Genomic DNA, 132547 nt, shown 5'->3' on the forward strand with positions numbered 1-132547 from the left:
AGTTAGCTGTGGTCAAGAACCTTGGTGCCGCCCCATGGGCTGCTCCCCAGTGGGCCTGGAGGTGTTCTTCATTCTGTCCTAAAAGTGCACCTCTGCTGTGGAGGCTGCCACTGAGCAAAATCTGCCAAAATTATTCTTGAGTTTGTCCAGCCTCTGGGGATGATGGACAGGCTCTGGTGAGGAGGAAAGGTCTGGAAGCTCTGGGTGCTACATGATAAGTCTTCAGTTCCAGACGTGGAGAGGAGCAGCTCACTTAGAAGTTCCTTGGCACCATGATGCCAGGTAGGGAAGATGACTAAGGTGCAGCTTCTCTTTGGGGAGCTTGACGGCTGTCCACCAACGGAGAATCCTTCACAGACTCCTAGATTCAACCTATTATCAGCATCACAATATCACATGATATTGTGACTGGAGTCCTCTGCTCTTCCGGGTACCATCTCAGTGAGGCGACATGACCTCTTAAGGGGCAGGTCAAGCCCTGTGACCCCTGCTGGGGTTAGATGGCAGCAGTCCCTGGGCAGGAATGCTCAAGTCCTTCTGCCAAGATGGAGGGCTTTGAACTAATAATCTCAAGTTTACTCAAGTCACCACGCCACAGGCAGGACACAGGCGTTGCCCATCACAGTCCAGCCCACAGAAAGCGACCGTCGCTACCACATTGTCCTACACAGCACCCGGCTTGGCTGGTTCCCTGGAGAAGCAAGGCTGTTCTGTCTTGGTTACTGTTTTCCTCTTCTATCTACAATCTCATCCATCCTTTAGGTTCCCTTGACATCCCTGGATGTGACTAGAAACCCTGCCCGTGTTCTGAATCACAGGGGCACAGTGAGGACATTATTGAAGAAACCATTACAACAAACTCTGTATTCCCTGGATGGTGAAGATTTTGAAACATAGGATAGATTTCTAAAGTTGTGTCAGGAATCCAAGAAGCAAGTTCTGATAAATCTGTCTAAGTCACATGTTGGCTTTTAATGCACTATATCCAAGGAATTATAAGTAACTGGAGAATTAATTTATTAATTCTAAACATCTTTTTGTTAAAAAGAAATTGTGTTTAGACTCCAAAACGTCCCTGTGTTTATAATTTCCTCCTCTTTGCCTTAATCTTTCTCTTTGCCTTTCCCCCTTTCTTCCTGTAGTTCCCTCCTCTTCCCCCTCCCCTTTCCTTTCTTTCCCCTCCCTCCCACTCCTGTGTCTCCTCGGTGCTCTCACCAATGAGTGCATTCATTGTCGAATGATCTAAAGCTTTTAGTTTTGTGGCCAGTTAGGATTTTAAAAAGAATTTTTCAAAATATTTTTGTCTAACTTCACTTTATGTTAGATTAATTTATTTTAAATAAAAAAGTTAATAAAGTTTTATTTATTGACTATGATATAGGTGTCATTCAATTTTGTCATCATGATTTTTTTAAAGATTCAGATATTGAATTATTCATACTTTATTAGGAATTCTATTACTGTGGGAGACTGTTTCAGATTTCTGAGCCCACCAGTGGCTATGGAGAGGTGCCCATATTTTACAAAGGCAATTTGTCAAGACAGGAGGCCTGGAACATCAGACATAATAAGTTACTGATTTCCTTCAAAATCAAGTCCAACCTGGAGCTGATTTTGACCATCAGAGAAGAGCTGGCAGGGTCATGGTCTGGGGTCAGGAGGCCAGGAGAAAACCCTGTGTTACCCTGAGCTCAGTAGTGGCACATGAGGTATGTTGCAATTCATGACGAAGAGTTAAAGCCACCTTCTTTAAAAGCAAGCACATAGGAGGTTTAGTCAAAATATCCTGGTGATGTAATTGCTGTCCTGTTCTTTCAAGGATGCTCTCTCAGCTAGGGAAGACTGAAGCCCCATTGGGCAGCATGAAATGCGTACAGTGAACAGCTTAATAATGTTCATGGAGATACTGTGGTGAGCTAACCTAAGTGACACACAGCCAGTGGGTCTGCCGATTAAAAATGATTGTGAGGTTTGGCAAGATGGCTCAGAAGTACAGGCACTGGCTGCCTGACAGTGGTGTTCTGATGACATGAATTTGTAAAGAAGGAAGGAGGGGCCTGACTCAGTAGTTGCCCTCTGGTCCCCAGAGATGCCCTATTGACATGTGTGCCACACACACACTGAAACGATGCTTCCCTCAGTGATTACAATATTTTACACTTAGGAAAATATTCTACTTTGTCATCATGGGCTATACCATGGAACATACTGAAATATCTTGATTCGTTTTTGAAATTTTTATTTAGTTTTATTTTATGTGTATGAGCCTTTTGCCTGAACTTGTCTGTATCTAATAAGTGTGCAGTGCCAATGGAGACCTTCAGAAGACGGCATCAGATCCCCCGGGACTGAGTTACAGACAATGGTGACCCACCATATCGATGCTGGGAATGGAGCCCTGGTTCTCTGGAAGAGCAGTCAGTGCTCTTAACTTCTAAGCCATCTCTCCAGCTTTAAATATCCAGATTTTTAAAATGTTGGGGGAAAAAGTAAGCACTGAATAGAGTCAAGAAAATATGTCCTGGAATTTGGAAAACATTTACAAAAGTTAAAAAAATAATAATTTTGGCCCCTGGACATGGGTCTCCAAAAGAGTACGAAAGATAAGAAGACAGCTCTGTAGATAAGAGTATCATACAAGCATGAGTTCCTACATTCAGATCCCCAGCATGTTGAAAGCCAGGCATGACCGTGTGTATGCCTGGAACTGACCAATAACTCCAGCAGAGGCAGGTAGGTCCTGGGAGCTTGCTGGCCAGACAGGCTAGTCAAAAGGGCGGACTTTCATTTCAGTGAGAACCCTACCTTAAAGGAGGAAGGCCGAAATATGACCTGCGCATGTGCTCTCAAGATTGTGTGCATCTGTGTGCTTGTGTTCATGCGCCACTCATGTTCATGTGCCGCGCATGCGTGCACACAGTATACATACGTATGGATGCACATCTGAACAGATGCGTGCCTGCACAGACACACTCATACATGCACACACATGCACACACCACAGAAATTAAGAGAATAGATAGTACAAAGAAAAAATTTAAAGACAGAAAGCTGATCAGTTTTACTGATGTGTTTATTTGTAATAGATTGTAAAACTGAGATTTAGATTAAAAAAAACTAGTAATAGCTAATTATGGATAAAGGTTATACTATGAATTATGGGATAGACTCACAATTCCAATAACAGGTATATCATCAGGTTCTGAATACATAATTGAATAAATACATAAAATAATATTTCATGATGGCTTATTTTTCTTTTGATACAAATTCTCCTTTTATATGCCAGGATGACCTTGAACTCACAATCCTCCTGCATCGGCATCAGCCTTCTGAGTACCAGGATTACAGAAAATACTGCATTACAGCCACTGAAAGAATTTTTTTAAACTCCAAAACTTCTCGGTGAATAATTGTGAAATAAAGAAGACTCCAGGCGATAGCTTGGGAGCAGTTAGTGCCTGTTTTGTCCTCTCTGCTGTTAAATGACCTGTGCACAGGACAGAAAGGGGGTACAGAGATTAGTGTGGGAATGTAGCAGAGCTGCTGTCAAAATGTCAGAAAAGCCAGAGGTGAACTGAGAATGCAGAAAGAAAGGGGAAAGGTGTGACTATGGGCCTTTTCAGTAGGAAGAATAAGGAAGACTAGGGTAAGGAAGATGAGGGAGAGACCTGGTCAGTCATCTTCATCATCTCAGACCATGAAGCCCAATATGGACAAGTTCAAGAGAACCGCCACATAGGCTGCCCACGCATGCCTCAGCACTGCCAGAGCAATCTCAGTGTAAGGAAGATGCTGGACCAAGAGCCCCTCGCCCATTCCCCTCCGATGGAAGGCTCGGCTAGCAGCTTCTCACATATGAGAACTGTGGCGCACCACACCCATCTGAGTTACATGCACCACCATACAGTTCGTGAGCAGGGCAAGGGGCTGGAGATTGAAACACACAAAGACACACTGACAGAGACACAGGTCATCCTTGATGCCAGAGATGCCCCCAAGAATGCCCTCTTTAGTGTGTCCAGGGGCAGCTTATATAAGGATAGCCACACCCCAGCCAAACCCACCAGAGACCACTCTCCTGCCATCAGGAACTCCTGAAGGTCTCGCGCTCAGAGCAGCTGTAGGCACTCAGATCAGGGGAAAACAAGTTGTTTACAAGAAATTCAGGATCTGGGGTCTCACGGCTCCCAACGGAGAACTATAAGACCCCCAAAGCTGGCCTACAAGCCTGAGATACCAGCTTGAACCTCATATTAAATACAAAGTTCATTGAAGGTGAGGGGGCAGTCAGGCTTAGACTGCTTCAGCCCTCCTTAGCGCCCAAGCTGGACAGTATGCCACAGATGGTCTGTGCCTGGGTCTGTGATTCGGGCAGTGGGCAAAGACCACCAGAGCCATGCTCTACATCTAGTTCCTCTAGATCAGAAAACTCCTTGTTTAACTTCAGGAAAACACTGGGGGAGAAGGAGGGCCAGATTGTCTGTGGTCAAGAGAAAAAGAGCAAACAAACAAAACCAGAACGGGGTAGGACTCATTGCTGTATTTGCTGCCTCCTGCATAGGGTACAACACTCACGACTTTGCTCAGGTGAAAACCTGCCGTGTTCCTGCACTGACTTGGTGTAATACACTAGCTCAGTTAAGTCTTCACGGAAAAGCAATGTTCCTATTGCTGGTATTTTAACACTCTCTTTATTAAGTGTTACTTGTTCTGTTTTATTCAATTTCTCAAAAATTTAACATGGCCGTAGTAAAGAGTTATATCTTAAAATAATTTTATGGATGGTGCCGAGCTGCTTATATTTTCTGGGGTGAGAAAAGGCCTAAAAAAGCAAGAAAACAAGTCTGTGTGATAACACACTCTGTATATTGTGGTATCTTTAGAAATCCTTCCCAAACAACAGCAACAAACCCTATAAAATATGAATATCACATATGGCCTGTGTTTTGTGGGATTACTAGCAGAGAGAACACACCTGGACTTTAAATTGCTTTTAAAAGAAAGAAATACCGAATTTGACCTGAGTCCTGCTGCAGCGTGGAGCTTGTGGTGAGAAAGAGAAAGAGGTTCGGGGACTGCAAGGTGGAGTGGAGAGGAGCCAGCAGCAAAGGCCCAGCACAGATGAAATCACACCCAGGAACTGCAATCAAACAGGAGCTAATATACTGGATGAAGATCTGAAACTCAGGGCTTCATAGCGGGTCCTTGAGGAAGGGCTTGAAGCTAGAGAGGCCAGAGTTGACAGAGAGAGAGAGAGAGAGAGAGAGAGAGAGAGCGAGCGAGCGAGCGAGAGAGAGAGAGAGAGTGTTTGACATGGCATGGTGCCCTTCAAAAGTGTGTCAGTAGGAGAAAGAACACAGAAAGGGGAGAATTCAAGTTAAATACTGACATGGAACACTCAAGAAATCTAATAATCTAATTATGGATCCAGACTAAAGGAAGAGCATGAAAAGGTTATAAATACTGGCGGGCATCAAAAGTAAATATTGGCGAAGGAGAGTAGAAAGATACCTGCTGTTGAAGGAACTGTGCGAGTCAAAGGATATTATTCACAAGTTATGGTCCAGAGGGAAAAATGGAATATTGGGGGAAAAGCTAAGTCACTTAAAAACAAGACCAAAATAGATACCTTTCTAATGCCCAGATGAAAACAAAAATCAAAATAAGAAAGCAAGGAAAACAGCAAATATAAAAATGAAAACTGTTAATCTTTGAGGACCAAATATTTTCAGGGCCACCAGACAGAAATATTAAATTAGTTATAAAGTTAAAAATTTTAGGCTTCTATCGGAAGTCTTTAAAATGATAAACAAGGGAATGGAGCTTCATTTGTAAGGGAATTGAGGGGAGGAAAAGCAAGGCAAGATTTTCTTTATTAAGTTAGCAGGCAGAGGCTGGAGGCTCAGCACGTAAGAATGCTCACTTCTTTTGCGGAGAACTGGAATTCAGTTCCCAGCACCCACATCTGGCAGCTCAAAGCCATTTGAAATTCCAGTACCAGGCAACCCAATACTCTCTTCTGGCCCTTGTGGGTACCTGCAACATGAACTCATGCAGGCAAACATATGTACACATTAAAGAAAAACCTTAAAGATAAATAAAATTGATGTATTAATTTGACAGAATGACAAGTCTCACTGAGCTATTTTCATACATACACATGGCCTACTGTACTCAAGTCTGTGAGATTTCACACAAGCTATTTTGCTCACACCCGTCTCTACTGTTCTTCCCTTTTTAGCTTCTCCCAGCTCCTGTCACCTCCCGGCTGTGCTGCCCACGTCCTTCTGGATGTGGGGTCATCCTGAGCCCTGGCTGACCTGCTCTCCCTCCCCTAGAAGTCATCAATGGGCCAAAGCTTCTCAATGACAGGTGGGGACCTATGAACCCTTTCCCCATCTGTGCTAGAATCTTGACTGGCTTGATCTCGTGTGGGTCGCGTTCAGGCAACCATAGCCGCTCTGAGTCCATGAGTGAATGGTGTCATCTAGAAGCCTCTGTTTCAGTCCAGTCCTCCCTGACCTCTGGCTCTTAGGACTTGCCCGTGCCCTCTTGTGTGATGGTCCCCAAGCCTTGCGGAGAGGGGGTGATACAAATGTCTCATTTGTGGGTGAGCACTCCATTGATCTTCTGCACTTTGATCAGTTTTGATTTTCTGTGACCTCTGTGGCACAAAGACACTCTCCAATGAGGTCAGAGAGCTCCACTAACCTATGGGTAGAGAAATACGGATTTTATACTCTGTCCAGTTAGCAAAATCATAGTAGCAAGTTCACCCTTGGGCCTGTGAGCTGCCCAGCTGTGCATTCTTCAAGCTGAGATTTTCTAGAAAGCTAAACTTTCCTTTACAGTGCCACAGAGAACAGAGATTTTCCTCGTTAACTGAGAGGTTAAAACAGCATTATATTTTACACATGGTTTTACGAGCCAGGCATTTAAAAGAAGCTCAGTTGGACTGTTCAGATGCCCGCACGATCTGCATGGCAATCAACAGGGGTGGCAAGAGCAGGACCTACTTTCAGGATGACCTCTTCCCTCACGCATCTGGTGTCCTTGTGGGCACAGAGAGATGCAGGATTGACCTGGAATGCTCTCCTCTGGGTGACTGCAGAGCTTCTTCATAGTCTTGATAGCTGCATTGGTGAACTCCCCCAGGAAAATACAAGGCAAAGTCATCACTAGCTTCATAGGGGGGAACTGAAGCATTGAAAGGCAAGGGAAGGGATCATCTCTACCAGATAGGAAAGCCTGGTTTTACGATGCAAGATTTTTTATCTTAAGCACGTAGACAAATATAAAAATAGGGTACCAGGAAAGATGACTAGAAATAGCCTCACTAACATTTAGAGCAGGGTACATTTGTGTAGATTTAGTACGTGATAAGGACGACATCTGAACTCACTGGAGACAGGGACCAGCTTTGGTTAAATGGTGGTGACACCATCATTTATCAGTCACTTGAAAAGGGTAGCATTAGATCAAGTTCTCACACTGAAAGAATAAAATGAGCATGTGTCAGAGTTCTAACTATAAAACCGAAACTTCACATGTAATAGATGCCAAGGGCTTTCTCTATAACTTGCTTTAGAAGGGGACTTTAAGGCTATGGTTCAAAATGTAAATGTAACAAAAATATTGATGTGTTTGTACATAAAAGTGAAGCAACTTTTGCATAGCAAAAAATATGAAGATTGAATTGGAAGAACATATTTCAAAACTGTCACAAAATACCTAGATATATATGTAGATATATATATTACTTGATATATATATAAATCTTTAAAATAAAGGAGAAAGATACTTTTGTTGGTAAGATATGAGAAAACACACTGTGTCTAAACGCATTAACATATTTTGAGTTTAATTTATGGGGAGAGAAATGCACTGTATTGAGGAGAAGAATCTGGGATATTTCCCTTTCATATGCTTGGCAAAACTTCACAATCTTTCCCCTTTCTTCTATTGTTGGGAAACAGATACATTCTTTTATCCACTGCTGGGAAGAAATGCAAAGTGCAGGACCATGGTAGAGAACCTGACAGTGTCTAAAAGATTTCATATGCAGGTAGCAATCACATTTCTAGAAATTCATTCTAAACACATTCCTTGGAAAAGATAAGACGCACAGAATTAATTCTTTCCAGTATCATCTGTCATTGTAAAAAAATAATACCTAAATTTCCAGTATTGAAAATCAGTTTTAAAAAACCAAGTAGAACATTAACACAATGGAAGCCTCTGCTACTCTAAAGCTGAAAGAAGGAGCCCATGAACTGATACGCTGAGACCTGCAGGCTGCATTGCTAAATGAAAAGAAATTGCAAAGGTAAGGAAGTTCCTATCCACGCTGCAGTTATCTATAAGAGTACAGCGTCTCATAGAGACAGGGAAATGAACACAACTGCGTGAATCTCCATGCCCTTGTATAAAGGAACCAGGGAAGGTTAAACAGAAAGCAGAAAAACAGGTTAGGGACAAGGAACACCGTGTCTAGGGACAGGTGACTTGGGTGGAGGTTGTGATCTGGGAGGAAAGAGCAGGGGAAGGCAACTGTGTCCTGAGCGTCTGTCAGTCTGTCAGTATCATGTTTCACCTCTGGAAGCAGATTACGGCTGTGCACATGCAAAGTCCAGAAACGAGTCCTCTAGTATGGGCAAATAAAAATTAATACTAAATATAAACAGAAACAGATGAACCTCAACTGTATTTTCAAGTAAGGAAGAAAAAGATACAGGTAATTTCACTGTTTTGATTTCAGTGTTTTGAGACAGGGTCTCATAATGCAGTTTAGGCTGGCCTGAAACTGATATTTCTCCTGCCTTGCCTTTCCTAGTACTGGAATTTGGGCTTAGGGTGTGCATGTGCGTGTGCGTGCGTGCGTGTGTGTGTGTGTATATATGTGCCTGCACGTGAGTATGTGTATGCACACACACATGTGCATTTTTGCATGTATGTGGATGCACATGCACACGACTGTGGGGTTGGTCGAGATTGACATTGTATGTCTTCCTTGGTAGGCTTCCATTTATGTACCGAGGCTGAACCCAGAGGTTGCCAGTTCTACCAGTATAGCTGCCCAGCTTGCCCTACGGGTATCCCATCTCTGTCTCCTGGATGTTGAAGCTACAGGTGGGCCACCATCCTCCCCTTCCCTTTTCCATGGCTCCTGGGTACCAAAACTCCAGTTCTCCCCCTTGTACAGCAAGTGGTTTACCCACTAAGCTATCTCCCCAGCTCCTTTTTTTGTTTTTAAATTATCATTTTTATTTTGAGCTAACTGAGATTTCACATGAGGTTGTGATTGAGAAGTGGTTAGGATGGCAGAGGTAAAAACCTTGGCATCTTCCTTGGCTTTTGCCGACGTAGGTTTGTTGGAGTCCACTTGTCCCTGTAGTGTCTGACTGAAATAGAATAGTTATTGTAGAGATGCTTCCCTCCTGCCTTGCTGAGATAGGAAGCACTATGGCTGTCATTGTCGTCTGTTGGGTCACCATATCTGGATTGGCCAGTTGAGTTTAATGCTGGAACATCTAAGGCACAGAACCCAAAAGTAGTAACAACAAATGATAAATGGAAATTCAGGACTGAACTTTTATTAGGTCTTGAGGTCCCTCTGCCTTCTCTTTTTGCAAAATATGTGTTTATTGTATGTTTTCAGGCAAGTGCTTTTAATTAAGCTAGAATTGTTACAGGACGTTTCTATCACCTGTGAGTCTGAGATACTGGAGTTTTGGTTAGAAAGTGGAGAATGAGTAAGTCTGCTCTGTCTCTCCAAGTTACTCAGAGAGGTTGAGTGTAGCTTCAAAAAAGGAAAGACAAAACCCACTATCCATCCCCATCCTGATTTGAGGAAATCAAGAGAACGCGACTTGAGCATCTTTGGTAGGTTTGTTTTGTGGAGTATCGCCGGTTCCATGACTCTGAAGCTGTTTCCTCTGCATCTTAGAGTAAAACAAATGAGTACATGAGTTGACATCTTGGAACCAAGGTTTTCCTGGGATAGAGGAATACACAGAAGCGAGACAGAAAAAGACAAGGAGAAAGACTTGTGGAATTGTATTGGGGCTTAGAATCTGGGTATCATGTATGTATGTGAGTATGTAAGCATGTTCGATACATTTTGCTAGAAACACAAGAGCCTCTGTGACCTGAACTGACCAGGTTTGGAGGGTTCTTAAAGGCCGAGCAATGCTGCTGAAGCAGTCAGTGGTGAGAACTTGCAAGTTGCACATTGATATCAATGTGATTAAAGCGTCCCTTTGGGGAGGGGACGCTGAAAATGTACTATTAGAACATGACTGTGTGGAACTGGCATTTTCGGTATTCGCTTAAACATGGCCTGTGCCATTCAAACGGCAGCTGTCTCTCTTTCCTCTGCCCTGATGGAGTGGGTTCCTTAGCTCTGGAAAACACAAATAGAACATTCAGGGAATGCCCTTTCCTGCAGGCTCCCTTCAACCCCCTTCCCACACTCCCTTCCAATCTCCACATCCCTTTGCTCTCAGTAGACTCCTACCTCCACCCCAGAAATTTGCACATTTGCAAAATTGGACACCCAGGATTTTTACTTTCAAAGTGCTGCTTTGTGGGCATGTCCCAGCTCCTTGGCTGCTTCAAACATGTATCATTTTTTTTTATGAGCAAATAGTATTCTGTTGTATGCATACCACCTTTTCTTACTTGTTCTTGTTTCTACTTCCTAGTTATTATGAATAACACTGCAGTCAATACAGGATGGCAGATGTTTCTCAATGCTGATTTCACTTTCTTTTGTTATATACTCAGTAGTGGAATTTTCACATCATAAAGTAGTTCAGCTATGAATTTTTTCCAGGAGCCTCCCTACTGTTTCCATAATATAAGTTTACATATTCCTATAACACTGTACAAAGACTCCCTTTCCCCTACATCTTCATCATTTTTAGATTTTCAGATAATAACTGTCCTCACTATGGTGTAGGGATGCTTCCTTGTGACTTTGATTTCCATTTCCCTGGTGATTGGTGATGTGGAACTGTTGGCTGTTTGTGTGCCTGATGTGGGATTCCCTCTGTATGCTGTGAATACCATTGACTAATAAAGAAACTGTCTTGGGTCTGCATAGAGCAGAATAGAGGTAAGGCCGGGGGAGGGGCAGGGAATGGAACGGGGATGACACACCATGACGAACGACACTAAAAGACCCTGCCAGCTGGAACCTTGCTGGTAGGCCATGAAATAATAGAAATGGGTTAATTTAGTATGTAAGAGCTTGCCAGAAATACGCTTAAGTGATTGACCAAGCAGTGATTTAGTTAATACAGTTTCTGTGTGGTTATTTCAGGAGTCTGGGTGGCCAGAAAATGAAGCAGCCTCCCACAACATACGCCTTCTTTTGAGAGGTGTTTGTTTAGATCTAGTGCCCATTCTGGGAGCTTCGTTATGTCCTAGAGTTCCTTATATACCAACCCTTGTCTGACACACAGTTGCAAAGGTGCCTCCTGCTCCACTTTTCTCAGTGCCATGTGGATATTCCCTGGGCTACGCACTCTTTCCTGATGTGTGCTCCTGTCTGTCTGGATTTGGTTTGGTTTCCTGTCCCTTTGAGGCCGTGGTGTAAAATATTCCGGCCCATTCCAGTGTCCTGGAGCATTTACCATACATTTTCTCAGAGTAGTTTCTTAGATTCGAGTCTTGCATTTGAGTCTTTTGAGTTGATTTTTGTAACGTGTGCAGGATAGGGGTCTAGGTTTATTCTTTGCATGTAGATAGCTAGTTCCTGGAACACGTCCTGGCAATTTCCCCAATGTGTTATTATTGCCATATTTATAAGAGACTCATTTGGCTGTAGATGTGCAGGTTTCCTTTCAGGCTCCTGCTGTCTTGTTCCATCGGTCTATGTACCTGCTGGTTGTTTGTCATAAACATGTTCTCCTTCTGGTCTCGCATGTACTTGATTATATTCATGTCCTCAACCATCCCCTCTCCTCCCTTTTGCCTCCCCCATTCTCCTTGCTTTCCCCAGAAAGTCTTGCTTCTGCTCTTGCATACATGTGTATGATGTATAGATATAGATGACATAGACTTAGATTAGATAAAGCTAGGATTGCATGTGAAAGAAAATATGTTTGTCATTCTGAGTCTCGGTTATCTCTATGATTATCTTTAGTTGTATCTACTTTCCTGAAAATGACAATTTAATCCTTATTTATGGCCGACTAAAGCTTGATTTGCATAGAGACAGCATTTTTCCACTTATCCACTGATAGTCACACAAGCTCAGTTCCATATATTGTCTACTGTAAAAAAAAACATGTTGTAATAAAACATGGATATACAGACAGGTATCTCTGTAGCATGCAGATTTAAATTCCTTTGGAATATTTCTAGAAGTGATCATTGTGGGTTATATGGTAGTTCTATTTTTAGTTTTTCTGAATTTCCATGTTGATTTTCATAGTGGCTTGACTAATGCAAGTTTTCATCCTAAGTGTATAAAGATTCCCACTTTCTGCGTCCTGCTTTTCCTCCCTCTCTCTGTCTCTCACTCTCTTGGTGCATGTGTTTGTTCACGTGTTTGCAGGTACATGTGTGTACATGTGCATGGAGGTCACACAACAATCTCTTCCCTTCTTCCCCTCGGGTGCTTTCCACCTTTTTATTTACTGCCTTACTTATTTTGAAAGAGTCTCTCACTGTCATGGGATTCACCAAGTAGGCTCTCTAGGCTGCTAGAATGGCTCACTGATAACCTATCTGCCCCTAGCTAGTATTGGGTTATAAGTCACCACTACTTCACCTGACATTTTGTTGTGGCTGTTGCCGTTTGCATTGATTCTAGTAAAATGAAGTGAACTAGAGGCCTCCTGCTTACAAGGAAAGGGATTTACCCACCAAGTTACTGTCCTAGTCTTGTGATTTGTTTTCTTGATATCAACTGTTTTAAGTGGAGTGAGATGAAATCTCAGTATAATTTAGATTTTTTTACTTCAATAGTGGCTTAGAATATGGAACATTTTTTTCATGTTGATTAGCCATTTGTAGCACATCTTTTGAGAATTCTTTGCCCTTTTGTCTATGTATGTAGAAATTCATCCATTATGTGCCCTAAAGTATGGTCTATTTTGGAGGACTTTCCACGGTTGCTGAATAGAGTGTATATTCTACAAGTGTTGCATGCAGGTTGTTGCATCTGTTGTTGTCTGTTAAGTCCCTGTGGTCCACAATATCATTTAGCTCAGAAGCTCCATTGTTGGTTCATCATCTGGATCTCCTATCTTTTGATGAGAGCTGGGATTATATTGAGATCAGTCTGTGTCTTTATATCTAGCAATGCTTGGGTTTACCAATGTCAGAGCATGTATGCTTCAAGTTGTTTTAGGTCTTGGTAGGCTGTTTCCTTAATCAACACGACATGGCCTTTATCACGCCTGAATACTTTATCAGATAGTCAAAGCTTCATAATTTTGCTTTTGAGCTCCATTTGTTTGGATTGTTTTTTTCTTTGCTTTTGCCTTAAGGCTTTTTTTTTTTTAAAGAACTTCCAAAGGCTTTGTCTTGTCTTTGCCAGTGTAATGCATTTCTTGTAGGCAGCAAATAGGTAAGTCTGTTTTTCTAGATCTGTGGTTAGTGAATTGAGGACATTAACATTTAGAGTTGTTGTTGAGGGTTATATATTAATTCCTGCCATTTGTGGGTTTTGTAGGGTTCAGTACTTTCATAACGCTCATCTGCTCTTACTCTTCCGTCATTTTTTTCCTTTCTGGTTATAGTGATGGTTTTAATGATTGTAGATTATTTTAGTTCATTTTGGATTTTTCCCTTTCTCCTTCAATTATGAACTATAGGTGTGCTGGCTATCTAATCCAGGTTGGCAGATATTGTCATTCAGAGCCTGAAACACATCACTCCATGCACTCCTAATGTGCAGATTTTGTTGGGAAATCTGCTGTTTTGCTGGTGGCTTTGCCTCTACGATGAGTCGGTGTTTCTCACCTGCAGCTTCCAACTTTCTTTTTCTGTGTACTTAATGTTTTACCTAGAAGGTGACACTGGGAGATTCTTTTCTGGTTTGGTCTGTTTGGAATTCTGCTTGCCTCCTGTATGTGGATGACCGTATCTTTCTTTAGGCTTTGACACTTTTCTGCGATAAACTTACTTTCTTACCTTTACTTTGTATTTTACCTCTTAATGCCATGATCTTAAGCTTAATATTTTAATGATATTCCATCTTACACACCTCATTTGTACTTTATTATTATTTTGTCTTATTGCCAGAATGTTTTAATTTATCCACCTCACTCTCTCTCAAACTATAATATTCTGCCTTTCATCTAATTCATTCTACTTTTTTTTTTTTTTTGGGTTTTTGACACATGGTTTCTCTGTGTAGCTTTGAAGCCTGTCCTGGAACTCGCTCTGTAGACCTGGCTGGCTGCGAACTCAGAGATCCTGCCTCTGTTTCCTGAGCGCTGGGATTAAAGATGTGCACCACCACCACTCAACCTATTTAATCCATTCTGTTGCTGAGTAATTGCACTGATTTTTAAAAAATTTCCCTTAGAGAGCCTTTTATTTTCAAATTTTCAATTAGATTTTTCCCCGAATTTCTACCTCTCTGAGGACTTTATCCCTCAGATCTTATAATTTCTTCCTTATTTGCATCGCCTGCCTATGTGGATTTTTGGATTCCTTCTGGAGTTTACTCATATAATTTCTGATTTTGCTGAACATTCTTAGAATCATTCTTCAAGGTCCTTGTATGGAATCTCATCTACTCTCTGTCATTGGAACCCGTCCTAAGGAACTGGTAATGGCAGAAGGAGTTCCACTGCCTTGACTCTCCATGTTTGTTGTGTTCTGCATTGGAACACATGCATCTGGGATGATGTTGGTGACTGACATCTTACATTTGAAACATTGGCAGTGTTCAAGTAGGACTAAGTTGCAGTAGAGCTCAGGTGTAGTTTCTCCCCAACTGGACTGGGTATGACTCGGAGCACAGGGCATGAGCCTCAGCATCACTCTGAGAGCGGAATACTGGCTGCAGAAGGAACTGCACTGATGGGTAAGCCTGCTATGAAAACATGGGACCAGGCAACTACAAGCAGTGGCTACTTCAACTCTAGTAACTACGGGGCGTAGAGAAACAAGGGCAGTACTGCACGTCCCAGGGTAGAGTTACTAAGGAAGACGTGAGAAGCAGAGCGAGGCTCAGTGTTAGAGCTGTGGAGAGAAAATAGAAGAGGGGACGTCAACAGAAGGGGCAATGATAAGAGAGGCAGTGTTCGCGGAAGACAGAGTGAGAAGAGAGGAAACAAATGCAACCAGGCAGGCATCAAACACTCCCAGAACTTGAGAAGCCGAGACAAGGGAGCCTCAGGTCTCCAGGCCAACCTGTGTCCTATGGTAGAACCTGCCTTAGAGAGAGAGAGGGAGAGAATGACCGGATAGAGTTGGTCCACAAAATTGGATCCTGAGCAGGAGAAGTTTGACCATGATGCTGTACTATACAAAATGCTTGATGAGTTCCTAATTTAACTCTTTTGTTTGTGTGTTGGTTGATTGGTTGATTTGTTTGAGACAGGGTTTCTCTGTATAGCTTTAGAGCCTGTCCTGCAACTTGCTCTGTAGACCACCAAGGTGGCCTCCCACTCATAAGAAATCCGCCTGCCTCTGCCTCCTGAGCACTGGGATTAAAGGCGTGCACTACCACTGCCCGGCCTGATTGAACGCTTTGACAATGTGAGCAGATGGTCTCTAAGGTTAGATTTCTGGGAGAAGCATCCCGATCCAAAGCCTTCCGATCCAAACTGCTCTCCCCTGGGATATTAGACTCATTCTGTCTTGAGTGTTTGTTTCCTGCCCTTCTCTGGAAGCCCTGGGTAGTATCTCCATAGTCATCTAGTCAGTGGCTGGCCAGATAGTCCTTTTCAAATTTTAGCTTAAATTTGTGTTTTCTTTGCTGAGACTGAACATCTGTTCAAACCACTTGCTCTTTTGTTGTTGTTGTTGCTGCTTGTTTGTCTTGTTTTTGTTTGTTGATAGCTTGCTCTAGAATTCCACACATTTTCTGATTAGGTTGAAGATCTTTGCCTCTGTAAGTTGCAAGAACATTTAACTATTACAAATATTGGTGACTCGCTGTGAGTGTGTGTATGTGTGTGGGGGGGGGCGCGTCTTGCCTAGTTTCATCTTCTAGCATTGTTTCTAGTGTTTGGCCTCCTTGGTCAGGAGAGTTCTCTCTAATAGCTTCAGTCTTTCCTATGCCTGGCAAGGCCTTCTCTTCCCACAGTGCAGATACATTCTAGAGTCTTTGTGCTTTCTATAGTTGGATCTCACTTTGAAATTTAAAATCTATATGCATTGATTTATATATTTATATATGATGTGAAATAGAGGGTAGATGCAATGTCAAACTTGAGTGAAATAAAAGTGATCTCAATGTTTTTAATTTAAAAATACTTCTCAGAACTCCACGACAAATCAGGCTGCTTACATTGGGAATGTCAGACACTGACGATAAAATGGACAGGGAGTGACAATGGGAAAGCACATCTGTCTGAAAGCACACCTGTCTGACATCTCCGTTGTCTCTGAAGTGAACTAATGGCAGGAGTTGATTCTTTGTGAGTTGGGTCCACACCGTGGGGAGGTCCCGAGTTCACCCGGCTGACTGTGTCATCCAGAAAAAAAAATGGTAATCTGGGAGCGATTCTGCCCATCTTAAGGGTGATGGAGAGTGGAAGCAGAAGCTTCTTCCTCGAGGTCTCAGACCTGACTGCTGCACTGGAGCTTTTAAAGTCTGGTAACCAGACTTCATCAGACATGCACTGTCTGTGTGAGATTACACAGCGCCTGGCTGATGCTGAGAGCCACCGTCCTGTGTGTGTGCTTCCTAACCAAGCCTATCCCATGCTACCCACTTCAAATTTAAAGACAATTTGAGCAACATTTCCTTAAACTTTGGCTCTAAAGCTCTTATTCCTGCGGCATCACCACTTTTCCTATAAGAGAAAAGGACTAGAACCTTGGTCTTAGGTTGAGAACACCTGTGCACCTCTCTAGCCATATTTCATTCTACACAATCGATTTAAGAGAATCGAAAACAGATGTGTCTAATAAATTTCAAAGTGATTTCCTCTGTGAATGAGCTAGAACTAACCCTTGAACCTACGGTTTCTTTGCATCTCTCAAGACGGAGAATTGATGTAGCGGCTCTAGAAAAGCAAGTTTTAGCACACACGCGATCACTCAGGTGTTTTCCTGTTTCACAGGGCCACAAAACGACCCACCAGTTGTGGACACTAGTGTCTCTGGGGATGCTTAGGCTTGCCAGCTTCATGTAGGTGAATGACTTGGTGCGGAGTCAAACCAGGACAACAAGGTTTGCTTGGGAGTCATGGGATCAAGTGTGCAATAGAATTTTCCTCAGCTCCATGAGCTTAAACTCAATGCAGGTGACCCAAGGGGACCTCAGGGGGGACACATTCCCCTGAACATCACCTGGACATTCTTGGCACCAGAGAGTCAATGTGACCGGGGAAATAGCTGCCAGTGCTAGTCTTTCTGCCCCCAGAAAAGTCACCCTTTGCAGGAATGCAATTAAACGGGCGTTTGGGGCTAGAAATAGAAGAGCATGCGTAGACTAATGTGCTAAGAACACTCTCTGTACATTTCGGAAAACATAGCTGTTTACAGCCAAGCAGCTGAAAGGTCCATTGCTGGCCTTCTGTCCTCTCTAACTGGTGTTTTCAGGTGAATGTTAACACGGGGGGGTAAGTACAGACTCCGCAAGCTATGTTGCATTGCTATGCTGGAGAAAACGGGAACAAGGCGCCACCAGCTCAAGCTCTCGGTTCAAATGGGTCCATTCTAGCACAGGTCAGTTTGCTCGGTTAGTGAGTCCAGTTGCCAGGTTCACTCCCATGACCTTAGCCAAAGTTCTCTAAGGCTGTACCCAGCTGGCCTCTTCCTTGCCCTTGCCATCCAAGAACAGCATGGACAGCTGTGATCAAAAACAGGGTGTGTCCCTAGCTGCGGGGCTCGGATGCCACAGTCCAGAGTCCTTCTCTCATCCTGGCATTTGGCTCTGAGAAGCACTCCTTGGCTTTGCTCCCTGGGCAGCTGAGAGGTTGCATGAGGTTGATAGGGATTCTCGCTTTCCTTCTCCTGCGGATTTTATCTCCTTCTAAGGTAGAAATGGCACATTTTCCTTGGGGACTCTTCAGACATTCCCAAACTGTCAGCTGGGTCTTCCTGTGGACTGATGCTGTATTTGGGGATGATCTCCGCAAGGAAATGACATTTATATAACCGTCAACCTCATGGAGGGTTGGTGCACCTTTCTGTTGAGAATCTTTGTACTTATGTCTGTATATACACACACTGGAAAATATTTCTCCTCTGCGTTTTCACTTTAATCTAGTAACAATTCACTCATTCACTTTAATATATATTAATGATATATGTATAATTACAAATTATTATAATGTATCACATATTATATATAAATGGTATAATATAAATATAATAACGGATATATTAATTATAATAATATATAAATATATTAATATATCTTTACCGAGAGCCTCCTCTGCTCTAAGCAGAGGTTGTGTGAGGTTTACAGGGCTTCTCACTTGGCCAAAGAGTCATGGTTGGTCATGTGACTTACGAACCTGGCAGAAGCATTTTGGAGGAACCTCCACTGAGGTAATTAGCCTTAAAATAAAAACAAGTCATCTGTCAAAGAGTATGGTATTTTAGGGACCTCGAGAAAGGAGTGGAGAGAAGTTGGCAGGGTCCAGAACAAGCCTGCTCAGTTATATGATCAGGAGTCCGTAGTTGTAGCTGTTGTTTCTCTCCAAATGAATGTGTTTCTAAAGCAGAGCAAACCACAACTTACAGGTGGACGCCGATGCCATTTTAAATGCTCTTCCAATAAAGACGACCCTGTAAACATCCATTGTGAATCATCAACAAAATTCAGTCTACCTTTCAATACAGTTATATACGTTTTAAAATTGTTTAAGTCAATATGGGAGATTAGAAATATGTTTGCTCCTGTACATGTATATAATGGAAAATTATTCAACTTCAAAGAATAAAATTCTGTCATTTTCAGAAAAATGGAGATAACTGGACTTATATCAAAGTAACCATTTATCAACTGATGAGATAAAAATATACTACTTGTTAGCATATAGAATAAGAATATAATCTAGGGATCGCGGCAGCGTTTGCCACGTGACTAGGCCAGGCCATCACAACCCTCTGCCTGTTTGTTCATTTTTGACATGATTATGGAGTAAGTTGTCTCCTCTGGAAGTTACATTTTGGACAAGCTGTGGCCTAAGCCGTGTGTACAGTAACACTCTTTCTGCCACAACACGGGAGGATGGAGGCTTTAACTGTGTCTGTGTCGTTATGGGTCACCTCATTTTCTCTCACTCAGCACTGGAGAGACTCGAAATGAATGTTAACACTGGCTCAATCTGCAAAGTCAACAAAAAATTCCCTTTACACATAGAATCTGTCCCATGGTTTAGACAGCTACTCCTCCTCCTTCGTTTGTACAGTTTCCCAAATGCCTCGATTTGTGGTCTTGGTTTTAGTGTAGCCAAAATACAAGTCCTGAAAGGACCGAGATGAATGTGTTAATGCATCCAGGGAAATTAGAGCCCTGGTAGCCTTAAGAGAGAATCAGCCCTTTCGATGAAGTGGATTTAAATCAAGTAAGCTATCATGTGATCTCAGATACTGGGCTTTTAAAACTGGCTCAGTTAGTCTTTTCATCCCAGCAGAAGTGACTCCGTTCTCTCCTCCCGTCTTTCTCAGTACACATAGAAATCTTTGTGTAGAACTTGGAGTCCCACCATTTATTGGTTATGTCACAAACAGGACATTCACCTGCATTCATTCTTGGTATTGTTTTCATATATTCATATTTCATTTCCCTGTCTTGAGTGCCAGCTGAAGCATCCTTGACAACCAACACAACCATCCATCAAATTTAATGCTGCCTCTTCTCTTATTATCTATCGACCAATCTTTAGGGATCACTGAAAAAAAAAACTGCTTCATTTTGCCAACAAGGCAAATTATGGCATTCGCCAGCAGCCAAAGAAACTTTAGAAGTGAAATTCTGACTGTAGAGAAGACATAAAAGAAGTTGGCAGAAACCAGAAGACGGGGCAGATAGATGATAGATGCGTGTATATTTGATGCGATGAAATAATAAAGAGTCAAGAGCTCTAGTTAGAAGGGGATAAAAATGACACAAAGGACATGAAGGGCTCATTAATTAACTTGTAAAAAGATGGTCAACACTACAGTTATCAGAGAAAGACATTGAAATTATGAGTATTATGTCACCCACACAATTATGGTTAAAGCTAAAAAGACTAACTATGTGGTGATGGTGAGGGCAAGGCGTGATGGGGCTTACATACATTTCTGGTGAGAGCCTCATATAGGCAGCCACTTTGAAGACATATTTGGATGTTTTTTATGAAGTTAAGCATATACCTACCCTATGAACCAGCTATTAAATCTTAACTACAGAGAGATGGAAACACGCATTGACCTAAACTTAGAATAACCCAGATGTCCACCATGAAGATAGTGGATAAATGTTGTAGAATCACCTTTTCATACATTATAAAGATGTGTCTAGCCAAGGCTTCTTCTGATTGGTTTAATAAGAACTGAATGGCCAGTAGCTAGGCAGGAAGAGGTTAGACAGGACTTCTGGGCAGAGAGAGAGAAAGAGGAGATAAATCTAGGTGACAAAGAGAGGACAGAGAGAAAACAGGAGGTGCAAGATGGGAGAGAGGTAAAAAGCCATGAACAAAGTGTAGACTAGTACCGATGGATTAATTTAAGTTACAAGAGCCAGCAGGACAAGCCAAAGCTATAGGCTGAGTTTTCATAATGAATAATAAGTTTCCATGTTGTTTTTAGTGAGCTGGTGGTACAGAGAAAGACTCGCTCCAGATAAATGGGGCTGGAAGATGGCCAGATGGTAATATGCATGCTATGGAGGCATGAGGACCTGAATTCAACCCCCATAACACTCATGTAAAAAGCTGGTGTGCTAGAAGCGTGGAGAAGGCAGAGACAAATTGTCCCTGTGGCTCCATGGCTAGCCTGCCTGGCCTAACTGGCAAGCCGGGGGTTCCAGTGAGAGGCTGTCTCAAGAAAACAAAGGCATTGGAAGAATGACATTCAAGGGTGACGTCTGGCAGTCACGCATGAGCACATACACATACGTGAGCACTCACATGAAGACACACATACATACACATAAGATATTGGGTAAACAAACTATGGTTATCCTTAGAGAAGGATACCATCCAGCTCAGAATAGCACCAAGTGTTAATATGCTCAACACAGACAGATCTCAAAACCTGTTAAGCAGAAGAACCCAGCACATGGTTGATATGCTGTACAACTGCAGACATATGAAGTTCAAGAGCAACAACAATCTAACCTGGGATAAGGAAAACAAAAACAATGCCTGACCATGCGATGGCTCCGTTGCAGTCTGGCTAACAGAGGCATTTTGTATTTTGACCGAGCCATTGGTAAAGTATGTACATACACTTATGAAATTTATTAGATCATATTCTTAAGATCTGTACACTAGAGTTTTGCTATAATAAAAATTTGAAAAGGATCACATCTCAGGTGGAATTTTGACTGGGACAAAACCAAACAGAAGCAACTTTGTGTTTCTGGTCTTCAGAATTTCAAAATCCTTTTCCTTCTTAAATATTTTCCCACCTTCTATTTTATATCTTTCTAGTTTTTACTGATGAATTATAATTATTTTCACCTATGATTTCTGTCCATGAAGGTAGAAGATGGAACAAAGATACCGAGTCACAGTTTTATAAATATAAGACCAAATGAAGAGCGACAGACCCTAGCCCCCAGTTCCCAGGCTTCCAGCTGAACCTGCAGTTGATGGCACCTCAAGCTCCCGGGCCAGGACCTGTGGATTATGGATTTTTAAGTCAGCAGAGCTAAACATTGGGGAAGATTGCGTTGTGAACGGTAGAAAAGCCAAAGTTATTTCCCCAAGCCTTAACATTTTCAGAAGTTAAAATCCCTGGAAGAATGAAGGAAGACATGGTCGAGATTGTGTTAGTGATGTGATGTAGTTGAAAATGAGGGCAGTAGGAGGTTGGAGAGAAGGCTCAGTGGCTAGGGGCCCTTGCTGCTCTGCAGAGGACCCATCTATAGTTCTCAGCACCCACGTGCTGGCTCACAGCCTTCCTAACTCCAGTTCCAGGGAATCCAGGGTGCTCTTCTGATCTCAGTGGGAACCAGGCATGAATGTGGTGCACATAAATACATGCAGGCAAAGCAGTTATGCACATACAATAAATGAATTTAGAAAGCAGTTTTTAATGAGTAGCTTAAGCTTTTATATTTAAATTTTATTGTTCTTTCACAGAATTATAAATCTGATTTTATGGCTTGACCTACTCTTGATTTTCATACATATTGGGTTTTAGATGCTTGTTTTTAACTCAGTCAGAGGAACTTTTCTAAGTTCAGTAAGCCTGCATTTTAATTCGCAGAGCTACAGCTGGAGAGGGACCCCTTCTCCTTTCCTCCCTTTTGAAGAAAAACGAGGAAATGTGGAGAACTTCTCTATGCCCTTCTACCCACCTCTTTTCCCTCGTTGGCATCTGGCATCAGTATACCTTCATTATCATTGATGACCCCATAACAGCTCACTATCAGTAACCAAAGTCCATTGGTCCATTGTTTACATCAGGATTCATTCTTATTGTTCATTTTTGCTGTTTAATAAAGTTCCATGGTATGGTTGTCCTGAGTAAATTCTTGGATGTTTCCAACTTTGATAGCTATGACTAGCCTTTCTGTGAACATTGCTGTGAGTCTATTTCTTGATGGGGGCGGTTGTCACTTTTCAGGTCACTTTGGAAATGCCCGCAAACATTACTGTTCTTCTGAATGGGATTTTCACATCTGACCTTCCTAAAGTTTGTTACCTTTTCTCAATTAGCACCGTTTGCCCTGTAAGGCTAATTCTCAGGGTAGTGCCCCTCGTGACTTCTTTACTTCTTTACCATTTCATTTTTCTCCCACAAACAAGTCATGGAGAATGCCAGGGACATGCCAACCTCATTCTGGAAAGAAGATACCGTTTCCAGCTTCCTGGTGACCCATGAACTAGCCTGCGCACTTATTTTACTTTTCTGTTTCTTTGATAAAATACCATGACCAAGGCAAATGTATAGGATGAAGAGTTTATTGGGGCTTACGATTCCATGATGGCTGGAGGCTCAGCAGCAGGCAGGAAGCTGAAGGATCACACTTCAGCCATACACAAAAAGCAGAGACAGTTGTCAAGAGGCAGAGGCTACAGACTTTCACAGTCAACCCCCAGAGTCAGAAAAGGTACCAAATGTTCAGATATCTGAGCCTGTTCTCATTCAAACCCCCACATTCCTTCCCTGGCCCCCTTAGGCTTGTGGCCATATCATAATACAAAAATGTATTTAGTTCCACTTCAAAAGTCCCCATTAGAGTTTTTTGTTCCTATTAAAAATTTTTTTAAACTTAATTTTATGTGCATGGGAGTTCTGTTTGCACGTGCATCTACGTACCATGTGCATGCTTGGTCCAGCAGAGACCAGAGAGAATGCTGGATCCCCTGGGACTAGAGTTAAGGACACCTGTGAGCTGCCATGTGGGTGCTGGGACTGAACTCAGGTTCTCTGCAAGAGCAGATAGTGCTCTTAGCTGCTGAGACACTTCTCCAGCCTCTCTTTAACATTCCGAACACTGTTTAAAAGTGTAAAGTCCAAAGTCTCTTCAGAGACTCAAGGCAACCTCCTCATTGTAACTGCCTGTAAACTAAAAAAAAAAAAAAGCAAAGTATGTACTTCCAACATAAACTTCCACAGAATACACGTTATCAGTCCACAAGTAAGGACTGGGACATTGTGAGGGAGTACCAAACCAAAACACAACTGAAACCCATCAGAACAAACCCCAAGTCCTGGAGCTCCATATCCATTGTCTGGAACTTCAGTTGCGAAGAACTTGAGATGGCATCTTAGCTGGTTACTCTTGTGTAATGAAATGCCATAAGCAAAAGCGATGTGCAAGAGAAGAGTTTGCTTGGCTTACACATCCAGAATCACAGTCTACTGAAGAAGCAAGACCTGAGCTCCAAGGAAGTGGAAGCCTGAGACCCCTAGGCCGTGGAGGAATGCTGTTTACATGGCTCGCTCAGCCTGCTTTCCATGACCACCAGCCCAGGGGTAGCATCACCCACAATGTGCTGGGCCCTCCTGCATCAATCATTCATTAAGAAAATGGACACTGGCTGTGGTGGTGTATGCCTTCAATCCCAAGGTCAGAGGCAAGAGGACCTCTGTGTGTTCAAGGTCAGGCTGGTCTACAGAGTGAGTACCAGGACAACTGGGACTAGAGAAATCCCGTCCCAAGAAACTGGAGGAAAGATAGATAGAGAGACAGAGAGAGAGAGAGAGAGAGAGAGAGAGAAGAAGAAGAAGAAGAAGAGAAGAGAAGAGAAGAGAGGGAGGGAGGGAGGGAGGAAGAAAACTGTCTACAGTCTTGTCTACTAGTACAATCCTGTGTAGGCATTTTCTCACCCTCCTTTCAAAGGACTCCAGCTTGTGTCAATTTGACATAAACTGTCTAGCACATTTGGCGCCGTCCTTCCGGATTTTCTTCCCACAACACACATCTCTCTCTTGGGCTGCCCCTGCTCCTTGTCTGTGGCTCTCCTTCCCAGACATTTCACAACCCTGGGATGTCTGCCATCTTGGAGACTCCACTGCAACACCCTAGCTCAAGCTTCCACGCTCTCCTCTATTGTTGACGGAAACCAACTTCAGCAAGCGCTTGATATCAGGGAGCACAACTCCTGCCCGTCACCACAGTGCCGCATCAGTAGAGATGGAGGGAAGAATACAGACTTTCTACACACCTCTGGAAGTCCTTTCTGGTTGGGTAGCTCAGTTCAGCGATTTTACTATCTCGGTAATTTGGGGTGGGCGGGACATTTTCTAGATTGGCTTTACCATCAGTCATCAGCTGAAGTATCTACTCTATCGCTATTGGTTCCTTATCTCCTAAGGTGATGTCGTTGTGTTCAGCATCAATGACATTAGCTCAGGTGACACGTAAGGAAGGAAACAAACACCCAAATCTTTTGTTTGTTTGTTTGTTTTTGTTTTTTCAAGACAGGGTTTCTCTGTCGCTTTGGACCCTATCCTAGAGCTAGCTCTTGTAGAGCAGGCTGGCCTCGAACTCATAGGGATCCGCCTGCCTCTGCCTCCCGAGTGCTGGGATTAAAGGTGTGTGCCACCACCGACTGGCCACTTAAATCTTTTAAATTATGATTACTTGTTGTGTGTATTCATGGGTGCGGGTGAGGTGCTGTTTATAAGTGGAGGTCGGAGGACAGCTTGCAGGAATCGCTCCTCTCCTTCCATGCGGGTTCCAGTCATCAAACTCAGCTCAATGGGCTTGGCAGCATTTACTTTTACCTGCTCCAAAAGCAAATGTTTTCTAACCAAAGATGACACGACTATTTCCAAACCCAAACGGAATGGAATTGTGGGTTATGTCCTGTTTGTGTTTCTATTAATGAGGTAATTCGGCTTCATGCTGTACTGTGTTCCAAATCCCTTTGCTCACCATTGTCGTTAATGCTGGCAAATATGTTTTGCTGAAGGGGAAGCTCACCGGCAAGGTTAGCAATGAATACTCAGGGCAGGTTATTTGTGGGACATTTATTCTTAGTCTTGAGTCTCCGTGGGTCTAGAAAGCAATGAAATATTCTATACACCCATTCACATGACTTCTTTGGCCCCTTCAGCGTCTGTTTTTCCTTATACAGGGTCAGAGCTGCCTGGAATAGGGCGGCTGGATTTCGAGAAACATGATTTAACCTTTCGTCTTTGAGAAATAGAGCCCAATTAAACATGGGCCCAGGGGTTGGAGCCGGTCCCTTTTCTGTGACAGGTATACCCCAAAGCGTCTGCTGCTTTAATTGCCTTAGCTCTATTTTGACTTGAATTTGGAACCGTCCTCAGGACAACTTAAAGTCCATCCCCAGGATGAAGTCAACAGGCTCAAGTCACCATTGTTCAACAAGGCTGACGTGAAGGGCTGGCCGGAGCTGGGTGTTTTGGGGTGCTGAGTATATTCCTGAAGGAGCAATGGTTTGGTCCAAGTGGAGAGTGTGGAGACCACTCGTGGGGAGTCAAACTATTGTTTTCTGTCACGGAGATGTGGAAAGACACTTGACTTACCTGAGGAGGAGGCACACTCGGCTCTGCGCGCTTCCAGGGTTCCCCAGCTTTTACATGGTTCCTTTGCCTTTTCTTTTCCTAACACAGCTCAGTCATAACAAGCCGCTTCTTCCCCTGCACTCCGGGTCCCTAGGGATGTTTTATTAAATCGCACGGAGAGAAAAAGTGTCTGCGCACATTGTATCTCCTCACTTGGCTGCAGGGATTTCCCTTCGATATGGAAAGAGTAATCTTAGACATTCCACTCAAAAACAGACAGGAAAAAAGTAAGATTAGGTTGCAGGAAAATGAGCGGCCGTTGACACATCCTTCGAATAACGAGCTGAAGGTGAGCTGCCCTTGGCGTGACTCACGTCAGTGATCAATTATGATAAATCTGAAATGTCAGCGGGGCTATTCACCTTTGGCTTAAAAGGCGTTGCTTAAGTTTGTCTCCATCCGTCAAGGTACTCAGACATAAACGGCACTCAGCAGGTCCCTCGGACCGTTAGCGGCTCGCACCCCCTAATTGCTCTTTTCCCTGCCCTGCCCGGCCCTGAATATTTTTAGTGAGCGGAATATCTCCTCTCTGGCACCCTGCCCTACCTTCCTGCTTGGCAGAATTGCCCGCATTGGTGTTTGTGAAGAGGCTCCTCCGCTGGTTGGAGAGACACTAAAGGAGAGGGGTGGGGCCAGAAGAGATTTAAAAGCGGGAGGGGAGTTTCTCCGGGTTCCAAAAAGAGAAGCGCGTCCCGTCCCGGGAGGAATCCTATCTGCACATTTCTTTAGACTCATCCCTTGTCCCGGTGGGGCTTGGAACTTTTCACCAATTCTTTTCTTTCTCTCTGAGCCTTTGCCGGACTGTGCCTGTCACTGCGAGAAATAGAGCTCTCAGGCTCTGCAAAATTTGTCCTAAGAGTGTCAGGTATTTCTTATTGCTGTCCAAGATTTAAAAAAAAGTGAGATAAGGAACTCTCTCCTGGAGCATTTCAGGCTGCACCCAGCGACTCTTAAGAGGTGGAGAAGGAGCTGGAAGGCAGCACTAAAACAGCTAAATGAAAGATGCCCTGGGGCCGAAGGCCGACCTGGCTGGAAGTTCTGGGGGTCAGAAGCAAGAACTCTGCCTGCTCTAAGTTGTAGCAACTTAAGTCACTGCCTGTTGACCTTAGAACCACGGAGACCATGCTGCTGTCGCTTACCTTCCTGCCCGTAGTTTTAAAGATTAGCGTTGCCAGCGTCACAGCTCAACAGCACGGGAACTGTCAGCCAGGTCCTCCCGAGAGAAGCGAAACTTTCACTTGTGCAGGTAAGTAAACCAAGAACTGGAGCCCACCCCCTCGGGGACAGTGCCTGAGGCTTCTGTTTAGTCTACCTTGGACGTCTGTGCTTTTTCCCCCTCGGCTGTCTTTGGGTGTGTATGTTTGCGTTAGTTGTGTATTCTGAAGTGTGTGTGCGCGCGTGCCTCCTGGTTCAGTTTGATGCTGCCAATTATAAAATGTGATTCTCCACTGCTCTGCGCATGACTGAATATGCCTCAGTTCAAAACCAGCTGGATATTTCTTATCATGTAAACCGCAGTCCTTATTCTAGGGAGATAGCAACGCCTAGCTGATCAGCTCGGCATTAGAAATCAGGGAAACATATGGTGGCAGTTGGTCTTGTTGGTTTGAAAAGCCTTCTTTAGGATAACTTTGTGGCAGAAAATGCCATACGCCATTTAAAGTTTTGTTTTGCTTAAAAAAAAAAATACAGTCTCAAGTTCAGGAGTTCAGGCTCTCGTCCTCCACCCTCTTGGCCTCTGAAGCTCTGTCACAGTTCCCAGGTTCTTAGTAACAGGTGCACTGTGACTCTGCAAAGTGCTGAGACATGACAGGGAAGAAAGGAGCCAGCCTTTTCTCGGAGAGGACACAGGGAGTTTTCTGATTGCACATTACAGCACCTAACAGTCCAGCTGAAAACATTTTCTCGCTATTTATTCTTTACTTCGAAGGTGAGTGTCTGCTGTGTAGGGAGGGAGCTATTTCATTTATCCCAGTGTCCGCATTGTCCTGGAAATCTTCCCTGTCATCTCTTTTTTTTCATTTGTGTTTTGGAGCCAGTGTCTCTCTGTGTGGCTCAGACTGGCTGGGAACTCACTATGCTTCCCAAGTCTGGGATTACAGGTGTGCACCACCACGTTTGACTTATTTATTATTATCGTCTTGCCCTCTTAAGACAGGCTCTGGCTTTTAAAAACAAAGAGTGGAGCGAAGAAAACATGTTATGTTTTCAGAAAAGAGACCTCTGGAAGATAGATAACAGAGAATTATGGGAATGAAGGAGACCAGAACTGGCCCAAATTGCCAGAGTTCAGCTGCTGCTTCTTTGCTGATCTCCAAAACCTGTATCACTCAGAGAAATCACACAGAAGGAAATCAGGTGTCCCTGCTCACAGACCCAGAAGGTCACCAGGAAGCATTCCCTGCCATTGCAGTGCGGGTCTCTGGGGTTCTGAAGGCGGGAATGGTTGCTAATGACCTCTGCAGCCCCGGGACCTGGGCCGCTTCCACTGTGCATATTCTCAGGAAGTTTTTGCTTAATGAAAGAATTGCTCCTCTTAACTACTGGAGAGACAAGAGACAACTCTTGGCCACAGTTGTGTTGCATGGACTGGAATGTCACTGAGGTAGCTGGAAAGTGACCAAAGTCAGGTGCCTCTACCTGCACACTTAGGGGCAGGGGTAATGGTAGGAGGTGCTTCATGCAGCTAGTAGCTAGAAGAGATGAGCCCATGGGAGGCACTTAAAGCGAGGAAGAAATTGAAGAAGCAGTTCTCGGCGTGGCTCTGGATCTTCTGGGATAGTGTGTGACTCCTATGCCTTGTTCTCCTGCCCACTCCTGCCGGTGGCTCAAGAGTGCTTTGCTGAGATACTTTGCACCAAACTGACAGGATGCCGGGACAGAAACGATGACTCAGGAAGACTGTTGCACACAAGGAGAAATAGATTTTAGAAGCACACAAACTCGATATCATCTTTTTAATAGTTGGGTCATCTTACAAGATCGGATGTCTGTTTCTCGGGATCATTCATTGTTGGGATGGCACGGGGTAACTGGCGAAATACCCCTCACCCAACGGCTGACCCAGTGAATGTCCTCTTGGGTTCCATGACATGACCAAAGTGGTCAGGCCATTCCATGCTCTGGCCTATTTTGAACACTGCAGGGGATTGGCACTGACGCCCTAGAGTGTGGTCCTCTGCTTCTTTGTCCCCCCATTGCTTGCAGGCCACTGTTTTAAACTCTCTGCTTCACCCTGAATCCTAGGTTAGCTGAAAACTAACTAGGTCATACCCCGTCACCCGTACATCCCAGAGGGATAGTGTTTCTTTCCCCTCTGGAAATAGATAATGGTGACATCGCCTATTTTTCCCCCCACTTAAATTCTACTTGCACTTCTTGCCTTTGGCATTGAGACTGTTCACCTACATGGGCAGCCTGACCTAGCAAGAAGAAGGCTTTGTGATCTAGCACGATCCAGGTAAAATGTCTTGAGGCTGCTGCTCACGCGAATGCCGGTCAGTGAAGCCAATAGATAGTACTACGGAACTGGGTTTGCTTTCCGTTCACCAGGATAGAAATCAAATGTTTTCTTGGCTTTTATTTAAGCAAAAGCGGATGAAGACAGCAGCAAAAAACAACAGTGAGCAAGTGGTTTCTGAACTTTTAAATCTCTTTGCCCTGGAGGACAAATGTCAGCTGGACAGGCAATTGTTCCGGCCTGGCATCTAAACCTGTGTTATTTGTTCTTGGTAAATGGCGGTCACGGAAGAAGCTCAGAGAACTGACTTAGAGGCAGTTCACTGGGCAGTCTGCTGTGAGCGGTAGACAGTGACGTCACCGATTTCAGAGCGGGCTGAAGTTGGTTGATTTCCCAGTCAGGTGCAAAGCAGAGCTGTTTTCAGGTCCAGATTTTGTCTGTTCCCAGCCAGCTGCAGAAACGTTTCTTCTGGCGTCTAATCACAGAGAATCTGCAGCAGGCTGTTTGAGCATGCTCTGTCTGTCTTTATACACTCTGGAGACAAGCCACCTTGCTTAGACGTCAGGCCTGCCACGTGTGAAAGGTGTGTCTTGTTTTCTTCACGGTAAAAGAAAACTGGATGTTCCCTCTTCCTGGGATTGTTGTCAGCACTGTGTTAACGTGGCCGCGATCAGTGCTGGCTCTGTCTCAGAGGCACCCACACTGCGCTTCCTTTCAGGGAGCTCAAAGGGTTACAAGAAACTTCCCAGTCTGTGAAGCAGCCTAGGGCTTGCTTTAGCTTTAGTTACTGCTTCCACCCTGAACAATTCTAAAGCTAGAGAATGCGATGGTAAGATTGTTTAATGCTGCATTTTCTGTTATTAGAAACGGGAGCGAAAACAACAGGAACAGCACTTATGGTAGCCTTGGTGACATTCCTTGGGATAAGCCATCTTTGTGGTCCGTTCTCCACACCCCCCACACCCACCCCCGCCGGCCCCGGCCCACAGACTCACACTGCCATCCTGAACGTGCGTACTACTCACGTGACAGAAGCATTACCTGCGCTTAGGTGCACTAAGAACGCAGATTTCTTTGGTAGATGATAGCCGGAACTGAGGTAGCTTTTCACACTGCCAAGTCCCTGTCTTCTCCAGTAGTCCCACTAGACGCATTGGGATAAAGAGATAGTGAGGCCGATGAAGACGAGAGCCATTTTTGCCAGGTGTGGAAGAAGGATTTTTTAAAATAAGGAAACAAAAGGGAACTTTCCCTTTCCTGACAAGCCTCGGGCTCTCTGAAAATGCATTCTCTTATATGTCCGGCTACTAGCTTCCCAGGGCAATTATGGGATGGTGCACGCAAACCTGTTTCCTTTAGTAGGTTTGCTCCTTAGTGGTGTTGTCTTTCAGAGCTTCCTCTCAAGAGCGAAGGGTAGGGGATGATGTGGGATTCTCCTCTGTATGCTGTGAATGTTTTATTACCATTGGTTATTAAAGAAGCTTTGGTCTACGGCAGGGCAGAATATAGCAAGGTGGGAAACCTATGCAGAGATAGAGGAGGAAAGAAGGTGAAATCAGGCAGATGTCAGGTAGCCACCCAAGAAGGAAGTAAGAGGTAGCAAACCCCGAGCCTCATGGTAGAGTATAAGATAATAGAAATGGGTTAATTCAAGATGCAAGAGTTGGTTAATAAGAAGTTTGAGCTAATATGCCAAGGAGTATGTAATCAATATTAAGCCTTAAATGGTTATTTCATAAGTGTCTACAGGAACTAGTGAGTGAGACCGGTGGGTGGAGAGAAACCCGTCTGGGGGACCAGTGGAACAGGGGAGCAATTGCTTTCTCGTAGCCCCACACAAACCAGGCCCTTCTATTCTCATCCCGTTTTGACCCTTCCCAGCTTGGACTTTGGATTTGCAGGTCTATTTTCACTTCTGACCTTGACTTTCTGATTCTCCTAAGCAAGCAGGCCAAGCATGCTCATGCCAGTCAGGGTTTGGGTTTCCCAAATATTTCCTAGGATGCTTCGTGTCCTGGAATTGTGTGAATATGCGGGAATTTCGGACCCAGCTTGCTACTGCGGCAGAGATTTATAATAACCAATGATTTACTTGAAAAGCCTCAATGGTAGACTAGAGCAGACCTTTCATGGGAAAGCACCGATTCCTAGGCTCTCAACAGCCGGCTGTCTCCCTTCTCTGCGCAGGCTCTGTGGGTTGGTGCGTTCATTCCGAAGGTAGCTCTTCCTGCGGGTAGACGGTTGCTAGGATACAGAAAATCAGAAGAGCGCTGGGGCAGCTACATTGATGTTCCATGTGGTACATCAGTTGAGATGTAGTGTGTTTCATCTCCTTCACATATTAGAAGCATCTTCGTGCTGTGTTATTCTAATAAGACACACAGGAGAAGCCGTAGTCAGTTTCCTGGGAAGAGCGAATCTAGGATGTTGTCATTTTTAACATCCTTAACAGCAAAGTGTTTTTATAAATACCTATTCTTACTGTGATCATATTAGCTGTCAACATTTCAAGTAAAATGCTTACTTAAAGTATTTTTCTGTATGTTTTCAGAGCTTTGTGTACAGTCGCGGCCCAGAACTCAGTAGCCAAACTGGGATAGAGAACAATGAAATTAGAGTTGAGGAATAGGCTTGACATCTTGGAATATTTTTCTTCTTCTGTTTTGGAAATATTTTGGTCTGGGTCACGCATGGTTGCATATGCCTTTAATCTCAGTGCTCCAGAGGCAGAGGCAGGTGTATCTCTGTGAGTTCAAGACCAGTTTGGTCTACATAGTAAGACTCTGTCTCAAAAAAAAAAAAAAAAACAGACAAATCTTTTGGTCTAAGGACACTCATGACAAGTATCTAGATATAAAGAAAATCCACATCAAATTTTATATCAAAAAATTTAAAAGATTTTAAGAAATTGATTAATTTCTAGATCTTCGTTGGGATAGTGAACATTAAACGCTACTGGCAGAAGTTGTTTATTTTAGGTTATTTTAAAATCTTTTCTCTAACAGAGATTATTTTTGTTTTGTTGTTGTTGTCCTTCCTTCCCTCCCTCTTTCTTTCTTTCTTTCTTTCTTTCTTTCTCCTTTCCCCACAAGATTAGAGTTTCTCTGTGTAGCCCTGGCTGTCCTGGAACTGGCTCCATAGATCAAGTTGATCTCAAACTCAGAGATCCCCCTGCCTCAGCCTCCTAGTGCTGTTAACAGAGATCTTAATGAAATCACATTCTTTTCACTATTTGAAGATTAAAGAAGCAAATGGAAGGACATATTTCATGCAGTGTAGCGGTTGAGAGTGATGATATTTATCCAGGAATTTAGCCCAAGCTTGAGCTTCTTTCCAAAACTACCTCAAGCACGGAAGCCACTGGTTTTTACAGGGCAGACATTGCAGGCAGCTAGAAATTGAAGAGATGAATGTCAAGGTCACAAGACCTTCAAAGGTCACGCAGCTGACCCCTCCTCCTGCAGGCAGAGGCTGAAGTCCACACGGAGCCAGCAGCAGCTCATGAGGGTCCTCTAATACAGTTCAGGACCCTAGGTTCATGTCCTGCAAAGCCATAACCTACATTGATAAAACATACTGTTCAAAGTCCACCCATGTCATGATTTTATTGGTTCTCCTTGCCAAAAAGTATTCTTACTTCTAATTGGATTAAGAAGAGTTTCTTGGGGGTTGGAGAGATGGCCCAGTGGTTATGAACACTGGCTGTTTCTCCAGAGGACCTGACTTCAATTCCCAGCAATCACATGGCAGCTCACAACCATCTATAATAAGATCTGATGCCCTCTTCTGTCATGCAGGCATACTTGCAAATAGAGACTCAAATACATCAAATACATAAATAAATAAGTCATTTTTAGAAAGTTTCTTGGGGCTTGGCAGATGATGGCTCAGAGGATAAAATGTGTGGTTAAAGCATTTGTGTATACATGTATGGGAGGGAATTATATGCATGTGTGTGTGTGTGTGTTTCTCTGTGGATGGGCACACATGTGACATGGAACTCATGTCAAAGGATATCCTAGGATGTTGGATCTCACCTTCCACCTTGTTTCAGACATGGTCTCTTTGAAGTTCATGGCCATATATGCCAGGCTACCTAGCCTTATTGCCATCTCTCATTTCCCTATAGGAGGACAGGAAATCCAAGTGTACTGCTGCATCTGACTGTGTGGGGTCTGGGGACTTGAACTTAGGTCTTCCTGCTTACTGGCAAGCACTTTACCCACTGCGTTACCTTTCTAGGCCTGAAAAAACTTTTCTAATTCTTTATGTTGATGAATCCATTTGAGTATAGTTATCATGATCTTTAAATTAAGTTGAGCATAATTTATATTGAAAAGCACAGAGGTTATTTTTTTAAAACTATTCACTTAAAATGAAACTTTCCTTATGGCACAGAACATTACAATAGAATCCACTGTTTCTCAAAACTGCATTTTTGGAAGATTTTTTTCCTAGTTATCTTGATTGTGGAACTGGCCAAGAGACAGGCACGTGACTTAATGGAACAGACAGTAAAACCCAGATATGGGTTCACAGAGTCATTTGATCTTTCACCAAGGCACAAAAGCAAGTTTACGGAAAATGAATCTTTTTACTAAATTGTGCAGTGCCATTTAGACATCTAGATGTCCCCCTGCTTGAGTATCTGTAAACAACATGTTGAACCTGGATCCTAAGTGTGCGGTCTACACAAAAGTGGACTCAAAATGCGTTAGAGATCTGAATTCAAGATGCAAAGCTACGAGACCTTTAGAAGGAGACACCTTGGTCCCAGGGTTAAGCAAAGACTTCTGGGAAATGATACTAAGGACAGAATTTATCGAAGAAAAATTGGTGAATTGTACTGTATCAGAATTTAAGATTCAGCTCCGCAGAAGGTGCTGACAAAACAATGGAAGTGAAGTCCTGCTGAAGAAAATGCCTGCAGTTGCAAGGCATCGCAAAAGTGTTTTTATATAGCTCCGTGTATTCTGATAGTAAACATACAGGAACAGCAACGAAGACAGCCAACACTAAAACTGTGCATGCATGTAGGACAACTCAGATAGAACAGCATAGGGAATGGATGCAATCTACTGTATGATAAAACCTCTACAAACACCATGTAGCTGCCATCGAGAAGAAATCTACGTCCTTTTTAAAAATCCAAATGTCCAGAAAATTTTAACATGTTTCTTTATAATTGTTCTAAAGTCGGACTGTTGAAATGTGTTCACGGAAACATTGTGCTTGCATTAATGTTTCACATCTTGTGTTTATATTAAAAATTCACACACAAACAAAAATGGAAAAACTTTCAATACATGATTTCTGTCATCTATTTTTCCAATCACAGTCATATACTTAGGTACCTGTGACTCCAGGGAGAAAATGTGTAGCCTTCAGAACCACTGAAAACAGGAAACACTGAAAACAGGAAGAAGAGGGAAAATTATTATTTTGAGAATGGAATTATTATTATCATTTTGAGAATGGAATTATAATTATTATTATTATTTTGAGAATGGAATATTCCCCTTACTAGTAGAGTCCTTTTTTTAAAGATTTATTTATTTATTATGTATACAGTGTTCTGTCTGCATGTATGCCTGCGGGCCAGAAGAGGGCACCAGATCTCATTACAGGTGGTTGTGAGCCACCATGTGGTTGCTGGGAATTGAACTCAGAACCTCTAGGAAGAGCAGTCAGTGCTCTTAACCTCTGAGCCATCTCTCCAGCCCCCACTAGTGGAGTCTTAAAGCATGTGCTCTGCGTTGCTAGCTGGAAATCTTTTAGCATAATTGTTACAAGTTTGGCATGTATAGCGCACAGGTTGGTATCTTCAAAAAGGCCAAAAGACAGACCTCACTTGCCTCTTGTAAACTACCAATAGCTGCACTCCAGAAGTGCAGATCTGTTTTGAAGTCCTGAGCAATTTCTCACACTAGGCACTGGAAGTCCAGTGGCCTTCTGACAGCGGCTGGTTTCTGGTGCCTCAGTCCCAGGCCTGTAAGAATGGGTTTCTCCACCCCGCCAGTAGAGGGCGCACTCTTAGAGTCTCTTTTGTAGCCATTTGTTTCCTGGGTGCTTTATCGGGTTTGTGGGCAGTCTGCTTTGTTATTACTCATTCTTACTTATCCCCTTCTCCTTCGGCTGCAGCTTGGCAAATGAGATCAAAATGTATTTTTTAAAAAACTTCAATAATAACAATTTAAGAACAGGCAAAAGATTTAGACACTTAACAGAAAAGAAGCAAGGGTGGTCTGTTACCCATGAAAAGATGATCAATGCCATGTCAAAAAAGGAAAATTATGCAGTCAGTCCCCATTCACCTGAATAAAATGAGGACTCCCACTGGGTGGTGGTAGGAGGGTGGGTTTGTAGGACAGAAGTAAGGAAGCGGGAATAAACAGCTGAGCAGCATTGCTTTACGTCGTATTAAGATTTTTGTTTGATTTGGTTTGTTTTTTGAGATGGGGTTTCTCTGTGTAACAGCCCTAGCTATCCTGGAACTAGCTCTGTAGACCAGGCTGACCTCAAACTTACAGAGATCCGCCTGCCTCTGCCTCTGCCTCCTGAATGCTGGGATCAAAGGCGTGTGCCACCACTGCCTGGCTACATTAAGACTTTTTCTTTAAGCTTTAAAATTGTGTGTGTGTGTGTGTGTGTGTGTGTGAGAGAGAGAGAGAGAGAGAGAGAGAGAGAGAGAGAGAGACCTGCACACGTGAGTGCAGTTACTCACAGGCCAGAAACAGAGTCCTCTGGAACTGGCATTGCAGGCAGTTATAAGCCCCTAATTCTGGTGCTGGTAATCAAGTCATTAAAATAACTGCCCTATGTTGAACCATACTTGTACGAATTTAGTCTCTTCGTCTCCTGGGAAAATTCCAGAAAATAAATAAAATACAATTATTTCTTGATTTTTAAAAAATTATTTTATTTTATGTGTAAGTGTTGTGTGCATGTGTATCTGTGCAACACATGTATACGATGTCCACAGAGGCCAGAAGAGGGCACTGGATCCCCAGGACTGAAGTTACAGACAGTCGTGAACTGCCATGTAGGTGCTTGGGATTGAACCCAGTGACACGGGATGTCCTTCTGTGTATATGTTGCTTGTGTTGATTGATGAATAAAGCTGTTTTGGCCAGTGGCTTAGCAGAGTAAAGCCAGGAGGAAAATCTGAACAGAGATAGAGAAATAGAGTAGGCAGAGTCAAGGAGAAGCCATGTAGCTGCCGGAGGAGAAAGACCTTACCAGTAAGCCACAACCACATGGCGATACACCGATTAATAGAAATGAGTTCATTCAAGATGTAAGAGCTAGCTAAAAAATACAACTGAGACATCGACCAAACCGTGCTATAATTCATATAATTTCTGTGTGATGATTCAAGTCTGGGTGGCCGGGAAATGAACCCTCGGTCTCCTCCGGGAGAGCAGTCAGTGCTCTTTACCACTGAGCTGTTTCTCCAGCCCCTGTTTCCTCATTAATCAATTAATTAGCTCAAAGACTGTTTTGAATGCCTGTTAAGTGCAAAGAATCAGACCATAATCTGGGACGAGGGATATTTAAATGGTGAGAATGCCCCCCTTCCAACCTGTAAACTATTTATGGAGCAACACAAACAAATGCAACCTTTTACTGATCACATCAACAGATCAATGCATTAACAATTAGTCTGACGTGTTTGATAAATTGTTATTTCTAGGAAAGGCATGCTATGTGTCCCCGGGAAGACCGTTGGCAATAGATCTGCAGGCCTGTGTCCCATTGTGGTCCACAAGTTCGCGGCTCTAAGCTCAGGCTGCCTTTCCTCTGTGAGACGAGATGTGCCAACATTGTAGTTCTTGAAACAGTGGCACAAATCTACCTAGTAAAGCGTGGGCTGTGCAAACGTACGACAGAAAGTTCCTGACGTGTAGACGGGAATCATTAACCAAGTGTTTTCTCGTGTGTGGTTTCATTCTCCTTTCTCTAAGAATCCCATAGGCCAGAGAAATTCCGTGAGATGTTCTGAGAGCTTGGCCAGCAAGCGTGAGAAGATGGGTGCATGAGTGAGGCTTTTATGCAGCTATGTCCAGAGTGCCTGCTCAGGAGAAAGATTTATTTGGGTCAGAGGCTCAGAGTTTCCCATCTGTGCTTGTTCGCTGTGTGTTTTAGGATCCACTGTGAGGCAGAGCATCATGATAGCGGGAACATAACGACAGGAGCTGTTCTCCTCCTCGCAGCTGGCAGGAAGCAGAAATGGCAACAGAGGAAGAGGCCAGGGCTCCATAACACAATGGTGCAGGCCTACTGTCCCCCTTTCTACGGTCACTGCCCCCTAATAATGAGTTGTCCACTGAGAGTCTAACGCATTGGATCAGCTAGAGGAGGCTGACCTCACTGGCTCAAGAACTGGGCTTGCAGAACTCAGCCAGGAGTATGCTTCACTTACCTCCGATGTATATTTTAACCCAAACAAGATGACAACAAAACTCATCATTACACAAAGCCGCTTGTCTTTCAGTCAGTGCCCTTTCCATGTCTTTGATGGTGTCTTGGGGATTTTATGGCTTCAGTGGTAACCAAGCATGGGCCATTCCTCTCTGTGCAGAGGGCTAGTATTGACATAAAGATATCAGAAACGGCTTTGAGTTCCTTCTCTTAGACATCTATAGAGACATCAATTCAGATTCTCCTGACCTGATACCCCCTTGTTCCTCCTGCATCTCTCTTGTGTTGTATCCACTGAAATGAAGATAACACTTTCTAGTTGAGTTAGAGCCTGCTAACCCATCATGCTCAATCCTTAGGAAAATGAAGTCATTTAATAAATTCCATTACAGTATGAAGGCTTAACGGAATAGAACAAGGACAGCAATAAAGGTCGCAAGAATGTTAGAATTGTCCTCTGATTGTCCCCTTGCCTCAAGAGTTCCATCATTTTCTAAATGCAGGGTGATAGCATCTAGAAATGGTCAGGAGAGACTAGGAACCAGCCTCAGTCCAGGAAATGAGACCGCCATTTGATTCATTTCATAACATAAAAGACAAACCCATCCAGTAATTCACGCTGTGGTTTCCAAAGAAGGCACTGGGTTCCCACACAGATGCTGAGAGCTGGCAAGTCAAAGTGCCAGGTGGCCTTGATCTAAACAGGGAAGGACTCCAGGCACAGTGGTTAAGGCCCAGAGCAAGGTACTGCAGGGACCAGGGAGGTCTACCGCAAAGATCGTGTAAATAGAAACGCAAGGGTCCCACTGAAATTAATCCCGGATAAATAGAGACTAACTTTTGAGAGTAGATGTAGCATTTGGGTTGGTCTTACATTCAAAGGTGACTTGGGGGGGGGGCAGAAATGTTTTAGATTCTTTTGGATTTTTGGAATATTTGCACATACATACTGAGATCTGTTGGGAGCAGCATCCAAATCTCCAGGCGGACATCACTTACACATGAAGCCTGAAGGTGACATTATACAAAATTCTTCGTCTTCCTGTGTGATCAGGTATCAAGTTTTCCACTTATGATGTCATGCTGATGACCATCAGAGTTTGCAATTTTAGGGGCATTTGGAATGTTAGAATTTCAGATTAGAGAATTTCCATCTGTATTTTATGGCTACTGTAGCCTGTCTGTAACAGGGATATCAACATTTGTCTAGGGGAATGAACAAAGAATTGAATGACAGGGAAAGACAGAAGACCCTGAGAAAGGGCATACAACAGCTTTAGACACTCGGGACAGGAGAAGCCCAAGGCTGGAGCTTCATTTAACAGACATTGACTTGGGTGGTTTTTTTTCTTTATTATTATTATTATTATTATTATTGTTACAAATTTTCACCTCCTCCCATTTCCCTCCCTTTCCCCCCCCAGTTGCCCCTCCCCCCTTTCCAGTCCAAAGAGCAGTCAGGGTTCTCTGCCCTGTGAAAAGTCCAAGGTCCTCCCTCCTCCATCCAGTTCTAGGAAGGTGAGGATCCAAACAGACTAGGTTCCCCACAAGGGCCCCGGGTCCTCCTCTTTCCTCTATTGGCCCTGTCTGGATACCCACCCCTATGCCTGCCTGCTTGCTGTTTCTCCTCACAGAGTCTCTGGCAACAAGAAGCCAATCACCTCAGGACTCCTCCCTCATTTCTCCAGAATACTCTAATTCTTCCTCACCCTCGCGATGTTTCCTGACAGTTGGAAGCTAGCGTTCCAACATCTCTGCTTCCTCTTAGGAGTTCCCTCTGCTCTCCACCATATTCTAACTCATTCATTACTTGACGTCTCTGGCCACAGGAGGAGGCAGGAAGAAAGAGCATCTATTTCCACAACAGTGTTTAGAATTGTTACGGTGTGAGTCTGAAATGTTCCCTGTAAGTTCATGCTTCGAGTGGTTGGTCCTCAAGGTCTGTAGTATTTGGGGGAATGGGGCTGAGGAACCTTTAGAAGGCATGGCCTGGCCGGCTGCAGTAGGTAGCCAGGCTTAGAGTCAGTCTCTTGTTCCTGTCATGGTCTCTGTCTTCTGGTCACTATGATGTGAACATCCTCCTCCACACACTCTTGCTGCCGTGAACTGAGATGCCCTAGCCTTTCCTCCCCACCACAGTTGTTCCGAGTGCTCTGAAACTGTGACCCAAAGCAAACCTATCAGGCATGTTGGTGACAGCCACACAAAGTAACAATACAATAATTTTATTCCCAGCTTATATGACTAAATTCAATATTCACACGCTTTCTTTCTATGATAGAAAGCCTTACCTTGTTTCTTTTTTGTGCATAATAAGTGTACATTAGTTGAACATATATTTCTCTTTAAATAATTCATTTTTTTCATAATTTGGCAATGCACATTTCTTATAATCCCCTTATAAAGAAGATGGTGTATAGAAATCTACAAGAACCCCTTATTCTGTATAGAGTAGTTTTTATTTAAAATACAAGACTATAAATTTAAGTTATATGCAGAATTAACTGCATACATATACAGTTATGTATGTAATTAATATATGACATATAACACAATATACATAACATAATACAACATAGATAATATATGTAGGATTAACTACATAGATGAATTGTCATGGGAAGTATTTTATATGGATCAGTTCAAATATCACTGAGAATCTGCAAGTTGACTTCTTTCTCCCCTTAGGTCCCACACCCCTCCTAATTTTCTCACATGGAAGCAGTATCTCCCGGATTGACCCAGAAGGAACAAATCACCAGCAATTGGTGGTGGATGCTGGCATCCCGGCGATCATGGATTTTCATTACAAGGAGGAAAGACTCTATTGGGTGGACTTAGAGAAACAACTTTTGCAAAGAGTTTTTCTTAACGGGTCAAGACAAGAGGTAAAGTCCCATGATCATGAACAGTATGTCAGAAGTTTACACAAAAGCTGGCCAATGTGACAGACTGCATGTTTAATGTTTAGATAATTTATCTAAGGCTATACCTCTCTGAGTACACCTGATCTCATGAGCTAAACAGTGCTCAGAGGACAGGCTCCAAAACCACAGAGAAACCCTGTCTCGAAAAAGCAAAACAAAAGAAAAACAAAACAAAACAAAAAACAGTACTCAGAACTTGGATGGGAAGATAAATGAAAACGCATCATGGTTCAAATGTGTGTGTTAAATAGAGGCATTTAATCTGCCCCTGTGGTTCTAAACTATTGATTAAACTGACAAATTGATGTTTGGAAGCCTCTAAAGAAGAACACGAGGAAATAAATGTAACTTTGAACACATCTGATTTTGTTCAGTCAGTCATTGCGAAGATGTTATTTGCATATTGATTTTGTACCTCAGACAGTCCCTCTATGAATATCTGACCAGAGTCTTTTTAGTTGTCACACATGAGTAAGCCAGGAGGATAAACATGCTGCAGGCATCTGGTGGGCCCAGGGCACGGCTGTCACTCAACATCCTCACTCTGTGGGACAGACACACAGTGAAGCCCTGTCTAACTTCACGCGTCAATAGTGCTCAGGTCAAGATCAACTGTTTTATCTGCGTGCATTTTTTCTCGTGTAGGGAAAAAAAAATTGCCTGATATTTAGGAAGAAAAAAAATGCCTTTATATTCTCAAAGTATTTGTACTCTGGGGTAAAAAATGAAGCCAAGGACAGATAAAAAAAGTGTTGTATTTCAAGTACATACAAAAGACCCTTAATCTTTTTCTTCAACTGGTAGAACCCGGCAGTGAGTCCCTGGAGGAATGAGCACTGGGGATGGATTACTGAGAGCAGGTGATTAGCGGAACCTCCAGCGTTTATTCCCAACACAAAGGGCTCATTGTTGGGAGTTTTTCTTTTTTCTTTCAAAACAAACCTCTGTCCTTTCAATTATTCCTAAAAGCTTCAATTAGGGGCAAATCTATTTTAGGACATCTCTAATACTGGCTAGTCTCACTTTAACAAGTTTGGCTGTTTGTATTCTCCGGCCATCTGCTAGAACAGCGTGGAAATCTGAGAATTTGGAGGCTCCCTGTCATCAAACTGGGGAAAAAAACATAAGCAGTTGTGGATTTATGTCAAATCCTTAGGAAGGATTGACCTGATGCCTAAGAACTCACCGTTATCCCGGCTCCTGTGTTTAAAACAATATGAAAAAAGGAGCACGTGCTGAATGCAAAAACAATTGAAACGGAGGAACTAATGTGAGCTCGCAGCAGTTGGTGAAGGGCTTGGCTGGCCAGTTCTGAGATCCAGCACGGCTTTGAGACTGTGCTGCCTCTACCGAGCCTTACGCTCGGCCATGTCCTGCATCACTGCACCTACTGCAAGGGTAGGGTTATGACACCACCAGAACCTGTGGGCTGAAAAGCCAAGGCTTCCTTCAGCCTTCCAAGCCCCCGAAGAACTAGTTTGACTGGCCCAGGCTGGACTCACAAATGCAGACTCTTTTGTTTGGTTCTTTCAAGAAGTGAGGGATAGCCCAAAGAGGACCCCTGCTTCTCTGGTGCCACTGAGATCTGCAAGATGAATGGGAGAAGGGTGAGGCAGAAGAAAATGGGATCCCATAGCAAAGCTGCTTCTAGAGACTGTGGCTGCAGCTCAGCTGCCTGGCCTCACCGAAAACCCGGGGTGTGAGCCCCAGATGGGCATAAACTAGGTCAGGGGGGCAGACCTGTAATCCCAGCACTCAAGAAACAGAGGCAGGAGGGTCTGGAGTTCAAGGTCATCCTCCTGTACGTAAAGGGTTCCAGACTGAGCTACAGGAGATCCTGTTTCTGAAGGGGGTGGGGAATCCACTCCATGACTCTGCTCAAAGCCAATGGTAAGCTCTGCTTACCCAGAGCTTGGAAAGACCTAAAGCTGAATTTAGGTTAGGATCCCATTACCAAGTACAATTGAATAAATTGCCTGTAAGCATAAAAAAAGAATCTGTGAAGTTATTAATATATTGTGGCTGATCGGCTAATTTCAGTAGTATATAGGATAATTCTTTATCCCAAAGCTGTAATACAAATGGCCTACTCCCAAGGAGAGGGGTACCATTGCTGAATCAAAACAAAAACTCGGTGCTTATTTTATCATGTAAAAGATGTGGGGAACACATTCAACGGCATACACTAAAATGACAGACTTCACATGTGCAACCATAGAGCAATTTTGTTGTGAGTTATAAATATTTATAATATTGAAATTTGGTTTTGCAGACAGTGTGCCGTGTAGAGAAGAGTGTGTCTGGCATGGCCATAAACTGGATAGATGAGGAGATTCTCTGGGCAGATCAGCAGGAAGGAACCATCACCGTGACAGATATGGAAAGCAACAGTTCCCATGTTCTTCTGAGTTTCTTAAAACAGCCAGCCAATGTAGCAGTGGATCCAATAGAGAGGTGAGAATCTGCTGTTGTTGTTATTGTTTTTAAGGAAATTCAAATGAACTGAAATGAACTTCAAACCTCAATAAGATTCCCAAATCATAATACCGGAAAGGCAAACAGACTTCTGGACAATACAGAGATGCCATTTTCTCCAAAAAAGTGACTGGGTTGGGACTCTGTAGACACCCTCCCTGTTTGGTGTTTTGTAAGAGCTTAGTTTTCTTTCACACTTGAAATCACAATAGGAAATGCACACACATTCTTGAACTCTCATTCAAAATGGTCAACCTCTCCCTGGGCAGGCACCAGCGGCGGGAGCCCCAACTTTAGCAACTGTTCCTTCACTTATTGCTGTGTGTGCTGTGTTCATCCCCAGATTGTTATTTTGGTCTTCAGAGGTGCCCGGCAGCCTTCACAGAGCAGCTCTCAGTGGGGTGGACGTGAAAACCCTGCTGGAGACACCGGAGAGGATTGCCGCGCTGACCCTGGACGGAGTTGACAAGCGGCTCTTTTGGGCTCAGGACAGTGGAGAAGGAAGACAGGCTTACATTCGTTCCTGTGATTATGATGGTGGTTCCATCCATGTTATCAAACATCAAACACAGTAGGTTTTGCTTTTGAGAGGCAGCCAAACAGTTGCCATTGGAAGCTGGTGTGATGAGTTAATTTTCCTCTTGTCAGCTACAGAGGGGTACTAGTTTGGACCAGAGTCACTAATAGGTCACTACTGAGTGACTCTGGGCAAGTTACTTAATGTCTCCGGTAGTCAGTTTTCTTTCACTGGATAGGTAATAGTACCTGTTTGTTGGTGTTATTGTGAAGATCAAGTAAATATATGCCGATAATAATTAGCAGCATGTGTAGCATATGGTCTGCTCCCACAGTCGGTCATACGTGTCCTTCTCCGTCATTTTGCCATTTATTTGGGAAGCATTGTCTCTCGTGAAACTGGCTCTGGAGCCAGTGCAGGGAAGAAGCAAAACTTCGCCTGGTGTGGAGCTGTCAAGACCAGCTCTCTCTTCCCTCCTTACTCCTGGTTTCTTCTCCATTTTCATCACACTTGTGTGTGACAGGAGAGGGAGTTGGAGCTAGAGATTGTATTCTCTTAGTTCTATGAATGATGACGTAAACCAAATTTTAAACCTAAGATGTGTTTATCTAAACCAAAGCAAGAAAAGGAAGGTGATTAAAATGCAAACAAACAAACAAAAAGTTTCCAGATGGGGGGATTCAGCCTTAAAAATCTAATGAATGTGTGTTCTGCCATTAACGTCCCCTCCCCTTTCTGGATGTTTTTAGGCACAGTTTGTTTACAATGGCCCTTTATGGTGACCGTATCTTCTATTCAACATCGAAAACGAAGGCAATTTGGATAGCCAACAAATACACCGGGAAGGACATGGTTAGAATGAACCTCAATCCATCCATTGTGCCACCTGGCCAACTGAAAGTAGTGCACCCACATGTACAGCCCGGGGCAGAGGACGGGGCCCAGGGCTCTGGTAAGTCGCTAGTTACCCCAGAAGAGCCTAGCATGTATTTACTTCTTACCTTCCGGTTCAAGCTAGATGCTTAGGAATTACGGTGTGATGGGGAGATAAATTTTTACTCAGCCTTCATCATTTCTCGGTTAAAACATAGTCCGGAAACAAAAGGCAGATTAAAAAGAGGAAAACACGTAGACATTAATTAGCATTCATTTCCATATATATGAAGAAGGACATACAGGGTTCCTAAGGAAATCAAGCATGGGGGTGGCTTGAATAGTTGAGTCAGTAATGTTCATTTACTTGGCTAACGTTTACTGCTTAAGATTGACTTATTTATGAATAACCATTGGATGCACGGTAGTTAAAAACCCAGACAATAAAACAAAATAAAATGGTCTGAATTGAAGCACTCGCTTGCTGTGTATTAGCAAAGGGGAGACAGAAGAAAGAGGAAAGCAAGGCAGGATACAATTATACCTTGCAGTGAGCTCAGCGGAGGGTATGCTGAGAGGCAAGCAGGGGTGTGAGGGTGCCATTTGATTGGCTGATCAAAAACAAACAAACAAACAAATAAATAAATAGTTTATCTGAGCATGTGGCCACTTAGAGAATGTCTACAAGAAAGAACAGTAAATTTACAGAGAAGACATGACAGAAAAATACTTTAAGTCCCTACTAGTGGCCTCTGGGGGAGGGGGGTGGCTAAGAAACTCAATGGCAGATGGAGGTGGGTTGGAGCTGTTAGTGTAGCCATAGGCAAAGGTGAGGGGTCAGAGAGCTTGCCTGGGCCTGTGGAGGTTTATGCCTTCAGTCCGACTATCTTAGCATTTGCGGGAAGGCTGGTGGTAGTCTGGTGGTCTCTGTTTCTCCCACCAAACTCCTTCCGTTCTACCTCGTAAGTATGTCTCAAATGTGCAGCCCTCTTTGTCCCCACTCCTCGTTCATCGACAGTCAGTCTGTCCTGCCTGGCCCCAAATTGTGGTCGGTCACTCGGGATCTATTTCCGTCGTCGTCGTCCATTCAAATAGCAATTCTGATTCATTCACACCCTGCTTGGAGTCTTAAAGGCTATCCTTGGTATTCAGGCTGGAACTCACCGTGGATGGGCCCTGTGACATCTGTCTAACCAACTTGGGTTAGTGTCCTTGGCCTTCCTTCAGGTCCTCAGACAGCGGTGGGTAGGCAGGGCTTTAGGCTTTAACTCCGCTGGTCGTGCCCCAGGAGCATGAGTGCCAGGCACTCAGGTTGCCGTCTGACTGTTCCTTCATCTCCTGCGTTTCTTTCATTCCCGGCTTCACTGAATTTATGCATTCATGCATTATGAATTTATGCATTAGCTCGCTTTCTTGTCCAGTTGCTTTCCGACTAGTTTCTGTGTGACATGCAGGTACTTCTAGCCAAATCATGTCTGTCTCATTGCTGCGTATTTTTGACTAATATAAATGCGATGGATAGTCAAAATTTTTTAAATAATGTAGCCAAATGAATGAATAGTTGGCTAATCAAATCACAGTCTCAAATTTCCACCTCTAAGTGTAGTCTGTATTTGAATGTTTTTGCATCTCATTGCTGGAGTTTTGCTTTTTCAAAGTAAGCGTGTGTGTGTGTGTGTGTGTGTGTGTGTGTGTGTGTGTGTGTGTGTAATTATTGGACAACTCAATATGGAATCTGCCACATAAAAGATAACCGGCACTCATAGTCAAGTAGTTTTGTTTCTTATATTTATTAGCACAGATTAGCATGTTTTATTGTGACATCTTTAGACAGGAACTTTGATCATTCTCACCTCTGTTGCCTTTTCCGGTGTAGCAGAAGAAAAGAGAGAAGAGAGAGATGGGCAGTGGGCAGGGCCATTTTAAAGGGGAACGTAGTGAATGTGAACAGGAGGTGCTCTTAGTGGCTACAGCTGAGGACAGAGCAAGTCAGGCCAGTACAGATGCCTGAATACTAATGCATGCAGGTTCCAAAGTGCTTCATGTATGTTGTCGTACTGGTCCATCGAGCAGCACTGTGAGACAGGACAGGTGGAAAAGTTGTATTATTTCATGATTCATGAACTAATGCGTGGTTCGTAGAGTGCCTCTTCTGTGACCACACAGCTAGCTAGTGGCTATAGGACTGGGTTTAGTTCTTAGCTCGTGAGACCTGGATTTGGGGGGAACTCCTGTCTAATACTTCAGATCATGTTCTCCCTCCCGTGAACACAGTCTCTCTCTCTCTAGAATCCCTCACTGTTGGCCACGGCTTCAAGAGGGATTCAAGTAAGATCATTGAAAACATCAATTTCAGAGAAAAATCTAGGATTTACTGCAGAGTGGTCGCACACATGGCGACAAATAGAACTTGGTGGGAAAGTTAAAGCCAGTGCAGGACCAGGAAAGCCTGATATCTGGATGCAGTTGCCCTGGGAACTGGCTGCAGCCACTGACCTAAGTGTGACCGTCATGCATACTCCATGGGCAAGTCACCCCCTTGGATTTCGAGAGCATCGCGGCACTGGTCATTATTAACTAGGTTTAAATTGTTTTTAATGCATTAGAGAACAGGGATTCTTCACCTGGGACTTGGAGGGTCCAGTGCCCTTTTTAATTTTACATGAAATACATGAAATGTGTCATCATGTCCCCCAGGGGACAAATAATCAAGGAACTCTTATCAGGTCCTCAATGTGCCAGAGCCTTTCCATTTCTCTGGAGGCTGTTGGGCTCCTTCTTCAGGTTTGCCTAATATTAGGGTTCCCCTGGGAGTTGCTCAGCAGCACTGGAGTTTAGAGGACATTTAGTAACCCAGCCGGCATCATTTTTGTGTGAAACACAAGTACTTAATGGAAATTAGAGAAGCGTGAAATTATTTCTTCTTATCAAATGACTAAGTCGTTGCCTACCAGGGCTGTGCTATAAAATTCTAGTTCTTTGGAATCTAATGGGCTATTCGTGTATGTGCTCTGGAGGGAACCTTCCAAGGTTACATGACTTTGAGATGCTAGGCTCAACAAGTTGTTTCAGCGGGCTGGTTTTCCTCAAGTGGGGAATCATATATGGTTAGATACACTGCTTCTCGCTAAGGACCATTTAGCCCGGTGGCTTTTTTCCATTTAATTTCTTATGTAGCAGTCCATGACTTAAAGCTATTCTTTCTGGTGTAGACCCAATTTTGAGCTCTAGACAAATAAAAACAAAACAAAAAGACTGCTAAGCTGCAAAGATATTTTGCAGGGCAACGCTGTAGGGAAGGTTGATTTAAAACCTTTGGGATGTATACATAATACCCCGAAGGGAGCAACCCTGTGAAGACCTGTCTGAGCTCAACAGAGATGCCCTTCAGGGAAGGAAAGCCTTTAACCTCTTCAAGGGAAATGGATGAGCTGCTGTGTGTGCATTCTTTGTTCCAGCACAAAGACAGGCAACTTTAGCTATAGGAGCTTCACCCCAGGTGGGAGGAGGAAAGCGACAGCTTCTGATGACCTGGCCATCTCATGGAGAGTTTCTGAGCTCTTTCCTCGGGCCGCACTCCCTTGTTCTGTACATCCTACTCGGTCAGGGTTGTGCAACATGGAGAGCAGATGAATGCGCTGGACTGAAGAACACCTTCACCAACGTCTATGCTTCTGCCTTCCAAGCACTTCTACCTGTCCTCGCTCCAGTCTCAAAGCAAATGACTGACCTGAGAACTCTACCCACCTGGCTGTCCCGAGAATCTCTTCAGTCCCTGGAGCTTGATAAGAGGCAACATTGTTTCCAGAATATTGCATGGCTGTGTCTGTAGGTGGCACTGCACGCCTCCTGTTGTACCAGTATCTGGGCATGCAGGGCCCAGCTCCCACTCTGTTCCTCGCTAACCAGCAGGTCAGAAGTTGCCAGCTTGTAAATCATCTGTAAACTTTCCCTTCAGCCCTTTGCACGATGGCTTCAGAAGCTGTAGATAAGTGCCTATTTCCCAAGAGCCATGTTTTTAAGCTAAGGGTTCAGAGTGACGTCATTCTCACTCCAATGCTCCTTACCACGTAACAGTTAGAATACTTCTGCAGAGAGGAATGTTTCCATGTCTAATATATTATTGCTCCGAAGAGAAATTATAGGAAAGGCAAATTCAAAGCTTGGTACTATCCTGTAACATACATGCTTTCAGAATAAAAAGTTAATTTCCCAGGATCACCCAAAACGGAGATTTCCCAAAGCATATTCATAAACTTAAGGGTTTTTTTTTTTACATTATTTTATGTGCATTGGTGTTTTGCCTGCGTGTATGTCTTGTGAGGGTGTTAAAGCTCCTGGAACTGGAGCTGCAGACAATTGTGAGTGCTAGGAATTGGACCTGGGAACTCTGGAAGAGCGGTCAGTGCTCTTAGCTGCTGAGCCATCTCTCCAGCCTCCGATGTTGGTGTGTTCCTATTGGCTGTTGTTATTCTCTGGATACTCACACTGCAGAGGAGTGCATCTGAGGCTTGTCTGTATGGGAAGCATGAGTACCAGGCTCCTCTCCCTGGGCTGATGATGCTGGTGCTGGGGGTCAGGAATGGAAGGCTGAGGCTGGCTTTAGAGAGACCACTGTGCCACGGGGGGACACAGGCGAAATGGGGTGGGAACAGTGAGAGTAGAGCCATGCACACCTTTTATTCCCCATCTTCATCCCATGGGCTGACCAGGCATGTCATAAACGGGCATAAAATAAGAAAGGAAGGGGCATTATAAGAGTAAGATGCTAGGTTCCCCCATGATACTGGGATTGAACATAAGAACTAGTGCATGCCAGGCAAATGCTTGACTGCTGGCTACGCCCCCGGCCCCACAACACTTCTTTCTCAACTGCTTCAAAGCCATTGGATGGTTTGCATTCTAACTCTTACAGGAATTCAGAAGGATAAAAATAGCAAGTAGCCAAATCCTGTTCAGGTGGGGAAAACAAACAAACAAAAAACACCATTTAAATTTCCAGTAGTGCAAAATGGCAATTCTTGTATTTCTTTCTTTGTGTGTCTGTTTACAGATTACCCCCCCCCCAAAAAAAACTATACTAGGTACTTTGGGAAGTCTTTGAGGAAGTTCAGGCAATTATTTATGAAACTTCATCAATAAGAAGGGTAATGAGTGAATCAAAACTGTAACCACAGGTTTTACAGAGATTTACACACATTGTAACATTTTAAGTACGTATGTATACACACTCCATATATACAAGATAAAAAGCATAGCCTACATTCAGAAGGCCTGAGGCTGAGTCAGTTCTCCCCTTATTTGATCTTTGACAAAATTCTTTATCTGTAAAGTGGGAAATATTATTTGTTGTAAATATTCCAAGGGTTTGCTCCGAAAATTAAGTTTCATAATTTACTTTATAAAATGATAGTCTAATTTTCATTGACATGTGCTGAGAATGCCAAGTATTTAGTTATAAGAGTCATTAGGGTAAATGGCCTTGAATGAAAAAGACTAGAAAAGATTTGTTGATGGGGTGAATGTTGCCCAGAATTAAAACAGAGGAAAAATTTGAAGGATGGAGGGAGCAGGCAAGGGAATCCCATGGTCACTGCTTTAGAACTGGATCAGGAACAACTGTGCTTTACTGGACTGGAGGACAGTCATGGTGGCCTGAGGACTCACTGGGTAGCTACTGAAGTCACGGTGGGCTGTGGATATCGAAAGCCACCATTAGGAGCTTTCGTTGACATCAAGGGTGGTTAAACCCTTTGCTGGGCTCTTCAATGGGGTGTCATCTGAGGACAGCAGCCGCATTTTGAGTGTGAACACTGGCCTATTTTGAAGCTCAAGAACAGCAGGTTAAGAAGATTAAACAAAAATGTAACTCTCAATCCTGAGTTTAGCAACTTCCTGACATGACCTCTCAAATGTTTAGCATCTGAATTCAGGCCTTGCAGTCAGCATCGCCATACCACAGGGATCACTTTCCCATCCATGTTCCGCACTGGGGCATGGCATATATTAATACTGAATGTCGTTTGAAGCCATCAGCAGCAGGCAGAGTAGAGCAGTCTGCCAGAGTCTCAGTTCTATCTCTAAGGTCGACTGGGAAACCAAACAGGGTGGCAGGTGCCGTGGTCAGGTGCTAGACACACACAATATATATATGACTTACTCTCGGGGGCTTAACAATTAAAAACATGGAAGTAGGATACATATGCATAACTATAATGATGGTGATGATGGTCCAGATGAATAACAGAATGGAAACACAAGGTGAGATAGACAATGGTGGATTAAGTATAAAATTCAATATACCACCTCCAAGCTAGACAGCAATGTTCTCTTCATCGTTCAGTTTGACTTTTCTATTACCATACAAGTTTGAAGTCTTTACGGTATAAATTAGAGGAATTACTATAAACGATTAATTCTGTTTAGAATCACACAGCTTTTTCTAAAAGGAGAGAGAGAGCTGGGTGTTGTGGCCCATACCTATCATGCCAGCACTCAGGAGACTGAGTAGGAGGATGAAAAATTTGAAGTCCGGCTGGACTACAGAGCAAGACCCTGTTCGGGATGGGGAAAAAATGCCCTGGGAATGTAGGTCAGTGGTAGAGCACCTGCCTAGTGTGTACCAAGCCCTGAGTCTGATCCTTAGCACTGAAAAAATAATTTAAAATAAAAAGAGAGCGGTATTGAAGAGCATCTGTTTCAGCACTTCTATTTCGTGGGTCAGGAAAGGAAGGCCAGAGAGGTAAAGTGATTTTGTAGAAGACAGAACAGAGCTTGGGTCTCACGGTTCTTACCCCCTAATTAGTGCCCCTCTGGAGTCTGGAAGGTGTTGTTAGGGTATTGATGGGAAGCATAACCCCACTTATTCTGTCTTAGGGAAGTGGTGGCTTTTTCGTGTCACTAAGTCCAAGTCTCCTGTAAACGCTTCTGGGTGGCTGATGCTGTTCACTTGAAAAGTTACAAAAGTTAAACATGCTTTATGCTTTGATTTTTTTTAAAATTGAAATGATTGTGTGTTTGTTTCCAATACTAGACATTTCTAATCATATGTGGGGGCATTTTATTTTTAACTTTGCTTTAACTCTTAATTCTCTCCTCTTCCTCCTCTTCCCCTTTCTTTTGTTCAAGGGTGAGTAGACCAGACTGGCTTTGACATTGCTATGTAGTTGAGGATGACATGCAGCTTCTGCTCCTCCCGCCTCCACCTCTCAGCGCTGAGATACAGGCGTGCGCCACTCACCTGGCTTACACTGTGCTGGAAATCAAACCCAAGGCTTCGGACATGGCAGGCAAGCACACCGCCACCTGAACTACATCCCCAGCCCCTAACACTGCTTAAATTTTTGATAGCATAAGCAAAGCACAGAAATACGAACAATATATGTGTGTTAACTGATATAAAACCACAGAAAATAGACAAAATTTTGGGATTAATCTCCAAAAGATGAGCCAGTGCAGTTTGACATACCCAGTAGACAGGGTTGGATTTGCATTTATACTTGGCAAGACTGTGCATTTACTTCTGTCAAGACATTTGAAAAAATAAATTAGAAATATTTAAGAAAATAAGACAGATTTCTCTGAGTTCAAGGCCAGTCTGGTCTACAGTGAGAGTTCCAGGATGGCTATGGGTTACACAGAGAAACACCACTTCGGGGGTGGGGATAGGGGAGACAGATTAGCTAAAAGTAGTTAGGTACCTGCGAATAACACAAAGTACGGTAGGTGAGAGTTTCTATAAGTGTGTTTTGAATACTCTGGCATCAGAATCACTCTGGATTCTGTAATATGTAGATTCCCGGGTAGCTTTTTGTATGTCTGTCACTGATGCTGAAAAAAATATGCATGGGAGGTGACCGGCTTGGACTGAGATCCTGCACCAGGTCCTGAACAGACCCAACCATAATGATGTCCCACATCACCTGAGAAATCAGGAGCATGACGAATCCCCCAAGTTCAGTTTCCCCAGTAGGACGCCCCGACAGGAGAGTAACGGAAGTCAACCAACCAATCTGTTCTTTGTATTATGCCATATCCCCCTTCCTGTTCAGGCCAGCTTTTCTGTCGCACACAGCACGGCACCTCTCCATACTTTGATGAAATGCTGCTCGATTTACAGATTCCAAATAAAAACCAAAGAAGTCATTTAACTAAATTCATTCAGAGTTTATCTTTTGACAGTGACTAGATTTTTATTTTTTAAGATAAGGTCTTACTAGACGTGCTCTTCCCTGTACCTCCACAGCGCCGAGGTGAAAGTCCCATGCCACCACTCCCATCTCCGATCTTCTTTCTTGACCTTTACCTTTTCCCACATGTCTGTCTCCGTCTCTCTACTATTTTGGAAATTTGTACTTATGATTACTTCTGTATTTCTAAAGCACAAAAGGCATACCGATTAAAATTGGTAAAATGTAGGAGGGGGGCAAACTGAACAAAGTTCTGAACTCTTTGAAAAGGGATACATGCTACCGGCGTTCCTTCTTGACATTGGGTCCGAAACGTAAAAGTACCATGCTGGCCACCTATATTCATCATCGTGAATTTAACCTACGCATCAATTTATGGTTAATGACCACATAACGCCAGCACTCCAGTTATTCGCAGCTCAAGCCAACTCTAGCTAACTCATCCCAAGCATCCGTTTCACTGAGCAGACTTTACTGTTTCCTCTGGGATATTTCATAGCACACCGACGCTAGAGGCAGTAAAATGGAAATATTCAGGGGTAAGCCATACGCCAGTGGAATATATTAAGTATAAAACCCGCGTCTTCAAATAATGACCATGAAACCAGCCCAGGATCAAACAGACTTGAGGTATATTTCAGCCAAGAAAAACGCATTCTGAAGTTTGAAGCTTTTTAAATTCTGCAAGATAGAATTGTAGTTTCAATATACAGAGGCAAAGCACGGTGAAAGTGCTGAGAAGGTCTCCGGGTAATTAGGACACCCTGCTGCGTCCCCGACTGACCGCTTGGGGGGGGAGGGGGTGATGTTGCTGTCTGCCGGCTGATTGGAGCGGCACCTCCGTGACGTCACTGCGAGATTAGCCCCGTCCCACGGGCCCTCTGTGAAAAAAGCACGTCCACTTGCTCTGATAGAAAGCATTTTCTGTTTTAGACTCGGAACTTTGCAAACAGAGGAGGGGACAGTGCCACCACGGCCCGTGCGAACGAAACATCAAGTCCCACTCGTGCGCATGCGCTGAGGGCTACACGTTAAGCCGAAACCGGAAGTACTGCGAAGGTAAAGTACGCGTGCGCCGAGGCTATGCTGTGGACAGGTGCACGGCGATCTGCCCATGAAATCCGCGTGACTGTGACTTGCGTTAGTGGGACGGGGGTTGGGGGGCTGTTTAGGTCCCCAAGGGAAACAAACTTCAGCCTTCCCTTCCTTCCTGTCTTCCTCTCTCGCTCCCTCCCTCCCTTCCTTTCTTCCTTTCCCGGAAGAGAACTTTTTCTTCTGTTTCAATAGACTTTTTTTAAAAATAGACTTCTGTTGCTAGATGCAGCCCGCTAGGAAGCTGCTGCTGAGGGGCTGATAAAAGGCCAGGGTTTTCTTTTTCTAAAGATTTATTATTTTTATTCTGTGTGTGCGTGCCTGCGTGTACTTATGTGCACCCCGTTCATGCCTGGTGCCTGTGGGCGCTAGAGAGGGTGTGGGATCCTCTGGAACTAGGGTTAAGGATATGAGCCACTATGTGGGTCCTGGGAACTGAACCCAGATCTTCTGTTAGGGCAGCAAGGACTCTTAACCTCGGAGCCAACTTTTTGATTTTAAGGCCAGAGCTTTCTGAGTGCAGTCAGTACATCTTTTGTTTGACTTTGTGCAAAGTATCAGGAAGAGCAATTTCTTTCCTAACTTTTATATATTTTCAGGAGTGATTCCATAGCTACCATCAGATTGAGAGTGCCCCTCACAATCTTCCCCTCAGAGTGCCCCTCACAATCTTCCCCTCAGAGTACCCCTCACAATCTTCCCCACAGAGTGCCCCTCACAATCTTCCCCACAGAGTGCCCCTCACAATCTTCCCCACAGAGTGCCCCTCACAATCTTCCCCACAGAGCGCTCCTCACACATCTTCCTCACAGAGTGCTCCTCACAATCTTCCCCACAGAGCGCTCCTCACAATCTTCCTCACGGAGTGCTCCTCACACATCTTCCCCACAGAGCGCCCCTCACACTTCTTCCCTCACAGAGTGCTCCTCACACTTCTTCCCCACAGAGCGCCCCTCACACTTCTTCCCTCACAGAGTGCTCCTCACACAGCTTCTCCACGGAGTGCCCCTCACACTTCTTCCCCATGGAGTGCCCCTCACACTTCTTCCCCACGGAGTGCCTCTCACACTTCTTCCCCACGGAGTGCCCCTCACACTTCTTCCCCACGGAGTGCTCCTTACACATCTTCCTCACAGCGTGTTCCCCACACAGTGCTCCTCACATAGCTTTCCCACAAAGTGTTCCTCACACGTTACTCACAGAGTGTTCCTTACACAGCTTCCCCAGAGTGCTCCTTACCTCTCTTCTCTGTACAAGATTCAGAGAGAATCCTGGGAGACTGAATCTAGCTGGTTCCTTCTCTAGGCCTCCTGTTTGGGAATTCCTGATCCAACATAATGAACCATGGAGAAATAACTCTTGTTTTTTAAAAGGTGCTGTGAGCACACATTCAGAAAAATTAAATGGTTTTAGGCACATCTAGCCCATGACTGTTACAGTTCTGTGCTTATGCCAGAACTGTAGTATCCCAGAAGCAGAGGGCGACAGCTTGTACTTCAGTGAGACAGGGCTGTTGGAGAAGTGTCCCTCGTGAGGCCTGGGAAAAGACCAAAAACAGAACAGAAAGTATCCTAAACTGGCTAAGATGTTCTAATCCCAGCTTCGCAGGAAGCTGCAGCAGGATCGAAGTTCAGGACCAGCCTGGCCTTCTCAGTGTTTTCAAGGAGACCTGAGGTGGACGTTGTGGTAAGCTTGAGACTGTGGAGGCTTAGGGAGACCCTATCTCTAACTAAAAAGGAAGGCGGTGGACACGTAGTGGCCACTCAGTGACAGAGTGCTAACTTAACACATGTAGTTTTCTGGGTTCAACCCTCAGAGTCCCAAAAAGGGGAACCCAAGCTTTCAGAGGACTCTGTGTTACATTGTATTAATGGGTAATCCCAGTCTGACATTCTGAGAAAGCACTCTCGAGGTCACTCTGGCACCACAGAGGTGACTTTCATGAGCTCTGAACTGACTTCTGTCAGCCTCCTGAGGATTGCAGAAGCAACTTTTTCACAGTAAGTTGCAGTAGAAGCAAGCACGGAATGCCCTGCGCCGAGCTAATTAGGAATATCGCAATTTCTTTTCAAGGATAACATCTGACTGTGTGTTGCTGTTGTTGTTGTGCAGATGTCAACGAGTGTGCCTTTCACAACCATGGCTGCACTCTTGGGTGTGAAAACATCCCGGGATCCTACTACTGCACATGCCCTGCAGGGTTTGTTCTGCTTCCGGATGGGAAACGATGCCACGGTAAGCTGCAGCAAGTCTCTATTGCAGTATTTTATCTCAGTAATGTCCCTCAGCTGGCTGTGATCTGAGTTCGTGTTCTTCAGTTAGCAGTCTGCATCGAAATGACCTGGGCACTTCATTTCATTTTGCTTTATAAAACATGGGTAGCTGAAGCTGGACATGGTGGTACACATTTGTAATCCTGGCCCTCTGAAGGCTGAGGTGGGAGAATCACAAGTTCAAGACCATCCTGAGATACACAGAAGGAGTTTGTCTTAAAAACCAACAACCACATGTATAACTAGGCTCTAATACAGGCCTATTAAAAATATAAACCAAAAAAAACCCTCTAGGGTCAGGGAAATAAAACTATATAAATAAACAAACATTTTATCTATACTATTAAATATTTACTGTGTCTCTAAAAGAGAGGCATGTCATAAACAGTCAGGATACATTCTTACACCTAAAGATTGAGAATCGTCCCTGTCTTAGTTAGGGTTTCTGTTGCTGTGAAGAGACCGTGACTACAGCAACTAGAATAAAGGGAAACATTTAACTGGGGCTGGCTTACAGTTTTATGGGTTTAGTCCATCATCATCATGGCGGGACATGGCAGCATGCAGGCAGACATGGTGCTGGAGACGAGCTGAGAGTTCTACCTCTTGATCCGCAGGCAGCAGAAGCAACTGTGCATCACACTGAGTGTAGCTTGAGCATAGGAGACCTCAAAGTCCACCTGCACAGTAGCACACTTCTTCCAAAAAGGCCACACCTATTCTAACAAGGCCACACTTCCTAATAGTGTCACTTCTTATGGGGGCCATTTTCTTTCAAACCATCACAATCCCTTAGTATCTGTCAGTTTCTAGATACAATCACAATACTGCTGTCATATCCTTAAAAATTGACAAAAATTCTCTATAGCACCAAATATCATTTTTCTATTACCTTCTCTTATGAGATTGTATTAAAAACTAATAAAAACAAAACTTTCAAATCCACATAAGCTTGTGCTGTAAAGTAGTTAAATTATCTTTTAAAAGTCTTGTACATAATGGATTTATTTAAATAAGTGCTCCAATAAAGACCGTGTGTTAACTTGATGCATCTGTCTCTTACAGATACTTATTATTCCTTGTATAGTACTCACTAAATTAACTATTTTTATTTACTCCAGGGCTTTTGCTTTGTGGCTTTTGTTAATTATATTTTTGCAAAGTAGCTGAAATATTCTGCAAACTTGTAGCTATATCTATAGATTGCATTAGATTCAGCATGGACATTTCTTGGCCAGAATACATTTAAATATAATTGTGCTTCCACCAACATACAGATAATGAAATGCCCTGTTGTTTCTTTGTGTCATGAGATTGGTCAGTGATATTCATCTGTTCTAAAGCCCCCAGTCACCTTTGAATAATTATTTCCTAGATCTATTATTTTACCGAGTTTCTAAGTAATAGTCTAGTCTTGTCATTTCTTTTTAATTATTAATTAGAATGCTTTTATAAAGAGAACTTTCGTTAACTACTTGCTTACCCAAGACAGTGTAGTCCTGCCTTCTAATCTACTCTGTTGGCTGACTAATCAACAGATGCGTGTTTGAAAAATCATGTTTCCCAGATGATGGAGAATAGGTGTGTCTGTGTTCCTCTGTGTTTATGAAACAAGACTTGTTGAAATCGATGGATAATAAATAATGAACTACTTGGAAATTACCTATGATCTTTGTATGTCTGATACTTGTTTTTGAACTATTAGCAAATATCCTGAAATATTGGCTGTAAATGGATTGTCTGTAGAGCCCACCATATGCCAATGATAGAATATACAGTTTTACTTCATTCTCAAAGTGTCTAGAAATTTTATGGTACACCTTTTCAATTTACATTTTAAATGTACTGAAATAATCTTGGTGCAAGGTATAGAGTAGAGCATGTTTGCTCAAATCACTCTGCAGTTTTTCTTTTCGGTCGTTTACATGCGCACACCTCTTTAATACTTTCTACAGCACAAATGTATATGACCTTGAAGGTTTTATTTTTATTAATTTCTTTGGCACAGTCTCATTAGGGTAGTGTAGGTTATCCTGGATCCCGGGGTTCTCCTGCCTCAGCTTCTCTGACTGGGATTACAGGTGGGTGACATCATTCCCAGCTGAAGCATTTTCTGAGTCTGGTCTATCCTGTCCAGTTCTAATGCGCTGTGCCTTCCCATTCCCTTTTCCAGTGTTCTGAAGTTGCTTGCTAGCCCACATAAATCCCAGCACACTCCAGGCACTTACCTTCCACTTTGGTGATTGTTAAGAGCCTCTCGTTTCTCTTCCTACATTTAATTACACACAACACAGCTCTACCTTTCTACCACGTGTAATTACTTTTATTTTCCTCAAATCCTAGCTCTTTAATTTCTTTTAGATTGATATTTTGTTTCTTGTTTTTATATTTTCAGTACTATAGCATCTCATAAATGTTAGATATTTTATCCAACTTCCTCCTTTTCAGAGTGGCAACTGATTATAACAAATTCTCACACCCAATTTGAACATTAATTTTTACTTTGTCCTTTCCTAACTAGAACTTACTCCTTGCCCAAGCAATGCATCTGAATGCAGCCACGGCTGTGTTCTGACATCAGATGGTCCCCTGTGTATCTGTCCTGAAGGTTCAGTGCTTGAGACAGATGGGAAAACGTGCAGTGGTGAGTTTTTTTGCCTTTTGTTGACTTGACGATATGAACCTTCTAAAAGACACCAAATTTAACCTTATCCCCAAAGCGGACTATAATTTTCAATTGTCACATACTGAAAGACATGGATGCAGCAGATGAATATGTAAATTTGAGAGGTTTTTGAGACGGCAGAGTTGGCTTGTTTCTAGAATGTTCTTTGACATTGTTAGTCCCGGAATAGCATCCCCAGCTCCTAGCAGTGTGATGATGTAAACTGCCCATGTGGTCTCAGTGCTGCCAGGCTGGTGCAGAGTGCTCAGAATATTGCTGGCAACTCATCACTAACCCTCTGCTTTTCTCTTCCTAGAGGCCAAAGCACATAGAAGTCTGGGTGGAACTCCAGATTAGCAGGAGAGTTTTAAAAGTAGTTTTTTTTTTTTTTTTTGTTTTTGGTTTTTGGTTTTTTCGAGACAGGGTTTCTCTGTGGTAGTTTTTTTTTTCTTTTGTTTTTTTTTTCCATTTTTTTATTGAGAAAAGGAGAAAAAAAAAACAAGTTTCCACCTCCTCCCAGCCTCCCATTTCCCTCCCCCTCCTCCCACCCTTCTCCCCCTCCTCCCACCCTTCTCCCCCTCCTCCCACCCTTCTCCCCCTCCCCCCACTTCTCTCCCTCTCCCTCTCCAGTCCAAAGAGCAGTCAGGGTTCCCTGCCCTGTGGTAAGTCCTAGGTCCTCCCCTCTCCGTCCATTTCTAGGAAGGTGAACACCCAAACTGGCTAGGCTCCCACAAAGCCAGCACATTACGTAGGTTCAAAACCCCGTGCCATTGTCCTTGGGTTCTCATCAGCCCTCATTGTTCGCCATGCTCAGAGAGTCCAGTTTTATCCCATGCTTTTTCAGTCACAGTCCAGCTGGCCTTGGTGAGCTCCCAATAGATCAGCTCCACTGTCTCAGTGGGTGGGTGCACCCCTCGTGGTCCCGACTTCTTTACTCATGTTCTCCCTCCTTCTGCTCCTCATTGGGACCTTGGGAGCTCAGTCCAGTGCTCCAGTGTGGGTCTCTGTCTCTATCTCCATCCATCACCAGATGAAGGTTCTATGATGATATGCAAGATATTCGTCAGTATTGCTATAGGATAGGGTCATTTCAGGTTCCCTATCCTCAGCTGCCCAAGGAACTAACTGGGGACCTTGGCTTGGGCATCTGGGAGCCACTCTAGGTTCAAGTCTCTTGCAAACTCTAAGGTGGCTCCCTTAACTAAGATCTGTGCTAGTTTTTAATTGTTTAAATTAAAATATGCCAAAAATGAAAAAAAATATTATGTGAAATTTAGTATTATCCAAAAATAGAATTGGAAATAAAGCAAATTAAGATAGTTGAGAAGTAAAACAAAGAAACAAAAATGCAAAAGTCAAGAGGCCAAAAACATATGAGATAGAAAAGTTGTATTACTCTGCAGGAAGAGTTAGGACAAATTCAAAATGCTTTTCTTTGTCTAGCCGACTGCCAGCGCATGCGTTCTTGAACTCAGTGGTGGCACACAAGGACGAGGCCCACTGGAATGTGAAGGGTTAACAACAAAATGCTGGGTTCTGGGGAAGCAGATGCTGTGGCATTTTCCTCTAAACTCTGAGAATTAAGTAGATGGCAGCAGCATGGATGAATAAGAAAATGGGTTTAAAGGGAAACACAGTTGGTTCTTTGGAGTACTTTCATGAAACATTGTTTTATCTTGTGTGATATAATATCACACTGGATTCTGTAGGTTGTTCATCGCCTGATAATGGTGGATGCAGTCAGATCTGTCTTCCTCGCAGCCCAGTCTCCTGGGAATGTGGTTGCTTTCCTGGGTATGACCTACAATCGGACCAAAAGACCTGTGCAGCGTCAGGTTAGTGTTGTGGTTGTTCAAAAGCCTCCCGTGAAAAAGGTCACATAAAAATAGTGTTACATTAGAAATATACAAAGTCAAATTGCTTTTGATTTTTGGCAGAAAATATGATTTAAAAAAATGTTGGAAGTGGGAAATAAATCCTGTGACTATGAATAATGTAAATAGTAATAACATAAATAAGTTTTGAAGAATATTTATGCCACTTTAACTAAGTGGGCATCCAGCCACTTAAAGAAGGGAATGTATCTTTAGTAGATGAGGAGGCCATCATGGACATAGTCTTAAAGGGTTTTATAATTAAGAGATGTTTATAAATGTTTGTAGATTGACTTGATTTTGATCTTTCTGGCAAATGTAATAAATAATCGCAACATTCAATCAGTTCTATCTTTTTCCTTTGACTTTAATGTGAAGTTTCTGCTTTAACTGCTTCTTTTCACCTTCCGATATTCCATCTTTTCTGACTTTCACCACCCTTGGAAATCTTAGATTTATGCAAAATTGGTTTTGTCTGTTGTGGTTGTTTATGTTGATAATCTGAGATACTATAATTCTGATTCTGTGAAGCTTGCCTAAGTCTGACCCAATAGTCTTAATTCCACATGGTCTTGGTTAATAAAACCTAACACATCTGGAGAATGATTAGAAAGCATTATAAATTGAAGGAATTATGATCCCCTTTGAGAAGAGCGCCCAGCAAGGGAAATTAATGGACGGATTCAACATGTGTGGGTGAAAGAGTTGACAGCCAGAAGACTCGAGTTATTCGTCTATGGTTCTGGTTATTTGATCTTGCTCTTTTGGGATGAAGCCTTGGCAGTGACACTTCATAAGAGATGGGGTTCTTTGCCTGCATCTGTTTACATCACAGTGTTGGGGAAGTGAGCAAGCTAGTACTGCGGAGATTAAAGAAGAGGGCGCAGTGAAAAGCAGGAGTCAGAAGTGCTGTGGGGTTTAAAGCATGTTTCAATTTCAGCCGTATATTAAATTTGGTTAACAGGACCACAGCCATTTTTACTGTTCGCAAATTCTCAAGACATCCGACACATTCATTTCGACGGAACAGACTACAGAACCCTGCTCAGTCGGCAGATGGGAACTGTTCTTGCCCTAGATTATGATCCGGTGGAAAACAAGGTACACTTTTCTTTTTCGTGGACAGATATGAAGGTCTGTTAAATGACTGGAGGATTTTAGCTTCACCGATGACCTGGGCTACTTGAAAATCCTCTGCCATGCTCACAATAATCAGACCCAGAACAGGTTAAATATATACATTTGAGAAGCATCAAGGACTCTCTCTGCTATGATATCCCCTGTTCCTTTTTAGCCGTTTTACTGGGGAGATTGTGTAGCGTACTATGTCAGTTTCCTCTCCGGAGATGCAGGCGGGAGACTAGCATGATGCTTTGCCCATAGGTGTTGCCCAGTGAGCAGGTTTTTGATTTTTTTGCTAGTAGCGGGAGGAGGGTGGGTTGGGACTGGGGCATATGAAGTATGAGTTAATAATTGGCATTTGGTATATATCACTGGGAGATGGGACTTAATGACTTCTGAACTTTGAGGAAACAAGCTTCATGCTTATGTGGAAATGGCAGCTTAACATACAGCATCGTTTACAGAGCTGAGAATGAACTTTAAGTCAGGTGGCCATCTGCCAGTCTTTGATTGTGGTCTCGTTTCCTTGCTACTCAAACTGTGGTTTTTGGCCCGTCTGGAGCTTATTAGAACTGTAGAGTTCTAGGCTCCCCCAACCACTGGACTAGAACCTGACTTTAACAAGATCTTCAGGTGATTTCTATGAGGAGAGTGTCACTTCTGTTGACACATGGTCAGAAGCAGCGTGATCTGTTCCATAGCCTGCACAGTGTACCTAGCCTAGGAAGCCCTTTGTACCTGTGAAATTGGGCAAGATGAATGACTCAAGAGGAAATGCGCTTTAGCAAGTGTCTGACCTAATGTCCTCATTTCTGTAGTCTGGAAAATTGAGGCAGTTCTGCAAGTCAGAGGTAAAATTGGCAGAACATCCATGTTTTCTGAATTGACCTGAAGTGGCGTGCTGGGGGCTGAACCAATGCAGATACAATTCAACTGATGTCCCTAATTCAGATGTAAATCCCTGCTTTCTGTCCAGAAGAAGGAACTTCTGGGAGTTGAGTACAAATGCTACAACACTGAACAGTATCAAAAATAGCTAAATTACCACAGTGGTGTGTGTGTGTGTGTGTGTGTGTGTGTGTGTGTCTGTGAGAGAGAGAGAGAGAGAGAGAGAGACAGAGACAGAGAGAGATACAGAGAGACAGAGACAGCCTGTCTTAGGGTTTCTATTGCTGTGAAGAGACACCATGACCACAGCAACTCTTATAAAGGAAAACAATTGGGGCTGGCTTACAGTTCAGAGGTTTAGTCCATTGTCATCATAGAAAGAAGCATGGAAGCAGACAGGGAGACATAGTGCTGGAGAGGTAGCTGACAGTTCTACATCTGGATTGGCAGGAAGCAGGAAGAGAAATATTAGGCCTGGTTTGAGCATATGAAACCTCAAAGTCCACCCCCAGTGACACACTGACTCCAACAAAGCCACACCTCCTAATGTCACTCCTTGGTGACCAAGCATTCACAGCAATGAACCTATGGGGTCCATTCTTATTCAAACCACCACCCAGTGATTAAGTTGCTTAAGGTTATACATATTCGGGAGTATACAGTTGGGGCTTATTGTAGATAATGTGTGTCTGTCTCCAACTATAATTATACTGCATGACCTGAAGACCTGCTAATCTCCTTTATGTATATTCTACGTTAATATTTAGAAAACAAATCAGAAATGCCTAGTTTTCTTTTGCAGATATATTTTGCACAGACAGCCCTGAAGTGGATAGAGAGAGCTAATATGGATGGCTCCCAGCGGGAAAGACTTATCAAGGAAGGAGTAGACACAGCAGAAGGTCTTGCTGTGGACTGGATCGGCCGGAGGATCTACTGGACAGACAGTGGGTACGTTTCTTGCTTTAGTTTTATGTTGCAGGAGATGGAGGTGAGGAAATAGGAGATAGTACTGGCCTTATCCTCTACTGTGGACATAGAAGAATAGGGCTAGCCACGTGGGGAGGATGGGAGAAGGGTCCATTGTTCTCTGTACCCCCGACTCGTCCCCATCACCAAACAAGACATGGTCCACAGTGATGCAAGGATTTCAAGGAACAAGAAAGTGACATGTGCTTTTGTGGTTCAGGCCATTGTCACCAGGGCAGCCTGAAACCTGTGTAAGCACCACCAGGAAACGTTTGCACGAGGCCCCCTAATGGGCATCTTCCAGGAGACACGATAGAAGAGGAGATGAGAGCTGCCTTTGCAGTCAACCCTAAGGTTAACTGAGAAGAAAGGGCAAATTTTCCCATTAAAAAAAATGAATGCAGATGCTTGGTGTAAATAGAAGTACCAGCCAGGCATAAACAGTTGCCACATGAAAGAAAGGTATGCATGGCCAAAGGGATTGGCTGGCCCAGCTCCTGCATTGTACAGGCGAAGGACTTTAAGACTTAGAGAGTCTGAGGTTGTTCCAGGGTGTTTACGCAGCATGTGAGTGTCAAGTCTTGCGCTGGCTCCTGTTGAGCAGGCATGAAGGAGAGAGTGGAACCGTCCCTGACAGGAAGCCATGTTCTGAGGCTGGATAGGGTGGGCTCTTTCCTTCTATGGGAAACAAGAGAAGCAAAGATAGGATATTTCTCTCTCCTCTAGATACCCCTCTGTGCCTGTGGCATGTGTGAGTCTGAGAACAAACAGGACTAGGCAGGAGGAAGGCTGTGCTAAAGAGAGCCCACTTCCTCGCTTCTGATAGAGAAGCATGAACCAGACTCCCTCACAAGATGACATGAGAGACGCCGTGTACTCAAGAGTGTTTTCTTCCGAGTAACTGAAAACCACGGTGTGAATGGTGACCATTCTGAGCATCTGCAACCTGTGCAGCCATGTTAAAGGAGAAGAAAATGGATTAGGATTTCACATCTGGGAGAAAGGTAGCTCCAGCTCAGAGCCCCAGGAAACAGGCTCATGGACTTGTGCTCCACTGTGCTGTGTGCAGAAAATCTCGGGTTATAGGAAGCAAACAGGTTCTTTACAGTGAGCCAGATGTTCAGTGTGGTGTGCAGGTCCGGTGCAATGCTCTTTTTGTGTCCAGATTGAGCATGGCTCCTTATTTGCTTACTTAACTTTTTTCTTCACTTTTCATTATTGTTTGTGTATCTGTCTATTAAATAACCGCAAGATTCCGGATGCTGTACTAAGAGCGTTCCATCCAGGACGCTATGAAGTCCCAGAGAAGTCTGCTTTCCTATCTTTAAAGATCAAGAGAATTTCTAATCAGAGTGCTAAAATAACGTTCTCAAGATAAAACAGTGAACTCAAGGTTCCCCGAGTTATGACAGACGCAAACTTGGGTGCTACTTGGAGTAGAGCATGCACTTTGGGTTTGAGCCCCAGTACCCCAAAACCTTCAGACAGGGACCCTGTCTCCCCCACTCAGCATCAGAATGGGTGAGACCCAGAGTCATGCAACAAATTGAAATCAGCTCCGGCTGAAACAATTACAGCCATCATAATCACAGCCGTCTCCATGGTGAACCCACATAAAAGCATATTCTCCGTGTCAGCTGTAGGCAATGACAGGGCTGGTATGTGCTTGTTTTCCAGAGTGTAAACATTTATCAGGATCACAGATGTCAACAGCCCTCTCTGCTCCGCTGAGGTAGCCCCCTTCTCACTTCCCTACATTCGGGAGGCACCTCTAATTTCACCAGTGTGTGATTAGTGCCTACTGCCCAGGTAGTGCCTCCAGGAGGCATCTGGGCACAGCTGGAGCCTGCAGAGCCAGACCTCAGGTTCTCCAGCACATTGACTTCAGCAAAAACAAACCCTTCTTAAGTCCTCTCCCCTCTAAAGACAGCTGCTTAAACAAAACCTTTAATTTGTCTGGAAATGAGAGGCTTGTAGTTTAAAAACCTTGATATTAACTAGAAATCTGACTTAAATAACTGAGACTTTAATCCTAGGTATTAGATTACATGACAACTCTAAGTCAATGAAAACCAAAGGGGAGGGGGTGGCTGTATTGGTTTAGGAAAAGACAGATTCGTGTGAGCATGACACATGGATAATTCTGTACAATTATTAATTAATAGTAAGGGACCCTGACTCCTAAAGTTAGTGGAACCATAAAGGTAAAGATACATGTGTGCTTGTTCTCTGGGGGACCATGGAGGGTGACTCTTACCATCCAGTGGAGGATCACAACAAATGGAAGTCATCCCTGGGTCTCTGCTTTCTTATGACCGGCCCTGGGGTCTCAGCATGTGGGGAGCTCAGTTCTCATTACCCCGGCAGCTGAAATCTCTAAGTGTTGTAACCCTGAGATCAGAGAGGATGATTTTATTACCCCATCACACCTTCAGGATCCCTTCCCTCCCTCCAGAAAAGAGTAGAAAATGGATACAAAGGATCTGAAACCATAGGAAGTGAAGTGATGGAGAAGGGCTGACTGGTACCCTCCATCTGCCCTGGAGCAATGAGGAAGAAAGTTGAAGACCACTTACATCTCCCCTACTGTCCTAGCTTGTCCTCTCCTCCCCATGGTCTGTGACCCGTTATTCTGGCCTCCTAGTCTCTGGCTCCTGAGTGCAGCAGGAGGTGGAAGGGTGTGAAGCCAATGAGATGAAAGTATTTACACTTGGCTTTGTCTGTGCCAGGCTGCTGACACGTCCCCCTTTACCCTGTCCTGTGCCTGGGGTCGATATGGGGTGCTACTTAGATGGAGTTTTTGTTTGTTTTTGGCTTTTTGAGACAGAGTTTCTCTGTGTCAGCATGACTGTCTGGAACTCTCTCGGTAGAGTTTTATTTTTTAGTAAAGGATTTTTAAAAATATGTGTATATGAGTGTTTTGGCATGTCTATAATACATTTCATGCCTGGTACTTGTGGAGGCAAAGAAAGGTTATTAGATCCCCTGGAACTGAAGTTGGTCTCCAGCTCAGAAAGTGCCTTTCTCTGCCTCCCAAGTGCTAGGGTTAAAGTTATATACCACCGCTGCCCGACTGGATTTTAAATCAATAGAACCTTTGTGTGGAGGGCTTGCTGGTACTAACTTTATGAGCATGTGTGTGTGTGTGTGTGTGTGTGTGTGTGAGAGAGAGAGAGAGAGAGAGAGAGAGAGAGAGAGAGAGAGAGAGAGAGAACATGTTTATGTATCAGTATGAGAAAATTAGTAGTTTTATTTGAAAAGTAATGTTGATATAACACCTCCCCACTTACATTAAATACCTTTTTAGGAAGTCTCTCATTGAAGGGAGCGATTTGAGTGGAAAGTATCGTCAAATAATCATCAAGGAGAACATCTCAAAGCCACGAGGAATAGCTGTGCATCCAAAGGCCAAGTAGGTATTTATGAAAAGAAGGCACCAGATGCTGAGTTTGTGCCCCTGTTCACATCCAAGATGCTGTGACCATGCTCGTCTAAGGTGCTCACATCTAAGATGCTCATGACCATGGTCATGTCTAAGGTGCTCACGTCTAAGATGCTCATGACCATGCTCATGTCTAAGGTGTTCACATCTAAGATGCTCAAGTTTGTGCTAAGACACAGGGGGTCAGTGTAATCAGAAACCAAGATCTGTGAATTTTGCTCAGATCAGAACCAGCATGATTAACAACACCATCCCTTCCTCAGCTCTCAGTCCTCATTAACCTGTTAGACTTAAGCCCATGAGTCTACTTTCCTTAAAAATCTTATGTTGTTGGAACTGGAGGGATGACTCAGTGGTTAAGTGCACTGGCTGCTCTTCCAGAGGACCCAGCTTTGTTTCCCAGCACCCACACAGCGGCTCACAGCCACCTGTAACTCCATCCAGGGGATCTGATAACCTTTCTTTGCCTCCACAGGTACCAGACATGAAATGTTATTATAGACATGCCAAAACACTCATATACACACATTTTAAAAAATCCTTTACTAAAAAAAGATTTAAAAATATGCATTACTGTTTCTTGAGAAGAGAATGAAATTAGGTGTGTTGACTTATCAACTCTATTTAAAAAAACCTTGGAAGACCTCAAATGATAGGTCATTCCTAGAACCAGATAAGCAAAGATGTGAATTATGAAAGAGTAGTAGATTCTATGCTACTAACAATGAATTAGCATCACATTCTGGTTTGAGGGTGGAGAGTTAAGAAGAATCAAGAGTTTCTTCAGAATTACTAAAAAGCAAAGAGAGAAATGGGAATTTTATAGTTGTTTCTGAACAATGTGCTAGTAGTAACTGATAATTAATCTGGAGCCAATCAAATAGTTAAAACAACGAGAACACATCTCTCTAGATATTAAGCGAGCCAACCAGATATTAAACCATATTAATATTTTTTAAGAAATGTGCCTAGTTCATGAAAGTTTAAATTATCTTAATAGGTACAGCACCTGGCATAAATCTAGGAAACAGGTAAACACACTATTCCTTTTATTGTCGTTTATTATGTGCATAATATAAGAAAGAGCTACCAAGCTGGGCAGTGGTGGTGCACAGCTTCAATCCCAGCATTTGGAAGGCAGAGGCAGGTAGATCTCTAAGTCTGAGGCCAGCCTGGTCAACAGAGTGAGTTCCAGGACAACCAGGACTACACAGAGAAACACTGTCTTGGAAGAAAAAACAAAGAGCCATCAAATTGATTGCATTTTGCTGTTAATACTGTTCATTCAAGTACAAATTTGATTAATAATATTCTATAATATTAAATACCAATTCCTTTTCCATTTAGTGATCTGACCCCATTTTTTGTTCTAGATAAGGATTTTTACAGACAGTTGAGGGTGTTCTTCCTTCTTGCTTTTAATTGTTCAGCATGCTGTGCTCCGTTTTCTCCTTGTGTATTGCTGAGTGCACCACTCTTTCCACCCTAAAAGGATTTATATAGACATTTCAGTGTTGAAAGAATAGAAGAGCTTTTCATGCAAATTTGACTTGTGAGTTTTCTTGATTGAAGGAGACTGTTCTGGACGGACCCAGGGATGTATCCGCGGATTGAAAGCTCTTCCCTTCAGGGTTCTGGCCGGCTGCTGATAGCCAGCTCTGATCTCTTGGAGCCCAGTGGAATCACAATTGACTACTTAACAGACACTTTGTATTGGTGCGACACCAAGCAGTCAGTGATTGAAATGGCCAATCTGGATGGTTCCAAACGCCGAAGACTTGCCCAGAACGATGTAGGTGAGCCTTTGGGGTGGATGATTCTTTTTGTCTTTCTTTTTATCATTTCTATAGAATTTTTCATTCTATTTTTTTTAATTATATGCACATATGTATGTGTTTGGGAATGTGTACATGAGTGTAGCTACCCACAAAGGCCGGAAGAGGGTATCAGGTTCCTTGGAGCTGGAGTTATAGGTGATTGTGAGCCAGTGGATATGGGAACTAGAAACCAAACACAGATTCTCAAGAACAGTACTTTCTCTTGACAGTTGGGCCATCTCTCCAGACTCTGACCTCTTCATCTTGATTAAGTGCTGATGAATGTTAAATCTAGAATATGCTTACGTGTGTATATACATTTAGCCAGACTATAGAGATAGATTTCTTCAAGAATTATGAAATAGAAAGATCACCTGAGCACTGGAATAATGAAAAAATTAGTGTTGTATAATCCAAGATGTTTACAAATAAAAGTGAAAGTCTTATTTTTTCTGAATTTATTTAAGAATAAAAATTAATTTTTTCTGTCTTTTTAACCTGACATTCCATAACTGTCATAATATCATTTTCAAGAATTAATGAAAATCAGTTGAAAACACAGGCAAAGGTTAATCAAGGACATTTTCTCCCCTATTGCATTTTCAGATTATTCATAGGAGAGCATACATTTTCATAAATATCTTTGAAATGTTAAGTCAGGGACTTGAGAGACGATTTTAGTGGTTAAGAGCACTTGCTGCTTTTCCAGAGGACCAGGGTTTGGTTCCCAGCAGCCATGTTGAACAGCTCACAACCACCTGTAACTCCAGCTCCTAGGATTTTGATACCCTCCTCTGGCCTCTGCAGGTACCCACATACATCCATACACAGAAATACAAAGAAACACACATGTGCACACTCTCTCTAGCCTATCAAAGAGAAGTACAAATGCAGTGTGCATGGGAAATTCCTCTGGACTTGGGGAGTCCGCATGGACCTTTGGAACTGGGCCATGTGGTAAACAGAGCTACCAGGATAAAGCGACTGAACCTAAACTTGGATTTTCTAAGGATACAGTAAATGTTCTTGAGCGAGAGGCATACATGACAAGATTGGCATTTCAGGGAAATCACCTAGATGACAGTGCAGTGGTCAGATTGAGGTCTAGAGAGAAGGACATCGCTGAACAAGTTACAAGGGATGTCCAGGCATCAGTTCACATGGTATTAAAAAGTGAAATAGAAGGTTGCAGGATTAAACATTATAATAAAAATTAGGGGGGGTCTGATAGCAGGTTGGTATAAGGAAAGTGAGAACCTGGAAGTGTGGAAGAATTTTAGGGCTTTAGACACTGCTTAGAAAGATCAAATATTAGTTTCTTGTAGGAAGGAATTAGCAAAATAGTTATTTTGCCAAATCTATTTAGTTTAGAGACAGTAATTTTCTAGATAATATAGCATGAAATCAAGCAAAGAGAAATATTTAAATTGCATGTATTTCTACAATTGTTTAAAACAGCTATATTCTTCATAAATAATGGTAAGCTTGCATTTATAGTTCAGCCTTGACAGACATTCATTGATTTCTCATAGGGAATGAAGATGTGGAAGTGGCTGATTTGATTTTTTTTTAAATACTACCCAATTAAATAAAACTATAACTTCATTATAGAGGTAGATATATGAACATTCCTAACCAGGATGTAAAAGCCTCACATTCTGGATAAAAAAATATAGTATATAATACTTTATTTTATTTATTTTTGAGACAGAGTCTTATGTATCCCAGGCTGGATTTGAATTATGTAGTGGGAGATGACCTTGAGCTGGCCCTCCTGCCTTCACCTCCAGAGTGCTGAGGTGATAGGCATGTTCCCATACCCAATTTAGGTGGTGCTGGAGAGTAAACAGAGTTACAGGACAATAGGAATAGGCGAACTCTTCACCAGCTTCATAGCCTTTTAGTGTATATTTTATAATTTCAAGGGTTATTGCAATCTGAATAGTGTAATTTTCTCTTGAAGAGCAATTGCAAATAATGTATTTGTCTACTCATTCCTACTCTAGAGCGCCACCTACTGCAGTACATGTGATGTCTTCTCAATTGACTGTTCAGGATTTTCTTTTTCTTTTAATTTTATGTGTATGGGTGTTTTGCCAGCATGTATGCCTCATGCCCATTGTGGGCCAGAAGAGGGCATTGTATCCTGTAGAACTAGAGTTAAAGACAGTTTGAGGTGCCGTGTTGGTGCTGGGATTCTTATCTAAGTCCTTTGGAAGAGTAGCCAGTGCTTTTGACCACTGAGCCATCTTTTGAGCCCCAACAGTTCAGGATTTTTAATGAAAGGATTGAATGAATTCATCTTTAATTAAAGTGCAATTAGTTGTGGTTGTTTGCCATAGGTAAGGATGATTGTGTTCAACGTGTTTGTTGAAACATAAGAGCTAATTCTAACACATGCTTCAAATGCACAATCTTTAAGGACATTATACTATATGACTAAAAAGGCAAATAGCTAGACACTCCTGTTTGCTCATAGTAATTCAGAGTAGGTAGCCTCATGCAAACATGAGGTAGAATAGGATTTCTCAGGGGCTAGGGGGAAGTTGGCACAGAATTTCAGATTTTCAAAATCCTGGATTTCAAGAGACTGGTTGCACATCAGTGTGTGCACACTTCCCCTGCTGAACAGTACACGGAGGCTAAGGCGGTAAAGGTTGTGTTGTGTGTCTTCTAACCACAATGAAAGGAACATCAGTCATGTAAAAGAAATCCCCATGCTGTGCTGATGGTTTTGCTTTCGGACAAAGGACTAGAGACTGAAATGAATGCTAAGGATCCTGGCTGATAGTGGTAAAGTGGCCATGACAAGTCATTTGAGTTTTCCACCACAAGGGGGAGACATTTCTTTCACTTCTCCAAATTTGTTGACCTGGTGAACGTGAAGAGGCATGATGACCGCCTCCAAGGCTTCTGAATGTGTATCTCCTGCACTCTGGTGTCTTGAGACACTGTGTGGCGTTGGCCTGTGCTCAAACCCCTCCTCGCAGCAGTTCCAGGGGCCTGCAGAGGTGGTTTCAGTTGAGGAGCGCTCAGAAGGCAGCCCACTGGATGATCTATAGGAGCTGTGGAATTGGAGGCAACAGATAATAGGTGTTCAAAAAGCTCCTTTCAGAACAGCAGGGAAGAGACAGGCTAACGGGATAAGGGGAGGAGGCCATTGGTACAAAAGGTGGGATGCCAATACGCACGCTAAGCTTGGGAAGGAGGGTAAATATGAAGAGATGGGGTCATTCTTGGCAGCATAGGCCTGGGAGAAGTAAGAGAGGATGATGTGTAAGAATAGAGAGCAGCCAGGAGACACGAACTCGGGAATGCAGTGATGGAGATGAACTCGGGAATGCAGCAATGGAGATGGCAGTTTCAAAAACCACTTGCTCAGCCATGTAAATTATTCTAGTGCTCATGACAGCCATTCACATGACAGGAACCTGGACCGAGGAGCAGCAGGAAACACGCTCAAGTTCAGTCTGTGGCAGATGGGCACAAAACATTCCACACTGGCCTCCTCCTTGGTGCTGTTAAGACCCTTGTAGGTCAGCAGCCACCTATGATGTAGTGACGGGCTTCTAAGCTTTGTCCCCTTATAAATGCCCCCTGTGAAGAGAACCTCTCTGTACTGAATGGCCTTTCAATTGCTTCCAGGTCACCCCTTTGCTGTAGCCGTGTTTGAGGATCACGTGTGGTTCTCGGATTGGGCTATCCCCTCGGTAATAAGGGTGAACAAGAGGACTGGCCAAAATAGGGTACGTCTCCGAGGCAGCATGCTGAAGCCCTCGTCACTGGTTGTGGTCCACCCATTGGCAAAACCAGGTACACCGGAGCAGTCCCACAGGCCCTCCTGCACCGGAGACTGTGGCCGTGATAACCAATGGTAGCAGGTGGTGGGGGTGGAGGGGATTTTGTGATTTTTCTTTCCATCTGTCTCTATAAATGTTAAATTTTTCTGCGATTTGTGCATTGTTTGAATCAAAACCCAGACAAACTTGGTAGTTTGGCAGTTTGTGCTTCATCCCTGATATAAAGCCTGATGATTTTAGTCATCTAGGCTTTATCCCAGCAGCCACGCGCCGCGCCTTGCTCCATTTTGCCTACTTTCTACGTTGCAAAGACTCGGATTCCAGAAATAAGGATGAGCAATTTAAGGGGGCTGGAGAGATGGCTCAGGGGTTAAGAGCACTGGCTGTTTTTTCAGAGGACCCAGGTTCAATTTCCAGCACCCACATGGCAGCTCACAACTGTCTTCATTTCAGTTCCAAGGGGCCTGATACCCTCACACAGGTATACATGCAGGCAAAACACCAAAGCACACAAAAATAAATAATTTTTTTAAAAAGGATAAGCAATTTAGATCCTTTTCATGGTAGATAGACAGATAGGTAGGTAGATAGGTAGATATAAATATAGGTAGATATAGATAGATAGATATGATAATAGAAATATATTAGATAGATAGATAGAGAGAGAGAGAGAGAGAGAGAGAGAGAGAGATAACCACAAAGTAAACACCCCAGTTGAAAGAAAGTCCCATTTGGAATTTGTAGTATCAAATAGAAATAATTGATATGTTAATAGTTATTGATTCAGGCAACTTAGATTTTTGCGGTGGAAACTTCTACCCGTACGTGGGTTCCCCTCACCCTCACAGGGTGAGCAGCAGCGAGTAACAAGCCAAGGAAGAGTCATTCAGCTCTCTCCAGCGCTCCTCTTCCTGAAGATCTGAGTTTGACTAGATCTTGGGTCAGGAACTAGGAATCACACCTGACTAAGGAGCCTTACAAACTGAACTACTGACTATGCTCAGCAAATAATTGTAAGGTAGCAACATTCTGAGCTGTCTGCCCCCTGTGGGAACTCCTGTGAGAGCAGTCTGTGCACACCTTACCTTTAGAATGGCCGAGTTCTCACCCAGAGATGTCCTTGATTTGCAACATCCTTGACTTCTCCAGACCCATCCACACTCTCTCTGTTCTCTGCTAGGGGCCGATCCCTGCATACACAAGAATGGTGGCTGTGACCATATCTGCCAAGAGAGCTTTGGAACTGCTCAGTGTTTGTGTCGTGAAGGTTTTGTGAAAGCCCAGGATGGGAAGATGTGTCTTGACCAGAAAGGTAGTTAGTTACTGGCTGGTAATGTAGCATACTGTGCAGCTGAATTATCCCCCCACCCCCGGGCTCCATACAGTGGGACATCCATGCTTCTGCTTTTGATGGTTGCAGTGTTTTGTATTATTAAGTGCTCCTTGTCTTCAGAAATGCTGAGTGTGTTTGGGTTTCTTCGTCCCTGCCCCAATGAGTTTTGTTGCTGTTATTCCTTATTATAGACTAAATTAAACTGACTTCTCATTGTAAAGGATTTAAGTTCCATATTCTCCCCATTTGTAGTGGACTGTGCTGGGGCTTAGAAATAAATGTCCACATTGTTCCACCTCCCAGCAATGTTTAGAGCCAGTTTCTTTAGAAATGTTATGTTCTTAATTTTAAGGGCTGTGAAAGGCAGTCTCCTTCCTACACTATAGGTCCCAGTAGGAAAACTTGAGTCCTTTAGAGAAATGACTTTAAAGTACCAAACAGGGACAGGAGGTGTGTACCGAGAAGCGGTAGCTGAGAGAGAGAGGCAAGGGAGTAAGCCCTGATGACGTACGACCTTTCTGCCTTCAGTGCGTGCCCAAACGAGGAATATCTGGAGACATCTTTTGGTGTCTTCCTCCCAAAAATGTGCCAAAGATAATTTATATTTTGTTAAGCCTTTTTAAAAGGTGCGTAATTATCTGGTACGCGTGCTATAAATATAAGTTAAGTGACAGGTTGATAACAGTGAGTGGATGGCTCTGTCTGTGGAGTGGAGGTGGATATTGGGTTTTCAGACATTTTTCCTCTTTTAATTTGTTGCCTTAGGATAATAGTTTCATGCTTCTTAGATTCAGAACTCCTTTATGCTCTTTAAAAGACTTCTTAAGATCCCCAAAGGGTTTTTATACATATGAATTATATTTATCAGTTCTTAGGATACTGAAAACATGTAATCTTAATTGAAATGATCTTAAGAGAACTCTAACGTTTCTCGGCATAGCATAGTTTATGGTAGTGACTAAATATGCATGTTTTCTGACAAAACAGGTAGTGAGAAAGGAGCCATTGTTTTCCCTGTCAGTCTTGAAGTCAGCGGCACAGACAGCAGCTGGACCCACGGCCACTTCTGTGTTGTCTTGGTTGACAGTTGTGAAGCACACGTGGCCTCTGGGAGACATGAAGTTGGAAAGACGGGGGCAGGGGGATCACTTAATAGCCTATTGAAAGGGGTGCTATTTAACAGGTTTCGGGGGGAATATTGTTCTTTGGCTGTGAGAACTGCCCGGGCCCTAGTTTCTTAAAACTTGCCTGCTATGAGGAGTCCGACACATGAAACAGATGCTGCCGGCTGTTTCTTTGGGGGAGCGGCGGGCTTCATGCCATTTGTTTTTGAGGGAAGCCTTGCCGGTTACCCATAGTTTGCCTGTCCATCATCCTTTGAGTGGAGAAAGGGAGGATTTCAGCTCACATCTCAAAAAGGACTTGCATGCTTCTCCAGGCAACTGTCATAAGGTCAACAGGACCCGGATAGCCTTTCATGTGTGTGTTACTTATTTTATTATCCAGAGTAGGGAAATTCCAGAGTTAATGGCCCAGGGGTCTGAACCTTAGCAATGCTCACTGTGTCTCTTGTTTTCGCTATGAGGTTACCGAGTGGGTAGTAGAGGCCTCAGCTCCTGGTGAGCATTGGTGTTGTTCCCTTTGCTTGTGCTATGGCACCCCCTCTTCCCCACACCGCCTTGCTGTATTAATAACAATGTGAGCATGGCGGAGAGAGTGGCTTTCTCCTGTGTCGCAGAGAGTCCTGGTACTGCGGACTCTGTGCAGTGGGACCCAGGGTCCGAGGGGCACAGCTGAGCAAAGTGCTGCCTTGGGGACTCCATGTCCTCCTCCGCGGGAGCAGTGAGCTGTGTGTTACTATAGGCGTTTCATGCATGTTAACTTTAAAGTCTCAGTGAAATCCGGCTAGTGTAAATACGAAATCAGAACAAAGGAAGGAGCTAACATTAAAGGCAGTTGGGAGCTGGGCGCTGGAGGCACATGCCTTTAATTCCAGCACTCAGAAGTTAGAAGCAGATCAGGTGGATCTCTGTGAGTTCAAGGCCTTCCTGATCTTCAAAGCAAGATCCAGGACAGACAGGGCTATTACACAAAGAAACCCTGTAGAAAAATAAAAAAACCAAAGAGAAAAGACAGGTCTGGGAGAGATGCTCTCCCAACTCTCTGTTATTGTGGTCTGCGATTCTGAGCTGGTTATATTCAGAAGGAGCTTGGTATGTGAACACTGTTCTTTATCCAAAAGAGCCCCATATTTCTCCCCATTGGCTCCACCAAACCCTGCCCACTTCCCTCAATCTTATTATTAAAATGAGTCTGAACTCGTTACCAGTGACTTGCTATCAATGTCAATTCAATCAAACTTTCCTTGAAATCGAAAGGCTTAACTATTGGAGCCTTCGTCCCACAGGTGACAACGCTGAGCTCAGTCACGAGGCAACATCGTTGGACAACATAATTAGGATGGAAGCCCCAGAAGATAACAGTACAGAGTCCCAGCACACCTTAGTGGCGGAAATCATGGTGTCAGGTACAACCTGTGAGTTCTCCCAGACAGCTCTGGTTCTGACAGCTTCCACTCTCTCAATAAGGTCTGTGCTCGCGCTCCCTAATACAGTATTGGCCAAGTCTGCTGCAGCCCAACCTCAGACTCGGCTCTTCCTCTTCTGAAAAGTGTGTGCAGCTCTCTTGGCTTAGACTTGGACTGGACATGTTGACAGCCTCAAGGCTGCACTCTTTGAAGTATAATTGGAAACAGAGGTGAAAATTAGGACAGAAGAGACAATTCTTTTCCCACCTATCTCCTATGGACAGTAGTTGATCTATCTAGCCATTGTGAAAAGTTGATAGCAATTGATGAGCAGTATTAATTGATGACTTTAATTATTGCCAAAACCCCATGAACAGAAAATGTCAGAATTCCTTGTCTATAGTGCATATCTATCAGGAGAATGTCAATTATTTTTCAATGTGTAACAACTTAGGGAACATGAGTCTATTACGTTCTGTGCTCACTCATAAGGCAAGTAGTTTTCCGATGAGCCCTAGAGCTCTACTGTAAACCCACCCTGTGAGACTAGACGTTAATGTCAGATGTCTTCTTCAGCACTTTCTGCTTCATATAGCCAGACAGGGTCTCCTGAACCCAAAGCTTGTTTCAGGAAATCCCCTGTCTCCATTTGCCAAGAACTGGGGTTATAGGGAGCCTGTCACACCCACCTGCTGTTTACCTGGATGTTGGAGGTCCCAACTTTATCCACTGAACCATCTCCTCAGTCCCTTGAGTAATATTTTGTTTTAACACAACATCTGTAGCTTTTAAAAATGTTTGAAAACTCCTGGGTGATGGTGGCGCATGCCTTTAATCCCAACACTGGGGAGGCAGAGACAGGTGGGTCTCTGAGTTCTAGGCCAGCCTAGTCTATGTTCTAAGACTGCCAAGGCTACACAGAAAAACCCCGTCTCAAAAACCAAGCCTAAACAAAGTGTTTGAAAGCTCAGTGAGAGGACATCTGATTTGGTCGTCTGCAGAGGAGATGTGCAGGGCACTCCAGGGCTGCATGCTCCAGCAGTGGGATTTCTGATGATAGGAAGACCTATATTTTTTAGTAACAAGGATAATTAATATGTGAAAACTAAGGCTGAGTTGTATTAATTGGTGACCTGACTAAAGATTCTGAAAATTAGGATGACAAAGGACTGGAGCGAGGACTTGGTTAGTAAAGTACTTGCACAAGCGTGGAGGCCTGCGTTAGGATCCCCAGGACCCACACTAAACAAGGGCGTGGGAGCTTGTCCCTAGTGCTGGGGACATGGATACAGGAAGACCCCTGAGGCATGCCTGCCAGCCAGCCAGTTTGAATTAGCAAGCTCATGTAGTGAGAGACATTTGCTCAAAAAAAAAAAAGAAAAAAAATCAGGTAAAAAATGATTGAGGAAGGAAGTCAGCGTCCTTCTAGCCTCTGCACACCTATACATGTGAATATGAATACATGCAAACATATAAAAGTAAATATTTGAATTCTTAAAAAGTGAATATGATCAAATAACCAATTCATGTTGAAATAAGAAGAGTCAGAAAAATGTATCACACTGGAAGTAGATTTATTTGGCTATTTTTCTGGTCATTCACTGTACCAAGTGCTTCGGATACCAGGCCATGTGAAATAATCTCAACCTGCATGGCCACAGCTGAATGTGAGAATAAGCTGTCCAATCACATGAAGCATTATCAACCAATCAGTGAGCTAGAGACCCTGTCCAGACTCACCAGGGACCCATACATGCTCATAGAGCATATTCTAACATACTTGAGAAAGATTGCCCCCAAAGAGCACATTGAAGGCTGTGGGGGGCCCAGGAATGGTGCTACACTCAAACACTGTGAGGACTTAGGCCTGTGTTTGATTTTGCATTCGCTTAGTCTTCAGAGATAATGCAAGACAGCAGAGCTTGTGTTTGCATCAGAGATAATGCAAGACAGCAGAGCTTGTGTTTGCATCCTTGCATTACTGCATTTTTATCACTCAGCAGGACCTGGGTACACGTTAGGTACTTCTGAGTGAATTTGATTTTTACAGTTTAGCTCCCAGAGCTTCTGGCATTGGGGGCTTTGTTCCTTAAGTGCTGGTGCTCACACTGGGCTACACCTTCAGCCCTAATTATTAAGCTATCACTAGGCCTTTTTAATTATTAAAATGTTTTAATTATTTATGTGTACGACTGTATTTCCACATGTATGTGTGTGCACCACACGGGTGCCTGGTCCCATCAGATTCTCTGAGACTACTGTTGCAGATGTCTGTGCACAGCCATATGGGTGTGGCAATCAAACCGTGGTCCCCTGGAAGAGCAGCAAGTGTTCTTAGCCACTGAACCAAGTCTGCAACCCTGACTATGCCCTTCCTTAGCATCTTTATTTAGATATGTGTAGTAAATTTTAATTTGCAGAGAATTTTTGAAACAATCACTTTTTCCTTGGATTTCTACAACACGTATGGAAAGCAGCAACCATTGCAGAAATCCCTGCTCATAGTGTAGAGAGGACGGTTGAGCATAGCCTGTCACAGAAAGAACTCTGGTTGTAGACCGTGCCTCCTACTGTGTGTCTGTCGCTTTTCATCGTGCAAAATGACTCAAGGTTTGCAAAAGTCCTGAATTATATTCTTGTTTAGGAGCTTTTACAGTGGTTTCAAATGCCTGGTGTGATTTGGATCCTGTTCACTCCTGCTCTCAGCAGCCTTCTGATTTGGGAACTAAATATTTGAATGCACCCATCTTGAGTTGTGAGTGACAGGGAGTCACCAAGCAAGCATGAAAGGCATGTGTTCACACAAGAGAAATGAACAGCGAAGCATATGAAACACAAAAACACCATTACCCCCGTGTCTGCAGTCACATGGGACCCAAATCCAGCTTAGAACATTTAACCTTTGATTCCCAAATGAGCTCAGAAGGCTTCGTTTTATCTCCCTGTACACTGCGAACAAACTGACCAGTGACCAGAGAGGTGATGGTTCACAGACTGCTGTGGTATGTCAGCTACTCCAACTCCAAAAAGGAGGTGGTGGGTGGCATTTGGGGGAATGATTATATGCACAAGTGGTTAAAGCAGAAAGGCAAGAAACAAAGAAAAACTTGCTCATATCTGCGGCTTGACATGTACCTCTGTCCCCCCGGGGCATTTGCATTGCAATGGGGTATGAAATGAAATGATCCCTGTACAGCATTTGACTTGTATGTTTCGTGACTTTGCGAAGTTGCCAGGAGGCTTACAAGTCAGTGCATAAATCTTGATAATAAGCACACTCTGAGACATATATCCTATTCGATATGAAACATGATATTAGTAAAATAATAATAAGTCTTTCTCTGAGTCAATCTCCTTGTCATAAACAGATCTGCTCGCTACATGCAAGTCTGTGTTTCGGGAGAAGAATAGGTGGGCCTTTCGGATGTCACAATGGTTGGGAATTTTTAAGTAAAATCTTCTTAAAATTGGAGTCTGTTTTAAGCACTGCTAGTAGTTTAAATGTGCGGATGCTTTAAACTAATTATAAACAAGTCCACAGAGAGCTCTCCGAACACCAGATGACTTTTTTAAGACTGAGGTCTAGCTCAGCCTCTGGGAGAGGGAGGCAGCAGCATCTCATGTTAGGGCCAGTCTTGGCTATTTGCTATCACTGCTACCTGGTAGAAAAGGATGGCTCAGTGGTTACAGGCACTGGCTGCTCTTCCAAAGGTCCTGAGTTCAATTCCCAGCAGTCACATGGTGGCTCACAACCATCTGTAATGAGATCTGGTGCCCTCTTCTGGCCTTCAGGGATACATGGAGGCAGAACACTGTATACATAATAAATAAAATCTTTTTAAAAAAAAAATTTGAAAAAGCCAGAGCAGCAACCAAACCACAACCAACAAACCAAAGCAATGCAAGACTAGCAAGCACACAAAAACTACAGCTGAAGTTTGGGCTCCACGGAACCAGTGAGATGTATCTTCCGCGTCTAGTAAAACAGACATGGAGGGCAGGTCTAACCAGTTCTTTCTGTTTGGAGGCTAGCTCATACTTGAACTGCAGGAAGGCGATGCGGGGATGTTCTGTCCAGCACGCTGAGGTCCACTTTCTTCTCTGAAGACTGGAAATAATTGCGTGGGGTTTTTGTGTTTGCAGATCAAGATGACTGTGGCCCTGGGGCATGTGACAGGCACGCTCGCTGTGTCTCAGAGGGAGAGACTGCTGTGTGTCAGTGTTTGGAAGGCTTTGCTGGGCCTGGAAACGTGTGTTCTGGTAAGAGCAAAGGCCGAATACCCAAATTTGAAAAATCATGAACCAGAAGCATTCTTTTTGCATTTACTGACTTAAAAATCTCCAGGATTTAAGAAATCTGGAGGCTTAAATAAATTATTTGATGTTAGAAAAAAGTATTGTATGTACAGAAAATGAGCCTATTTACATATACCACTGCCTCATAGTATACTGATGCTATACTAAAATTATGCAAAAAATGAAGTTGACATTAAGAGAAGCATGAATTTGAGCTCGAGTCAAGCTTACAAATTCACAAAATAGAACATTTTCCTTCATAAAAAGCTAGCATATATGTTTTAGCAAAACAAGTAGATTGTGATGGATAGATTTCGATTTTATATTGATAGCCTTAAATTGTAAGTTGGTTAATTCTGGGAAAATGTCAATCCTTGTCATCGGAAACACTGGCAGAACATAATTTACTCAGAAGGACTTAGCTATTTGGACAGGTGAGAACTTCATAAGAATTAATTAGAAAATGAAATTCAAGTCTAAAATGTCGATTTATTCATTAACAGCGCCTGTTAGCAGCCGAGTGATTGACTGTACAAAGGCTTAGTCTTCCTTATAGTCCCGATGCTAATTTCCAGAATTGCCTACCCCAGTGCTTCTCACCCTTCCTAATGCTGTGAGCCTTGAATACAGTTCTTCATGTTGTGTTTGGGGGTCAACCAAATTATTTCATTGCCACTTCATGGCTAATTTTGCTACTGCTATGAATCCTAATGTAAATATCCAATATGCAGGATGTCTGAAATGCAACTCTGTGGGGGTCATGACCCACGGGTCGAAAACCATTGCTGGCCTAAACATTTTCCGTGTCCACAATCTGCCCACAGACATAGACGAGTGTGCACTGGGCACCGCGAGGTGTCCCACCACTTCCTCCGAGTGCATCAACACGGAGGGCGGCTACGCCTGCAGGTGCTCAGAAGGCTACGAAGGAGATGGAATCAACTGTCTTGGTGAGAGGGCGCAGGTGCCAGAGGGCAAGGCGGGGAAAGAGGCAAGCTAAGGAGAATCATCAAAAGTTGTGGTTGCTGTGGGCCAAGACAAGGCGGGATGTGATTGGAGAGAGACACATGTCAAGCGAGAAGAAACGAGAAGTCGTGTGACCTGTTCAGACAGATGCAGTTTAGGGCTCAGTCAACAGTCTCTTGGCCACAAGGCACAAGCCGCCGAGGAGACTGTCTACCTCTTTTCCTTTTTTAGTTCCTTCCCTGGGGTTTGAGTGATGGCGGTTTATCAGGTCTCAGTGCTTTAAGCCTTCAGTGGGTAGCTGGCAGCATCTTCTTGTGACTGAGTGTAGCAACCGGACGGCGGTGATGTGCAGAGCTGGTGTGGGTGTGTTGGGAGCATGAAGGAAAGGACAGGTGGCTCCAAGGCGGGCGTAGGGTGTTCCTTGATCGTTCATGAGACGAGAGCTTCCAGCACTGACATCTCACTGCAAGTACAGAATGATTGAAGGCCCTTTCATAAATCGCTCTCCTCTGCCAGGGCCTGGGTGGGGCTGTGGGCTGGGAGTTCACTCTCCGGATGGCTTCTGCTGCCCCAGGTGTCGGCGTCACTGCACAAGTGGAGGCCTGCCCTAGGCCACCCTCACCTAGTGCGGTGCTTAGCCACTTTCTCAGGGCTTCCTGGCTCCTCTTCTGGGCTTTTCTGTTCCTCCTTCTGGAAACAAACCGTGAAGGGCAGATGCCCTGATAAGAAACCCCACTGACGGTGTTTTCTCTCACATGTGAAGGTCATGACTGTCCATTTGTGGATCTGGATGGCTTAAGCCAGACTTTATCAGATTAGCTCTGTGCAGTCCCCAGACATCTGAAAACCCACTTTTAAGCACACATTTGGCAGTCAGTCAGGAAAATGTCACTGCTCTAATTAAGCAGGCTCACAGATATTTTGGGCAAACAGACATCATATATCATTTCTTTTGAAGAAAAAAGGAGGTATATTTTCACAGAGACTTAAACTCTAGATTCCCACTCTCACTAACCTGCCTCCTATCAAATATGCCAAAGGGTGTCATGGCCTTGCCTTGCCTGGTTCCATGGGGATCCTCAGGACCATGGAAGCCATGGGTATGTTTGTGTTTTCTACCATTGTACCTCGATATGTGTTTCTCTCTGTGTGCACGTGTGTGTGTGTGTATTTGATAAGTATGTGTCTTAATTAGGGTTATTGTTGTGATGAAACACCATGACAAAGCAACTTGGGAAGGAAAGGGTTGAGTTCAGTTTTCACTTCCAGATAAGTCCATCACTGAGGGAAGTCAGGGCAGGAACCCAAACAAGCAGGAATCTGGAGGCAGGTGCTGATGCAGAAGCCATGCAGAAGTGCTGTTTCCTGGCTTACTCCCCATGACTTGCCCAGGACCACCCTCTCACATCAATCAACTAAGAAAATGCTCCACGGGCTAGCCTACAGCCCAGTCTTAAGGAGGCATTTTCTCAGCTGGGGTTCCCTCCTCTCACGTGACTCTTGCCTGTGTCAAGTTGACATAAAGTGTCCAGCACAGCAGGTGACAGGCTTCAAGCCAGGCTTGGGACATACATTCTATAAAAAAATGTTGATGGGCAGCTATGATGGCTTGGTGGGTGTAGGTACTTGCTGCCAAGCCCAGCAGCCTGAGTTCAATCCCTGGGACCAACATAAAGATGGAACTTTATGCCATCTGTCCTTTGACCTCCACACAAATAAATAAATTTTGCACACACACAAATAAATAATTTTTTTAAAAAAGGAGTTTCAACAGTGCATGATTTTGCTTTGGGAAGAGTGAACTCTATCAAATTGAGAGAGGATTTCTAATTTGAGATTACAGCAGGAATTCTGGTTTTGTTTGTTTGTTTACATCAATTTGAGGGCTGGAGGCATGGCTCAGTTACAATACTTGTATGGCGTTCATGAGGCCAGAGGTTCAATCTCATAACTTTCGGAGAAAGAGAGAATTCAAAACCACAGGAAACATAGAACAGAAGTTAGTCTGATCTATTCAGGATAGTAATTCCAAGTCGGTAGTCTCCATTACGCGCAAAGGCAACAGAACTATGAAGAACATCAAGATTGGGAAACCAGTTCTTCCTTGCCAACAGACCGTGATCTAAAAGAAACTCGGCTTTAATAAGAGACAAAGACAGATGCACAGCATAAGGGAAGCAGAAACACAATGAAGCTGGGAACTGGGAGGGATATCTGCTTGAGGTCTCCGGCAAGATTTCCTGAAGGAAGTGTCCTCTTGGAGGGACTGTGGAGGAGATGTGTATGAATTCAGCAGAAGTGTGAAGGGGTGGGAAGTGTCCAGGTGTGAATGAACCATGTATCTGGGGAGTGGGAACTAGCGCTAAGTCTGGATTGGGTGTGCGAGTGTGAACAGTGGAGAAGCACAGGACACAGACAGGTGTGGGGGGGTTCGGGTCACGGACACTTGCTTCCCTGTGGCTGGAGAGGCAGCAGCCCCACATGCAGGGTCTGACTGGCGAAGCTGTGGCGGATGAGCCATTTCTGGCTTACAGAGCCACCTTCTCACTGTGGCCTCACGGTGCAGAAATCCTGGTGCTCCTCCTTCTGTGAAAGACCCCAGTCCAACAGGACACCCTCCTTCTGTTCTTGTTGAACCTTAGGTAGCTTCTTACAAACCCTGTCTTGGATGCAGTCACTGGGAGCTAGGTTGTCAGGGCATGACTATATGGAGAGGCGTTTCCGGTTCTATCAGCAGGCTCGGAGAGGCGTTTCCGGTTCTATCAGCAGGCTCGGAGAGGCAGCTGGCATAGCTTTTACTTCCCTGCACAGCCCTTTCTTAAGCTTTCTAGCTGCTATTTTTAGGAAAATTAAAGGGAAGTGGGTGATATTAATTTTAATAGTGCATTTTATGTGCTCTACCATATCTAAAATATTAATATTTTACTATGCAATCAGTATTTTAGATGCTTGTACTTTAACTTGCATACGAAGACTTAAAGCTATGTATTCTTTTGTTTTTCGAGACAGGGTTTCTCTGTAACAGTCCTAGCTGTCCTGGAACTAGCTCTTGTAGACCAGGCTGGCCTATAACTCACAGAGATCCGCCTGCCTCCCGAGTGCTGGGATTAAAGGGCTGCGCCATCAGTGCCCGGCCGGTGTGTATTTTAAACTAACAGCAGTGTGGACTAGAGGACCAGATGGATTTAGAGAGCCAGTACTCCCACAGGAAAGGTCTTGCTGTGCTGGGCAGCACCGCTGTAGGTGACAGAAAAGCCTCTGGCACGTCGCTAAGGTGGCACAGCTGTGAGCTCATTGCTGTGTGATCTAAGGAGCAGGTGAGGCTCTTGTGTTTGCGAGTGGCCTGGGGGAGAGATGGGATGCTGGAAGACACTGAGGCAGCTCTGTTGTAAAACAGCAGGAGCGGGACCAGCCATGCAGCGGGTGAGGGACAAACACGCCGTGCAGGCAGAGCTTACTTGGGAGTTTTCTTGAGATAAAGGGAGTGGGAGAAGAGAGAGAGAGATACAGAGAGGAAGAGGAAGAAGAGGCAAAGACCAGCCTGCCTCTTCAAAAGAGCAGTGGGAAAGAGAGATGGGGAGTGGGCCGAGCTTGTCTCTTAAAGGGACCTTTTGCATCTGCATACTTAAGTAGTGACATAGCAACCATAGGCCCCTGGGCTGGCCAGGGTACTGCCTGAGTGCATCCTGCCAGGTGGCAAGGGCCAGCATAGTGCTTAAATCCTGACAAGTTCTTCTTAGAGTAATTTACTGCAGACATAGGGAGGCCTAGCTGAGAAGGCGGTCTGCAGGTCTAAAGGGGAGCTGATTCATACTTGTGCTTAGGAAAGCTTTGTATTTGATATGCCATTTATGCAGATAGATGAGCATATAGTTGCAAAAATGAAGTCTGAGTTTTAGGACATGACATGCTGTTTGCTGGAGATGCTCTACTGATCTCTGGCCTGGACAAGTCATTCCTTCTAAGAGGGACGGAAATTGTATCAGGAGCCTCGAATTCCTGAATAGGTGTGCAGCTGTGGGCACAGTGATCTTTATTTCCAGCACTCATGCCCTAAAATGCATAGGGCCCTGGAATATGAGGCACCACACAGTGAAGAAACCCCTCCTAGACTCACTCTGTGGTTCCACAGCCCTGCTCCCTTCTCTGAATTCCCTTTCTCTTCTCCCTTATTCCTCCGGCAGATATTGATGAATGCCAGCAGGGGGCGCACAGCTGCGGCGAGAATGCCAAGTGCACCAACACGGAGGGAGGCTACAACTGCACTTGCATGGGCCGCCCATCTGCACCTGGACTGGCTTGCCCTGGTAGGTAGATGGATGGTCCAGGTCAACCGGGAGGAACTTGGTCCAGGAAATCCTGATTGCCTTGGGGATTCTAGAAATCACTGTTTAATCAGGGCTGGAGAGCCTGATTCCATCGAGAGTTTGGTGCTGGGACTCAGAACTTGAGATGGATGTTAACTTCATAGCATCTGTAATAAACTTTTATTATTATTATTATTATTGTTATTATCATTATTATTATCATTATCATTATTATTCACAGTTCAGTAAAGATAGTTCTCCTTAACTCTGTGGCTACTCTCCCATTGGTTGGTTGTTTTCAGGGACCGTGGGAAAAACTTTGCAGGACTAGGCAAGTCAAAACTAGATCTGGGCTTATAATAGTATATTTTGTTTATTTCGGTACATACAAATGTTAGGACTTTCAGAGCTAACCTGTATAAAATTTTACATCTACTTGAATGTTGGTACTAAGTCTTCAAAGTCTGGTATGTGTTTTATACACACAGCACGCCTCAGTATGGACTAAGAGCAATAGCACCATTGGTACCGTGGCACCATGTGTTGCCCAGCATAGGGCAACTTTTCAGTGGTGGGGCAGTAACCGGAGAAGAGTCACTTTCAAGGATTTTTGTTTCTTTATTCTTTGTTTCTCAAGACAGGGCTTTTCTGTATAACAGCCCAGGCTGTCCCAGAACTCGCTTTGTAGACCAGGCTGGTCTCGAACTCAAAGAGCTCCACGTGCCTCTGCCTCCCCAGTGCAGGATTAAAAACATGCACCAAGGATTTTTCAAGGATTACTTTCAAGAATTGCTTTTTAAAGCCAGTATCTCTTGATGTGAATTAGCAACCCAGCCAGCTTTTGTTTCTTTAAAATGGTCACCACTATTCCATTTCATAAACCATGCCATCTGCGTCCCACAAAGAAGCTGGTTCCCCAAGGCTCTGGCAGCCAGGTCAGGGCTCTTGCCCCCTCAGCTCTGCATAGAAGTTATTACTTGCCTGGGTTCTGGATTTTATAGTGACTTGTTTTTTTCTCAAATTATTTCCTCCATTGAAAGGGTATTGAAGGTAGGTATTGACTGGTGCCTGCAGTCCCAGTAGTTGGGAGGCTGAGGCAGGGGGGTTGCCAAGAGTTTGAGGATAACCTGAGTTACTGAGAGACCCTGCCCCACTCAAAAAAAAAAAAAGACAAAGAATAAAAGAAAAAATACTGAAAAACTTCTTGGTTGCACATCCCATCCATCGTCTTCCCTTTAAGAAGTAGGAAGCAATTCAAAACCAGGAGGCTTTTCCTCTTAGTCTTTCCTCTGTTACTATAGCATTTCCTTCCCATCAATTGCTAGTCTCTGTCTGACAGGGGCCCCAGATCATTTCAGACTGAGGATTGCCCCTCCTTTCTTTGTCTCTAGTATACTTTGTATCTGATGGCCCAAATCCAGAGAAAGAGGAGCTTAGCTTCTCAATTGCTGACACAAGGCTTGGTAAGGAAAGGTGGGGCTTACGATTCCTGATATTTTCATTGTAAGCTGTTCACAGAAACTCAAAATAAAAGTCATGTTTTTGACTGTTCCAGGCTCTACCTCACCCCCTATCCTTGGGGAAGATGACCGCCATTTGGTCAGAAATAGCAACCCAGAATGCCCACCATCACATGACGGGTTCTGCCTGCATGGCGGTGTGTGCATGTATGTTGAAGCGGTGGACAGCTACGCGTGCAAGTAAGTCAAGAGTCCTTCCAGTGGCACAAGAGAATTTTGTCATCTATGACATTCAGGAAGTCTGTAAAATGTGTACAGTGGAGACCTTTTTGTCGGAGGTGGTGGCTTTCTGTTACTCAAGTAACTAGATGGTGTAGTGTGGAGACAGCAGGGTCCATGGTGGTTGCTGGATCAGTGAATTCCAGGTTCACTGAGAGACCATGTCTCTAAACATAAGGTGGAAGATCTGTACAGGCTCATTGGGTAAATACTCTCCCCACCAAACCCAGACCTGAGTTCAGTCCCCGAGAACCACATAGTGGAAGGAGAGGACCATGCTCATGCAGGCTGTCCTCTGACTTGCACACATGCTCTGTGTGGCATCTCTGCAGCCGTACACACACAGACACACACACATATACACAGACACACACAGACACATACACACATATACACTCCTACGTATACATACACACACATATACACAGACACACAGACATACACACACAGACACATACACACATATACACTCCTACGTATACATACACACACATATATACAGACAGACACAGACACATACACACATATACACACCTACGTATACATACACACATATACACAGACACACACAGACATGCGCACATAGACACATACACACATACGTATACATACACACACATATACACAGACACACAGACATACACACAGACACATACACACATATACACTCCTACGTATACATACACACATATATACACAGACACACAGACATGCGCACACAGACATGCGCACACAGACACATACACACATATACACACATACGTATACATACATACATACATATACACAGACACACAGACATGCACACATACACACATATACACACATACGTATACATACACACATATACACAGACACACACAGACATGCGCACATAGACACATACACACATATACACACATACGTATACATACACACACATATACACAGACACACAGACATACACACAGACACATACACACATATACACTCCTACGTATACATACACACATATATACACAGACACACAGACATGCGCACACAGACACATACACACATATACACACATACGTATACGTACACACACATATACACAGACACACAGACATGCACACACAGACACATACACACATATACACTCCTACGTATACATACACACATATATACACAGACACACAAACATGCGCACACAGACATGCGCACACAGACACATACACAACATATACACACATACGTATACATACATACATATACACAGACACACAGACATGCACACATAGACACATACACACATATACACACATACGTATACATACACACACATAGACACAGACACACACAGACATGCGCACATAGACACACACACACATATATACCCATGCACCCAGACACACATACACATATACACACATACACACAAACATACACCCATGTACCTATACACACATACACCCATCATATACACTCACACATACATTCATCACAATACACACACACAGATAATTTTTAAGAAGTGGAGAGCACCCAATAGATCCGCCCCACTGTCTCTGTCGGTGGGTGCACCCCTCTTGGTCCTGACTTCCTTGCTCATCTTCTCCCTCCTTCTGTTCCTCATTGGGACTTTGGGAGCTCAGTCCAGTGCTCCAGTGTGGGTCTCTGTCTCTATCTCCATCCATCGCCAGATGAAGGTTCTATGGTGATATGCAAAATATTCATCAGTATGGCTAGGATAGTATGATAGTATGATAGGATCATTTCAGGTTCCCTATCTTCAGCTGCCCCAGGAACTAACTGGGGACCTCGCCTTGGGCACCTGGAAGCCCCTCTAGGTCCAAGTCTCTTCCCAACCCTAAGATGACTCCCTTAATTAAGATATGTGCTTCCCTGCTCCCCTATCCAACCTTCCTTTATCCCAATCATCCCGTTGCCCCAAGTTCTCCCCATCCTCCCTTCTCACTTTTCTCTCCCCATCTCCCCTTACCCCCCTCCCACCCACCCTTAAGATCCTGATTTTTTGCCTGGCACTCTTGTCTACTTCCCCTACCCAGGAGGATAGCTATATGTTTTTCTTTGGGTTCACCTTCTTATTTAGCTTCTTTAGGATATCAAATTATAGACTCACTGACCTTTATTTATGGCTAGAAACCAATTATGAGTGAGTACATCCCATGTTCATCTTTTTGGGTCTGGGTTACCTCACTCAAGATAGTATTTTCTATTTCCATCCATTTGCATGCAAAATTTGAGAAGTCATTGTTTTTTACCACTGAGTAGTACTCTAATGTGTATATATTCCACACTTTCTTCATCCATTCTTCCATTGAAGGACATCTAGGTTGTTTACAGGTTCTGGCTATTGGGAGCTCACCAAGGCCAGCTGGACTGTGACTGAAAAAGCAGGGGATAAAACCGGACTCTCTGAATATGGCGGACAATGAGGGCTGCTGAGAAGCCAAGGACAATGACACTGGGTTTTGATCGTACTACATGTTCTGGCTTTGTGGGAGCCTAGCCAGTTTGGATGTTCACCTTCCTAGACCAGGACAGAGGGGGGAGAACTTTGGACTTTCCACAGGGTAGGGAACCCTGACTGCTCTTCAGACTTGAGAGGGAGGGGGAGAGGAGTGGGGGGAGGGGGGAAGGAGTGGGAGGCTGGGAGGAGACGGAAATTTTTTTTTCTCAATAAAAAAAAAAGAAAAAAAAAGAAGTGGAGAGCAAAGGGGGAAGACACTGGTGTCTATTTTTGGTCTCCATGTGCATCTGCACGCCCTCCTGCATACACATATCCACACATACAGAAATCCAAATATGCAGTACCTAATTCAGGACTGAATTTAACTTTTAATGAATTTTACATGTTCAAAGCAATGTGAGGGAATGATTATATATGTAAAATACATAGTATCTCATGGTGGTATCCTCCTGTGATCCTCCTGAGTAGATATTATGGGATTAAACAATTCTGTATTTTTTTGTTAATAATAATGGAAAAAGTCTAAATTATTGGGAAAAAGAAGACTTATATGCTTTGACTGAGTGTATTTATTTTATTTTATTTTTTATTGAAAAAAAATATTTCCGCCTCCTCCCAGCCTCCCATTTCCTCCCCCTCCTCCCGCCCCTCTCCCCCTCCCCCCACTCCTCTACCCGTCCCTCTCCAGTCCATAGAGCAGTCAGGGTTTTCTGCCCTGTGGAAAGTCCAAGGTCCTCCCCACTCCATCCAGGTCTAGGAAGGTGAACATCCAAACTGGCTAGGCTCCCACAAAGCCAGAACATGAAGTAGGATCAAAACCCAGTGCCATTGTCCTTGGCTTCTCAGCAGCCCTCATTGTCCGCCATGTTCAGAGAGTCCGGTTTTATCCCATGCTTTTTCAGTCACAGTCCAGCTGGCCTTGGTGAGCTCCCAATAGATCAGCTCCACTGTCTCAGTGGGTGGGTGCACCCCTCATGGTCCTGACTTCCTTGCTCATGTTCTCCCTCCTTCTGCTCCTCATTGGGACATTGGGAGCTCAGTCCGGTGCTTCAGTGTGGGTCTCTGTCTCTATCTCCATCCATCGCCAGATGAAGGTTGACTGAGTGTATTTCTATACCAATGAGTGAGTGTGTGTGTGTGTGTGTGGTCTTACACTAGGAACATGTCAGCTTGACGAAAGCTGTGGAATGTTTGGAAAATGGAAAATGACTCAGTTCCAGTAGAGTTCTGCTTCCAGGTTCATATTTGCATACTATGATTTTCTAACTCAAGATACTTTTTTTTTTCCAAGACAAGAGTTTCTCAGTAGTTTTGGAGCCTGTCCTGGAACTCTGTAGTCCAGGCTGGCCTTGAACTCACAAAGATCTGCCTGCCTCTGCCTCCTGAGTGCTGGGATTAAAGGGGTGCGCCACCACTGCATGGCACTCAAGATTCTTTTAAGTATAACTTATAAAATCTAATTAATAGTCTTTAATGTTAGCAATCAAATGTTTTTATCTACACACTTTATCCTATTCTACCAAAAACAAAATTATAAAACCGAATGTCTAGTTGATTGTCAATTTTTTATTTACTCCATGGTAGTTAACTTTAGGTCCCTAAACCACTATTGCAATATGAAGGATGCCAGAGGACTATAGAGCATTGTAATAATGCAGTTTTTATTTCAATCTGATTCTGAAGATGCATCAACACCCCTCTCTTTTCATCATTAAGTCCCTATGAAAAGATCTTCTCTCTCTGGTTATGTTTTAAGCACAAGTTACTACAAAATGACAGTTAAGCCAGGGCTGGGCTAAGGCATAGGAGCACACCTGTAACCCCAGCCCTTGGGAAATAGGAGGAGGAGGAGGAGAATCAGGAGTTCTAGGCCCTTCTTGGCTACATAGTTAATTGAAGGCCAGCCTGGGTCACTGGAGACCCTGTTTTAAATAAACAAACAAAGATGACACAGTTAAGGACCATTAACCAAAAGTAATATTTAAAAGCACTGGCGTTCACGGTCACTGGACCATAGCTTTATTTTGAATTGATTTAATAAAAATGTGGTTTAGCAAGTTCTCAGTACTTGCCTCCGTTTGCCCTGTCAAGCTACCTTACATCGTATTAATTCTGCAGTAACAGACCTCAGGGAGTGCCTGTCACTGCGGCTTGATCAGGAGCTCATCACTGTCTCTCTGCACAGAGCAGCTTCTAAGGGCTCTTCGTTCTTTGCTGGGAGCAAGATGCGGAGCCCAAGGCCCCCTGGTCTACGGGGGAGTGAGGCCTGATGCATCCAGTGCACTGGCTCCTATAACTTTGCTGGTCTGGTTGTTCAGGACTTTCCAAACCCTTGAGCCTGTAGGAGGCCTTGTTCTTTCTGATTTGGCTTTGGCCAGACACCATTCTAACTCATCGTTTTCAAAGCTGGGCCCCATAGCAGGGCTGTTGGAGAATGCTCTGCCATTCCTCATGGATTCACGACTAAAACTTTTAAGGCTGCTTTACCCTTACTTGGTGTACAGTGACATCATATTGTTTGACCATGGAAACTCAAACTTATTTGGCCTAGGAATTTTATTTCCTCCCTCCCTCCCTCCCTCCCTCCCTCCTTCCTTCCTTCCTTCCTTTCTTGTTTAGCCAAACTAATTAATAATTTAAATAATCCAAAAGACTCATGGCTGTGTCCCACCCCCTTGTCAGTTGCTGGCAGTGCTAGGCTTTGAGAGGCTCCTCTATCAGCCTGCTTGGCTCTGCAGGACACTGGCCATTTGACACACTCCTCAAGACCCCAGATCACCTTGATTCACAAATGGAGCCCATTAGCATCAAGCAGTTTAAAAAGAGATGGCTGCTAGGGATTGTCAATAAGTACCTGTAGCCAATTTTAGCTAGAATTAAAATATACCCCAGAAAGCCTGACTCACCTTTAAGCCTCCACCTCAGCTCCTGCTGTCTTTTGCATAGTCAGTTCTAGAACATTATCTTTCAGAGGTGAACAGAACAGAAAACCCTGTTGAAAGCAACAGTGTTAAGTGTGCTAGGGATCTCGGTTTTGACACCTGAGAGCTATGTGAGTCAGAGCTGACAATCAGCTGTGTGGCCTCGTGCAGATTATTTAGTGCTGAACCTGTTTCCTTACCTGTAAAATAGGAGACATCTACAAAAAAAAAAATACTGAGTTAAGAAAATAGTGATTGAAAAGAATCATAGGTGATTAGTAATTGTTGTTCCTTTTTCTTTCCCCTCAGAAAGTGACTCCCCACTTTCTTTTGGTGGTAGAACTAGGGGACAGACTCCAGACCTTCTGGAGATTTCAACAGTGCCTTTCCATGTTTGTCTTCCCAGCAGAGCTGCTGGGATCATTTCTGGGTGTTCTTTCCTTCAGCCGTTTAGAAAAAAAAGGGGCCGTCGAGGGGTTGATGGTAGATCCAGGGCTACGAGGAGACATTAGGTTTTTTTTTTTTTTTTTTTTTTTTTTTTTTTTTTTTTTTTAAGTTAATTCTGCTGTGAAGAAAATGCAGTTGCTTCTCGGAGCTCTGGTTCCAGAAACAAGCATTTCCAGTAGATGGCAGCCTTGCTTCACTTACCTTATAATTACAATGATCCATTGCGCAGTAAGGTGTTTATAGGCAAATGACCCCTTGCCCTCTTGTGTCGCTGGTGTTTTGTTTTTTGTTTTTCTCACATTTTCTCTTGGGCTAGTGGTGAGCTTTACAAACAGCAGCAGTTTCTCCATAGCCTAAACTCTGCTTCCTGTCCAGAGCCTGGTGTTCAACAAGGTTCCCTGCCTTCCACTTCTTTCCTTTGACCTACAACCATTGCGGTCCTGTCAGACTTCTGTTTCCAGGTCTCCCCTGGCTCTTAGAGCAGAATCACTCTGTGCTGGTTTAGAAAGGGTGTCTCCTGAGAGTTTACCTTCCATCAGCGTTCTGTGATGCCATATGGAGGCAGTACACAGGTAACTCCCCATTACCTGAAGACAGGCAGAGAAGAGGTGAAAGTCTCTGACGCGTGAATCACAGCGCTTTTAGCTCACATCACGGGCTCCCAAAGCTGAATCCAGAAAGGTGAAGGAAGAGAGACGCCGCGTATCGGGTTTGTAAGTATCAGGTGCCAGGGGTCCCTGGTTGACTTGTGTTTCTGCGCCATCCACAGCTGTGTCGTTGGCTATGTTGGGGAGCGATGTCAGCACCGAGACTTGCGATGGTGGGAACTGCGCCACGCTGGCCAAGGGCAGGAGCGCGACATCACTGTGGTGACTGTCTGTGTGGTCGCGCTAGTCCTGCTGCTCTTCTTGGGGATCTGGGGGCTTTACTACTACAGGTAATCCTTTCTTTTCCTTGGGACCTGATGCCCTCTTTTCTGAGCCCGTCCCAGGGAATGCCTGCTTCCTTGGGATGTACTTGAGCAAAATACCGCATTTACAGGCAGGAACAAGCTTTTTTTATTTAAAAAAAAAAAAAAAGCCTGACGCCATTGTACTAATACATCAGTGCTCCTCCTTTTCCTCCCCAGTCACTGCATAAGATTTGTGGGCCTTCATTTTGGTGACGGTGAGGCTCGAACCCAGAACCTCACACTAGTTAGATTGAGCTACACCCTCAGACCTTATTTCCCACAATGCATCACTGCAGTCCAGTCATTTTCTTTCCGTATCACGTGCCTACATAGGCCTGCATAACTAATTTCTCATGACTGCCTGCTAGTAATTACCCACAACAACTACTTGGTGTTAGAGAAAAACCATTGTCTTCCCTAACTTGGGAAGGGATCTGGTCATTGGGGTTTGCTTTCAATAATTTAAAATTAACACTTTATTATAAACCGAAACAGTAAGATGCAGTTCATCTCAAAACACCACCTTAGAGTCAAGGAGCAGGCACCTCACTGCTTGTGTCCATTTCCTCTAAGAGGGTACTGTGGCACTGCCAGCAGCTGAGACAGCTTAGGAAGCGTTCTAGTTTGTGTTGGTGATCACAAGGCCTGGCTGCAGGGGCTTAATAAAAACCATCCGTTTGAGTGCATCGTCTATGGCTATGGTCCCCTTACCTGCCCGGTGTCAGCTTTCTGGTGAGATGTAGAGCACCTTCTGCTATCAGGAGATAAATATTCAACCACATTTACCAAAGCTGAATAAGCACACCAGTGGCAACTGTTTCGTATTCTGGAAAATTGAGTATGTTCAACCAAGGCGCTTCCACCAAAGACCCTGCTATGCACACTGTAACAGTACATAGCGTAGAATCTGCCTGAGATGCACATTTCAAATCCAAGTTAGTACCTGGAGCCCCTCAGGCAGGCTTCCTCATTGGCGTGCATTAGTTTTCCTCGATATATAAGGTATGGGGAAATAGGACTTATTTCAAGAGTTCTTGTGAGCTTGAGTTAGTCGGAGTTAAGAGTTTACTGTAGACCTGGTATTTTTGTGTGGTTTTTACTACCTGAAGTTATTATGGTTTTGTATGAACAGTAATCTTTCCAATAAGAGGCATATACTTGAAAACCTTTTCCATCATCTCCTAAGAGATAAGATTCTCAGGGACAAACTTGAACTTTTAATTTGGTGACCCATGAGTATACCTGCACTTTTTTTATAACTGCACTTTTTTTTATAACTGCACTTTTTAAGCCTATTATTTGTATTTTGTATATTTGTAGAAAGAATATTGAGTCATCAATGGCTGGAAAGAATATCAATCAAAAGATAAATGCTTGGCCAATAGATAGATGTTGGCCAATAAATAGATGTTTGGCCAATGAAATTTTAAAAAAAGAAAAGAAAAGAAAAACTTTGCCAGATGTAGTGGCACACACCTATAATCCCAGTACTCGAGATGCAGAGGCAGGCTAATCTCTGTGAGTTCAAGGCCAGCCTAGTCTGCATAGTGAGTTTCAGGACAGCCAGGGCTACATAGTAAGACCCTGTCTCAAAAAAAAAAAAACCCCAAAAAACAAAAACAAAAAACACCAAAAAAAACAAAATAAAATAAAAAATTAAGTTTATTTATGACATAATTATTTTTGTTTGTTTTATGTGTTAACACATGTGGCAATATTTTTCAGAAATCTGGATTTTTTTTTTTACGACAAAGTCTTGCAGTGTAGCCTGGGCTGGCCTCACACTCATGATCCTCTTCCCTTGGCCTCCCAAGTGTTGTGATTTCAAGTTTGCTTCAGCAAGCCTGCCTGACCAGCACTTGTGTGGCTTGAAAACCAGGGGCGAGGTGACGGTGGCCTTTCAGCTTCCGACTCCATATTCCTAGTAACAAAGACGATGGAGGCCCTAGGGGAGAACTCGGTCAGTAAAGCATTTGCCATGCAAGCCTGAGGACCTGAGGTAAATCTTCAGCAGCTATGCTTTAAAATGTAAGATAAAATAAAGCAGGGTACCACTGTGCACCTGCAGTCCAAGCACTGGAGAGAGAGAAACAGGATCCCTAGGCTTGATGACCAGCCAGACTAGCTGACAAACTTCAGGCTCACTGGATACCCTCGTTTCAAATAAGATGTACAGCAATTGAGAAAGATGTCCAATGTCTACTTCTGACCTCCACGCGAGGGCACACTTCCATACAGGTGCAGACATGCAAACTTGTATATACACACACACATACACACGATAAGAACTATTTCTTGACTAAGATTGTTCCAACTTTTTCTTGAGATTACAATACACCAGAATTGTCTCTATGAACACCTCTGTGGCCATTTGCTTAGCAGTGCTGCCCCCTTGAGCTGCTCGCTGGCCTCGGGTTCTCAGTGCCAGGCTCAGCTACATATGCACCATCTATAGATCTAATCTGACAAAGTAGCTGCTCCGGAGAGTGGGATGGGTTTTTGTTTTCCTTTTGAGATTGTCTCAGTTCGTTGGCTTCCTCTCAGGACTCAGAAACCGCTCTTGGAAACCCCAAAGAACCCCTATGAAGAGTCGAGCAGAAGCGCGAGTAGTGATGGACCTGACCACAGCAGGGCTGGGATGTCTTCTTGCCCCCAACCTTGGGTAATGTTATCAAACTACACGAAGCTAAGAATTGGCTTGATGAGAATCACTGTTCTCCCGGGTGATCTTGGCACATTCCTTTGGTCCTAGCATTCAAGAGGCAGAGGTAGGTAGATCGAGTTCAAGGCCAGCCTGGTCTGTAGAGTTCCAGGAGAGCCAGAACTGTTTCACAGAGAAACACTGTCTTGAAAAACAAAACAAAACAAAACAAAACCCAAACAAACAAAAATCACTTCCCATTATCCTCTTTCTTCATGCCTTTCAGAGAAACTGAAACCTGTTCTCAAAATGTGTCCTTTAGGGTTAGCATCCAGTCAATCTTCAGCAAATACTTTAATCTCAGGACCCCTGTTCTTAATCAGTATAGCTTTCTGAAGATGCTAAGATCCATCTTCAGAAATGCCGTGAGCATGGGACTTGGGCCCTTTCCCTAAGCAGAGTTCAGTGATTTGAGGCTCATGACTTGGTGGACTGCTAAACTACCTGCTCTGCAACTTCACAGGCTGTCGAGGTATGGACTGCAGTGTAATTAACCTCATCTAAGTCCTAGGAAAGAAGGAGACGTGGTTCCTGCATGTGTCCCTTTTAAGTATTTATATATAAAAAAGATCAAAACTCCACGCTGTGGTGGCGAGCAGCTTGTTGACTCCGAGCTCCATTCGGAAGCTCAGGCTGCTGAGCTGTGTCCTCCCAGCTGTCACAACTGCCGGCCCCACCAAATGCTGCTGCACACGTCAGAGGGAGCTAGGGAGAGAGAGCTGAGTTCCCAAACCGGGAGGAGAAGCAGCAGCGGAAACAAATCTGTTCCCATCAGCTGCCTTCCATGGTAGCCAGCATCCTGGAGCCTGTGTCATTCTGGCACAGAGGCAGGCACACGGTTGAAAATTTGCAGTGCACGTCTTGACTGGGGCCAGAAATAATGAGCCCGTGCCCTTGCACAGCAGGGCCATTGTATTGGTGCTGCAATATGTCACTGCAGAGAGCATTCATGAGGAGGCAACAAAGGGGGACGGGTGTAGTGGGAAGCAGAGAGAGAAACCAGAGCAGGGCTCCTACGAGTCAGCTTCATCACCAGCCTGTCTGCCCCTGTACCTCATTGGCGCCGCTCGTTAAACCTCCCCACACTTCTCTTGATGAGAAAGACAGGTGCAGAGTTCTGCCTTCTGCCTTTAACTCTGAATTCTAGGTCCTACCTGTGGAGGGCTCCTTTCTGAACCACACAGTCAGCCCAAACCTTGGAGCAGTCCTCCTACCTGGTTACCTATTGACAAGGAAGGACTTCACCAGCCTGCATCCTGTATCCCAGGGCAGGACTTACTTCTATTCCTCCTCTTTCTGTTTGATTTCTTTTAATACCTAATCTGCCTGGCCTGAATGCAGGCCAGTCGGCTCTGCTCAGTCTGCATTGCAAGTGCTCAGTCAGTTGGGCAGTGCAAACAATGACAAAATGATTGTTGAAGAGCAAAGAGAAATGCCGTTGCGGTCATCTGGCCTCCCTTGTAGCACTCTGGCTCCTACGCTGCTCAAGCATGAAGAAGCAGCTGATGAATCCCAGCAAAATAGCAGTGGTGCTATTGGTTATTAGTACTTACGGGTGACCCACATCACTTGGGACTTGTGCTTACATGAATTATATATCACTATAGTCTATACATACAACACATGGCATTGTCTGGCCAATGGGCAGTACTTAGGAAACCTGTCGATGCTTGTACTGTTTGCAGCAAAACAGTAGCTCCTAGGGGTCCAAGACTCTTAACCCAAGATTCCAGAATCAGAGCAGGTTCTTCAGTAAAGATAGTTGTGCACCCTAAAAGAAGTGAGTGTAAGGTTTCCAGTTAACACTGGAATCTCTCAGGGCTGGAGAGAGAGCTCAGCAGTTAGGATCACTGGCTTCTCTCGCAGAGGTCTGTGATCTGATTCCCAGCACTCATGGTGTCTCATAGCCATCTGTAACTCCAGACCCAGAGGATCCAGGGCCTCTTCTGGTGCCTTGAGTATCCAACATGCACCTAATGCACAGATATAAGTGTAGTCAAAACACCTGTTCACGCAATAAAATATTAAAGGGAAATTTAAAAACAAACTCTCTCCTTGGCCAAGATAAGTTGGCAAGGCCTTTCTTCCCACATTCACCTTCTTCTGAGTGCGTGTGATAAGCCACAGTTTAATACTTATCACGGTGACTTGTGAATTACAGCGGTATCCCCCTTTTCCCTTGTCTTTTCTGCAGTTTGTGGTCCTAGAGGAGCACCAAGACCCCAAGAATGGGAGTCTGCCTGTAGCTGACCCGAATGGGCCCACAGTGGATGTTGGCCTGTCTTCCAGCCTGCAGCCTGGTGAGCGGTTATCTTTACCTTGATCTTGAGTGCTTTTCAAAGGGAAGTGTCATTTACACACAAAGCCTAGTCTAAGCTGAGTGAGCACTGGGGGTTTCTGACATGCCATGTTGTTTAGAGAAATGCATCTAACTGCATTTCCCTCTTATATCAAGATCCTGTCTACTCCAACCCCAGGCACACTGCAGTCTGCCAGGTCATTCTGAGTGAGCACACAGGACTCAGCCCCTGCCTGTGAGCTGAGTAGGACTCTTGAAAAACAGGTTCCATGTGCTGACGGGAGTGTTCGTATTAATGTAAGCTGACCCGGACATTGTCCTGGGGATTTCAGAATATTCTGGTCTTGTCAGGGGCGAGCCCTCAACCAGACTCTTGACTGTCTGAGAGTCCAGCCAGGCTACTAAAGGGCCATGAAATCAAGCCAAGTTCTCAAGCTCTCCTGGAACTCAATCTGCTTCGGGTAGAATAGAGTTGCACATCCTTTGATGTGATCCTTTTGCCAGGACGTGTATTATGATATGTCTCTTGGGTTTGGGTCTCAGATATCATTGTCCTTTTTACAACCCAGAGGACAGTACTGAACATGCTTTTGTGTCATAAGCCTTTGGGAAGGCAAAGGGAATCTTGGAGCCAACAAAAACAGCTCCTCTGCTAATGGCAGGAGCCAGTTAAATGTCAGTGCTACTTCTATTTCTGATATTTCCTGTTGTGCATATCACCATACCTCCCTCTTCCGATTTTCCATAGAAAGAACATAGGGTCTTATTATGGAAAACTCATTCTAAATTTCCATTTCATTTTGAATGTGCTCTGCTCTGTACCCCAGAACACTGAATTCAGTAAAAATTTTATTGCCTAGTTTGAGCAAGATGGGTATATTAAAGCACATATAGGAATTGAATAAAAACTGTAATAGATGTTTTATTATGGAACTGTTGCCTGTTGAAAATTCAGTATTTTCAATAGTTGCCTAGGTGTTATTGTTGCCAGCACTATTAGGAGACAAAAAAAAAAAAGCTGCCTTGTAGTTACTTTTCCTTGAACAACTTAAAGTACATCGCTCCTTTGGGAGATAATCTGCTTAGGAGGAACATGTGGTATGATGTTGCAACTTAATCCAAAACTCAGAGATTTAACAGAAATGTGGTTATACCAGAAAAGAATGAAGGATTTGTATAGCTAGGGCAATACTCCAAGATGGGTTAAAAGTGTGGTTCACAACCTGTGGGTCGTGACCTCTGGAGGGTCAAACAACCTTTCCATAGGGCTCACCTAAGACCATCTGCATATCAGATGTTTACATTATGATTCATAACAGCAGAAAAAGTACAGGTATGAAGTAGCCATAAAAATAATTTTATGGTTGGGGTCACCACAACATGAGAAACTATGTTAAATGGTTGGCGCTTTAGGAAGGCTGGAAGCTCCTGTGTTAGGACATTGTCATTTGTATCCGGTCTACAGCAAATGCATTGATCCTTTTTTTTTTTTTTTGAGCCACTCATTTGTTTCCCATGTGTGTGGTCCAATCCCTCATCCTGTGTCTGCCATTCACAGATATTTGCCATGAAAGTGTGTGCAGGGTTGGGTGGGGAGGGAGAGTAGGGAAGGAGTTGGAGGTTAGTTTTGGCTCTGAACCAGTGTGTCCTCTGTTCCTAGAAAGCATAGTCCTAGTGGGTGACCACAGAGCCATCTTCATTGACCTCAGCCAGTGCCCATGGGCAAGGGTTAAATGAGGAGCACTGAGCTGAGGGAAAGAGGGCCGTGATGGGAGGAAGGAAATGTGTTTCAAACCGGAACTTTGTTCTAAGGCATTAATGGTCTAGATGTGGAGATAGGAGGAAAACAGAGAAGGCAGAGGACCCTGTCAGCTCTCTCCGTCATCTCAGCCAACCAAGACTATGTTAATTGTAAAAAATGAGTCCCAAATAGGTTGAGGATGTGTTCCTTCATTTCTCATGTTCTAAGACTGTGATCTTAAGACTACTGTAAGGATCTCTTTTGCTAGATAATGTAAACAATGAAATCTCCTTCTCTCCCTCATCTCTCATCCTGTCCTCTTCTCCCTCCATGTTCTCCATCTCTTCTTCATTTATCCCTCCTCTTTCTTCTCCTCTTCCCCCTTCCATCTCCTTTGATTAGGGTCAGTGCCTCTGACGTCATGGAGACAGAAGCCCCACATATATGGAATGGGCACAGGGCAAAGCTGCTGGATCCCACCACCAAGTGACCAAGGTCCCCAGGAAATGGAGGGAAACTCCCATTTACCCTCCTATAAGGAATGGCCTCTAGCCGCGGGGGTTGAGAAGCTTCATTCTCTCCAGTCAGCTAACGGATCATGTCAACAAAGGGCCCCAGTTCTACCACACCAAACAGAGTGAGTTCAGTGGAAACTGGAAGTGGACAGAAGATGAAAGAACAAACCAAGCTGGCGGACGGGATGTTTTCTTTTAAAAAGTAGAGTACGACGTGTAGATATGGTACTCCAATTTCTATGGCTAATCACCACTCGGTGTCCTGAATATAGATGCATAGTTACATAACTGATTTTTGCTGCATCCTCCAAGGAGTCCCAACTGAAGGCTTTCAAAAGGACAGTCAAAAAATGATTAGAAACCAAAGTCAAGACATTCACATGTTGTAAGCTGTGTCTTCTTCAATAGATTTTTTTGTTCCTTTCCTTATTGCCTCTGAAGAAATAGTTAGAGCAGGTGATTACATGTTTTGTCAATTGCAAAAAAGTTTATATGATCTACACAAAAGCCCTAGCTCATGAAATGGTTGGAACATTGTGACTATTGATGCGATACACTATACACATTTAATTCACTACTGGAGTGGCCTATCCTCATCATTTTGCCTTCTGGATTGTGATAAATTAGTGAAAATAATTGAAACCTAGAATATGATTTATTCAGAATTAAATCATTTATTTTTTGTACTTTAAAACCTGTGAATGAAAATACTTCATTTCAAAAACATTTCCTAAGAGGCATCGGTGTTTCTTAGTCATTAATGTCTTTTCCTTTTGGCAATCTTTCCTAGGGAAAATGATAAATTCTGGTGTTTGCATAGAATTTTTGACTTGTTCTAAGATGTGAGATTGTAAGCAGATTGCTTGATTGATTTCCATCAATGTCCTCCAGCTAAATAAAATCACCCCGAAAACATCAGCATCTTCGTATCTGTTTGATGGCGTTGCTATAGTTTGAGCTGAACCAGTGATTCGCTAGACTTGTCGTAAAGAAAATTAAACTAACCCTAAACCAGAAAGGGAAGGTGCATGCGGATTCTAATGTCGCATCTTCCTCTAGCCAAAGTGTTGCTAATGCAGAGGATGCAAGGGTTTGTACTGTGGCGTGGATGGTTGAAGCTCGGGGTAGCCATGATGTAGAAGTATGTGTAGAGGTTTGAGGATGGGATGACTTGAGGTTTGAGGATCTTAGTTAATTCTTCGGTGTGGTACTTTCATCTGGCCAATTTAGGTTTGTTCTGAATTCAGTTTTGCTTCTGTTGGCCATGGGTAGCCTGGACTTTCATAAGACCTATCTCTTAGTTCTGGTAAGTGAACTGACCTCAGAATAATAACAGACATAACCTCTCCACATGTTTTTTTCTATCCTCCCCAAGTTAACATGTTGGCAGCCTTAATGAATTGGATTCCTCTTGTGTATTTGGACACACCTGCTTCAGAGTCTCAAGATAGCCAGTGGAATATGAGACCACAGTTCCCCCAAAATATATCAGGATGTTTGAATCAGAAAATCCCCACTTCTTTGAGCTTTGCACTGATGAGGAAACCTTAGACATTGGGACATTGTGAGTGTTTATGCAGGCCACCCCAGCGGCCTCTGGTCAGGTTAAAGCAGAAGCATGGTGTATGTTCTTCAGTTCGTCCATCACCATCACCCTGGATCTGCCTCTCTTCTTCTAGCTTCCCGACTTCAGGGGATGTGTTTGCATTTGTTTGAAAATGCGTATTCCAAAAGCATTCTCATCCTACATAGTCAATTTGTATCTTTTCAAGATTACATTTTATTTCTTAACACCGATGGTCTTGATGTACACAGTACCTGATGGGCATTCTCTGCTGTCACCTTCTACACATGAAAGGAACTTTCTGCCCCCTGCAGCGCCTCAGAAAGGCTGAATAGGCTGTGCTCTGGTAAATCCGTGTGTTTCAGTTCTACCCACTGACCAGTTCGATAGCGCCCTTTTCACATGTGCTCACTGTGTGATTGTTGGGAATGTAGCACACGTGGTAGGAAATACAAATCCTCTACACACATACCCCAAAATCAGTAAGCAAGATGGCCGGGAGAATTAACAACTATCCTGACATGGAACTAGCAAGATTTTGTGCCTTGCTGTGTTTCCTTCTCTTTTCCCTGTCTTTACACCAGAAATCCCCTCTCTGCATTTCCGAGCTCATTCATCCAAACATGGACTGCTCTTCCTGTTGGGACGCTCATGGGGTTTCTATGACCGCAGGCCCTATGCTGGCAGCAGGAAAAGCATCATGCTTGCTTGCTCCAGTAGTGTGGTCCGGGGTCAGGTGGGGAGGCTCTCATCCTGTACGGTTCTGTCCACAGCGGGACACTGAGACACGCACAGGTGCCGGCTGCTCCTCGCTCCTCCTCATAGTGACTGCTGCCATGGTAGAGATCACCCTCACGTCCTTCACTTGGCACTTAGCTCTTCTATCAGTCCTATTGAGAACAAGTGAGCCCAGGCCTGCCACCACCCCCAGATGCATCGGCCCCCCGAAAACCTCCCACCAACTCTACTACACGCTCCCACTGGGTTGGGAGGTGGGGTTCAGGAGGACCCAGTCCTGTGGTTTTCTCTACAGCCCTAACTTGCTCATGTTTCCCATTGCTCACATGTCCTGATGGATGACTAGGCTCTGATCTTCAAATCCTCCTTCTAGACCTGACTTCTCTAACTCCCCTCGCATTTATGTAAGATTTAATTTCTATAATAAATTACCTATTACATAAGACCATGTGATTGGCTTCCTGTATGAACCCTGGCTGATACAACAAGTATACGCAGCCAGGTATTTAAGAGGCACAAACCTTATATCATGCAAATTATTCTATGCAATAGGGAAGGGGAAAACTCCATACCTCATTTTAACCTTTTTATCTTCAGTGGACTAGTATAGCACAGAAAAAAGTGACTAAAAGCCAAACTCAATTATAAATATAGATGCAAGAGGTTTACGCAAAAGATTAGTAATGAATTTGGTGGTGAGTTTTGAAAGCATTTCATGACCAAATGTTAATTATGTAATAAACGGAAACAGTTGAGTATTCCAAGCTAATATGTAAATTATTAAATTACATTTCAGTGCAAAAGAAAGCATGGCGCAGTATAGACATAAGATGTTTTCAGTAGTATACACCATGCATTCATGACAAAGCATCTTTGTAAAATAGGAAAAGTGAATTTCTCTACTGTGAGGAAGAATAGCTACCAGAACTTACAGCAATATAATACTGAAATACTGAAGGCATTCCCCTTAGATCAGAACCAAGGCAAAGATGTCCATTTACTTACTTTTTCTCTTTTTTTTTTAATTGAAAAAAAAATTTCCGCCTCCTCCCAGCCTCCCATTTCCCTCCGCCTCCTCCCGCCCCTCTCCCCCTCCCCCACTCCTCTCCCCCTGCCTCTCCTGTACGAAGAGCAGTCAGGGTTCCCTGCCCTGTGGAAAGTCCAGGTCCTCCCCCCTCCTCCGTCCATGTCTAGGAAGGTGAACATCCAAACTGGCTAGGCTCCCACAAAGCCAGAACATGAAGTAGGATCAAAACCCAGTGCCATTGTCCTTGGCTTCTCAATCAGCCCTCATTGTCCGCCATGTTCAGAGAGTCCGGTTTTATCCCATGCTTTTTCAGTCACAGTCCAGCTGGCCTTGGTGAGCTCCCAAAAGATCAGCCCCACTGTCTCAGTGGGTGGGTGCACCCCTCGTGGTCCTGACTTCCTTGCTCATGTTCTCCCTCCTTCTGCTCCTCATTTGGACCTTGGGAACTCAGTCCGGTGCTCCAGTGTGGGTTTTACTTACTTTTTCATTTCATGTGTATGTACTATATTTGCATAATTTCTTCATTCCTTCTCTTCCTTCCCAACACCCTAGGCCTCCTATCCCACTCAAATACTTGACCTCTTTTCCTTTAATTATTGCTGTTATACACACATATTAAATAGAGAACTAAAACCTGCCAAGTCCATTAGGACTTGGTGTTGGTCTTACATATATGTTCTTAGGACTGACCACTTGGGGCTGAATAATCAGTAAGGGGGCTCATCCCTGGGGAAGGCTGATTCTCCCTCTATCAGCAGACATTAGTTGCCTATAGTGCTTCTTCTAGAGGTGGGGCCTTGCTTGTGAGATTTCCCTATATATGTTGACATGCCAACTGATGTTATCACTAAGATCGTGTTTAGGCAACCACACTGCTGTGATTTCATGGCTGTGGCTTCACAGAAGACATCCTGGTCTTTTTGCCCCTTCTTGTCCACTATCAATTCTATTCAAATATTGTATTAAGTGCCTTAAATAGTATTCTGACAGCACAGTAATACCTAAATCAGTAAGATTAGATGTCTGAAATGCATCAAGTTTCAAAATAAAATTATCTCCAGGTGATACAGTTGTCTGTGAAACAGAAAAGTATGAAGTAATTGGAAAACAGTAACACAAAGTCAATAAATCTCACCACCAGCCATGGTGGCTCAGCTGGTAAAATCTGGTTTACAGGATTTCTTCCCAACCTCTGTTGTCAAGATGGACCCCAGAGCTGGATTCCTGGCACCCACACAGTCAAATGAGAGAACTGACTTTCTAGAGTCTTCCTCTGCCTTCATATATGTGCTGTGGCACATGCATGTGCTCGCTCTCTCACTTGCTCCTTCTCATTCATACACATAAAATAATAAAAATTGAAAGTAGAGTAGTATATTTAAGATACTGAATTCCTTATTCATCAAAGTATTGCTCAAAAGTAAAGGTAAAACAAAGACTATCTAGAAAAATCCAAGGAATGAGAAACAAGAACACCTTCACTAATCAAATATTAAAGAGAAATTTTTAGCTAGAAGGTTGTTTCAGACAGAATAATAAAAGTATAGCAAAAACTAAATAACTGAAAAGGTTAACGTGTAGGTAATTGTAAATAAATGTGTACCTGATATAAAAATGTGGGAGTTTATTTTTGTGTGTGTGAAAAAGAACTCAGTAGGAAATATCAGATGTCATAAATTATTATAGAGCAGTGCTGTAGGAGACCGCTTGTTTGTTCCTGGAAGCTCAGCCCCACAAAAAACTACACAGAAACTGAATTCATTAAATCACTGTTTGGCCAATAGCTTAAGCATATTGCTAGCTAGCTCTTACATCTAGATTTAATCCCTTTCCATTATTTTATGTTTTACCATGAGGCTCATAGCCTACTGGCAAGGTTTGGCTGGTAACCTGTGTCTGTCTCCAGTGGGGGCTCCACTGGACTCTCCTCGACTCCGCCTTCTTTCTCCCAGCATTCAGTTTAGTTTTCTCTACCTAGCTTTACTCTGCACTATCACAGGCCAAGGCAGATTCTTTATTCATTAACCAATAAAAGCAACACATAGACAGAAGGACCTCCCACATCAGGGCAGTAGTAACTAAGTGTGGTGTTATTTCAGAAGAAATAGATCAGTAGAAAGTTGGGCACATAAACAAGCCAAAGATAAGCGAATGGGTAATGTACATGAGTAGGGTGGGAGCGAACTCTTTGTTATTAAATACCACCAAAAAGACTGATTATCGAAGAAGAAAATAAAAAAAAGGTATCCTTGTCTTCTACTCTGTACAGATACCCACCTAAGGTAGAGTGTACACTTAAGTTTGCAAGGCAAAATTATAAAACAAGAAGAGTTTATTGAAGTACATTTCCATAACCTTGGATGTCTTTTTTTTTAATCCACTGAACGTAATTATGCTTTCATGAGCATGACTTATCTACTGGAAAGTGCAACCCATTGGCAGCTACACCACTGAAGATGATGGCATTTATCCCCATAACTTCCCCACTCTCTGAGTGAGGCATGGGGCCGTTCTTGTGCAGGTAACCACCACTTTGGTGAGATTCCATGAGTGCATTGGTTATACCATGTCCAGAAGACACCGTCGCACATATTCCCCCAACCTCTGGCTCTTACGCTCTTTATGGGCCTCTTCTGGATGCTCCCCAAGCTTTCCAGGAGGTAGAATTGTCCCATTTTTGCACTCTGCAGTCATTTGTTCTCTACACTTTGACCAGTTGTGGAGCAAAAAGAAGCTTCTCTGATGAATGCAGAGGACAGCACTAACTTATGGGTATAAGTATTTAGAAGACAGCTGGACCTGGTGTTCTGTTTAAAAACAACAAAAAAAAAACCAGTCTTTTTGTATAACCCTAACTGGTCTGAAACTCACCATATAGCTCAGGTTAGCCTAAATTTGTGATCTTCTTGCCTCTGCCCCATTTGTGTTGGGATTCTAGGTACATGCCACCATACTTGGCTCAAAAAATAGTTTCTTAAGACTCAGAAGAGCAATATATGTCATTAAAGTTAGTAATTGCTCCCAGGCAGTGGTGGCACATGCTTTTAATCCCAGCACTTGGGAGGCAGAGGCAGGTGGACCTCTGTGAGTTCAAGGCCAGCCTAGTCTACAAGAGCTAGTTCCAGGACAGGGTCCAAAGCTACAGAGAAACCCTGTTTTGAAAAACAAAACAAAAAAAAAACCAAAAAATTAAATAAATAAAGTTAGTAATTTCATCTAAGTAATGACATAAGGATATAAAATATAAGATGCAGGCGGTGGTGGCGCACGCCTTTAATCCCAGCACTCGGGAGGCAGAGGCAGGCGGATCTCTGTGAGTTCGAGACCAGCCTGGTCTACAAGAGCTAGTTCCAGGACAGGCTCCAAAACCACAGAGAAACCCTGTCTCGAAAAACCAAAAAAAAAAAAAAAAAAAAAAAAAAAAAAAAAAAAGATGCAGGCTTTTAAATAAAATTTCAATATAGCTAGCCAACAGTAGAGGCAACACATCTAGAATAAGTAAGCACTACCTATAGCCAAGAGAAAAGAAACAGTGTAGAAGAAAGATGCATGGGAGAGGGACACACACACACACACACACACACACACACACACAATCTGTCATGCCAGTAGTTAGTGCAAAAGAAGAGCCATGAGAAGATCCTCTTTCCCAGCCAGCCATTGGCAGACGATTTTGTGAGACAAATCTAAGTTAAATCAAGAATGTAGAATGTTGTGTGCTCTCACACACTGCTAATGGGAGTGTTAATTGCTACAACCATTTTGGTATGATCTAGTATAGCTAGACATGCCGAGAGTCTGCAATTTGGATATTCTAATCGAAGAGATATATTGAAAAAGAAATTCATTTAGTCTATATTTCTCAGGGTGTTAAAGAGAGCATTCTTAATGGCAAAAGACTGGAAACCACACAAATACCAACTGTCACAGGAATTTTAAATTGTGATGTAGTTTTATTATAGAATACCACAACAGCAATGAAAATAGGTTAGCTTTAGCTCTCTATATGAAAATGGATTAATATGAGAAGTGTTTATTTTGAATTGTGTTAGTCATTTTTATATTGCTGTGATAAAACACCATGACCCAGGCAACTTACGGAAGGAGGTGTTTAAAATATGGGGCTCACAGTTTCAGGGTGTTAGAGCCCATGTCCATCATGGCAAGGAGCATGGTGACAGGCAGGCAGGCATGGTTCTTCTGGGGCAGTAGCTGAGAGCTCACATCTTGAGATGACAACCACAAGGCAGGAAAGCTAACTGGTGAGGGCTTCTGTAACCTTCCAAGTGACACACCTCCTCCAACAAGGTAGCCAACAGTAGAGGCAACACACCTCCTAATCCGTCCCAAACAGTTTCACTAACTGGAGACCAAGTATTAAAATATATGAGCCTATGGGGCCATCCTTTTCAAGACATTACATAGGTAATTGGGGAAAAAAAGGAATGAATCAAAGTCTACATATAATTTTTTTAGTTAACTTCTGCATATGAATGCTTCACTTGCATGTTTTTCCCTGTGTCACATGAGTGCCTGGTGCCTGCAGGGGCTAGAAGAGAGGATAGGATCCCCTGAGATTGGAGTTACAAACAATTGTGAGCCGTCATGTAGATCTAGGAATCAAACCTAGGTCTGTTTACTCCTCCCACCTATCCTCTAACCAATAAAATGGGCCAACGCAGTTCCTTTATTAGCCAATGACCTTCCTCCATCAGAACTCACCAAGGCCAGCTGGCCTGGGTCTGAAAAAAGCCTGGGATAAAACCGAACTCACTGAACATAGCAGACAATGAGGACTACTGAGAACTCAAGAACAATGGCAATGGGTTTTTGATCCTACTGCACGTACTGGCTTTGTGGGAGCCTAGGCAGTTTGGATGTTCACCTTACTAGACCTGGATGGAGGTGGGTGGTCCTTGGACTTCCCACAGGTCAGGAAACCCTGATTGCTCTTTGGGCTGACGAGGGAGGGGGACTTTGTTGGGGGAGGGGGAGGGAAATGGGAGGCAGCGGCGGGGAAGAGACAGAAATCTTTAATAAATAAATAAAATAAAATAAATAAAAAAAGAATATTTGCTCCAATGTGGGTCTCTGTCTCTGTCTCCTTTCATCGCTTGCTGAAGGTTAATATTCAGGAGAATGCCTATATGTTTTTCTTTGGGTTCTCATTATTTAGCTTCACTAGGATCACTAATTATAGGCTCAATGTCCTTTGTTTATGGCTAGAAACCAAATATGAGTGAGTACATCCCATGTTCCTCATTTTGGGTCTGGCTTACCTCACTCAGGATAGTGTTTTCTATTTCCATCCATTTGTATGCAAAATTCAAGAAGTCCTTGTTTTTTACTGCTGCGTAGTACTCTAATATGTATACATTCCATACTTTCTTCATCCATTCTTCCGTTGAAGGGCATCTAGGTTGTTTCCAGGTTCTGGCTATTACAAACAATGCTGCCATGAACATAGTAGAGCATATACTTTTGTTGTATGATAAGGCCTCTCTTGGGTATATTCCCAAGAGTGGTATTGCGGGGTCCAGGGGTAGGTTGATCCCAAATTTCCTGAGAAACCGCCACACTGCTTTCCAAAGTGGTTGCACAAGTTGAGCAAATACTCTTAAGCATGGAGCCATCTCTCCAGCCTCCCTCGTATAAGCTGTATAAGCAAGGAAAATGAAACACTATATTGCTTATGTGACAAGGGAGATGGCTCAGTCAGTAAAGTGCTGAGTTTGATGAGGACCTGAGTTTGATTTCCAGAACCCATGACTAAAAAGCCCAATATGTCCTTTTTAAAAACTATAGTAATCTCTTGGCTCCAGTTCATGATGTTCGTATACTTATGGGGGTGGGGTCATGCACTGGAGTGTAGTTGACTTGCCAGGAGCCATAAGCTGTCAACTGGCTTGATCTCATGTAGGGTTTGCACAGGCAACCGCAGGGAGTGGGGGAGAAACTGTGAAGTGAGGGCGGTCGAAAGGGGAGAGTATATCTGGGGGAGGTTAAGGGAAGGAGTTGGGGGTGGATATGATCCAGCAACAATACTTTCATACAATGTATCTTATACAAAGTACACCAGGTCAGCTAGCCTTCTACTCGACCAGTTGAGAACAATGAGACACCCTGGTTTGAAGCAATAATGGATGGCACCTGAGGGAGGATACCTGAGGGTCAGCTCCAGTCCCCTCCCCCAGACACACCCACACACTATGTACACACATACACCAGTAAGCATAGAAAAATGTACAATCCAAACAAAGTAAATAAGTAAATAGTATATAATTATATATATGTGTGTGTGTGTAGTTTTTGGATGCAGTTGAAAGTGGTAAAATTATAATGAAAAGGAAGAGGGATATTGATAAGGTAGCTTTGTAGCAAGAGAGGTACCTATGAGATGGGGACTGGGGTCTTCTGAGGTCTCAGAAGGTGGCCATGTGGTCATCTTATTTCTATACAGAGAAAATTGGATGTTTACTATCTTCTTTTTTTCCAATTTCAAAAGGAACACAAAGGAAATTGTGTTTGAATTCTGTTGAGTTTATCAGGACTCCCAAGCAGAATTGCTCGCATTCCTTACATTCTCTGGGGCTGGGTTTGCTGAGCCATTGCCCCCAGCTGTGGAGCACACAAGACTGGGTTATTATAACTGGCTTCTGAGCAGGAATTTCCCCTGCAGTTAGCAGTGTGTCCTGAGCTGGGCCTGAAATACGGTTCACCGCGCCTCTGACCACTTCTGTTAAAGACAGGAATAGAAAAGCTAGTGAGGTCATGGGAGGTCTTTGGAAAAGGCACCAAGAAGGGTGCAGGAGACAAAGGGGCAGTGTTCAGATCAGGCCTTGGGACTCGCATAAGAAAGTTTGTCCTTGTGGAAGAGAAGACGCGTTCAGAAGAACGAGAAGGAGCTTTCACACTCTAGCACTTTGGCTCGCTCCCGGGGCTCTTGTGTTTGCTTGTTGTTTTCTTTATTCATTGAAGTGGACCACCAACGGCCATCATTTCCATCTGGGGGCTGCTTTTCAAATCCTTGGGTAGGCTTCTCTGTTGTTCATCTGTTTGTCCCAAGCTGGAAATAATAACAAGAACTGTCTGTACTGTCTACATTCATGACATAACAGACAATTTTTTTTATTTTAATTTTTTAAATTTCATTTTACATTCCATCCACAGTTCACTCCACCTACCTCCCACCCCAACACCTCCCTCCCAGCCCTCCACCCCCAACCACTCCTCCAAGTGGGTAACGGCTCCCATGGGAAGTCAACAAAGTCTGGGACATTAAGTTAGAGAAAGACCAAGCCCCTCCCCTTGCATAAAGACAGAGCATGGCATCCCACCATAGGGCTCCAATAGGCTAGCTCATGCACCAGGGATAGATCCTGATCCTACTGCCAGGTGCGTCACAGATAGTCCAAGCTTCACCACTGTCTTCCACAGATGGAGGACCTCATTCTGTCCCATGGAGGCACCACAGCTGTTGGTCTAGAGTTCAGACCTTTCCACGAGCTTGGTTCTCCATCGTGATCTTGACCTCCCTTGTTCATCCATTCCCTCCCACCTCTCTTTGATTGGATTTCTGGAGCTCGGCCTGGTGCTTGGTTGTGGATCTCTGTATCTGGTTCTGTCAGTTGCTGGATGAGGCTCTATGGTGATAGTTGGGGTATTCGCCAATCAGATTACAAGGGAAGGCCAGTTCGGGCACCCTGTTACTAGGAGTCTTAGCTGGGAGCATTGTTGTGGATTTGGGGGGAGTTTCCTTAGCACCAGGTTTCTCCCTGACCCCATAGTGTCTCTCTCTATTAAGATCTCTCTTGCATTACTCTCCCACTCTGTCCCTGTCCTCCTTCAGCCATCCCCTTCCCTCAGGGTCTCATCTCCTATCCCCTTTCCTTTACTTCCCCCCACACACCCCCAGTTTACCCAGGAGATCTTATCTAAGTCCCCTCCCCTGGCTGATCCATGTGTCCCTCTTAGGGTCCTTCTTGTTACCTAGCTTCTCTGGGGCTGTGGATTGTAATCTGGTTTTCCTTTGTTTTATATCTAATATCCACTTATGAGTGAGTACATACAGTGTTTGTCTTTCTGGGTCTGGGTTTCCTTACTCAGGATGTTTCTTTTTCTCGTTCTGTCCATCTGCCTGCAAATTTCATGATGTCATTGTTTTTTTACAGTTGAGTAAATACTCTATTGTGTAAATGTACCACATTTTCTTTATCCATTCTTCAGTTGAGGGGCATCTAGGTTGTTTCCAGGTTCTGGCTATTACATAAATCCAGATACACTGAACCTGATAGAATAGAATGTGGGAAGCAGCCTTGAATGTATTGGCACAGGAGACCACTTCCTAAATATACCACTAAAAGCACAGACACTGAAGGCAACTATCAATAAATGTGACCTCCTGAAACTGAGAAGCTTCTGTAAGACAAAGGACAAGGTAAATAAGACAAAATGACAGCCTATGGAATGGGAAAAGATCTTCAGCATCCCCACATTTGACAGAAGGCTGATCTCCCAAATATATAAAGAACTCAAAAAACTAGACATCAAAATACAAAATAATCCAATTAAAAATGGGGAGCAGAGCTAAACAGAGAACTCTCATCCGAAGAATCTCAAATGACCAAAAGCCATTTAAGAAATTGCTTAATATTCTTAGTCATGAGAGAAATGCAAATCAAAACGACTCTGAGATACCATCTTACATCCGTCAGAATGGCTAAAGTCAAGTACTGAAGGCAGCTTATGTTGGACAGGCTGTGGTGTCGGGCCATCACTCCTCCACTGCTGGTGGGAGTGCAAACTCGTACAGCCACTTGAGAAATCAGTATGACAGTTTCTCAAAAAAGTAGGAATCAATCTGTCTCATGATCCAGCAATACCACTCCTGGGCATGTACCCAAAGAATACTCAGTCACACCACAATGGCGCTTGCTCAACCATGCTCATAGCAGCTTTATTCTTAATAGCCAGAACCTGGAAACAACCCAGTGATAAATTTTTAAGGAGTTAAAAATTTTAAAATAATGAAAGTCACAAAGGGTTGGAAGTAGGTACCCGAACCATCTTAACATCATCTACCAGACTAGAACCCCGAGGACCGGCTTTGTTTCTTCTTCATCGCTAAGCATAAGTTCTTTTACTGTATCTTGGAGCCCTCACAGGTCATTTTATTTTCATAAAGGTCTTCCCATTTTTCTTAAACAAAAACTGTCATAAAATTTGGCATGGCTCTTGGGGAAGTAAGGTGACCACAAAGATATGGCCTTCAGAAGAGAGAAGCCTCAAGATCCTGCCCTTGAAACTGGTGCATCCGAGAGAAGCAGCCTATGCCAACGGCCATCTAGTTCCACGCCTTAGAATGCACCCTACTTGCACCTTTAAGGAGAATCCTTGGGCTTTTCCTTCTAACTTACTCAGAGCAGATACATGAAATGTGGTATTTTTTTTATTAAATTGTTTGATTTTTTTCATTAAAACTTTTCATACGTTTTGATCCTATTTTTTGCCACAACCAACTCCTCCCAGATCGCTCTCCTCCCTCTTCACCCAATGTCATGTTCTTTCTCTATCTCTCTAAAAAAGAAAAAAGAAAGAAAATCAAAACAAACTGAAAAATACAGCAAACAAAAACCACAACAAAAAACAACTAGCCAAACAAACAAAAATAGATAAATAATAAGACAAAAACCAAACCAAAATAAAAATCACACACACATGGAGTCTGCTTTGTGTTGCCCAACTACTCCTGGCCATGGATCCTGCCTCAGAGTGTGGCTGATATTGGAGAAAATTGATTTAAAGAGTGTGGTGGATTGAAGGCACCTGGGAAGCAGTTGCAATTGTTAGGTGTTTTTTTTTTCCCTCATAGAGGGCCTTAGCAACCATCTGTGGCATTGCTCTATTCTCCAGGGTCATCGAATATCTCCTGCTTCAAGACCTGTCAGAATCCCTTTCTGAAGGTGCCCTTACTGATGTGGTCTTGGACCCTTTAGACAGTGTCAGGCTAGGCTAGCGGCTGTCCTGGAGGCCCTAACCTAGGATAGAAACATCCCTAAAGTGAGATGACCAAGCTGAGCGCTAAACTCCAAAGTCGGCCCAAATCCTAGACAAGGAAATGTATTCCACCTTTACATTAAAATAGAGAGTAGCAGCCAGGTGCATGCCTTTAACCCCAGCGCTTGGGAGGCAGAGGCTGGCAGATCTCTGTGAGTTCAAGCCCAGCCTGGTCTACAAAGTGAGTTCCAGAACAGCCAGGGCTGTTACACAGAGAAACAGAGAGAGAGACAGAGAGAGAGAGACAAAGACAGAGAGAGAGACAGAGAGAGAGACAGAGAGAGAGAGACAGAGGAAGACAACAACAAAACCCCCAGATCTAGCTGTCCCAAAGAAGCAGATTGTAAATTGTCAAAGTTCCCTGTGCATCTATCTAAGAGGTAAACTGAAATACGCCAGCCTATGGAACGTGAGGGAGGAGCCCAGCGCACAGGCTCTGTTCCCTCAGACCCTGCTCTGTTCTTCAGTTCTGCTCTGATGTCCCTCAGCTCTTAGACAACGTCCATGAATTTATGCCTCTTCTGACCCTGGCTTGCCTATGTTTAGTGTGCCTTGAAACCAACCTAGCAACACCCGTCATTCCAAATTCCACTCCTACCCCACTCATTCATCACCCACACCGAACTTCAATCCCCAGCATCACCTGGAGATCATTTCAGACATTCTAGCCACTGTTATTCAGAATGGAGCCACTGAGTTCTGAGACTGAGAGACTGGATCAACATTTCCACTATCTCCCCGCTGTCACAGACGCCACCTCTCCACAGATCCCATGTCACGTAGGAAATGTACTCAATAGAACTGTTCACGTTTCCTAAATTCCCAGTTCCCAGTTCCTAGGAAGAGAGTTTTATCTCCTTGGTCAAGTTCTGTTCACCCTGGTTCACATGTTTATCCTGATCCAATCAGCTTTTGGCAGGGGAACAGACAGCTATAAGTCATACAGACTGGGCCACCTTGGTAGGCTCTTTCAGTAAGCGTCATGGGTAGACTGGGTAGCTGAAAATACCAAAACATGTCTCCAGCAGCAGTCACCAAAACTTCCACATCACCTGTGTAGAAATGACTTGTTAAACCAAAATTTCATGCAACGTCCTGCCATTTTACCCTGATGGCTTGCTTCTGACTCTTATTAAGCCATGATGACATGTGAAGTTAATCTTGTTTCTAATGCGTGTGCGAGCCCAGTACGATAAGAACTTACCTGCTTGAAAGAGGTTTTCATAGTTTATATTCTGTTTTTCTGCCCTTTCAATGAGGCCATGGATGACAGACACACTCATACATAGCCGGCCTAAAATTGGAACACTATACTGCATCTTAAAAGTATTTATGCCCTATGGTCAATGCAAACTAACTTTTATTTCTGTGAAATTTGCAGTTGGCCAAATTGTCTGTCCATTCAGGACTCTGGGTGGCCTAGGACATTGTTAAGGCCTGTGAGTGTGGTGCCCAAGTGGAGACTGAAGTCAATGAGAGAACTGTCATTCAGCACTAAACCCTCCTCTCTCTCCCGCCTTCCCTGGCATTCCAGGTAGGATGTCTGCCTCCTCAGTATAAAGGCACTGGCAGCGTTTTAATTTTACTTCCTCATCTCAGTGCCCTCTCTTTCCTATTGGCGCCAGTGTTCCCTTACTTTCAAGTGCACAGGCAGTTTCTAAGGATGGAAGCCCTTGAAGGAGTGAGCAACACAGAGGAGATGACAGGGACAGATGAGGCCAGATAGTGAGAACGTTCTCTGGCATGTGTCTGGGGGGAAGTAAAGAAATGATTCTAATTTGGAGGGCTTAGAAGAAATCCCGTCATAATTTATTTCAGCCTTGGATCGTTGGAGTGGGGCCTATTGTGCATTGATTGTTTAAAATCTTTAGTCCTAGGAAAACCATATGATCTATTTGAGGTTTGCAAGAGGTCTCCCATGATTCAGAATTCTAGTCCATTCATTAAATCAGAAACTTAGCGGGTTTCCATGTCTTCATTTTGCCAATTAAGAGGGAGAACCACAACTGATAGGCATCTGGAAGCAGAGTACAGCAGAGTCGTCCCAGAGACTTACTTGCTGGGCCAGAGATGCTCACATAGGACCACTTTAGAACTCAGCTTTCAAAGCCCATGAAAAATAAGAGGAAGTGTGTTCAGGAGCCGCGAGCATCCAGAGGGCTGAACTGTGTGGGACCCAAGCCACGCTTGCGGTGGGCCTATTCATCATAGCGAGGACTTCCCAGTTTTGCCAGTGATACATAACAAAGCCCAGCAATTTCCTTACTCTAATTTTCTTGGCAGTACCTCTCCGTACTCGCCCCCTCCCATCTTCTTCTTTTTAGCTATCTGCAATTCATCTCCGGAATAACCACGGAGATTTGCTCTAGTTCCTTAGGGTATAACTTTAAAAGCATTATGATATTCCCCTAGTTTTAACATTAGCTTGATAATTTTTCATTTTGTATTGCTGTCATTTCAACAACAACAACAAAAACTTCAGATAAACTCATCACCAGTATCTCTAAAAGCCAATCTCTAGGTAGTTAATAAACATCAGTTATAACTCGGATGTTGATGTTATTTAAAAAAGAGAAGAAAACCCAAGATGTGACCCCTACTCTCTATTAGCTTATATGTAGCAACAGATATAAAACAAACAGTATTATGGGACACAGAATACATGTGCGCTTGTGGTAGGAGTGGATAGTGTATGCACACACACGTGTGTGCGTTTGTGCAATGGCTAGATAAAGACATTGGGTAGCTTTCTCTATGACTCCCCTTTTCCTTTGAGAAAAGGTCTTTCACTAAACTGGAGCTAGACTGATGGCCAGCAAGCCTTAGGGGTCCCCCAAGCCCCAACCCACACAAACTCACACACTCCTGCTGTTTCCTTCCTCCCAACACCAGCGCAGGGTGGCAGGTTTATGTGGCCACACTTGACTCTTTACATGGGTTCTGGGACTTGAACTCAGGTCCTCTTGCTTGTATAACAAGTGCTCTTACCCACTGAGCCATCTCCCCAGCCTGTGTTTTCCAATAGCAGTTTAATCATTTTAATGCCGTGACTTATGGAAGGGTGCTTGCACACAATGGAACATTCTAGTAAACAGTCATTCTGTCTGCCTAATTAGGATTGTTGTATTCTCAGGCCCTGAAATTTTTGATGCCACAGGAAGGACCGAGCCATGTGCCATTTTCCCTTTTCTCCCGCAGACTCCATTGATGTGAACAGCTATTCAGAGCCTTCCTAACTGCTGAATTTTGTCTTTAGGAGGACACTTTGTTTTCTTGGCCAAGATAGTAATTGCTACTGCTATTTTATTTTTCCATTTTATTTATTTGGTCCATGCTCCAATGTTTATTTGGTCTCCTACTCTAATTTGTTTTCCCATTGCTTGCTTTGCTGTTTTTAGATTTCTGTTTGTTCTCATTATGAATTGTTTAAATTTTGTGAACGGCAGTCATTGATTTGTAGGAAAAAAATATTTTTTGTCCAAATTACTATTGATTTGAATTATCATTAGAGGCAAATACTGCAAACTCTAGCTGAACCATTCTTGCCGGATTTGATGAGCGTCTCTGGCGATGTTTAACACAGTGGTGCCCACAGGGCTCCCAGACTGATCAGCTCTCATTCTTTCCCATCCTGCCTGTAAGCTGGAGACATATTTGTGCAGCGACCGAGACTCCTAAGAATGGCTTTCCCGAAGCAGCGAGCTCATTCACAAATCCCACTCGTTTCTTCATTTCAGAACACTTTGGAGTTAGAATAAAAGTATACTTTTTGACATGAAAAATTGAGAGACAAATGTGAATCTAAACCATAAATTTTCCTTTTAGCTTTTACAGCCAGAAAGAGCTGGATAGGACTCCCTTGCAAGTCTAGACTTCTAGAGGAGTTCTTGTAGGTGTTCTGGCAAAAGCTTTGCCCCAGTCCCTGGTATCCTTATAACCAGAGCCTGGAATGTTCAGGTGGAAGCTCCATCCCAAGACCCCTCTCCTATCTCTTTCCAAACCTTGCTGCATCTCAGAAAGCCCGCCAAATGATGACCACACCCCTAGAGATGCTCAAGACCACTCCCACAGGGTACTTAAACTGCCTCCCCCCCCCCAAAGATGCAAGGTTTCCCAGTCCTCCTTTCCCATCTCCTCTCTGGAGGGCTGGAAAATCATCCGGGAGCGCTGTATCCATTAAACCTGGACTCTTTTTAATTGGGTTTGATTTGGTCTGATTTGGATTGCTGTGTTGGTGGAGAGGCTTATCAGGGTGTAGAAACGTTCCAGTAGGTGGCGAGTCTGTGTTAGTGCAGGGGTGGAGTGTATGTTTGCTTTCTCTTTGTTTGAAAGATCGCATTTATGTGCACCAGACGAGCCTCCGCAGGGGCGTCTTCCTCCCTCGGCTGCTAGGATTAGAGGCCTGTGCCGCCATGCCTGTGTCCTTCTTCCATTCTGTAGCTGTGGTCAGCCACTCTGACCACAGTGGAGGAAAGGGTTTATTTGCCTTACAATTCCAAGTCACATTCCCTCTTTGAGGGACCTCAAGACGGGAGCTCAAGGTGAGTACCAGGGGGCAGGCTGGCCAGCTTTTCCATGTTGCAGTGCCTCCAGCCACAGGCCTCACCTCACAGCCAAAGAAGCGTGCCAGGTTCCAGGCGGATGCTCCTGGCTGGCTGGCAGGCAGAGTCCTGCTTGACCAGCTTTCTTCTGTATGTGGCTGGGGATCACCAGGTGGGGAACAATGCCTCCCACAATGAACCAGGCCCTTCCACATCAACTGATATTCGAGACAATCCTGCACAGATATGCCCACAGACCAACCTGACAAGGACAATGACTCAATTGAGGCTCTGTTTCTAGGTGACTCTAGGTTGGGACAAGTTGACATTTAAAACTCAATGTCCCCTTCTGGATAGGAACAGCTTATTTAAATGATCTGGTGCTTTTTCTTAGTCAATATTTTTCCGTGAAAAAAATTTTCAAGAATAGCTACGTAGAAAATTTTTTACAGGGAACACCCATAAAACTACTTAGAATCTATCATTAATATTGTATTATATGTGCTTGTCACTTCTCTAACCTCTGTCAGTCCTTTGACTCAGATACCAATAATCTTAGTTTTAATGTATTTCATGTTAAGCTGGAGACAGTGGTATGTTTCCAACCAATGTTTTAGCTCTACATTGTTAGTAAGAGAGTTTAATGCTTACTTCATTTGTTTCTCCAACATAAACCCACTGTGTTTGATAAAATGGATATGTACACCCGTGCAACCTAATCTCCTATTAAAATGTAGAATATTATCATCGATTGAGAAAGTTCTTTGGCCGCCCTCCTAGCCCCTGCCCTACCTGTCCACTCTTCTGATTTCCCCCTGTCTTAGCTAGATTTTCTAGTGTTATGAAGACACACCACGACCACAGCAACTCTTATAAAGGAAAACATTTCACTCGGCCTGCCTTACAGGTTCAGAAGTTTAGTCCTATCATCATGGCAGGAAGCATGGCAGTGCAGACATGATGCTGGAGAAGAAGCTGAGAGTTCTACATCCTGGTTGGCAGGCAGCAGGAAGAGAGAGTAACATTGGGCCTGACTTGAGTGTTTGACACCTCAAAGCCCACCCCCAGTGACACACTTCCTCAAACAAGGCCACACCCCCTAATAGTGTCATTCCCTATGAGCCTATTGGGACCACATCTGCACCATACCCACCACCAATGAATTGTCTACTATGCAACTTCTAGTAAATAGGATCTTACACTGTGTACTCCATGGGGGTTTCATTCAGGCGACCTACTTATGCATCCTTGTCCTATACACCAGCAATTCATCCCATTTTGTGACTGGATGACACCTATTGTGATGGAGGAAGGTCATTGGCTAATAAAGGCACTGCCCTGGCCCATTTTATTGGTTAGAGGATAGGTGGGAGGAGTAAACAGAACAAAATGCTGGGAGGAAGAGGAAGTGAGCTCAGAGACTCCACAGCTCTCTCGGGAGCAGACGCCTCAGAGAGAGACGCCATGCTCCTGGCTCCTGGGCAGACGCACGCTAAGAAGCTCCGACCCAGGATGGACATAGGCTAGAATCTCCCCGGTAAGCGCACCTTGGGGTGCTACACACAGATGATTAGGAATGGGCTAAATTAATATGTGAGAATTAGCCTAGAAGAGAATGGGCCAAACGGTGTTTAAAAGAATACAGTGTCCGTGTAATTATTTCGGGGCATAAGCTAGCTGAGCAGGTGGCCGGGGTGCTGGGAACGCAGCCCCGCCACTCTTATTACTTCATATGGCGCCCAACGTGGGGCTCGAACCCACGACCCTGAGATTAAGAGTCTCATGCTCTACCGACTGAGTTAGCCCCGCCGCGGCCCGGGTTCGATTCCCGGTCAGGGAACCACATATGAAGTAATAAGAGTGGCGGGGCTGCGTTCCCAGCACCCCGGCCACCTGCTCAGCTAGCTTATGCCCCGAAATAATTACACGGACACTGTATTCTTTTAAACACCGTTTGGCCCATTCTCTTCTAGGCTAATTCTCACATATTAATTTAGCCCATTCCTAATCATCTGTGTGTAGCACCCCAAGGTGCGCTTACCGGGGAGATTCTAGCCTATGTCCATCCTGGGTCGGAGCTTCTTAGCGTGCGTCTGCCCAGGAGCCAGGAGCATGGCGTCTCTCTCTGAGGCGTCTGCTCCCGAGAGAGCTGTGGAGTCTCTGAGCTCACTTCCTCTTCCTCCCAGCATTTTGTTCTGTTTACTCCTCCCACCTATCCTCTAACCAATAAAATGGGCCAGGGCAGTGCCTTTATTAGCCAATGACCTTCCTCCATCATTTCCCCTTTTTCGGTTTAAACAAAAAAAAAGCTTTAACTTTAACATAGCAAAATTACATATAACAAAACAGTTATCAAGTAAAAGTTACAATAATCTTTATCATAACTAAGGAATACTATAACTATAACTAACTATTCTTAACTCCATCAAAGACTCCAGAAAGATATAATATTACCTAAGTAAACAAGAACTAAGAAACTTCAAACTCTAGAAATGACAAAGACATCTCGCTGCCTGGACAGTCACCCAAAGTTCTTTTGTACCGTTGGGGCATCCATCTTCAGCCTTCAGGCCCATGGTATCCAGCAGACATTTCCATAAAGCAGGAAAATTCAAAGTCAGTTCAGTCACTATCTGTTGTGTCCTGCAGAATGTCTCGCAGACTCTTTCATGAATCAGGAACCCCGAAAGATCATCTCACCTTAGGCAAGTTCAGTAGTCCTCTCTCTGCGGGTTCTCTGTGTCCAGTTTATGCAATAGTCCAGGCAAGAGCAGTTTCTTGCCCAAATGGCTATCAAACTCCATAAGATGCCTCTTCGATGCCCATCTTCCTCTTGAAGTAGATTGGTGCTGCCAGGAGCAGAGTGTTTCATTGTCATGAAAAGTCCTAAGTTATTAAAACATTTAAAATGCCATATTCTATAATCTTTGAAAAATATGAAGAATGCCTATCTAAAATATATCTACGCACATCTAGAAAATATTAACTAACATGACTACAAACTTTACTATTATCGATTATTAATTAACAACCTATATTTCTTAATTATACCGTACATATTTAAATGAACTACACAATCACAATACCTTAATCAAAATAAGAAACACTTATATATATAACAAAATTGACCTTTAATCTCTATCAATAAAGCAAAATCTATACTAATGTAAATTATTCATATCTATATCATATCCCCCTTTAAATGTAAAAGAACGTTTATAAACCATATTTGGGAACATGGGCGCAGTTTTTTCTCTCCAAACTGCTTCCTGCTGAATGGGGGCGTCGTTAATTAGGTCTTTCATGGTATAACCTGTGTGCTAGTTTCATCTCAGTTGGCAGTTGAGCGAAGCAATTTTCTGAAGGTGTTCACACCAACCCTTCAGGAGGGCGTGGTCCATCATACCAAATCGGAATAGAAGAAATGAACAGCGTCTCATCCTCTGTGAAAACAAAATAAGAAACTCCTTTCCAAAGCATCATGTCCTTAGATCCAAATTTCAAAGTTAAGGCATCAAAATATCTATGTCGGATTAGTTCAGCAGCATTTATCAATAAATATCTTTTAGCAGCTGTTGCTTCTTCCTCAGCATTCAAACAATTCAAAGAGAGCATAATAGCATACAGTATCAAGATTCTCTGTGTATTTTCCATCTTTGTGCAGCTTTGTTTTAACCTCTATTTTGTTTATTTTTACTTTTAACTCTTTGCTTTTTGAGACAGGTTCTCTGTATCTTTGACCTGAAGTAACTCTGTAGACCAGGCTGTCTTTGAACTCTCCGAGATCCGCCTGTCTCTGCCTCCCAGGCATTCGGGATTAAAGGTGTACACTGCTACACCTTGAACTCACAGAGATCTGTTTGTCTCTGCCTTCTAGGCACTGGGATTAAAGGCGTGTGCTACCACACACAACAACTCTCTTCCTTTTTTTTGTTTTTTTTTTTTTACTTTAAGAACTTTAACTTTTAGTCTGCATATATTTTTAACACACTTTAAACCATTCAGAAATTTTTTCTGTCTTTGAATCTCTCTTTACTGTATATCTCTCTTTTTCTGACCACATGAATCTTTAATTTACCAAGCGATCTCAGTAGGATTAAAGGCGTGGCTTTGCCAGCTAGATCCAGTCCATTCCTTAGCTTTCCAGCCTCATGGCGGATATACAGGCTGTAGCCATGTTTACTGCAACAACTGTATGGCATTTCAAGGTCCCTGCCAGCAAGTGAGCTACAACAGACAACACTCAAGTCCTCTCTCAGTAGCCGGCCCTCCTGCCTCAAACAGTCAGAGTTTGCCCTGGCAGGACAGCCCAGAAAGCCGGCATTATTAAACGGCGCAGCTTTTTTCCTGCTACGGCTGAAAATCGAAAAGCATACGTTCAGCTTTTCGTCAACACCATTTAAGTGTTTCGTGGCAGGACCTCTTAATGAGCTGCAGGCTTTGCAGCTAAAGCTGAGTCAGGAAGCCTCTCTTAGATGAGGTGCTTGCTTGCCTCTAGCAAGCAGAGTAGAACCGAGAAATTGCTGCTACCAAGAAACCAGGCACAATGCTTTCATTTTGTTCTAGAATTACTTCCCAAGCTGTCTCAGGCTTTATGTGGAAGCAGTTGTCCACGTGGGTGCCATATGAAGTAATAAGAGTGGCGGGGCTGCGTTCCCAGCACCCCGGCCACCTGCTCAGCTAGCTTATGCCCCGAAATAATTACACGGACACTGTATTCTTTTAAACACCGTTTGGCCCATTCTCTTCTAGGCTAATTCTCACATATTAATTTAGCCCATTCCTAATCATCTGTGTGTAGCACCCCAAGGTGCGCTTACCGGGGAGATTCTAGCCTATGTCCATCCTGGGTCGGAGCTTCTTAGCGTGCGTCTGCCCAGGAGCCAGGAGCATGGCGTCTCTCTCTGAGGCGTCTGCTCCCGAGAGAGCTGTGGAGTCTCTGAGCTCACTTCCTCTTCCTCCCAGCATTTTGTTCTGTTTACTCCTCCCACCTATCCTCTAACCAATAAAATGGGCCAGGGCAGTGCCTTTATTAGCCAATGACCTTCCTCCATCACACCAGAGCATGGTTTTCATAACCTGTCTTTTAATCTTTTCCAAGTTTCCGTGGCTGTTGTGAATAAAATGACCATAAACATTCTCATCTAAATCCTCTCATTAAAAAAAAATTCATACTTTGAGCAGGATTGCAATTGTGAGTTCATAGAATAGATGTATTTTAAATTTTTAAAGGCTCTTACAGAATCGTTCTTCTCATGGCTGCATCAGTTTTAACCCTGCCAATAACGAGGGTGATTGAATGGTTCTATAGTCAGTCTTTTTTAGCCTTACATGCTCAGCAAAGAACTCATAGTCCACAGTGGTTTATTTGCATTTCCCAAGTGGTTTTGTGTTGTTTTCAGACAGGGCTTTGAACTCATTTTGTAGTGCTGGATGACTCTGGAGTCCCGATCCTTTGCCTCTACCACCAAGGTACAAGGAGTACAGATACAAACCACTGCACCTGGCTGCTAGGTGTCCTGTTTTTAATGTTGCGTGGGAACAACATCAATAGAACATCAGATCTATGGTTGCACAGTCAGGTAAAAGTTGGATCAAGTAAATATAAAATTAAATGATAACACTGGGGAAATAGGTGTAGCTCAGTGATAGAGCGAATGCTTACCATGGTTAGCTAGAGGCTAATCCTGGCTCCAAATAAAGCAAAAGACCAGATAATAACAACTGGGGTAGAACATAGATGTGATAGCATCTGTGGACGTGCCCTATGAATATACTGAGAAATGCTTTTACCAAGAAGGTCATTTTTCAGACATCTCCCATTTCCACATCCCCTCTTACTGTATATATATATATATATATATGTGTGTGTGTGTGTGTGTGTGTGTGTGTGTGTGTGTGTGTACACATGTGTTTATATGTAATGTGTGTGTGTCCGGAGATCAATTTTGGATATCTTTTTCTATTGCTCTCTACCCAATTTTCCTAAACAAGGAAAATTTACCTGGATGCATGGAATTTGAACCCAGTCTTCATGTTTACATAGGAAGCACCTTACCAACAACCATCTTCCCACTTCTCCATGGCATTTTTTTTATCAAGTTTTTAAACAAATAGCATCAGTATTTCAGAAATTCTAGTCACTATTTTTTCAGAATGGAGTCATTGAGCTTTGAGGCTAGGTAGGATTCTGTGTGTTAAAAGAAAAAGTTCACTAGCGGATTAATGTCAAATAGAGTTGCTACAAATTAAGAAAAACAAAACAAAGTCAAATGAAAATGACCCATGAGTTGGGGAGCTTCCAGAAGCAGAGGAGGTGCTGAAAAACTCATGAACACCACCAACTGCCAGTATTTACAGAAAGCAGAAGTCAAGCCCAGAGACGTGTAATTGCTGCGGGCTAATTGGCTATTGAATCTCTTGTAATTGGCTAACGCTCTGCCGCTGGCTTTACCCTCTTGGGCTCTTGGGTCCAGTACACTAACCTTGCGCAAGTCAGTGGCCTCTAACAAGTTCTACTTAACATTTGTAAACCAGGTGGACATTTTTCTCTCAGTCATCACTAGTACTTTTGAGGCCTGTTTTAAACTGTCTAGTAGTATAAACCCAAAACAAAAAGCAATGAATGACACTAAAAGCAAAATAGCTAGAAAGTGGTTCATGTGCATTTTGGGGTTAGCCTAGTGTGTTGCAGAATATTTATTTACATCGTGGGAAGATGTGTCATTGTGATTGGTCTAATAAAGACCTGAATGGCCAATAGCTAGGCAGGAGAGAATAGGTGGGCTTTCTGGGGAGAGAAAGAACTGTGAGAAGAAGAGAGGCAGAGAGATGCCAGCAAGACTTAGACCAAGTCAGACATATGGTAGAGAAGAGAGGGAACTGAGCCACGTGGCAGGACATAGATTAAAAATGTGGGTTAACTAAGTTATAAGAGCTAGTTGGGGACAAGCCTATGCTAAAGGCCAAACTTTCATTATTAATAAGAAGTCAACGTGTTTTATTTGGGGGCTAGTGATCCAAAGATAGTCCGGCAAGAAAATCAAGCAACACTACTGGGTTTGGGTCTTGTGTTCACCATTTACTAGTTATGTGAGCTTGCAAGTTGCTTTCCATGGCTTCAGTTTCTTTACCTATGAAGTTGATTGTAATATCAACTACATATAGAGTTCCGAGGGCCACTGACTGAAATACATAGACAGCACATAGTAATCACCATCTAAGGGCTGGGTTGATGGGGGAGAGTCTTCTGTTTTGTGTTAATTTTATTGGTTAAATAAAGAGATTGCCCTGGCCCTTTAATAGGACAGAAAATTGGGTAGGCGGAGTAAACAGAACAGAATGCTGGGAGAAAGAAGCTGAGTCAGAGAGTCGCCATGATTCTCCCACTCCAGACAGACGCAGGTTAAGATCTTCCCTGGTAAGCCACCTCGTGGGCTACACAGATTATTAAAAATGGGTTAGATCTATATGTAAGAGCTAGCCAATAAGAGGCTGGAACTAATGGGCCAGACAGTGTTTAAAAGAATACAGTTTCCGTGTAATTATTTTGGGTAAAGCTAGCCATGCGGGTGGCCGGGTGCCGGGAACATAGCCCGCTGCTCCTATTACAACACTGGGTTACTATTACTGTCCTTCTATGGTAACAAATTAGCACCAGCATATCACCTGAGGTGTAACGCAGGGGACTAAACATCACCAGAAAGCAGAGCCTGGCAGATTCTGGACTAGCAAGTTTTGTTGGATTCTAGCACTTCCTAATGCTCAGTGTGGGGCCAGCCCTGTTTCTTGGCTCTGTGATCTAGGTTTGGACAGTTAATATTTCCCATCCTTTTATTAGCAGGATTAGTTCAGAGAATGGCACCCAGTCTCAGCCAGATCAGTAATGCTCAATCCTGGGATTTCTGCAGGTGCTAATGAGAAGCAGAGGCTCCTGCCTGCTACAGTTGCTAAGCTGATAAGGCAGAATGGATCTGTTTCTATCCTCCAGAGAGAGCTCGCCTGAGACTGAATCCCCCAGAAAGAACTGCAGAGAAAGCAGAAAGATGTCTACTACTGACCTTGCCTTAGGATTTTTATTGCAGTGAAGAGACACTATGACTGCAGCAACTCTTAGAAAGGAAAACATTTAATTGGGGCTGGCTTACAGTTCAGAGGTTTAGTCCATTATCATCATGGCAGGAAGCAGGATGGTGTGCATGCAAACATGGTACTAGAGAAGTAGCCGAGAGTTCTGCATACAGATCTGAAGGTAGCAGGAAGAGATAGTAACACTGGGACTGGCTTGAACATGTGAAGCCTGAAAGCCCTGTGACATGCGTCCTCCAATAAGGCCACACCCACTCCAATAGGGCCACACTTTCTAATAGTGCCGCTCCTCCCTATGGGCCTAAAGGGTCCATTTTTATTCAAACCACCACAGACCTCATTTGCTAACTAGCTCCAGCTGTATCGATTTGACCTTCCTGGTTCTGGACTAATTTATCTCCCCGTTAACACTCCTCCACTTAACCTGTCATTTATAGCTGCAACTCCAGATAAATACTTGAATCTGATATAAATTCAAGGCCCTCCAAATTGAGTGGGAAACTCGATTGAAGACTTGCCTCCATCAGACTGGCCTGTGAGCACATTCGGAATGTAGGAGGACCGGCCTACTGTGGACAGGGCGACCTGGGCTGCCTTAGCAAAGCAGCTGAACCAACATTGGGGAGCCAATCAGGAAGCAGCATTCCTCCATGGTTTCTGCTCCGCTTCCTGCCTGGGCTTCCCTCGCTAACGGACTGTTACCTACAAGTATAAGGTGATAGAAGCCTTTCCGCCTCCAGCTGCATTTGGCCATGGTGTTTATCATGCAGAAAGCCAACAAAGATGGGCACTGCTGTCTGTCAATGCTTATCCTTGCTGAAACTTCTGTGGGTGGCTTGTATTGGCTGTAGGGAGACACAGCCGGGATCAGACATTTTAGATAACCTAGCAGAGAAGGAGATGGGTTCGGAGAGAAACAGTGCCGGTCAGTTTATTGGGAGGCATCATGGGGACTGGATTCTGTGGTGAGATGGAACCGAGTGGGCTGGGGGAGTGGCTACGGTAGGATTCTTTCCCAGCTGTTGTCCTGGCACTACAAATACAGATGCGGCAATCTTGGGTTTATTTCCAGCCGAGCCAGATGATTGAAAGGTGCCCTTTCTTAGGCAAATAGGCTGGGGGAGGCAAGAGAGGTGCTGCTTTCCCTTCCGTGCACCCTCTTAGTTGTTCTGGAATCTCCAGGACCTCTGCCTCCAGGTTTGAATACTCTTTGGTAAAGCCCTTCATGAAGATCCGACTTACACCTGTGCCTGGACTAAGACCCCCCCCCCCCTGTAAATTTGATGGAATCATCTGACTTCTCTCTGCCTGGCCTTCTAGAAAAGGTGCCTTGCAGTCCTGTGGCTGTGCCGGAACGAAGCCCAAGATTACCACATCTGTATTTAGTGATTTCCTAATCAGAGTATCGATAAATTTGCCTTCCTATTACAAAGCCAGGGAATTGCATCTATTCCTATGAACGTCTCATGTGTGACAAAGAGCCATTCATTACTCCTAATGAGCAAGTTGAGGCTCAAAGGATTGGGATGTTATTGAATGATGAATGGGTTGTGCCCGACTGTCACTGGGGTTAATCCCTGGGGCTTAGCGCCCATGCCTTAAGCACCGCTAAGCAGGGATCCAAGGGCTCTTCCGTGGTGATCGTCTTTCTAACTCTACTAAGGTAGACACCATGGAGCTCAAATTAGCAGTAAAACAACAGCGGACTGCTAAGGAATGAGTAGGCCCAGTGGAGATGGGGACACAGAGAGAGGATACAGGTGTGTAGTCATGTATAGAAGACAATTGTATCAACCTGCGCTGGCTGATCAAGGCATCCTGGGTGTTAAACTGTAAATCTAAAGTGCTTTGACAGGCTGCTTCTTTCTAGTTGCCATCCTAGTTGGGGAGGAAGTGTTGGGGCTGTGGCCCTAACTGGAGGAGGAAGGTCAGCGGGAGTGAACACTGAAGGTATACTCAACCCCAGGATCCTGCTTCTTGCTGTGGCCTGCGGGCAGTCTTCATCCTAAGCTTACATGACCATGAGCTAAGTTGCCATGTCACGGCTTCCTCTCCATGATGAATGAACCTTCCGAAACCATAGGCTAAACGACCTCTTCTCCATTAAGTTGCCTCTGTCAGGGACTTTGATCACAGTGATGTAAAACGTGACTAGCACACTCAGGGTCCACAAAGGATGAGCCCATTGCTATTTCTCTGCCTGCTCAGCCCTTCTCGGCTCCGCGAGTGCTCGTTAGCAAGGAGGGGCTTCCAGCTCAGTTCTAGGTTGGCCTCTCTTCAGCAAGGGTCTTAACATTGAGTTCTGGTCTGCTGTAATTCGTACAAGGGTTGCCCAATTGATGAATGAATTTACCCCATATTGCTTATAAGTAGCCAGGAAGGATATGGGTCAATGCCACATATTCACAAAGCGCATGCTTGAACATGGGAGCTGGAATTATTTAATGCATGCTGTAGAAAAGTCTGTTTTGCCTCAATCATTTAATGTTATCACCTAATTTCCCCCCTCCAAAGCTTCTGGGAAATTTCCAGTGTGATCTATTGAACTATAAATGTGGCTCTAATTATAATTTACAAGAAAATAAGCAAGAGGCATGGTTTTATAGGTTTAGACTTCTCTGGCTAGTTCTCACAGCAAGTACTTTTTGGAAGGTAACTCTGACGCCTTTCCGCGTTCCATATACGTGAAGGAATTTGGGGAAACTTTTGCATTTAGTGAGGCCCATTTATAATTTTTATGAAAATATTAAACTATTGCAGCAAACATAAGGGCAGGAAGCATTTGGCTTTTGTTCAAGCTATCTGCTGTGAATGTTGTTAAACAGAAGTCTGGGGTCTGGGGGAGTGGGCTACAGTATCTTGTTAAAAGGGACCGGCTCATGCATTTCAGCATTCATGTATGTTTCTAAGACCACAAATAGCCATGCCCTTCCAGGAAAAAAGAAAACCCAGAACCACAAAAGGGGTGAGTGCTTTTCTTGCCAAAAGAATGTTTGATTGAACAGCTCTCAAGAGACCGCAGATGGCCAGCCCGGCTTGGCCTGATCTGCAGCTGCACAGATAGATATTCATTTGAAGAAAGTGTTTGAGAGATGTTTGGAGGTTATGGTCTCTTCTGAATTGCACTGGCGATTTAACTGTCCCTCCAGGTGCTCTGCGTGGAGTAAAATATGTCGTGGCTCCCGCACCTCTGGAGGTGAGTGATGAAGGGAGATGGAGACATGCCAAAGGCAAATCAAATTTCCTTAGGCTCTGCTCGGGAGTAGTGGCTTGGCATGGCTCAAACTAAGTAACGTTCATGGAGGACTGAGAATGTGCCAAAGGCTGAGACCTTTTATTTATTCATGAATAAGATGTTATTACCATCCACATTTGATGGATAAGAGAGTAGAGACAGCAAGAAGTTGAGTGGCTTGCCTGTAGTCACAAAGCTTATGAGTGATACACTTCAGGTTGAGTTTGAACCCGGGGCACGTGCTGTTTGACTCTTTGCTGCTCTCTCTCTCTCTCTCTCTCTCTCTCTCTCTCTCTCTCTCTCTCCTAAAAGTCAAGGTGGGGCTGTTTCTGAGTCCTCAGTTACTGTTTCTTCTAATGTTTCTAAATTCACAGCTTGATTTACTTTGTGTCTCTGCCAGCTGAACAGGGCGGCCAACTTATGGTGTACAAGAAAGCAAAGCCGGCTGAACCTGACCCTGAGCGAGTCTCTGCCAGTGTGGCTTCATAGAGAAGACAGATGTAGCCCCAGCTGGGAGAAAGGACTGGGGTCAGAGTTCCCCTCACAGCTCATCTACAGATGAGAAATGGGACAGATTGAAGGTGAGGGACTTGGTTGGAAACCCACGAAGTGGTCAGAGAGGGGCTTAAAGGGAACACAGGACACATGTTGACCACATCAGGGCTCTTTAAAGACACACATGCCTTTTAAGTTGAAGAAGTGGGCTTCCAAGGGACACTTGAATAAAACGGCAGTGAAAAGTCACTGCTCTGGTGACAAGGTGTTCACTGACAAAGAGTCCAAGTCAAATGGTAAGTCTCCCTTCTGGAACCCTCTAGGGGCTTCTTCGGCCATCTGAGTCTTCTGGAGAAAAACACAGCTGGCTCAAATTCACTCTGCTACGAGACATGCTGGACAGCGAGGTGGCAGCAGCTATGGGGGAGAGTGACCATGACAAGCTGGCAGTCCAAAG

General features: G+C 43.8%; 1 protein-coding gene across 1 annotated transcript; it reads left to right on the forward strand.

Moving 5' to 3' along the window:
- Window positions 1–27468: 27468 nt before the first annotated feature.
- Egf (epidermal growth factor) lies at window positions 27469–103250 on the forward strand. Its single transcript, XM_041680341.1, has 24 exons — window positions 27469–27592; window positions 40916–41115; window positions 43427–43608; window positions 43973–44200; window positions 44896–45098; window positions 54142–54267; window positions 56413–56535; window positions 59095–59217; window positions 60948–61073; window positions 62077–62213; window positions 63925–64073; window positions 67399–67503; window positions 69106–69329; window positions 72996–73163; window positions 74331–74462; window positions 76891–77010; window positions 81154–81270; window positions 82131–82256; window positions 86457–86579; window positions 88135–88279; window positions 94908–95075; window positions 97635–97752; window positions 99986–100091; window positions 102234–103250. The coding sequence occupies exons 1-24, from the start codon at window positions 27469–27471 to the stop codon at window positions 102470–102472; spliced, it is 3612 nt and encodes a 1203-aa protein (XP_041536275.1). The 3' UTR covers window positions 102473–103250.
- The last annotated feature ends 29297 nt before the right edge of the window (window positions 103251–132547 follow it).

The sequence above is a fragment of the Microtus oregoni genome, unplaced genomic scaffold, assembly GCF_018167655.1.
Source record: "Microtus oregoni isolate MIOR12 unplaced genomic scaffold, Mior012 000000F_ref0000247, whole genome shotgun sequence".
NCBI classification, from domain to species: Eukaryota; Metazoa; Chordata; class Mammalia; order Rodentia; family Cricetidae; genus Microtus; species Microtus oregoni.

Coding starts and splice junctions, on each gene's coding strand:
- Egf (XM_041680341.1), top strand. CDS start 27,469: ATGCTGCTGTCGCTTACCTTCCTGCCCGTAGTTTTAAAGATTAGCGTT. Junction 97,753..99,985: donor CTTCTTGCCCCCAACCTTGG/GTAATGTTATCA, acceptor TCTTTTCTGCAG/TTTGTGGTCCTAGAGGAGCA. Junction 100,092..102,233: donor GTCTTCCAGCCTGCAGCCTG/GTGAGCGGTTAT, acceptor TCCTTTGATTAG/GGTCAGTGCCTCTGACGTCA.